Source organism: Rattus norvegicus, chromosome 2, assembly GCF_021556685.1.
Source record: "Rattus norvegicus strain SHRSP/BbbUtx chromosome 2, alternate assembly SHRSP_T2T, whole genome shotgun sequence".
Classification (NCBI taxonomy): domain Eukaryota; kingdom Metazoa; phylum Chordata; class Mammalia; order Rodentia; family Muridae; genus Rattus; species Rattus norvegicus.
In genome coordinates this window covers 156,171,428-156,315,606 of record NC_141535.1, presented here as the reverse complement: position 1 = coordinate 156,315,606, position 144,179 = coordinate 156,171,428, and the positions used below count along the sequence as shown (strand labels likewise).

The window sequence follows — 144,179 nt, the reverse complement described above, 5'->3', positions numbered from 1 at the left end:
AATTTGAAAAAGAAAACCAGAATAATAAAATCTTTACTATTGAAAATAAATGTTAATGCACTGTGTTCTGATGACACAGTTCTTACTGGTCTTTGCTTGTGTATTATAATTTCTCATTTTGTAATTTTATGGATTTTGGGAGAACTGTGTGTGTGCATATCTGTGTGTCTGTTTATTTTACTTTTTATTATATGAATAGTAGTTTTGTCCCTCTTTATTGAAAATAGATTATTTTCTCATATATTTCCTTACTACAGTTTCCCCTCCCACTACTGCTCCCAGTTCCTTCCCACTTCTCTCATCCAAATCCACTCCCTTTCTGTCATTAGAAAATAATAGGTTTCTATGAGATAACAACGAAACTTAACTAAATAAAATATAGTAACATAAACAAAAATCATTTAAGTTGGATAACGCAAATCAACAGAAGAAAAGGAGTCTAAAAGAAAGCACAACAAAAAACTCACACACTAACTCACTTGGGAGTCCCATAAATATACCAAACTGAAGCCTATAATATATAACAGAGGACCTGGTGCACACCCAGGAAGGCCCTGTTCTTGCTATGTCAGTGTCTGAGTTCATATGAACTTTAATCAGTTGATTTGGAACATCTTGTTTCCCTGGTGTCTTCCATCCCATCTGGCTTCTACACTCTCTCTACTTCTACCTCCTCTTCAGTGGGGTTCTTGAGGGGAGAGATTTGATGGAAATATCCAAACTCTCCTCTCCGTCCCTCTCCCCTCTTCTCTCTCTCTCTCTCTCTCTCTCTCTCTCTCTCTCTCTCTCTCTCTTCTCTCTCTCTCTTTCTGTGTGTGTGTGTGTGTGTGTGTGTGTGTGTGTGTGTGTGTGTCTGTATAATCTCTGGCTGTGAGTCTTTGTATTTATTCCCATCTTCTGTAGGAGGGAGCTTCACTGATAGTTGAATAAGGCACTGATCTATGAGTATAGAAGAAATTATAGGAGTCATTTTACCATCATTTTTTTGATCAGTAGTATTTGGTTTTATCCCAGATGTCTGGGCTATCTACTCTGGTTTGTAATCATCCAAGCAGTGTCTGTTATGGATTCCATGTCACAGAGTAAGCTTTAAATCAAATCAGACATTGGTTGGTTACTACCACAAGCTTTGTGCCACCATTGTCCTAGCATATTTTGCAGGTGGGCCAAATTGTAGATAAAGAGTTAGTGTCTGAGTTGGTGTTTACATTTCTCTATTGGTAGCCTGCAGAGTGCCTTCCTATACCAAAGATACTAGGACATAAGTATTAAGGTTCTATATCTGCACCAGTTCAACCTCTCCATATCCAATGAGTTCTATGTCTGTTGTCTAAAATAGACATTTGCTCAACCATGTTCATTGATGCTCTATTCATCATAATCAGAAACTGGAAACAATCTAGAAGCCTCGCAATAGAAGAATTGACAAAGAAAACGTGGTACATTTACACAATGGGATATAAGTCAACTGTTAAAAAGAATAACATCATGGAATTTTCAGGAAAAATGGATGGAACTAGAAAAAAAATCATCCTGAGTGAGGTAACCTAGATCTAGACAGATAAATATGATATGCATTTACTTATATATGATATTAGACATTAAGTAAATAATAACCAAACTATAATCCATAGACCCAGAGAGGATATGTATACACAAAGAGACTAGGGTGTGAGGACACAAGGATCTCCTTGAGAAGGGTAAACGGAATAGGGTAAGGGAGACAGAAACAGTAGTTTCCTGTGGGAGGTTGAGGAAGACGGGGTTGGAGGAGGGAATATGAGGAGAGACATCTATAATTGAGGGGAATTTGAGGGGTGGTATTAAAACCTAGTGCAAGGAAATACCTCTGAAATATATGACAGTGATCCTAATGAACTATCAAAATAGGGAGGGAGACGGAGTCCCAACTGCCCATCTTTTGTTAGCAGACAAAGCTGCCAGTGCCAGGACATGGTCATAGCCAACTGACTATTGTCTTCTAATGAGAAAGAGGAAGAAGATATGGGGTTAAGTGGCTGCGAAGGTGGGGAAAATCAAGGAGGAAAGGGGAAACCGTGATCAGAAAGACAAAAGAAAACCAACACGACAAGACAATTTCTTTTGATCACAGACTCCAAAGTTACCTCTATTTGAATATGAAGAGTATTTTGTATTATAAATAAAGAAATAACATATAAATATTAGATGTTTTAGGGTGTATGAAAACAGATGTGTATCATCCCTAACAGAAACTTAGTCAGAGCAAGACATTCATGTGATGATGTAGCCAGTGCTATTCCCAAGGGTAACCCATCTGCTGACAGCCAACCCTCCTTTCTGGTCCCCTAACAGCAACCTCAGGTGTTACTTGCATCTGAGTTCCCTCATCAAGTGATCTTGCTCATTTTTGATAACTTCATCTTTCAGACTACATTCTGTTCTCCTTGCCACAGAGTAAAAGAGAAGGAATACTAGGACAAGAGGCTGACCTTGTGCATGATTTTTCTATATTTTTTAAGAGTCTGTTCCTTTCTTTTCTTTTTTAAAATTAGATATTTTACTTATTTACATTTCTAATGTTATCCCCTTTCCCAGTTTCCCACCACAACAAACGCCCTATCCAATTTTCCCCTCCCTGTGCTCCTATGAAGGTGTTCCAGCACCCATCCACCTACTCTCACCTCACTGCCCAGGCATTTCCCTCTACTGGAACATCCAGCCTTCACAGGACCAAGAGCCTCTCCTCCCACTAATGCCAGATGAGGCCACCCTCTACCATGTATGCACCTGGAGCCATGGGTCCCTCCATGTGACCTCTTTGGTTGTTGGTTTAGTCCCTGGGAGCTCTGGGGTGTCTGGTTGGTTGATAAGCAGAAACTAAGCAGAGACACAGTGAAACTAATAGATGTTTGAAGCCAATGGATTTAACAGATATCTAAAGAACATTTCACCCTGAAACAAAAGAATATACCTTCTTCTCAGCAACTCATGATAACTTCTCCAAAATTAACCATATAATCAGTCACAAAACAGACCTCAACAGATACAAGATTGAAATAATCCCATGCATCCTATTAGATAACCACAGGCTAAGGCTAGTCTTCAATAACAACAAAAACAGTGTATATATATATATGCTGAACAACACTCTACTCAATGATAACTTGGTCAGAGAAGAAATAAAGAAAGAAATTAAATACTTTTTAGAATTTAATGAAAATGAAGGCACAACATTTCCAAACTTATGGGACACAATGACAGCAGTGCTAAGAGGAAAACTCATAGCTATGAGTACCTCCAAAAAGAAACTGGAGAGAACATACACTAGCAGCTTAACAGCACATCTAAAAGTTCTAGAACAAAAAGAAGCAAATATAACCAAGAGGAATAGACAACAGGAAAAAATCAAACTCAGGACTGAAATCAACCAAGTAGAAACAAAGAGAACTATACAAAGAATCAACAAAACCAGGAGCTGGTTCTTTGAAAAAATCAACCAGATAGATAAACCCTTAGCCACACTAACCAGAGGGCTCACATATAGTATCCAAATTAACAAAATCAGAAATGAAAAGGGAGACATAACAACAGAATCTGAGGAAATCCAAATAATCATCAGATCCTACTATAAAAACCTATATTCAAACTGGAAAATCTGGATAAAATAGGCAATTTTCTAGACAGATACCAGGTACTAAAGTCAAATCAGGATCAGATAAGCCATCTAAACAGTCCCATAACCCCTAAAGAAACAGAAGCCGTCATTAAAAGTCTCCCAACCGAAAAAGAAAAAGAAAAAAGAAAAAAAAGTAAAAAACAGTACTAGATGATTTTAGTGCAGAATTCTATCAGACCTTCAAAAAAGACCTAATACCAATACTCTTTGAACTATTCCACAGAATAGAAACATAAGGAATGCCACTCAATTTGTTTTATGAAGCAATAATTACACTTATACCTAAACCACACAAAGATCCAACAAAGAGAGACCAATTTTCCTTATAAATATCAATGCAAAAATACTCAATAAGATTTTTCTATATTGTTCCTCAACATCGATGTTAGATAAAATATCATGGTAATATTGGAGAATACATAAAAATTAACAGTTCTCTTCATTCAAGCTATAGATAGAATTATTCACGGCAGTCACTCCATGATAAATTTTGTCTGGATACAAATGGAAACATCATATTCCCTTCTCTCGGTATTTTTCAGATGAAGGTGTTTGTATCATGTGTCTATGAGGCTTTCAAATCCCATGACACAAAGTTAAGATAGTAGGCCAGGTGTAGCACATACACATAATTCTGCCATTCAGCCAGAGGGGTGGAGACATGAGGATCAGGAGGTCAAGGGCAGACTTATTAACATAGCAAAATCTAGGCTAAATAAAACTCCATTTCCCAAAAGGAAGAAAGGAAGGCAGACTGAGAAGTGTTTGCTTACTAAATGTGATGGTTAATATGGATTACCAACTTGACAGCACCTAGCATTGCCCATGCGACAAGGCTCTGGGACACATGTAAGAAATTATCTAAATTAGGGAAACCTCTGTGTATCACTGAGGGGCTTTCAATTAGGTTCAGTGAAGTGGGCCTTGCATGTGGGTAGCGCGGCTCCGCAGGCTTTGGTCCCAGACTTCATAAAAACATAAAGGGCAGAGCACAGGCATTTGTTGCTCCGTGCCTCTGAAAGGCAGGTGCAATGTAACCAGCCCGGGTTGGGTTCCCGGATGATACATTTACCTTTATTCCCAACAACAGGAAAACTGAGACTTTATGCGTGTTTCCAACCTTTTCCATCTGAACGCATTTCAAGTTACACAACAGGGAATCGCTGGGGACCCCAGATGTGGCTTGTGTCCTCAAAACCTTAAGTGAATGTATAAGGTCACCCGAAACTTCATTGGTCACATGTCTCTGCCATAGCTGATAACTCTGAGGACTGTGCACACACTGCACACACCAATCCCACAACCCTCTGTGGCATCCCACAGCTTACAAGAGTGTCTGAGAATCGCTCTTTTTCTACTTGGCAAGTTGTGATGGCATAGTTCCGTGTCAGCATACCAGTTAAGGTGACCAACTCAGAAGACAATGACCTCCTGGGGTCCCTGTCTGTCACTTTTGCCTTCATGATTACATAACTTTGCCTCTTGAAGTTTTTAATGAGCTTTTGATTTCTCATGGGTAAGGTGGAAAAATATGCAAATCGTCTTCGTCTTTTAAATAGGAAATGATGTATGTCCAACATGCTTAAAAATTCAGGAAACAGTAGTTGATACTTCTTATTAAAAATAAAAACATAACTGTTATTCATAACTGTACCATCGAGGCTGAGATCTAAAATGCTTTTCGAGTCATGAAAGACTGAGACAAATTCTTTCAAATTAGCATTAAATGTTTTATAAATGCTTTCTCATTATTTTTCCCTTTAAATTTGCAATCGTGATAAATCATGTCAGCTAAATTTTAGCAAATTAAAATATGTGACAAATTGCTATAAATAAACATTTATCCAACTATATAAGAAAATAAATAGGTTATTAAATACCTTCCTGTGATAATGTATGAATGATGATTAATATACTTTATTAAAAATCACAAAAGGTTAATTGCTGTGATCATCTTTTTCAAATGTAATTTTCCAAATTTACATTATCATAAATTAACAGCAGAAAAACAGTTTGTCAACTCTGAGAGAGGTTTAGGTGGAAAGAAATTCACAGATAGAGAAATTTCAGATTTTCAAAAGTGAAAGGAGCCAGAAATGTATGAGTCAATTGATATGGTATAAACTTACATCTAACCAGAAAATGTTTTATGCACATTTTTAGTAAAAATAATTGTAACAAAATATCAAGAGTTTTGGGTTGGGTTGGGTTTTGTTGTTTGTTTGTTTTGTAATATGCAAGTAACAAATTGCAGCTGATACTGGAAAGGTTTTCATGGTTTGAATTGTGACCGAAAATCCACATGTTGAAGTTTTAACACCGAGCACCTCAGAATACAAATGCATGTGGAGACAGGACCTTTGAATAGGAAATTAAGTTAAAGCAACATCCTCAGTGTTGGCCACGATCCACCATGACATTCTAAAAAGAGGAATTAACACAGACACTCAGGAAAGGCCAGAGAGACACAGGGAAATGATGGCTATTTACAAACCAAAAGGAGAAGCCACTGAATTAACCAATCCTGATAATGTCTTGATCTCGGACTTTCGGGTTCCAGAGTGATGAGAAATGAATGCCTAATGATATTAACCTATCCAGTTTGTAGTTCTTTGTTATGTCAGCCCTAGCCAATGATACAAAGGTTAAACATCCCACAGCCTTAAAGAACATGATGTTAAACCTAAGAGGTTTTAAGATAATGACTTTATCAAAGGTTAGGGTAAATGTAACAAAGAAATAAGGCCCTCAACTCTATGCTAACTGCATGTATGTATGAAATGAAAAGACTTACGTGATTAATCCATGTGGAGTGGCCAGGTAAAGATAAAAAAAAATCTATTAAAGTTGAAAGCATACATAATCTAGAGTATTATATATGTAGACATATAGACATACACATATACATAATATACACATACACATTTACATATACATTTACATTTACATATAAACACATACATATATGCATACATTTACATACACATATAAACATAGTTATACATGGAGTATCTAAGGAATAATAATCCAATAATGAATTTCATGTAAAACATTTTAATGTTAATGTACACTAACAAAACATCAGTTATATTAAAAGATTGGGGACAATTATTCATTCAAATTAGTATAAATTATATAATATAGACATATATGTGTTGGTATATATATTTATGCACTCTAGGTGTTAAATTTATTTATTTGAACCTCAAATATATTATATATCTGAACTCTTACTCATCCGTAAGTTGTGTCCACAGATGCTTTGCTTAAGTTTTATTAGTTAATTTTCATCCACTCTTTCGAATAGACATCACAGTGTTACAAGGGGCATCTATGATAAGTTAGAATTTACTATCACTAGCCATGATAATAGTTCTAAGGTCTTACCTGTGGTCTTTGCACTTTTGCAAAAGCCAAAAATAAAAGAAATCTTTGGCAGATAAAGCAAATGGTGGAAGACTGCTTGTTTTACATGCATATCCCTGGATTCAACCCTCAATGTCCCAGAACCTGGGCATGTTGCCTGCTTATAATCTGAGCTCTCAGGAGATTATGAAGGTATGTGCTGAATAGTTTTATGTCACAGGCTAACGTTATCTGAAAGGAGTGAAACTCAATTAAGAAAATGTTTCCATAACATGGGGCTGTAGGCAAGCCAATAGGGAAAATTTTTAATTGTGATTAATGGTGAAGTACCCAGCCCATTGTGGGTAGTCCTGAATTCCATAAGAAAGCTGAGTTCCATAGGAAAGTGGACTGAACAATCTAGGGGAGCAATCCAGTAAGCAGCACCCCTCCAAGACCTCTGCATCAGCTCCTGCCTCCAGGTTCCTGCCCTGCTTGAGTTCCTACTCTCACTGCTTTGGATGATGAACCTTTATATGGAACTGTGAATGAAACAAACTCTTTCCTTCTTGAGTTGCTCTTGTTCATGGGGGTTTCATCACAGCAACTGTAACCCTAACAAAGAAAAAAAGACAAAACAGGAAGATCAGTCAATAAGGATAAGGACACCCTTGGCCACACAGCAAGTTCAAGGACAGCCTGAGTTGTATCGACTTTGTCTCCAAAACGGAAAGAAAGAGAAGAAATAAAAAAAAGAAACACTTTTTAAGGTTTGAAAAGGTTGTTTGGTTGTGGTTAGGCCACTTTTGTCTTCATCTAGAATAGAGCCAAAGCATCTATATTTGCTAGTCAAGTATGATGGCTTTTCCCTATAATCCTAGATCTTGGGAAACTAGGGAGAGAAGGTTGGCATGAATTCGAGGTCAGCCTCGGTTCCAGCTAGAAATTCTGTCTTAAAAAAATAGAGCATGAATGTAGATACCACCCAATGGGTAAGCCTGCTTGCTCTGCAAGCACAGGAACCTAAATTCAAACCCCTAGAAGCCTCATGGAACTCACAGGCAGGATAGCCTTCTAAGGAATAAACAGGTGGGCATGTCTTGCTGGCCCATCAGCTGAAAAGACAAGCTTCAGCTTCACAGAGATAACCTTTCTCTAAAGAGATGGGGGGGGACATCCTCCTCCAGCTGCTTGTTTTTACTATGTCCATAGTTTTGGGTGACTTATCTTGGATTTCTAATTATCTCAAGATGAATATTATGCTTTAACTAGCTTTCACATGGTATTACCTCTGCAGTGTTAATTTGAGTAATCAGTAATCATATGCACACACCACTAGAAACCCTGAAATCACACATGAGCATTGAATGAACACAGTTAATGGGGAAAAGTCCACTCATAATTTGGCTCTTTTTCAGAGTCTGTGTATCTCTTTCTCACTTAGAATTTCCTTCTATCTAAATAAAAACATCGGCTACTAAAATAGAGGTAGCAGGCTTAAGGCAAAAACTTATAAGTAGAGAATAATTTAATTGGCCAATACTATTCAAATACCACTGAATAAGTCCTAGCCTCAATGGATTTTCTTCTATTTTAACTCAGCTTCCCTAATCATCTTCAGCACTTTTCATCCCTAGAATCTATTAATAGCTTAGAAATCCCTTCACTACCCCACAAACATGGTATGGTCTTTTTTTTTCGATTGGACATCTTCTTCTCTTTCTACAGTTCCTGTCTTCACGTTGAGCTATTTTTCTCACACATAGGGGAATGCTCCTAGTCCATTCTGTAACCGATGCCTTTCAACAACTATTACCTCAACCACATCACAGGCTGAGCTATTCCGCCCCTGTTTCTGATACTTTCAGCGACTGCCTAGTGCTTTCTCTGCTTAAACACACATAGCTGTAGCAGAGACAGATGAGCTCTTCGTCAGACTCACCTTCTTTCCATCAGAGGATTGCAGACTTTCTGCATTTGGCAAGCTTCTTTGCAGTATTTTGACTGTGTGACTAAGGTGGGTCCTGCCAAATGTGAGTGAAAATAATGTGTGACATCTTAGCCTACCACATTAAATGCTTCCCGTGTGCATACTCTCTTTCTTCATTCTCCAACTTGAGTCAAACAATCACATTCGTCTTGAAGGGAACAACAGAAGAGGTGGAGCCACTAGAGGTCTTCATCTTATGAAAGAAAGAGCTTCCTGCCCACCTGCTTCAGAGTCTACACAAGTGTTCTGCAATGTGTGCGATCTATCCATGGGTATTTTGCAATTTTTGTGTGTAACTGTTGACATGACTCTAGTACAAAGACAGATATCAGAAATGGTCTTAGTGATCCAGCAGTCAAAAAACAAAACAACTAACTCTGGAGGTGGAAAAGACGTAGGCTTATGTTACAAAATGGGAAACAGTAAAAATCACATGTCCACCGAGCCTGACAGTCTTGGGGAAAAGGCTGCACAAAGATAGAATGGGGGTTACTTTTGCATTCTTCTTTCTGAAAAGTATGACAATAAGGGGACTAGCCAAATAAAGAATCAGGTGGTTTGAAAAAAACTGAAAGGAACTATGTAATCCAGTGAGGGACATCCTTAAAGAATTAAAACACCAGAAAATCAGTTCTAAATAAATCAAACTGAAAACATTTTGTTTTCCATGTAAGACTATAGGTACCCCACATGTACTAAAAAGTGTCACATCAAATTGACAAGAGAGGCAAGGTGTATTGAATTTCTTCCACAAACACAACTAGGAATATACACGGACCAAATAAATATGAATTTGTTTAATTTTTGGCATTTCAAAGGCCTCTAGGAAGACTTTAAGGCCTGAGTGACTGATTCTAAGGCAAGCAGTATATAGCAAGTGCCTAGTTTAGATCAAGCAAATCTGGGTGGGCAGACACAGTGAAATAAGAGCCTTGAAGCAGCTTTGATGAGCAAGATATGGTATCTTGCTACCAGGCCCACACTCCTGAAAAATGTTCCTGAACACCTAAAGCAATAGTTCTTAACCTGTGAATCACACCCCCTTTGGATGGTCACATATCAGATATCCTGTATATCTGATAGTAATAGTATGACTTATAACAGTAGCAAAATTACAGTTATGAAGTAACAAGTAATTTCATGGTTGGGGATCACCACACTAATTACTGATGCCATTTTTTTACTGTATTCAGATAACACATGCAGTAAGGAAGAAATCAGGATTTTGAAACCCTGACCCAGCTTCTTTGGTAACACATTTATCTTAGGAACTTAGTAGGTGCCTTATCTATTTGATTCCTACATTCTCCAAACACAGTTTGCTTTCTTTTTTCCTTCCTTGTTTTCAAAAATAGAAAGAGTGGACTTTTCCAGGCATTACTGAGATCAAACCTGCTTTCCTGTTCCTTGTTAAACAGTGTTGAGACCACAGAAAGATTAGTTAGCTGTTTGCTCAAGGACAGTCCTGCTCCTGAAAGGTAATGCTGTGAAAAATTAATACAGCCACTTGTCACAGCTTTCATCAAGGTCATTACTCTTCTATATCCAGCAAACCAAAGCTTTGAAAATCGCAGAATACATTTTATTTAGCTAACACCCATCATGAGTTTTATACATGTCATGGTCATTGTTCCTTTATCCTCAATATTGATCAGAGATCTGCCAGTCAGAAAACTGAGGTGTAGTGGACTGTAAGCCTTGATTTTCATCTTCAGCTGACGAGAGCATGAACTTACTTCCCACCTCTGCTGTGACCATGATATAAACAAGGATATATGATATATCCAATGGAGCCAACAACTTTGCAGAATATAGGACAAGGGGATTTCTTCCACAAACTAGAATCAAAATCTAATAAATGAACTTCTTTTAAAGGCCAGAGTCTTCAGCATACCTACTGTTAGAAGTTATCAGGGGCTGGACCAGAAGCAAGTCTCTTACTACTCCACTTTGATCACAGAAGGTTTTAGATAACTGTAGTCAACCATTATGTAGCAAGTGTGTGGCAGCTGTGATATATTTTTGGATGAAGATCCCTGTTATGGTTTTCTTTTTAGTTCTCTTTAGTTCTTTTTAAATAGTTTAGATTATCATACAACATGAGAATATATCCCATTCTGCAAAGGAATATGCTCCACTCCTGAGAGATGGGGAACATGGAGTTACACACTGCTTCTGTATTCGTCCTTAGAAGAGATACGAAAACTCAACTCCTAGTCCTCCGTCTGAAAGAGGATCAGAAGCTTGGTTTGTGGACATAGAAGAGTAATGACCTTGGTTTCCCTACTACTTTTGCAATCCATACAAAGTTCACATCTCTGCTCACTTAAATATTTGTGTATCCTTTTGCATGTGCTAAACAGGGAATTTTATTATAGGTGCTGATTGGCTATGCTATTTGTGCTACTAGATACTGGGTAGTATTATCAGAACCCCTAGGTTAAGGGCTCCATTGGTATGACTGTCCCTACCTCAAATTCTTGTCACAAGCCTCAGAACTAACCTACACTCTGGTACACGGATTATGAATCATGAACACCAGGACCCAGTTATAGAGTTCAATTGTTTTGCTAGAGGATCTCACGTAAATCAGGGATACTTTATTTTTGTCTGTCATCTCCATCTCCGTCCCGCAGAAAGGAGCAACACTACGACAGTTTATTCTCAGAGCAGCTTATTCAGGAGCCTTTCTTTCTGCATGCAAACAGCAACCTCTCTTTTCTTTTCTTCCCTTCCTTCTCCCCCCAGCGCCCGAGCACAATCCCTTATATCCTCCCTCAACTCCGCCTCCTCAGTCCAGACCGCATAATCTCAGTTCATAGGTCCACGTCACATGGCCTGATCTTGCATCATGGTGCGCTTGCGCAGCTCTCACAATGGACGTGGCTAGTTTCAGGTGTGTGAGGAAGTCAGGTGCTAGTCATGAGACTTAGCTGCAGTCCCGGACGCCATCTTGGGACTGCCGCCACACCCACTCCCCACATTTGTCTATTTATTTAAAAAAAGAAAAACAAAACAAATAAACGAAAAACACTGTACACTGCCCCTAAAGGGATTGCAAAGGTGGTTGCTGTGTCACATGTGTGTCATAGGTAGCAGAGAAGAGAGAGGCTATGTCTACGTTTAGTGTTCTGACAAACAAACATCTGAATGATTAGTAGCCTAACACTCCCTGAAAAAAGTGAGTCAGAGACCACCATCAGTCCAGCACAATACAGGGCTGGGATGGGAAGACCATGCCTGAGATGACCCCTGACCAATGCCATATTACAAGAACTGGGCACACACAGAGACCTTTCTTTAGAAGACCCTAGATACTCAGAGACCACGGGTAGTACTAAGACTAGCAAGTGGTGGAGAAATGGAGGAAAAAGAGAAACAGAAGGATATGGGCACAAAGAAGAGATGTAGAACTGGAGACCTGATAGTGAAGAACAGCCTGATGCAATGCCTCCTCAGACTATGGTAGATCTTGGTCTATGTTGCAACTAGGTGCCACAGTTAAGCTGACTGATGGCTGGGATGTAATTGAGCTGGTCCTGTGGGTGAGAGTGTGGAAGACTCTACTACTCATTGGCTGCATAGCAGTATAGGCAAGGGAAAGATGACATCCCGACCCTCATGCCTTGCCACCTATGGAAGGTGTGAGAGGTCGCCCTGGAAACATGAGAACAGGAGAGCTGCCTCTGCCCATCTCCTGCTTTAGCACTTGAGAGAGCAGGCCCTAGACATGAGGTTTGCAGATAAGCCAGCTCTGAGGGCATGAGCAACGGGAGTCAGCTCTGCCTCTTGTCTTCTGTGCAATGGTGTGAATGAAGGAAAGACATCTTCCCCTCTTCCCTTGTACTTCACCACCTATGCCAGATAGGGGAGCCAGGAGTCAAGAGAGTGGGAGAACTGGCAATGTCTGCCACTGGCTGCAACTTGGGAGAGCAGACACTGTACATAGCATGGGCAGATTAGAACTGATCCTCATTTTGGAGGTTGCTGGTGAGATGACCCTAAGGACATGAGAGTTGGACATCCTGGTGTCAGACTAACTCCACTACAGCCCAGATCCAGAGCTTTCAATTGACCCACCCCAACATCTATACCATAGATGAATCTATGGGGTGCATGAAGGGGCTAGTCCTACAGATCCAAAACTACAGTGAGATTCCAGCATTGGCAGAATTTGAAGCCAGAGGCCACATACAAGACCAATGACTCATTGCAGTGAACATTTGTAGGCATAAAGTGTGGACAAAAGGATATCCTGTGGGACACTGTGACACACTCCAGTTTCCACAATGAGATTCATTTCCCTCTGTTGGAAGTTAGGTTGCAAAGGTAGAGGAGGAGATAAGTAGAATTGGATGCATGAAATTCAATTCACATAGAAACAATAAAACGTATTTTTAAAGACACTAGACAAATAGTCAGATGAAGAAATACATAGCTTATGAGGGAGATATCTCATAAGGTAAACTGCTTGCCACACATGCATGAAGACCCGAGTTTACATTTTCAACTTAAGCATAAAAGCTAGCACAGTTGTATACATCTGTGAATTAACAAAAGCTAGCAGGATGGTATATGTCTGTAGTTTCAGTGCTGGGAACAAGGAGCTAAGAGTGAAGATAAGCAGATCGCAGTGGCTTGCTGGTCAGCCAGTTTATCTGAGAGAGAAAAATTAGAGTTTCAATGGACCCTGTGTCACAAAATAAGGAGAAAAGCAAGTTTATACACCTAGTACACACACACACACACACACACACACACACACACACACGCACCACGCACGCACGCACGCACGCACGCACGCATGCACCACACATACAATTAAGATGCATAGTTGTTCTAAACTTCCACGCTCTCTTTGAACCAACCTCCCCCCAAGGCCTCTCTATGTGTTCAACATTCTGGAAGCTCCCTAGACCCAGTCCTTCTGGGGTTTACGGTTTCATTGTGTAGGCTTGACTGATTGAACTATGCTTATCACCTCAACTTTCAACCCCTCTACTATCCCTGGAGATCAAGAGATGTGGAATGGAAAAGCCAACATCCTAATCACATTACGGGGTCTCCGAGCATCCAGATCCTATGACAGTATCCAAGAGGATGCTGAGACCTGCCTCATTAAAACAAAAGATATTTCTATCATTAAAGAGATTTCAGTGAATTTGGAAGCTCTGTGTTGCAAGCTTCTATCATTCAAGAAATTATAAAACTCTTTCCTATGCCAGAAACCAGAGTTGAAGACCAAACTTAGAGCAAAGGAACCTCCTAGCATCAAGCTACAAGGATGTAAAAAGCTTGACTTAGGAAATCAAGCCTAGATGAGATATAAATTTTTTATACTATCACACTATATTATGTAATATTAAAGTAAGGCATAAGGTCCTATTCCTCTGTTGAATAATATTGAAACTGAAGAAAAATAAATTTTTTAAATGATGTTGGGCCACAGAGATGGTTCAGTGGTTAAGAACATGTTCTGCTCTCACAGAGGACTCAAATATGTTTCCCAGAACCCATGACAGACAGCTCGCAGTAACCTGTGACTCCAGCTGCAGGGGATAGCTCTCCCTCCTCTGGCTTCTGAGGACATACACTCATGCACACATACCTTCAAATCCCAATACACATACTAATAATAAAAACCTTTTTAAAATAGGTACTTTTTCTGGAACATATTTGTTTCTGGAAGGTTATTATGAAACAACTATTTATAGGTATTCACACCTAGATAAAATCCAAAATAGCAGAGTGTGGTAAAGGCTGGCTGGCATACACCATACACATTTCTTTACTTCTGAGCTCATAGCTGGATCAGTCCTCTCAAACTCAGTAAAGCAAGCTGCGGAACATTTTTTTCCCAAAGAGTGCAGGCAGAACTGATGTGTGGCTGTACCACTGTACACTTCCTCTGGAAGATCCTCCACACTCTTCCATAGCTCAAATTAGAAAAACCACAATAATCCTGGAAAGCATTTGCAGGCAGAGATGGAATCTTAAGATGTGAGGAGTCTTGGTCCCAGCCAGAATCATTACTGGGAGAGCCAGAAATTCAAGCAGTATGGTTTTGTAAGCTATATGTCAGCATTGCTTCTGTTACACGATGGAGAATTTAGAAAATATTTGTTACAGCAGCTACTCCTGTCCAAATTAACTTCTGTCTGTGGCACTTTTAGATTCACAGACATCTAGATTGGTAAGCTTGGCCAGTGTGCTGAGCATTCTGAATGAGGAGACCGCAATGGCATAATCACTTCACTTACCACCCTTTTCAAGGAAGCTTCTGGATCCTAATGGGTACCAACTGTATCTTAGCTTTCTGTATGTATTCTACACAGTAAAGAACAATGTGACCATTCAATAATATCTGTTAAATGCTGTTTAATTTCCCAAGGTTCGCATCCAAACACAGGTATATTTCTAGCAGGCAGATGCCTTTAATACTTGTTTTCAGCAATGTTAATGCTTCACTGGAGTCCTATTTTGGAAAAAGGTAAGGAATTCTAATATATTGTCATCAAGCAAATTCTACCAAGAAAACAAGGATGCTCCAATGGCATGTCAGAATGGAGGGTCAGAATCCACAGAACCTTTGAGAAAAATCACAGTCCAAGAAAATGTAGAAATAGGGGCAGATTAAGAAAAGTACATTCTACCCTCCAATGCGCGCGCGCGCGCGCGCGCGCACACACACACACACACACACACATACACACACACATGCACAGACACACACACAGAGACACACAGAGACACACACACATACACACACACATACACACACACATACACACACACATGCACAGACACACACACAGAGACACACAGAGACACACACACAGAGACACACACACACACACACACACCATAAATGTGCTGGGAATTTCCCTGTTTGTGGCCACAGAAAATTCCATATAAAAGATGAACCAAAATCACCTAAGAGTACTCCGATGGTCTCGATCCCTTGTTCATTATTATATTTCCCATTACTTCATAAGCAATGAGTTTGTAGAAAATGAGACATATATAAAAGTACCAAGCAGAATCCAATTTTCAAATGGTTCTAGACCAGTCCTACTGATAAGAAAATCCAGCAAAACTCGGGTGAAGCATGAGCCATTTCTATAAAACATGATCCTTTTGGGCTGCAGCAATGGCTCAGAGGTTAAGAGCACTGACTGCTCCTCCAGAGGTCCTGAGTTCAAGTCCCAAAAACAACATGGGCTCACAACCATCTACAATGGGGTCTGGTGCCCTCTTTTGCAATGCAGAAATACATGCAGGCAGATCACTCTGTACATAGTTAATAAATGAATAATCTTTTTTAAATAAGTGATCCTTTCTGAGCTACGTGCAATGCTTTTCTATTCTTTCAGTATATGAACAGCCAAAGATGCAAGAAAGCCAACTGTCTCCACAATGCCATCACAGCCCACTTCTGCCTTGTCTATCAGACAGAGGATCTGGGCTGCTAGCCTACTGTCAGCACTGGGAGAGAGAAAGCCAAGTGATTCTCTGTGCCTTTAACTTTACCACATTAGCCAAGAATAATTAGCAATGGTCTGAAAAGGAATTGGATTTTAAAAAAAAAAAGCAACAATTCACACTTCAGCATTTATGCAAATCCGAGTAATTTAAATGTATGAGATGATTAAGAAAGAATCTTCTCTTTAATTCCCCAAGAGTGTGCGTGTCCTTTTCTCTTTATGCAAATTTCTAGGATAGTCTGTTCTTTGATTCTTTTCTTAGATCATCACACTGTTTAAATATAAAACATTGTAAATATATACGATGGAGTTAGAATCTTGCCTGTGGCTTCCTATGAAACTATGTAAACCTCTAACAAGAGCAGTATTCAAACTGATTTTAAATTGTCATACTCAAGTAGAGAACAGTGGTACAGAAAAACATAAACTGCAAATGTCTATGGAAAGTCTTCAGAACAATTTGTCAGGTCTAATAAATGTGGTGCCTACATATAAACTCTTAAGTGCCTTAAAGCTTTGTGCCCTTGCATCAATTAGCATTTAATTTGACTTTTTAACAACCTCACTTATCACTGGTTTTTTCATGCCTGCGAAGCTAACAAATGTTAGCTTTTCAAAGCTGACAGTTTATGATTACTTATAACCAACACAATTTCAGGGTAATGCAGTAAGAGATTAATGGACCACAGGGATGACACAGCCACAGGGCTTGCTATAAAAAGAGGGATGAACTACCATGATAGTCAATGTCTCTCTTGAATAAATGAATTTGAAAGCTAGCTAAACTGATGTCAAGAGGGAAAACTCCATCTTCATTATATTAATAGCGCTTTTAATTATACTTCAGAAGTGATGTTAGGCTTTTGTTTATAAAGTAAAAAATAAATAAGAGTTCCCTTTAATACCCTATCTTCTGATAATGGAAGTAAAATGAAAAAGGAAATTGTGTCAAGGAAGAGACTGAGAGAGGAAAGAATTTTATTCTCTTATTATTCTTTCATTCATATGTGGTTGTCTCTCCCTCTTTTTCTCTCTTACTCTCTCTCTCTTTTTCTCTCTTTCCTCGTGTGTGTGTGTGTGTGTGTGTGTGTGTGTGTGTGTGTGTGTGTTCACCCAAGTAGGAGAGAAGAGGACATCAGATCCCTGGAGCTAGAATTGTGGGCCTCCCAGTATAGATGCTGAGAACCACACTCTGTTGCTCCAGCAAACAGCAAGTGCTCTAACCACTGAGAAAACTTTCATAGCCCCCAAGATTTTTAGACTTAAGTTAATAAAAATAGTGTCAAAAATCTGTAGGAAATGGAAAATTTTCTAGACAAATACCAGGTACCAAAGATAAATCAGGAACAGGTAGACCATCTAAACAACCCCATAACTCCTAAAGAAATAGAAGCAGTTATTAAAAATCTCCAAACCAAAAAGAGCCCAGGACCAGATGGGTTTAGTGCAGAATTCTATCAGACCTTCATAGAAGACCTCATACCAATACTATCCAACTATTCCACGAAATTGAAACAGATGGAGCGCTACCCAATACCTTCTATGAAGCCACAATTACTCTTATACCTAAATCACACAAAGACACAACAAAGAAAGAGAACTTCAGACCAATTTGCCTTATGAATATCTATGCAAAACTACTCAATAAAATTCTCACAAACTGAATCTAAGAACAACACATCAAAATGATCAGCCATCATTATCAAGTAGGTTTCATCCCAGGGATGCAGGGATTCTTCAACATACAGAAATACATCAACATAATACACTATGTAAACAAATTCAGAGGAAAAAAACCACATGATCATCTCATTAGATGCTGAGAAAGCATTTGGCAAAATTCAACACCCCGTCATGGTAAAAGTCTTGGAAAGGTCAGGAATTCAAGGCCCATACCTAACCATAGTAAAAGCAATATACGGCAAGCCAGTAGTCAACATCAAACTAAATGGAGAGAAACTTGAAGCAATCCCACTAAAATCAGGGACTAGACAAGGCTGTCCACTATCTCCCTACTTATTTAATATAGTTCTTGAAGTCCTAGCCAGAGCAATCAGACAACAAAAGGAGATCAAAGGGATACAGATTGGAAAGGAGGTGGTCAAAATATCACTATTTGCAGATGATATGATAATATACTTAAGTGATCCCAAAAGTTCCACCAGAGAACTACTTAACCTGATAAACAACTTCAGCAAAGTGTCTGGGTATAAAATTAACTCAAACGAATCAGTAGGCTTCCTCTATTTAAAGGAAAAACAAGTTGAGGAAGAAATTAGGGAAATGACACCCTTCACAATAGTCACAAATAATATAACTTACCATGGTTTGACTATAACCAAGGACTTCTCATCCCATTGGTGCCCAACAAGGCCATCCTGTGCTACATGTGTAGTTAGAGCTATGAGTCTGTCCAGTGTACTCTTTGGGTAGTGGTTTAATACCTGGGAACTCTGGTTGGTTGGTATTGTTGTTCTTATATGGTTGCAAGATCCTTCAGCTCTTTCAATCCTTTCTCTAACTCCTCCAATGGGAATCATGTTCTCAGTTCAATGGTTTGCTGCTAGTATTCACCTCTGTATTGTCATGCTCTGGCTGAGCCTATCAGGAGACAGCTATATCTGGCTCCTGTCAGCATTTCTTGGCTTCATCAATATTGTCTAGATTTGGTATATATACATATACCAAATATGCATATAGATATGCTAGATCCCTAGATGGCGGATAGGCTTTGAATGGCCATTCCTTCAGTCTCTACTTCAAAATTTGTGTCCATATCTCGTCCCATGAATATTTGTATTCACCCTTTTAAGAAGGACTGAAGCATCTACACTTTGGTCCTCCTTCTTGAGCTTCATGTGGTCTGTAGATTGTATATCTTGGGTATTTAAAGCTTTGGGGCTAATAGACACTTATCAGTGAGTGTATATTGTGTGTGTGTGTGTGTGTGTGTGTGTGTGTGTGTGTGTGTGTGTTTAATTGGCTTACCTCACTCAGGATGATATTTTCTAGTTCCATCCATTTACCTAAGAATTTCATGAAGGCATTGTTTTTAATAGCTGAGTAGTTCTCCATTACGTAAATATACCCATTTACTGATTGCCCTGGCTAGGACTTCAAAGTACTATATTGAATAGTTAGGAAGACAGTGGGCAGGCTTGTCTCCTTGTAGAAAGCTCAAGTTCAAGTGGATCAAGGACCTCCACATAAAACCAGATACACTGAAACTAATAAAAGAAAAACTGAGGAAGAACCTTGAACGCATGGGCACTGAGGGAAATTTCCTGAACAGAACACCAATGACTTATGCTCTAACATGTCAGAAATCCACAAAATATGGCATTTAAAGTTATGTATCTTTTCTTGAGACATGTCTTCTCCTAAAAGTTCCCCTTTGGTGGATTTAATGAAAAAATTGAACATCTCTACCTCCAGATGAAGAAATAGTTTGTGTCTAGGCAGCCAATGGGCAAAAACTGCATATTCACCTACAGTCTAATACTGTCCAAAAGGGACACAATATGCAGAATAGTTGAATGATAATCTTTGCCAAGACAGAATGATCAGTCCTTCAAGATTTCTGCATTTCAAGGGTTTGTCAGTTGATCCTGGGCCAGAAGGCTGAAGACTTATGCTCACATGTTGCTAACAGAGCAACTGTACTGGTGGAAATTTGTCTGTACAACCTGTCTCAGTTCTGGAAGCCATGTTGGTAGGATTGCAAGCTGTAAATCAGTCTGAAAGTTTCCCAGAAATTTGGACATACCAAATCTGGGTACTATCTGAGGACCCAGCTGTACCTTGGCATATATCCAAATGGTGCTCCAACATATAACACGAATACATGCTCCACTATGTCCACAGCAGCCTTATTTATCATAGCCCGAAGCTAGAAAGAACCCAGATTTCTTCAACAGAGGAATGGATACAGAAAATGTGGTGCATTTACACAACAGAGTACTACTCAGCTAGTAAAAACACTGACTTCATGAAATTCATAAGCAAATTAATGAAATTAGAAAATATCATCCTTAGTAAGGTAAACCAGTCACAAAAGAACACACACGGTATGCACTTACTGATAAGTAGCTATTAGCCCAAAAGCTTGAATACCCAAGATACAATTCACAGACCACATGAAGTTCAAGAAGGAAGACCGGAGTGTGGATGCTTCAGTCCTTCTTAGAAGGAGGAGCAAAATACTCTCAGGAGAAAGTACAGAGACAAAGTGTGGAGCAGAGACTAAAGGAAAGGTTATCCAGAGACTACCTTACCTGGGGATCCATCCCATATACAGACACTAAGACAGATGCTAAGAAGTGCTTGCTGGCAGGAGCTGTCTCTTAAGAGGCTCTGCCAGAGTCTGACATATACAGAGGTGGATGCTCACAGCCAACCATTGGACTCAGAAAAGGTCCCCAATAGAGGAGTTAGAGAAAGGACTGAAGGAGCTGAAGGGGTTTGAAAATCCACAGGAAGAACGTCAATATCAACCAACCAGACCCCCAAAGCTCCCAGGGACTAAACCATCAACCAAATAATACATATGGAAGGACCCATGGCTCTAGCTGCATATATAGCAAAGGATGGCATTGTTGGACATCAATGGGAGGAGAGCCCCCTGGTCCTGTGAAGACTTGATTCCCCAGTGTAGGGAAATGCCAGAGTAAGGAAGCAGGAAGGAGTGGGTGGTAAGATGGGGAGCACCCCCTTAGAAGCAGGGAGAAAGGGGATGGAATAGGCTGTTTTGGAATAGGGGGAAAGGGGATAAAAATTGAAATGTAAATAAAGACAATATCCAATTTTTAAAAAGTGTGGTTTCAGATATAAGACTTTTACCTACCAAACAAAAACTGCACATGGTTTTGCAGAAAAATAAAATGCTCCAAGATTATTAGCAAATATCTAAACATTTTAAGTCTTAAGATAGTAAATATAATTTCCTACTATAATGCAAAAAAAACTCACTAGAAACTATTGAAAGATATCCCAAAATATCTTCATTTGTGTATTTTAAAATATCTCTTTTCAGCTGTCTGTCATTTATATTTCTAAATTACAGGAAATGCTTGGTGTTTGGAGGAGATGAAGAGAAGTAGTTCAGACGTTAGGAAAGAACTTAAAGCCTCAGTCTAGGCCACCAAACAGTGAAATCATTTCAAAGATCTTTTAAAAACTAAAAAATAACTTTCACCATCTCTAGAATTCAGCGGCTTTTGAGAAACACCTTTCAATGGACAGTGGACAATTTGCTATAAGAGACTGAAATTTGGGGGAGTTCCAACTCAGGACTGATTAAACTCACCTTATACATGATTATATGTTCCAGGACAGCAAGAGAATAGGTTTGTAGAGTCACAGACTTGAGATACACAATGAAGACTCACACAGCAGGTGTTAAGCCTTACCAAAAAACACTGCTAAATTTATTAAAATCTCAGTTAGTGCCATAATAAGGTCTCCAGTTCTCCTAAACACTCACTTTGACATTTTCATAACGAAAGTGTGGGGAAAGGTGACTATTCAGTTCCCACATTGACAACTACTGGGCTGTCCTATGCCATCAAGACTGCCTTCCCTCATGTTGTAATATTGGGACCAATAAAAGAACTGCTCTTTTGGTGGTGTTTGGGTGTTTGTTTGTATGGAGGGGTTTTGTTGACTTTTAGCTGAGCAAACGTAACAGTCTGGAAAAGAACTATAAAAGCAGCAAAATGGCCAGCTGGTTGCCAGTTGAAAAGAAAGGGCAGAGCCCTTGGAGACCAGGAGGCCTAAGAACTGCTGGGGTCTTGACAATGACAGAGAACATAGAAAGTGCATGTCCTGGGAGCCATGGTGCAGAGCAGAGCACAGCAGGATGTCTTAGCAGATAGAAAAGGCGCTTTCAGAGCAGACAGTGCAACAGAAACTGAGACAATAGTGACATTACAGTAACACTGACAATGGTCTTAGCTGAAGCTGTACCAGTAACCTTAAAGGCCAAGTGTCTTTGACTCCTTATGCTATTATCTGCAACACTAGCTGCTGTAGAGGGCTGAGGCATTGCATCTTTCTAGGCTTACACTAAGCTGCCAGAGCTGGAAGAGCCAATGGTCTCAGGGGAAAAGGGCAGAAGAGCTATACCACTAGAACAGCCTGCTACTGTTCCCTCCTGTCTCTTGCCACCACTTGCTATTTTCACAGGCAAAAGGATAAAAAGTCAGCAAAACACAATGAAAGAAGCCTCTTACTTCTCCATGGTTTCTACTGGAGTGGAGTAAAAGGACCTCAGTCTGGTAACAGCCTGGTAACAGATTGAGTACGTCAAAATCTTTGACTAGGTTATTCTATCTCACAGGAATTTAACGTCCATCTTAATATGTAAACTTTAATTTGTTTATATCTTAAAATGATGACTTCAACTGTAGCAACCACTCACTGAAACACCAGATCAGACAACACCGTCTTTATCTCTTATTAATGGTGTGCTTTGTTTTGTTATTGTTTCATTGTTGCAGGTTTGTTGTTGTTTGATTACTTGTCTGTTGATATTTTTCCCTAGAGAACTGTGAAGGAGATGCCAGTCAATGCCCCCAACCAGCAACGGATTTGTAAAGTTTCAGCAAGGACAAAGAAAGATAGACCTGAAATGCTATCTTTGTGTAATCGAACTTTTCAAACAATTTTAAGTTCTTAGACATTAATTCTCAGGAGAAAAATGTAAGAGGACCACACATACACATCAGCTACAAACATTTTCTTTGACTTGTGAATGCCAAGTCCCTGGAAAGGGAGAGCTCTTCTGATACATCCTTGTTCTATATTCTTTTACATAATTTTTGTTGCATGTAAATATTTTCTGAGCTAGACCAAATGTTGGCTGAAAAGAAGACAGTTATGGGATTGTACCTAAAAATCCAGTGTCCAGAAAGGTATACTGGAAAAGCTTCTGGAGGGGGAAAACACCTAGAATCCCCCATTCTTCTCTAAGTTCCAATACACTGAGGATCACCACACTTATTTCCATGTGTTATTGTTGTGGTAAGCACTATATATTCTGCAACAATCATACCATACAATTCCTGCTAGCCATGAACAGATCTAGAGAAGAACATGGAATCTAGTTCAGACAGGTGGCATGGAAAAAGAAAGACTAGGGATTCTGAGAAATATTTCCCTTGCTTACAAGAGGCAGACTGGAGGACAAAATCTGCTTCTAACCCTTTCCTTACTGAAAGTCAAGTGTTATGTACAAAGAAGTATGTGAATTGTCAGTAGACACATGGCTGGAAGCTGTATCAGCAGTATTGACCACAGAAGTGTAGGCTGTACCAAGTCAAAACAATGGGAGATGAGATGGTCTTACTACAGACTTTGTGGTGGGTTAAGCAGATAAGACATTATGATTTTAATCATTACTAGTTACCAGCATATGTAAGAAAATAAACAGTACAACACAAACCAGTGTTGCTCACCAGTAGCTTTTCATCCACTGTCTTCTTTGCCAGAAATGGGATAGATACACCACAGGCTAAACATGCCAGAGACTTGCTTCTCTATCTTCAGTCATGCTGGAATTGATCTGAAATGGCATCCCAGTCTACCCTTGTGCTCCTTGAGGAAGTTATGAAGACGTTTCTTCTGAACAGCTCCTTCTTCCTAGAGCAACCACACAAGAAGCCGCACACATTCCATTCTTACATTTTATTAGGCTAGTGGTACTGTGGAGCAATAGCAGCCATTTGGGCATCATGAGAAGAAATCTAACCGATCTAGAGAATAGTTAACCAAGAGCCCAGACACCTTTGAGCAATAGAATTGTCATTGGAATCACTTATCTCCCTCTGTATTTCTTACCATGTGAACAAAACAACCTAAATGAGAAATTCTTTACTTGAGCATTATATTAACATAGATGAAATAATGTAATCAAAATGGTAAATTGTGAGGATTCCATAATAAAATTTATACGACGTGCTTGACAAATTTTCCAAAACAGATATAAAGAAGAAGTAAGCTAAAATCACTAATTTTATTCTGCGCATGCTATATCAGTACAGAAGCCCTGCCTTCTCCTAGTACTCTATACCTATTTATGAGACTTGAGTCTCATATTCTGATTGGGAACCTCATTCTCTTAAATAGAACCACATTCTCATTAGACATTATTGGTCTGGGATTGGAAAAAAAGTCAACCTGGGCTGCATATCTGATACCATCACTGTGGTCAATGAATTAGTTCAATAACCAACATTTTGTAGACTATGGTCCAGAAAATCCAAGAAGTGTGTTCATAATGAAAGCCTAGCTGAGAGGATCAAACAGAAAAGAAGAAAAACTGCATTCAAGGCCTCAGTTCATGGTCTAGCTTCCCTATCTTCTTAGGTATTACCTTGCAAAGAAGACACAAAACATCATTCTGAAAACAACTTCAGCAACTTCTTAGCGTGGTGGTGAGTGGCTTACAAACCACCAGAAACCACTGCATAATATTGTAGAATGGTTTGCCTTTTATCAGAAGTCAGCCTATACCTATTCTGCATCTACAATATGGCAGGTACCATGAGGAAAAACAGAAGAAACAGAGCTGGTAAAGACGCACTCCTACTCCCAAGTCTTTTGCAGTCTTCAGAGATACACATCAAAATGATTCCCAAAGAGATCACTCAGTACTTGAGGGAGCTCTGAAAATGGAGCAAGGGGATCTCAGAGGAAAGCGATTTATTCTAGGTCAGAACAGGGACCCAGGGCATGAAGAATGATTCATGTTGACAACTAAAGAGACTCAGAGTGTACACAGAGTTTAACCAGGGATATTTTAACCAGGGACTTGAAAGCTGTCCTAGAGTTCTTCAGGACCATTCGAACAAACTGAAACAAACTTTAGTTTGGAAACTTGACTCTTCTTTTCATCACTACCTCAAGAGATGGAGCAAGAGAGGGGAAGTAACTTTATTGAGCAAAGAAGATGAGTTATGGACACAACGAGCTCCAAGTACCTTTGAGACATTCAAAGGAGGTAGTAAGAACTTTGATATATGGGCTGGAACTGAATTTTACAAAAGCAGCTTAGCCTGGAAATGTATATTAAGGACTTCTCAGCACACAGAAGATGATCAGAGCCATGAAAGAGAATGGCATTGTGAGAAGAAAATGCGTAGATGGGAAAACATCCAAAAGTGGACCCTGGGGAGCACACCATGACTCAAAAACCAATGGAGGAGAATTTCAAGAAGAGAATGGTCAATAATTCATACCCAGAGACAGAACAAAGTGAAATTAGTACTAAAATATGTCCTTTGAATGTAGCAACAACCTTGACAACAGCACACCCAGCTTGTAGGATATGATTATGTGGACGGAAGAATGAATAAAAGATATATTCATGTGTATGGGACGATGAATTGCTATGACATTTTTTGAGAGCATTAACCATAAAGTAGAGGAAAAGGACCAGGGAGATCAGAGGGAGTCAGACAGAGATGGAGACAGAGACAGAGACAGAGACAGAGACAGAGACAGAGACAGACAGACAGACAGACAGACAGACAGACAGACAAGACCTAGCATGGAGTCTTGAAACCTCAAAGCCCATTCTCAATTACATATCTCTTTCAACAAGGCCATACCTTTTAATCCTTCTCTAAACTATCAACTAGGGACTGGATATTCATATATAAGTGTCTCTAGGTACCATTCTCATTTGGACCACCAAACCAGGTAACTGTACTCATGGGCAAGTATACTCAGTTTGACCCACCTCCTAACCAAAAAAAAAAAAAAAAAAAATCCAAGGTAGTTCCCTTTCCTTGTGATCCCAAAAGCCATCCCCATCCCCAGGCAAGCGTGGGAATCCTAGTCTGCTCTCCAAAAGATGTCATGCAATCAACCTCCTCCTATGTCTGAGTGGCATGAAAAGAAAAGTTTTCAAGCTTCAGTGGAACCCTTCTTGTTTAGAGTGTAGTGTGTTTGTGCATGAGTGTGTGTGTTCATAGTGTGAGCTGGGTATGCTTACACATGTGTGCACATGTATTTGTAGTCCAGACATAGAGATCAGGTTGCTTCCAATTGCTGTCTGATTTTGAAGGTACAGTTTCTTGCTAAACCTGAAGATCACCATATTGCTAGACTGACTAGCAGCAGAACCCTGTCCCCCTTAAGGAACTTCCTTTCTTTGCTTCTCCAGCATTAGGATTATAGGTACACACCAACACACTCATTTTTAAAGTGGATTCAGACAAATCAAACTCAAACCCATGTTTGTGTGGCAAGCATTGTGCCAAGCCATCCCTACTCCGTCCCCAGCCTCCAGTCTGCCCTGTTTCTGCAGTCCATCTATCAAACCCAACTTCAGAAGAGACAAAGAGCAGAGCCCTCACTGATATCATCACACAGGATTAGTCACTCCTGCCTGGAGCTCTCAATTATATTTATTCATATCCTTAACACTCATCATAGTCTAATATTTACTATAATTATGTACATAGCACTCTCACTAAAATTCTTGAGGAATTAACAGTGTATCTTATCTCTGTGTTGTGTTCTTGAAAATATATGTCAGAAATACTTAACAAGCATTTGATTTATTGAATTTTTTAGAAGGTACAAGGACAAGCTGGAATTCCCTCAGGGTATTAAAAGTTTAAGTTTTATCTAAAGCTTTAAACACATACCCTGAGTGCTGTGCGTTTCTCTCTCTCTCTCTCTCTCTCTCTCTCTCTCTCTCTCTCTCTCTCTCTCTCTCTCTCTGCCTCTCAGCTCAAATCATGATGCATAAACAGTAAAATGTAATATAAAGACTACTTTACAGAGAACAATTCATTTGAGCAGCTTCTAGGCCTGTTGTAGAATTAAATACCAGAAGACTGGTTTGGAGCTCTCTGAAAGTTCATTCATTTTCTATAGGAGGTTGGAGAACACTCATAAAGGGGCTCTTGAGTGGGAATATACCCATATGTTTTACATCGTTTTTAGGCAGTTAGCCTAATTAAGCCTCCTAGGCAGGTTAGAGTCCCCTTGTGGAAACTAAATAGTGTTTAAATACAGAATTATCTCAAAATATATGAGCTTCTGACTGACGCCCCCAGTTTGTGTTGACAATTGAACTAGCTTCCTGCTTCTCCTCCCTTAGGAAGAGGATTAAGGAAGTGACCTCATTAATTCTTTGATGCTAATCACTGGAATTTCTCCATAGTTTATTACTCCATGACATGAATATGCTTTGGATTTTCAACTAGTTCCAGCTCACTGTCATATTTGCAAGTGCCAGAAATATTAAATTGTGCATCCACTGACAGAAGAGATTAAGAAAAATTTCATTCAGATAAATATAGCCTTCCCCAGGAAGTTTAAAGGCTTTTCTTTCTTCTGTCTTTCTTTTCCTTCCTTCCTTCCTCCCATATCTCAGGCTGGCAGAAGATCTCATTCTCTCTGCCCTCACATCACCTCAGTCTGGAATATAAAGAAGCATTCCATCACCAGAATAGAACACTTACCCTGAAGAAAGTATACTTTAAGTCATCAAAAAAGAAAAATATAATAAATTAATCCAACTTGGGGAATGTATCCTAAAGTCTTTTATGACAACTTACTTGGGAGTTAGTGGAGAGACAACTCAGGAGTTACCAAACAACACTACTCCCAATGCCTCTGGCCCCTGCAGGAGTCTCTCTCTCTCTCTCTCTCTCTCTCTCTCTCTCTCTCTCTCTCTCTCTCTCTCTTTCTCTCTCTCTCTCTCTGTGTGTGTGTGTGTGAATGTGTGTGAATATACATGTGTGTATATATATGAGCACACACACACAACTGTCATTAAAAACAATGTAAACACTAACAACTAACTGGGCAAACAATTTAAGAGGTAACTGTTTATCTGGGTCCATTATTTCAGAGATTTCAACCCCTAGTACATGGCCTGTTGATTCTGAGGTCAGAGTGGACAACATATTGTAGCTGGAGGAACACAGTTTATTCTTCTCATAGGCAACAAAAATCAGGCAGAGACAGAGAAGAGCTGGTGAGAAGAGAAGCTCTGACAACACTCCAGTGGCTATGAAAATGGGGTAGGTCCTGCTGCCTAAGCTTCCATAACTTCCTCAGATAATTTTAACTTGGGACAAATCCTCCAACACATGAGTCCTTGGTGGAGCACTTCATATCTTTTTTTTTATCTTTTTTTGACAGTTTTTTTATTAACTTGAGTATTTCTTATATACATTTCGAGTGTTATTCCCTTTCCCGGTATCCGGACAAACATCCCCCTCCCCCTCCCCTTCCTTATGAGTGTTCCCCTCCCAACCCTCCCCCCATTGCCGCCATCCCCCCACCAGTCTAGTTCACTGGGGGTTCAGTCTTAGCAGGACCCAGGGCTTCCCCTTCCACTGGGGAGCACTTCATATCTTAACCATATCAGGAGCATGTGTGTGTGTGTGTGTGTGTGTGTGTGTGTGTGTGTGTGTGTGTGGTGTACATTTATGTGTGCACTGTGTGTGTATTTCTGTGTATGTGTGACTGTCTGTATGTACATATTGTATGTGTGTCCATGTATGTATGAGTATGTGTATGCTTGTATGTGTGTGGGGTGTGTGTCTGTGTATGTGTATGTGTGTGTGTGTGTGTGTGTGTGTGTGTTAGAAAAAAAACAATGGAATGTTCAAGACACAAAACATCTGACCCAAACCTTACCCCAACTGAGTTTCATGGGTACAACACTACAAATGTCTTCTAGGTTGAACATGGTTAAATTGCTAAAATGGCTCCAAATATTTTCATTCACTTTCTAACTTTTATAAGAAAAACGAGGTCATTTGTTTAACTTATACAAAAAGAAGGTGTGGAGAGTGAATGTAGCTGGAGCAAGAACCCAGACCCATTGCATATCACCCTTAAGTTCCTCATATATAAACTATCAGCAATAGTAACACTTCAGAGAGGTGCAAGAATGAGCCCAGGTGATGTTCATACATTGAGGAGGCACCTTTTTTTAAGTGAAAAAATTAGTAAGTACATATGTTAGTTATATGCAACAAACACTGGACAGATTATCCACTCAGCACCTGGATCCTTGAAAGTACACCTGGAAATGAAGAAAAGAGTTTTGCTGTGGAATTCTAAGGGTTTGGATTCTTTTATACTGTAATATAACAGCAAAATTTTAAAAATATATATGTGTATATACACAAACAAGGTATTTCCTGGAAACTTTGGGGCAGGTCTAGATGAGCAAATAGAAAAACTAACAGGCATGATTCAGGGGCCCCCACTACCTGTGCTTAAGAGCATAAAGGTAGAGTGTCTCTATCCTGTCCTGACAACTCCTACTGGGTGTTTTTAGGATCAGTAACTGGTCATTACCATGTCAGCCAATGTCCAGATGAGCTAAGATTTTCCCTGCCATGCTTTTCTTATGAAGGCAAAAGAGGTTGCAAGGGACTAGTTTTGGTTTTAGTGCAGATGACAGAACCAAAGTACTGACACAAATCTGGAAAGCAATGGGTTGAACTGGAATTGTTTTAAGATTTTATTCATCTGCTTAAACATCTCAACTTATGTAAAATAGAGTTGTTCTGAGAAATACCAGGAAGAGCTGTGCTTCTCCAGAAATATGCAGCTAGCTTTGAGCATCAGTACAGGGGCTCACAGAAGTAGCAACTGCTTTACTGAACCATAGAGGACGTCTAAATTGCTCTGTCACCTTAGAATTTCACTTAAGTCAAGAATTATAACTGCTATATGCAAAAAGGAGTGCAGTTCTTTGGTACTTGGGTTTTTGGTTGGCTTTTTCTTTCAAAGTTATTTCTCTGAAGCATATGGGACTAGCTCTTTCTAAATCCCATTCTCTCTCCGACACACTAATGCATTACAGAAAGTATGTTTGATTCAAATTATCATGGACCACATAATGGAAGGGACCTTAAAAATCTTGCAAGCCAATCCTTTGTTTTAAAGAGGAGACCCAGGGAGGAGGAGTTGGTGCAAAATGCATCACGGAGATAAGAGCAAGCACCAGGGGTCAAAGGAGGAAGGCCTTTCAAAGGTAAAAAGAAAATCCCCCCTTTCCACTAGCAAGGCATTTGCTACCTAACAGAGAAAAATGATTTCACTTTGCCACACTCTAAGACTTCTCTGAACTACATACATGCATGCTCCTGTGGTTTTGTGCCTTTGGGTAAATATCTGATATTAAAGAATGACTTTTTGTTATTACCCAAGTGGCCTGTATGGCTGTTGAAAAGGTTCCCTGGAAATATCATCCTGAGTGAACTAACCCAATCACAGAAAGACATACATGGTATGCACTCATTGATAAGTGGCTATTAGCCCAAATGCTTGAATTACCCTAGATCCCTTGAACAAACAAAACTCAAGACGGATGATCAAAATGTGAATGCTTCACTCCTTCTTTAAATGAGGAAAAAGAATACCCTTGGCAGGGAAGGGAGAGGCAAAGATTAAAACAGAGACTGAAGGAACACCCATTCAGAGCCTGTCCCACATTTGGCCCATACATATACAGCCACCCAATTGGACTAGATGGATGAAGCAAAGAAGTGCAGACCGACAGGAGCCGGATGTAGATCGCTCCTGAGAGACACAGCCAGAATACAGCAAATACAGAGGCGAATGCCAGCAGCAAACCACTGAACCGAGAATAGGTCCCCTATTGAAGGAATCAGAGAAAGAACTGGAAGAGCTTAAAGGGGCTCGAGACCCCAAAAGTACAACAATGCCAAGCAACCAGAGCTTCCAGGGACTAAGCCACTACCTAAAGACTATACATGGACTGACCCTGGACTCTGACCCCATAGGTAGCAATGAATATCCTAGTAAGAGCACCAGTGGAAGGGGAAGCCCTGGGTCCTGCTAAGACTGAACCCCCAGTGAACTAGTCTATGGGGGGAGGGCGGCAATGGTGGGAGGGTTGGGAGGGGAACACCCATAAGGAAGGGGAGGGGGAGGGGGATGTTTGCCCGGAAACCGGGAAAGGGAATAACACTCGAAATGTATATAAGAAATACTCAAGTTAATAAAAAAAAAAAAAAAAAAAAAAAAAAAGAACTTCAAGTCTCTGAAGAAAGAAATCAAAGAAGATCTCAGAAGATGGAAAGATCTCCCATGCTCAAAAAAAAAAAAAAAAAAAAAAAAAAAAAAAAAAAAAAGAAAAGGTTCCCTGGGCGTCATTCTTCCACGGCAAGCATGATGAACTCCTAACTGACCCTTTCTGAGGTGACCCAGCACATATTAATCAGCCCTAAATATCCTCCGCTAGCAGTCACAGTAGAAGGAGCCTCCCTAAACAACCAGAGAACAAGCCCCAAAAGACATCAGCTTCTTTTCCCCCTGATAATGGAGAATAGCAAGGAATCAAATGGAGTTTAATGCAGACACTGAATCACAGACGAAAGAGTCCAATCAAATGCTGACAAGGAGAAACACCTGAGCAGGAACAAGAACAACAACCTGCATAAAACACCATAACCACCCTGACAGTGGAGCTTCGGATCCTCTCTGGGGAAATTCCACAGCCCATTAGAGGGACACAGAGCAAATATCCTGAAGGAATACTCTGTACCCCGCCAAGGCAAATTGATGAGACATTTTCTGAATCATCACTACTCCTGTTATTTGTGTTTCTTTCTCTTCTACATTGTTTAGAACTCTTTTTTTTAATCACAAAAGTAATAAGCCACACTCCCATGTAGCTGTGAGGAGAATAAAATAAGACCACTTTATAAAACTTCTCCTTTATGCCATTTCCCTTTCAAAACTACGGAAGAACTCTTCGAAAATATGAGCTTGGCAAAGGTTAACTTGCATCTGTCTCACCCCAAATAAAATGAAAGTTGTCATTATTCTAGCAATAACAATGAGGAATGGATTGTAAGTGAACAGAGCACTATTGGCAATAATAATATTTATCATTCTTGCAGCTTTAACATTTTCACTGCTGCCAACCAGCCGGGCCACCATCACCTCTCACCTCATTTCCTGAAAAGCATCCTTCCTTGTCCTCGGTTTAGTCCTGGTCCTGCCACTGGATGAGGTGTTTATATGTAAATTACGCTGTTTCTCATGCTTCTGCCTCATCCTCTTTTAGAAGCAACGCCAATGTGTCTACCTTAGGCAACAATAATGACTGACCCCATCCATCCCATCTGCTATCTCATCCCCATCCTTATCTCTGGAATTGTCACAATTCCTTTCCCGTGGTTCTCTCTGCCTAGAGCACTTTTCTCTGAATCTCTGCAGTTGTCTGCCTCTCCTCACTCTGTTCTCTCTACAATGAGCCCTTCCTCAAAGTTTTTCCTTATCACCATATCCAGAGCCATCATCTCTCCTCCCCTCACTCTCCCTCCCTCACTCTGGCTTGGCCATGTCATCCTGGCGTTGGCTCTCTATCATCCTCATCACTGTCTAATTATATCTTAAATGCATCTGCTCATGTGGTTATTACTGCTCCGGTCTAGATCTCAAATGTCTTTTGAAACAGCCCATTACTAGCTGTTGGGGTGTTAGGAAGTGATTGACTAAACCTCTTAGTCAAAGAAACAATAGGTCTCAGAGAGTATGCCTCTGAAGAGGCTATTAGGACTCCATGGCTCTTTCCTCTCTTTCTCTTGCTTCTGGCACACCAGACATAACAAGTTTTGCTCACCATACATTCATCATCACAGTGTTTGGCTTTGCCATGGGCCCACATTTATAGAACCAAGGAACCATAGATGGAAATCTCTGTAAATGAGAGCCAAAATAATCATTTCCCTCCTTATCATGTATATTCTGTCCCAGCCAGGAACAGCAAGAACTGGTCTTCAAAACTCTCTCTCTCTCTCTCTCTCTCTCTCTCTCTCTCTCTCTCTCTCTCTCTCTCTCCATTTGGTACAGAATAGACATTTGGTAAACAATTGAGAGGGAATTAATGAACAGGAAGAATAATGTGGTAAGTTATCTACTATGCACTTTCTTCTTTGTTCACAGTATTTTTATTACCAGTCACATTCAGAAAAAAAAAGAAAAAGAAAAAGTTCTACCAGATAACTATCATTCCCATTTCATTTCCTTATTCATGGAGGAAAAGCGTTCAAATGGGCAGAGTAATTTTCCCAGCATCATATAGATAGTAAGTGACTGAACCAGTATTGAAATTCCAATCTATCTGACTCAAGAGGTAGTTTTCTTCCTATTATATAATGGATACAGATGCCATTAAAATTAATACTAATAGTAGAAGCAATACGGTATTTCTCAGGGACTAGATCTTTTTACATATATTAGCTACCTGAATTCTCAGGATGAGCCAGCGATAGATATTGTTGCTTTCAGCACTTCCCATGAGTGAGGAAGTCGAAGTCAGAGAAAGTAAGACATTTGCCCAAGTTAGAAAAGTCAGAAAGTGGGAGCGCAAAAATCAAGGCTGTGCCACTCAAACTCAGAAACTGAATTCCCAATCTCTCTGGGGCAAAAAAAAAAAGAGACCATACAGATCCTTCACTGGTTCAAAACAAGGCAACTGAAGCACAAACAGCACCAACATGCTGAAGATCATAATGGAATATCCGGTCATAGGGCAATATCCTAGAGCAAAACTACCACCCCATCCAGAGACACTCATGAGCTGCCAGATCCTAGAGGGAGCTGTGCGCTACAGTTCTGGGAGCCCAAAAGTAAAGATTAATCAATATTTAAATTATTTCAACATGTAATCTATAAGTTGACCAATTTTAATGACAGAAAAATTTGTCTTGACAACCATTGTAGCTGTTTCACTGTCAAATACAATTCTACGTCTATGAGGATGTTTCCAGAAATGTTTAGCTAAGGAGAGAAGATTTATCCAGGATGTATGCAGGAGCATCCATTGGCAATGTTTCCAAGCTGAATACAAAGAAGAAAGCAAGCAGAACCCTGGGATTCATCCCTCTCTGGTTCCAGACTGCTGAAGCAATGTGACCAGATGCCCCAGGCTCTCACCATCAACGCCTTCCCCACCACGGTAAATTGTACTCTTAAACTATGACTCAAATAAACCCCTCCCCTTCCTTAACCTGCCATTGTCATGTTAGTGGCAAAATATCAAATATATCTTTAAGACTCAAATCTAGAATATTTGTTGTAAAACAAAAATACTGAAGAGGGAAGTTTGAGGGAAAAATGTTAATACGATTATCTGAACTTAGGTATTGAAATATTCGCTAAGACTTGACTATTATGACAGCATGATTAGACTGTATGAGTGGGGTATTTATGCTGAAGGACCACTCTGTCTAACTAAGCACCTAGAACTTAGTGGGTATGAACACCTTTGGAACCAACCTTCACCGTGAAAACCTTCAACCTGAGTCCCAAACAGCCTTGCCTGGACACATGGATGGTGCCTGTGACAAGACATTTTTCCTACTACAGGGTGGGGGGGCTAGGTGAGACCCCCTCGGAGGAAGAGGAGAAAATGGGTCACGTTACATTTAAATTTCTCCAAAGTCTACCTTAGAAACATTTTGGATTTTTTTTGTTCCTTATCTTACTGCTCTAGCTGTGTACTTTACACGCTGCTATAAGACATCGTAATTGTGTGTGAGACTGAAAACTGTGTCTTTGACTGAATCGCAAACACACAGGAAGTCCGGGAGGATTCTCAACCTGCAGGGCAGTAGTAGACACTTCGACTGAGGAGCTGGGTTCAGCTCTAAGTGAGGACCCCTGTCTACACATCTGGGAGCCAAGAGATTCCGTACACTGCATTCGGTCACATAGTTCATACTCAGTGTAGGAAGCCAGCGTCCCTAATATGGAATTCACGGATGCAAATAGTAGGGCTGTTCTTCTGACAAGGAGCTGTTAGCATTTATCAGGCAAAAGGGGGAGGGAGGCTACCTGAGGGATTGAAGTCTAAACCCCAACATTTTCCAAGAGAGTTAAAATTATAGGAGAGAATTTGGCTTTTCTTGGATGCAATTCTGCATACTGATTAGCCTCCTAAAGAGGCAAATTTATTCAAATCTACCTCCCTAAAACAAATGTCATCTCCCCGGGGGAGTAAGATGGTGTGGAACTATAAACAGAGCTCACCATTTCGAAATCCTTTTTCAAGAAAATTCCTCTCTCTGCTCTCCTGCATTAGAGTATTTGTAGCCTGGAAGTAGCAGAAATTCATTTAAAAAGCACTGGCCTCCCAATCTACATATACACTGTGCGCTCTATAGACTGCTATGATTGCTGTTGGGTGGTCTCTCAAGAGCTCTGCTTCATGGCAAATTAACCTTAGCATTTTAATCACCAAGACCATTTCTCATCTAAGGGGAAAGGCAGTTTTTGTTTTCTTTTTTGTCTCAGTGTATTTTCCAAGCAAGCCTCAAACTTGAAATTCACCTACCACAGCCTCTCAAGTATCTTGGACTATAGGTGTACCGGTATGTATCACAATACTGGGCTTATAGCTGGTTTCCTTTTAACATTTACTCTATGTCAAGTTTTACAAAGGAAGCTGACCTGACAACTCTCTCTCTCTCTCTTCTCTCTCTCTCTCTCTCTCTCTCTCTCTCTCTCTCTCTCTCTCTGTCAACACACACACACACACACACACACACACACACACACACACACACACACATACAATTACTACCTGGGGAGACTTGGAAATCACAAGGAACGTAAATAGAGCTGACATGGCCCTTTCCAAGCAGCTAAAAGACCTAATTACATTTAGAATGTTGACTCTTGCAACGTGAAAGATCCAGTAGCCCAATGTTCCCATCACACTATTTATAAGGCAGAGTTAAACCCAACATGGAGTATACCCTTCCCTTCGGTTAAGGTAGACTGGCTTTTTTTTTTCTGAAAAGAACCAAAGAGATTGAAAAGAAGCATATTGCTTTCTTATATACTTGGGAAGAAAAGTGACTGCCATTAAAAATCATACCATTCTTTCTGACAATAGATTTGAAGTCTATAATATGTCTCCAGTTTGCTCTCGGAGGCATCAAATTCCAATTGTAGTAGGAGTATTAAGAGTCTATATTTGAAGCCTCCAGAAATATTTAGAAAGACAGAGCTTCTTCAGCAGGAAGTCGATCTTCCTGGGAGATTCAAGTATACCTGACTTGGATCCCTGGAGAAAAGAAGAACAGCTGAGAAGAAGTGGAAAGCAGAAGAGAGACTAGCACCTACGCACAACCGAGAGGTCAGTGAGATGCCTCTGCCAAGACTCAAGTTTCCGGAAGCCAGAAAGCACATTTCTTCTCTACTACATCAGCATAGCTTCTGGACAATTTATTTCTAAATGAAGAAAAGGCAAAGGTTTCATCTAAAACACTTCCATATCTACCTCAATTTTGGCTTGCTAAAATCTTTGTATTTTACAAACCGTCAGCAAAGTATTGCCTGAATCTCCTGTCAGCCCATAACATCTCTCTTCAGATAGTCACAGTACACTGTTTTCTGGGCCGTAATTTGTACACAGGTAAAATAAGTCATCTGTTTGCTTTTTTCCTATTATTTTCTGATCCGTGATCCCATGTCCTTTAAGGTTTTTGGAGATCGTGGATCTCTTTCAATCTCTTGGCTTTTCTATTATACTATACAGCAGAAAGCCTTACACAGAGGGAGTTCGGATTGCATTCCTTTGAATTAATGCTTGTGCATTTTAAAAGCCTATACCTTATCTTCCTTTTCTAGTTTTCATATAACAAGTTGATCCTTAATGCCCGATCCTTCCCCCACTACACTTTCACAAGACCTGTATGTTTCTGACATTGATTGCCGAGTGATACTTTGCCATTGCACACACTTCTTTACCATTAATCATGAAAATCTCTTCATTCGTGAACATTTTTTACTCTTTTTGAGAAGACCTATTTCTTCTCGAACTGAATGGCTATGACTTTTTATCTGCCCACCTAGTGCTACTCATCAGGGTGAACTGGATATGCTCAGTGGGAAACAAAGATGAAGGTTGGCTCACTAGATGACTTATTAATCCGCATCAGCCAAAGCACTTCTGACTTCTCATTTGTAAAATGAGATTTTAAGACTGTCATCATTATTTACTAAGCATTCACTATACCCTGGGAACATAATAAAAGAGACTGCCTTCAAAGAGCTTAAAAAACAAAGCCTCCACTTATAGTAAGGAGGCATAGTGGGAACTCTCAGTAAGGGTCACTCCATTTGGGGTGCTCTACATATTAAAAAGACATCAGTCTTATAAGGGCTCAGATGCACAAATGATTCCTCAGAGGGAGGTTGTACCCTGATGGCAGAGAAGTGGGATTAGAGATCCCACAGTTGGAGCTTCTAATAAGAGATGGAGAGAGGAAGATAATGTCAGCCTTTAGTTCAGCATATTAGAAGTTTTATAGGGAAAAGCAGGTGCTTCTCTTTTACAGACAGTAAGTTGTGCACATCAAGACAGTCTAGGTGCATTCTCTATTCTCTATAAGAAGGATTTGTTTCCTTGAACACCACGCCAAGTGTGGTAACAACCTCTGCCCAAAACAAGTCCTGCCCGGACTCTTTAAAAAGCATTTTTAGAAAACTAATTTTTACTTACTTTTTACTACAGAAAATGAAGATCTGTTATACTCTTAGTGTCCCCCTGATACAATATAATTAAAGAACAGTACTCTATGTACAAATTTGACTTACCAAAACATCTCAAAATAGAGAAATGATTTCTGCGCTTGGCCCTCTGATCTTTATTTCTTTCTATTCTGAATGGAGAACTGTTATTGTCCTTACTATTAGAACTAGTTAATTAAACCTAAAGTAATCTCTCTCGTGTGACCAACATTAGAAAAACTATCATTAAATAATTCTTTTTTTTCCAGAGCTGAGGACCAAACCCAGGGCCTTGTGCTTGCTAGGCAAGCGCTCTACCACTGAGCTAAATCCCCAACTCATTAAATAATTCTAATAGGCAAATATGGTAAAGAAAAAAATTATGTTTTAAAATTTGCAGTCCTCTATTTTCCTTTACAACCTACAGCTTGAAGAAGTATCACTCCTTTTTATTACATCATACAATGTGTTGCATAGTCATTGAACCTTGAGCTCGAGGGAAATCTGGCAATCATATTGCCTAACACATTCATTTTACAGGTGGAGGGCACGCATTTAATAGCAGTGCCAGGTCTTGTGATGCCAAACCTGGTGCGCTTACCCTGTTATTCCACGTCTTCCCTGCCTTGAAATGCTCTAAAGCAGGAATTCCTGTGCTTTATTCTCAACAAGGGTAGAGAATTGCCAATGACTACTATGATTAGATGCTCCCATATGAAAAGCTAAGGACAGGCTGGTGGGGTTTCACCTTGAAGGTTTTCCCTCTGTATTCAGAGCATTGCAGCCAATTGTTAATGTTCCTTAGGTGAGACAGCCTTCTGTGAAAAATCAGCTGATTCCGATGATCAAACAAAACTCCTGAGAAGATATTTGATGTCACTTTAAGCAAAGAAACTTAACTTGGGTAAATGGTGGCTTGTTGGTTATTTCTTAAATACATTGGTGTGTTTATGGGAAAACATTTAAATTAAAAATTAAAATTCTAAGAGAGTATAGCTGCTTACAAAATATATCTTTAGAATGCTTTCTCTCTTTTGTCAAATATAATATGCAGCTGTGTGTAAACAGAGTTTCCAATTGCAAGTCTACATTTTTCACTTCCTTAAATAAAATACATAGTCCATGATGAAAACCATTAAAAGGAGCTATGTTTAAAAGATGCAATTTTCTATTCTGTTCTTATAACATTTTTCTCAAAATGAAACATCTTGTGTCAAACTTACAAATTAGCACTAATTTTTAAGAGGCATTTTTTGGCTGTTCAACAGTGAGATAGTTCTTGGGAAAGAAAAAAAATGATCAGAAAGTGTAACAAAAGTAAATTAGAGTTAGTATTAAAATCTAGGGAGGGGCTAATACATAATGCAAATGAGTTTCAGTCCTGCTTCTGTGTCTCCTTTTGCTTTAGAGTCAATGAGAAAACAGTTCCACTATTGAAAATCACGTAACAGCTACATTTTTGTGAAAATGGTGTTCCAACTGATGATTAACTATCTTTGTGGTTATATGTTATTGACATGCATTAAATATAAACTCAGAAAGTCACATAGGGACTAGTGGAAGAAATCTCTTACCCAGTGGGCCTGGTGACCTGAGTTCAACAGTCACAGCATGTTTGGTTAGAGTAGAATATTCTCTGACCTTCACATGCATGCCGTGCATAGATGCTCATGCATACGCAAAAAGGGTAAATAAATAACTGTTTATAAAAGAATTTTTAAACAAAACAAGCCTGAACACAGACAGAATATGAGCCTCTTGAATCCAGTCTGGGCCTGACATGTTGATGGTAGAAATCTGATAAGCTAACCCCAGTCCTTGACTCGCTGGAGAAAGTGCTGAAGAAAAACAGCCTCAGTGGATTCAGAAGTACAGGTACTTTCGGTATTAGTCAGTAGTCTCAGCAGCTCCCAGCTTTAAAATGTGCTGAGGCAAGTGAAAGAAAAAAATGAGTATTAGGTGGTGCTGGCTGGATCCCAGAAACAGAGCCAGAAGGTCAGGTCCAAGGCTCTGTGGCCAGAAAACAATTCCCCAAGCACACCGTGTACAATCCCTGCTAACCGTGAGTTGGATCCATCCCTGAGCTTACACCCCATCTTAGTTACTGTTCTATTGCTGTGAAGAGACACCATGACCACAGCAATTTATAAAAGAAAGAATTTAATTGAGGCTTTGCTTAACATTTTTTGAGGGTGAATCCATGACCATCATGGCAGGGACACATGGCAGGAGGCAGGCAGGCTTAGCAAAGAACTTTTATCTGATCTGCAGGCAGTAGGCAAAGACAGACAGACAGACAGACAGACAGACAGACACACACACACACACACACACACACACACACACATATATATATATATATATATATATATATATATATATAGAGAGAGAGAGAGAGAGAGAGAGAGAGAGAGAGAGAGACAGAAAGACACAGAGAGAGGCAGACAGAGATGAGCTTTTGATATCTCAAAGCCCATCACCACTGACACACCTTCTCCAACAAGGCCACACCCCCTAATCCTTCCTAAACATTTCCACAAACTCTGAAACCAAACATTCAAATATATGAGCCATTCTTATTCAAACCACCACACACTTCAATGGAGTTAACAGTATATTGTGTAGGGCTTACACACTAGTATTAAACTTCTCCCTCATGTCCTAGAATCTCTTGCTCTGTTCTGCTCCCTGGGTGAGGGTTTTGTTGTCCATCTCCTTCTAGAAATTGACATATTACTATTCTCCCTGCCTTAACTTTTCCATTTTTAATCAACCACACTGGCTGTGATGTTATACACAATACTCTATGCTGAAGCATAGAAGTCAGTCAACCTGGACTACATCTGTAATTTATAAGTTGAGTATTGTGGTTCACACTTGTAATCAGAGCATTGAGAGGCGGAGTCAGGAAGATTTCTATGAGTTCAAAGGCAGCCTGGTGACAGAGTGGCAATCAGGCCAGTTGTGCTATAGGGTAGGTAAAACTCTCTTGTCTGAAAACAAGCAAGTAAATGCCTGCCCCTGGGAAAAAAAATCAAAGAAGGAGACATTCTGTGCTGGAGAAATGGCTCAGAGAGTAAAGTTCATAAACTGGAGCACGTGAGTTCATTCTCTGGAATGCACGTAAAGTGGAGGAAAGAGCTACCTCCTGAAGGCTGTCTTCTGACTTACATACAGGCACTGTGTGTGCGTGTCTACCCTTTCACAAAGACACACATAGTCATGGTTCTTAAAGAGCAAGGAGATGGATCAATGGGAAAAGTTCTGGTTCTGCTTGCCAAGACTGATAACTTGAATTTGATCCTCAGTACCCACATAATAGGAGGAGAAAAATTATTCTCAAGGGATGTTCTCTGACATCCACAGAAATGCCATAACACACAAACACACATACACACAAACAAATCAATCACTCAACTAATAAGTAAATATAAATGTTTTAATCAACCACTAATTTAGTACTATACCATTTAGGGTATTATTATGATTATTTTATTATTATTATTATTATTATTATTACACCATCTAGGGTATTATTATTATTATTATTACAGTAGCACCCAATTTAATCACATATTTCTGTACTAGTCAAGACAGATTTTGATAACAACAACAACAAAAAAATCAAAACTGTCAACTAACCAACAAACGTTCATTTTTCATTGTTATTACTTGTCCAATTTGGGTCAGCCTGAAGGCTCTGTCTGTTGTAATCACTCAAAGACCCAGTCTGACAGGAACTCAATTGCAGAAAATTTTTTTTCAAAGATGGTAAGCCAGATAAGGATGACCAGATATCAGGTCATATGCCCTCACACTTCATTTCATTGACCACAGCAAATGACAAAGTACTCAACTCAAAGGGGGTTAAACAAGTATACAGTCTTACCGTTGCCTAAAAATGAAAGGCAAACATTTATGACTAAACATTTTTGAAACCGTTGTAACCCATTGTTGCTTCTATTATACTATCCATGAATCAATCTAAGGAAAAAGTTTTAATTAGCTCAAACTTCCAGAGGTTCAAAGTAAGAGGAGCAGCATCAAATCTCCCTGGTGGACACCTCTTGATGTGCAACTCCATGCTGGTCAAAGCACTTGTAGGAAGATGATATGGCATCATCAGATAGGAATGCATAGAGCAACTCAGTAATCAGGCTTCCTCTCAGGATAACTTGCTGTTTTAAGGGCTCAAGCATCCCATGAAAATATCCCCCACTAAGTCCCACCTCCTCTAATACCTCCTAACACCATGACCCTACAGAGCAAGTTGCCAACAACTGAACCAAAGGACACAGTCAAGCTCTACCCAAACCGTGGCAAGGAGAAAGAAACTTTTGTATTTCTGAAGCATAGTAACTATGTTCTAAAGATTCTACAAAAAAAATGAGAGCTGTTTTCTTCAGTATAATTTTTACTTTCAAATGCCATTAAAAAACTGAGAAAGTTATGTTTTTATTTCTTAGCTTAGTCTGATTTTGAACACTCTTTGAACTGAATGTACCATAGTCCATGTAGTAAAGTCTACTGTAGTGGACTGACCTTGGGAAGGACATCATGGGCTCTGATGGCTGAGTGTCCAAAGCTGTGTATAATCCCTTCCCTATAACCTGGAAGACCCGCACCATGCCTGTGCATAATGTAATAAATGGAAACAAGCTAACGCCAGATACTCATGTGCTGTCCTTGATTAATATCTGAATGTCAGAACTGTGGCTACTCTCTGAGATAATGACAGGGTTTAAATAACAGCTAGTGAGAAACAGAGACCCTCAGTCATAGAACCTCAAGCAAATAACTTCTTTGCACAGACTTAGTGATTTTTTATAGTGTCTATTTATTGGATACTTTGTTTCTTTACATTTCAAATATTATCCCTTTGCCGTGTTTCCCCTCTGGAAGCTCCGTATCCCATCCCCCCTCTCTCTGCTTCTGTGAGGGTGCTCCCCCTCCCACCCACCCACTCCTGCCTCCCTGCCCTGACATTTCCCTATGCTGGGGCATCAAGCTTTCCCAGGACCAAGGGCCATCCTTTGCTACATATGCGGCTGGAGCCAAGGGTCCCGCCATGTGTACTCTTTGGTTGTTGGTTTAATCCCTGGGAACTCTGGAGGGTCTAGTTGGTTGATATTGATGTTCTTCCTGTGGGTTCCAGACCCCTTCAGCTCCTTCAGTCCTTTCGCTAACTTCTCCACTGAGGACATCGTGCTCAGGTCAATGGTTGGCTGGCATACCCCTCTGTATTCCTCAGGCTCTGGCAGTGCCTCTCAGGAGACAGCTATAATAGGCTCCTGTCAGCAAAAGTATCTGGGTTTGTGTCTGTATATGGAATGGATCCCCAGGGTCGGTGGGGCAGTCTCTAGATAGTCTTTCCTTCGGTCTCTGTTCCACACTTTGTCTCTGTATTTCCTCCCTTGAGTATTTTATTTCCCCTTCTAAGAAGATTGAAGCATCCACATTTCCGTTTTCCTTCTTCTTGAGCTTCATGTGGTTTGGGAATTGTATCTTGGATATCCCAAGCTTCCGGGCCTCCAAATTAAAATGCAGCCTGAGTCAATCTTTTGATCAAAATCTTGTAAAATATTAAGATGAACTGTGTTTAAAACTCCATTTCCCCAAAACTGAGTAAATAAAAGGTGGTAAATTGTTATGTTTTATTGCTCTACTGCAAAAAATAAAAATAAAAAATAGAAAAACACATCTGCTTCTTACAGTTCATCATCACTAGTCTTATTTATCTTTTGCATGACTTTCATCAATTTTTATTTGAAACCTTGATTTGGGAATATAAATTTACTGAAAAGTTGCAAGGTTGATATGCAAGAAAGGTCCTATTGGATGCAAGTTGCAAGGTTGATATGCAAGAAAGGTCCTATTGGACCTTCTAGACATCTCAGCAGGATAAGGCACTTGCTAGCAAACCCAAAAACCTGAGTTTGATTCCCTGACCTACAAAGAAGAAAGAGAACTGGTCCCTAAACTGCACATGCGAGTGCGCGCGCGCACACACACACACACACACACACACACACACACACACACACAGCGGCATGTGTATGTACACACACGAACAAACAAACACTAATAAATCAATGCAATTAGCAGAAGGGGAGCACTCATATACCCACCCATCAATGCCCCACCCATGCCAATAACTTTACCATCTACTCTTTTGCATACGAAAGTTTTCTGAACCATTTGACAATTGGCTGGAAAAAATATTTTTTTAAACCTAAACATCTTATGTCCCAAGACATGGCATTTTCTAGCAGTGTGGTCTAATTATTTAAAATGAAGATAAATGTTTAATTTTCTAATCCACAGTTACTATTCAAGTGTCACAAACTGTGCTAATAAAATAGGTTACATCCAGTCCTTTTTACCTCTTTGATCTAAAATACAAATTAAACTCATGCCATTTCAGTTAGCTTTGTTCTGTGCTCCGTAATTGTTTCTAAACGTATCACCAGAATTCTTGGCTTCACATTTTAAAGCACAGGGACAGGGCTGATTCGGGGTTTCTTTGTGATGGGATGCAATTGTGGAAAACACCACGGAGGTGCCCTGTGTCTGGTCCATGGTACCATTTAGAAGGCATGCAGACTCTGCCTGAGGATTATACCATAATGCCATGAACACTTAGTGAAATTTTTCCTGCCAACCTTTTTGTTTAGTCCTATTGGGTAGATATCTAGGAAATTTATTTCTCAATCATAGGACATATGGATGCTTAACCTGATAAGAAACTACAAAGACTTTTCAAATGGTCCTTTGTACTAAGTTCTTCACACCCTCACCAACCATGAGGTGTGTCCAAACTGTGGCCCATAGGCCACTTGGGATAACATGTAGCCTAAGATAGCTATCAATAGGGCTCAAAACAAAGTCATGAACTTACTTAAAACATTGATTTTTTTTCTTTTTTTATGATTTGTATTTAGAACTTAATTGTAAACTTCTTATTTTCATGTCAGTTTGAATAGTTCTGTCTTGGTGGTAAGCACCATTGAATGCTCAAATATGCATGTTGGCCATTATTATGCATGTTTGAGTTCTCTGAGTCATACAAAAATCATATTTCCTGTGTAGAAATTCTTAATCAAATGCATTCCACAATGACTTTCTCCAAATCCATGATGTTTCTACTCATTGTTGTGATAATCACTTGATGAGCAAGAAATCTCAATTTTAACAAAGTCTAATGTATCACCTTTTAGTTTTCTTTATGATAATCATTTTCAGTATTTTTATTAAATTTTGCTAGAAAGAATATAGCTTTTGAACTCTCTTAAATTATTTCCTAATAAGTAAGAGTAGTAATAATTTTGAGAACATGCTTATAGATTTAGATTCTCATATGCCATTTAGCCTTTTTTTTTTCTTTGCAGTAGATTTTAAACAAGCTTGCTTAAACTCTCAAAGATGTTTGGTAATGTATGATGGCATGAGAAAAATGTCAGATCTGGAGGAAAAGGGAGTGCCACAGGCTCAAAGTTCTAGTGATGGGGATGCTACCAATACCCTATGCAGGACAATCTTGACAACGAAATATCAATGGTGTCAAGACTGGGAAACTGAATTATAAAGTAGAGCCAGCAACAGAGGCAGTGATTTTTGTATTAGACAGCAACAAAGAGAATTCCATATTTGTGCCAACAAAAGGTGAATAACGACTTGATCTCTGTGCAAGTGCCTAGGTTAGTATGAAGCCCCTGGGACTTTCTGAGTCAAAGGAATCTAAACCAACATATTGGAGAGAGAGAGAGAGAGAGAGAGAGAGAGAGAGAGAGAGAGAGAGAGAGAGAGAACAAGCCTATTATAGAAGGAGTCACATTAGTGAAGGGTTACTGATCAAGCTAAATTAAAACAAATCAGTGACATTTTTCTCTCCATTATGTGCACAAATCTCCCATAAAAATCAATGAAAACCACATCTGTGCAACTGAGATCCGAATGCAGCTAATTCCAGCTCTAACTCGTCAACCCTTCCAGGGCTCATAAACCCCACAATCATTGCTCAGGAACAGGGGGACCCTAAGATGAATACAGCAGCTCAAGCCAAATCCTGGATGAATCGTCGAGATCATTCTGCTGTCTGGTTTATTAGGCAGCTGAGGAATCTGAAGGTTCTGGATGCAATCACAACTGGAGCAGAGCGTACGGGAATAGTCCTGAATCAAAGGAAAAGCTACTATGGTTTAAAAAAAAAAAGCAGGTGGTAGGTTGTGTCTCCCAATTACAAAGGCAGCCAATACTGACTGGAGGGAGGGAAAGATGAGGGACAGAGGGAAGGAGGAAGTGGGGAGGGAAAGAAGGAAGGAAAGAAAAAGGGAGGGAAGGAGAGAAGGAGCTATAAATCCAGAAATCATTATTTATAAGCAGTATAACAGATTTAAGTACAATTTGTCTACATGATTCTGTCAATTTACTTGGGATCTAGTGTTATATACAGTTATGTACACTGGGCCTATGTGCTTATAAAATCCTTTGAAATAGTTTCCATGTGTAACTATTACGGCTTGGGCTTGGGGATGACTTCCTTGATCTTGCTGAGAGATCGGTCTACAATGAAGTGCTGCTGAAAAATGATGAGCTCTTCAAGATGTGGAACCTGATGGAAGATGGTCAGGTCATCGGGATACTGTCTTAGAGGGGCTTCAAAAAGTGTTTTCTAGACAAGAGTTAGATGCTATACAAAGAGCTTGTCCACCCAATAACTGCTTATGTCTTATTTTGTGAAGAGATCTTTGCCTCCCACGTATGTAGCTCACCACTGTGCCCTCTGCATACGCCACTAGCCTCATGTTCTTGAACCATCAGATGCTAAATGAACCTTATTTCATTGTAGCATTAGCTTACATATCAAATTATAATTATGCAAGCAAATACAGCACTTAGTCAGGAGGTTTTGCTGCAATTTTTACCATTCCAACTTTATTTCACGTTGAGTGTCTGGTTACAATTTAGGTTTTGGATCACACAATAGTAATTTTATGTAAGAGGAACTGTTCCTCTCCTTTTATTGTCATAGACTATAACATACAAGGCAGAGTTGTAGAATCATGATTTTTACTGTTTTAATATCCATTATAAATGGTAATATTGCACCAATATAGCTTATTCGGATCATAATACTCACCCTATTGAAGCATGCTTTAAACTATACTAATGGTATTATTATGATGTGTGTTTATTTCTTCTCCTTCTCTGAAGGAAGCAACAAGAGAAAAAATCTAATAGACAAACATATTAGGAATAACATAGTCTTCAATTGATAATAACCCAAATGTTTTCCCATAAAATATCAAGGAAACAATAAATCATAAACACATGGAAAATACTTATCTAAAGTGATAAATCTTACTTATTAAGGTAATAGCTCCTAAAAGTTTCACATAAAAATGTTTTTAAAAAAGTAAAAGCATATTTAAAGGTATGAAGTCAAATACAACACATTTAACCTATTTTTCTTTTTTAGTCTTTAAGGTAGCATACAAGATAATGGATTTTATTATAGCATTTTTATATGTGTTTCATTGTTATTTATGTCTCTCTTCCAGGTTCCTGGCACCCCTTGATGCTCCTTTCCCTCTTCCCAAAGCTTCTTTCTGTCCTTTGTCACATGTATTCTAACAGACTCGCTTCTTTTCTCCAATCCTCTTAAAATGTCTTCTTCACTCTCATGCTCTCCTTTTCAGTTCCATGTCTTTTACACACACACACCCCCCCACACACACACACACACATACAGTTAATACCTAGAGGCAATTCAGTCAGTAAAGCACCAGCTTACTACACAAGCTTGAGGAGCTCAGTTTGAGTCCCCTATACCAACACCAAAAATCCAAGAGTGTGTATCATCATTTATGTTTTATATTTTCTCTAACAACTGGAGCTGAGGGGGTTGGGCTGGGTAGAAACAAGCTAATACCCAGAGCTCATTGGTCAGTCATCCTAGCCAATCCATGAGCATCAGAAACAGTGAGATACCCTATCTCAAAAGATAAGGCACAAAGTGATCAAGAAAAATACTCAACATTGACTCCTAGCTTTCACACACATACATACTTGCAAGTATTGATATGTACACAAATACACACACACACACACACACTACAGATACGCATATATGCATGATAAACTAGAATCCACTTTTTCACAAATGTTGTGACTTCATGTACAAAATTCCATTGTGTATATAAACATCATTTTCCTTACCTGTTCAGATGTTAATGGACATCTAGGGTGGATCCATTTCATAAAGACTATGAATACTTCAATAATGATAGCTATACAAATACCTCATAGCTAGGACAATATATCTGAAGTAGGACTTACAGCCCTTTGCATGTACACAAAGGAGTAATATGACTTGCTCATATGAAAGTTTGACTTGCAGAATTTTGAGGAACTTTCATCCGGATTTTTTAGTGGCTGTACCAGCTTATATTCCCACCAACAATGAATGAATCAGTGATTTTCAGCCTTCCTAATACTGCAACCCTTTAATTCCAGTTTCTCATGTTGTAGTGACCCCCAGTCATAAAACTATTTTGTTAGTACTTCATAACTGTAATTGTGCTATTGCTATGGAATATAATGTAAGAATCTAACATTCTGGATATCAGATAGATGACTCCCAACAGGATGTGACCCACAGGTTGAGGATCACTGGAATAAATGGTCCTCTTTCCCCACATCCTTGCCAGCATTTGTTGTCAATTATTTTCTTGATATTAGACATTATAGCTAAAGTAAGACAATGCCTCAAAGTAGTTTTAATCTGCATTCCCATTATGGCTAAGGATGTTGAACACTTTTTGAGATATATATTAAATAAAATCTTTTAAAATCTTCATAGATGTAAAAAAAACACATAAAAATCATCATTTATCTTCTATCTTTTATCTTGTACTTACTTTAATCATCATGAATTGGCCCAACCACAAACATGGTTAATGTGTAGATTTGAGATGGGTCAGTGGGCATCAAAACAGACATTGATGACCAGGAAGCAAGTTAAGGAAGCAAGCAATCTTTGAAGGATTGAGGCTGAGTGCTTTTGCAGCATCGATCCCAGGAATAACTAGCATGTAGACCAGGGATTCACAGCCTATGTAACCCTTTGATCGGGATCACATAAGACAATTGGCAAGCACAGATATTTATATTACAACACATAACAGCAACAAAATTACAGCTATGAAGTAGCGACAAGAATAATTTTATGGGTCACCACAACATGAGGATGCATATTAAGTGGGTGCAGACGAAGGAAGGTTGAGAAGCACTGATATAGATTACTGTTCTTTGTCTCCTACATGTTTTTCTATGTTAACTACATTACCGTGGCTTGAGAAATGGGAAAGATGTAGGAAAGGACAACAGATTTGAAAGGACAAAGCCGAAAATAAAAAGACAGCCTAGGGGTTGGGGATTTAGCTCAGTGGTAGAGCACTTGCCTAGGAAGCGCAAGGCCCTGGGTTCGGTCCCCAGCTCCGAAAAAAAGAACCAAAAAAAAAAAAAAACAAAACAAAACAAAACAAAAAGACAGCCTAGAGGATGGGGAAAAAATGCTCCAACTCCACATCTCCTAGAGGACTAATATATAAAATATATTTAAAAACTCATGAAAGTAGACATAACAAACCAAATAATCTGTTTTTAAAAAAAAAAAAACAGGGTAAAAGTTTAAAATTAGAGTTCTTTATAGATGAATCTCAAATGGCCAAGAAACACTTACAGAAATGTTCAACATCCTTAGCCATCAGGGAACTGCAAATCAAAACCACTTTTCCACCTTACACCTGTCAGAAGGGCTAAGACCAAAACACAAGTGACAGCATCTGCTGGCAAGGATGCAGAGCAAGGGGAATATTCCTCTAGTGCTGGTGAAAGTACAAACTTGTATACCCACTATGGGAATCAATATGATGATTCCTCAGAAAATCTGGAATCAACTTACCTCAAGACCCAGCTATACCACTCTTGGACATATACCCAGAAGATGTTCTATCCTACCACAAGAACATTAGTTCAGCTATGTTCATAGTAGCTTTATTCATAACAGATAGAAATTAGAAACAACGTAGTTGTTCCTCAACAGAAAAAAAAATGTGTAAAGAGAATGTGGTACACCTACGCAATGGAGTATTACTCAGTTGTTTAAAAAAATGACATCATAAAATTTGCAGGCAAATTGATGGAACAGGAAAAAGTAATACGGAGTGAGGCAATCCAAACCCAAAAGACAAACATGGTACACATGCATTTATAAGTGGATATTAACTGTTAAGTAAAGGATAACCATGCTATAATCCACAGACCCAGGGAGGCTAAGTAACAAGGAGAGCTCCAGGGCATATGTATGGACCTCCCTGAAAAGGAGAAAGAATATATTTTGCATATGGACTGGGAGCAAGTGGGGATGGAAACAGAGGGATTAGGTGGAGGAGTGAAAAACAAAAAGAAAGAGAGAGGGGAAGGGAGAGGGGAAAGGTGGAGAGAGAGGGAGAGAGAGAGAGAGAGAGAGAGAGAGAGAGAGAGAGAGAGAGAGAATACTGAGAGAACTGAATTGAATTGGAGGGCATGTGTCAACAGTGTGGAAACCTAGTGCAGTGGAATTTCTTGGAATCTCTGAGGGGACCCTAGCAAGGACTCCTGATAGTGGAAAGTGTGAAGCCTGAACCAGTCATCTTCAATAACCATGCAAGGCTTCCAGTGGTGAAACTAAGACACCAACCCAATTGCAAAACCTTTGACCTAGGGTAGATTCAAACACAACTGGGAAAAAAAGTTAAAGGATTCTTAATGACGTTCTGCTCTACTCATAGATAAGCACCAATCCATTCATCATCATAGAGGCCAGAAGGTCATGGGAGCAGATACAATGACCCATAACCAAACGCTAGGCAGAGAGAAAGCCCAAGTTAGAGATCTCCACTGGGTCTCCCCCATTGGGAGCCCTACAATGAGGGGGAAGAAAAATGTGGGAGCCAGATGGGTTGAGAACACTAGAAGAACATGGTCCACAAAATCATCTAAGCATGGCTCATTGGGACTCACAGGGACTGAAGAGGCAATTACAGAACCTCCGTGAGTCTGTGCTAGGTTGTCTGTGTATATGTTATGGTTGTTAGGTTGGTGTTTTATTTTATAAGACTCTTAACAGTGGGGGAGAGAAAGCCTCTGACTTTTTCATCTTCTCTTAAGATCCTTTTCTTCATACTGAGTCATCCCAACCAGCCTTAATATGAGGGTTTGTGCTTAGTCTTATCATATTTTGTCATGCGACACTCAGTGGATATCCCTGAGAGGTCTGTTCTTTTCTAAAAGGAAATAGAAGAAGAATGGATCTGGGGGCAAGAGCAACAAGGTAACTAGGAGAAGTGTAGGGAGGGGAGACCACAGTTGGGATATATTGTATGAGAGACAAATAATGTTTTTAAAAGTAACTACTAGGTCTTATCTAAACAACTAACTGGGTAGACAAGTTTGTATCAGTAGTAACAAAGAAGGCTGGGTAGATATGTGTGTAGAGTCAGAAATCCATAGTTTTCTTGGGGATTTGTAAATTTGAGCCTTATGTAAAAAAAATCTAAGTGGACTGATAACTTTGGAACTTGAAGGTTTGGTGCTAGAAATACTCATCTGAGAGTCATCAGTATCCAGATGTTTTTGGATCCAGCAGAATAGAACAAATCTGGGAAAACAGTGAAAGAAAAAGGTCAAGGCTGACACCTTAAGATTGTAACATTTTGTAGCTGACAAAGAAATGCGGGTGGGGCAGGAGTTAAAGGGGAAAGTCCTTAGAGAGATAGTTAGAAAAATAGAAGAAAACAAGAAATGTGTGGTATCCTGGAAACCAGGAAAGCTTCCTTAAGTTTGAACTCACTCGAAGTCCTTTGTAATGGACAATTATACGTCTCTAATAAAATAAGAGTTAAAAGTACAGAAACAATTCCTGCTCCTCTGCAACAGGGCTCCACAACAATTTGAAAACCTTACAATGGACAGTTGAGGACAAGTCTCATAATTTGATCTGTGATGTACACTCTTTCCAAATCTGAGAAGAAATATGCAAAATCATTTTCCAGAATTCTGAACATTACTGAGATAGGCTATAATAGAGGCAATAAAGAGAAATCATCACATAAATGCCAAGACTCATTACTACATATGAAATAAATCCCCTATGTGGCTACAAAGATATGGAAAACTCAATGTGCACCTTTAGCAATTAGTCTGTAAAGATTGATACAAAATTAATTAAAGAGATTGACAGCATTGTGGCTGAAAGCTATACCAGTATGATTATTGGGTAATGAAAGCATGTTTGAATGTCTTATTACAGAAGATGTAAATGAAGTCATTTCATGAAGTACTAACTGAAAAGTAACGTGCAAAAGGAAGCAGAGCTCTTTTGATGGGAGGTCTTAGGGCTTTGGTTAGTTGATATTGTTTTTCTTCCTGAAGGGTTGCAAACCTCTTCAGCTCCTTCAGTCCTTCCCCTAGCTCTTTCATTGGGATCCCTGGATTCAGTCTGATGGTTGGCTCTGAGTATTGGTATCTGTCTTAGTCAGCTGCCGGCAGAGCCTCTCAGAGCACATCTATACCAGGCTCCTGCCAGCAAGCACTTCTTGGCGTCAGCAATAGTGACTGAGTTTGGTTTCTGCAGATGGAATGGATCATATGGTGGAGCAGTCTCTGGATAGCCTTTCCTTCAGGAAGAGGAAGAGGAAGAGGAAGAGGAAGAGGAAGAGGAAGAGGGATGAGATGGAGAGTTTGCGGAAGGGAGATTGGAAAGGCAGACAACATTTGATGTGTAAGTAAAATAATCAAAAAAGTAAGGGAAGCAGAGCTGTGTTAGTGTCTGTACCTGTAATCTTTGCACTCAACATCCTGAGGTAACAAGTTAAAGGTCAGCCTAGGCTACATAGCAGACTCCAGGCTATCCTGAGTTATGTAGTGAGACCAGTTCTCAAAAACTTAAGACAAAAAAGAAAAGAGTAAAACACAAAGAGAATTTCTTTGAGAGTCTGAACAAGACCTAATCTGCTAGGTAGGTTTCCACAATTCTACACAAAATCTTATACTGATGATAGGTATGATAGATTAAGTGTGGCAATTTCAAGTGTTGTCAAGGAATTTTATTATTATTCATAATTTTCACAGCTAAAACCATTAAAAATTACATCTTCACGTTGTTCAGCATCATTTTTCCCAAAGCAGAGTCTTCCATATTTATTTATATCTCACTCAGAATACAAAGAACTAATGTTTAAAATTTTATGGAATACAATAAATAAGAGTAAAAATGAGTGGAAATTAAGAATAAGAAAACAGCATTTCCTCTAGAAAATCTTAACCATTCTATTTATTATACACATGTCTAAGTGTGATCACAAACTGGGTTTCTATTTCCAAATAATCAACACAAAAAGAAAGAAAGAAAATCATAAGGTTTGAGTCTCAATTAAAAAACGTTTCAGAAAATACTCCTACATCATAATTCCATTATGCCCTTTAAATTGATGTATCTACAATTATAAAATCCAAACATGATATGTACTTATTTATAAGTGGACATTAGCTATTATGTAAAGGATTATCATACTATAATCCACAGACCAAGAGAGGCTAAGTAACAAGGAGAGATTAAGGTAGCTGCATAGATCTCCCTGGGAGGGGAAATAGAATAGATTTTTTGAAGGTGACCAGGAGCTGGCAGAGATGGAATCAGGAGGAATCAGTCAGGGGCCATGAAGAGAGAGAGTAGTAGAAGAGATGACTCAGATTAGGGGGGATGGGGGGGCAATGTGAAAATCTAGTACAATGGAACCTACAAGGGTGACCCTAGTGAGGACTTGTAGTAATGGGAGATACAGAAACTGAGCTGACCATCTTCTGTAACTAGACAAGGCTTCCAATGGTGAGACTGTGTCAAAAACTTGTTACCAAACCTTCAACTTACAACCTGTCCTGTCTGCAAGATATACTAGCTTAATGGTGGCTCAGAATCTGTGGGAGTGGCCAACCAATGAGTGGTCTGACCTGAGGCCCACCCCACACACGAGAGGGAGCCAATGTCTGACACCAGACTTTGGATAAAACCAAACCTCAAAATAAAATTATTCCTTATAATAATCTGCTATACTCACTGTATTGGTTTGAATAAAAAAATGGTCTCATAAGCTCATAGGGAGTGGCCTCATTAGGAGGTGTAGCCTTTTGTAGTTGGTGTGGCATTTAGTGGGAGGAAGTATATCACTGGGGGTGGGCTTTGAGATCTCAGATGCTCAAGCCAGGCCCAATGCAACATACTCTCTTCCTACTATCTGTAAACCCAGAAGTAGGACTCTCAGCTACCTCTCAGCACTATGTCTGTCTGTGTCACCATGCTTCCCATCATGACAATAATAGACTAAACCTCAGAACTGTGAGTCAGCCCCAATTAAATGCTTTCCTTTATAAGAGTTGCCATGGTAATGGTGGCTTTTCACTGAGACACTCATAGATCAGTGCCTAAGGGCTCATGGAGACTTACACAGACTGAAGCTGCAATCATAGAACATGGGTCTGCACTAAGTCCTCTGCAGCTACCGTACATATGACTATTAGCCTCATGTTCTTGTGGGATGCCTAAAAATGGAAGTCAGGTGGCAGTGTATGTCTCTGACTCATTCACCTGCTCTTGGGACCCTTGATCTCCTATTGGGTTGCCTCGTCTAGCTTTGATATGAGAATTTGTGCCTTGGCATATTGTATTTTGTCATGCCATGTTCTGCAGATATCTCTGGAATGCCTGTTCTTTTCTAGAGGGAAACGAAGAAAAAGTAGATCTGGAGAAGGGGGGAGGACTGGGAAAGGTGGAGGGAGGGGAAATTGGGGTCAGGATATATTGTAAACAATGAAAAAATGTAAATTTTATTGTATTACTGAATAATGTTGCAATGACATTTTTTAAAAAGGAAAAACACAGGCAGAGAGAGCTATAGAGAGCAAGAAGCCAGTAAGCAGCACCCCTCCATGGCCTCTATAGCATCAGCTCCAGTGCTGGCCTTGTTTGCGTTCCTGTGATGACTTGTCAGTGATGCATTGTGATATAGAAGTGTGTGCCAAATAAACCCTTTTCTCTCCAAGTTGGTTCAGTCATCACCATCACAGCAATAGCAACCATAACTAAGCCAGAGTGCTCACTATCAAGCTCATTGCACAAGTGCTATACCCAGCACCACCACAAAGATGAGACTGCCTTCCTTACACTTTTACCTTTTATATACACACTAGGCACAAAATAGACAATGATTAAAATCTTGTTCTTTACTGAATGCCTAGTGAATATTACAATTTTAGGTTAAAGAGGGGGAAAGGGTGTCTAGAAAAGTCAGAAGAGGAAGTCTGAAAGAGAGCTCAACCAGTGAGAGGGTTGTCATCAAGCCTGACATACCAAGTTTGATCCTCAGAACATACAGAAACACATATATTGGAAGCATAGAACAGGCTTCTCCAATTTCCACATAGGCATTATGACATTTTATGACACACACATACAATAAATAAATGTTTGAAAACCAATTTTTAAGTCGGAACAGAACTCAGTCTGAGGGGGTAGTTTTGAACCTATAAAATGAACAGTTGTAACCCAAAGCTGTGTTAAAGCTTACGGCCACTTCCATCCAGGCTGCCGTGGTGCCCTATTATTGCTCTGAGCACAGGGATAATGGATGTTTGACACATCCAGCAAGTTGAGAAAAGAAAACTGAGAAAGGTGGTAGAGACCTATAAATTTATATTACCAAAGGCAATAGGAGACACAGAGCATCTGTGCATACATTTCAGCATTGTCCCTTCTGGTGGCTGCCAACTCCTAGGCCAGGGGATGCAGCCTCACCTTTTAGAATATGGTCCAGGTTCGAGGATGAAAATAATCAAGAAATTATGATCTAAAAACTAAGCCTTTAAATATCGGAGTTTGTAAAAATCTCATTTTAACCTGGAAAATTTTCTGTTTTCTCACTTTCAGGGACAAAAGAAAAGGAAACACCAGGCTTATATTATTTAGAACAAAGAATCACACTTTTTTTTTCTAAATGTCAGCAGATACTTTTCTAGTCAACCCTGAAAGAGTAACGCAGCAACCTTGAAAAAAGGAAGGACTGAAGAACAGAAGCCCAGCTTGACCCACCTACATTTATCTCTATTAGCTTTAATGTGCAAAGCAGTACTGAAAAGCAACAATAGATTTTCTGCATCCTGTTGTCTTGAGTGTAGGAAGGGAGAAAATTGTAATCTCTGGTAGAGTATTCCAATTCGCATGTTGTGTATGCTATTTGGAGATGTGAAACACTTAAAATTACCATCTTCAAAAGCTCCACTGGTGTTTCTACATTCAAAGGGGGAGAATTTATGTGAAAATGACCTCGGCTGCTTCAAGGACAGTGAATAAGGAAGATGAGTTTGCTCTTGGGGCAAACTTGGAAAACGCCATGTAAACTTGCAGATGTGTCTTGGTCTCTGCCGTTCTCTCCTTCCTTCCACATCTCATACATGTTCTATATTGTCCTTTACCTCTGGCCTCCCCTCCATTCCCTAGAACTTGTAAAGGAATTTGGATGACACACAGAATGCAGGATGGAAGACTGGATTTGTTACATTGCATAACAGGAGGCAACCTCAAGTGTAGGAGCAGGGTGGAAGACAGGGTTTATTATGTAACATGAGGCTCTCTCAAATGTCAGAGTAACTAACAACCACAGGGCCGTTATGGAGAAAAACAGTCTCATGGGTGAAAATAGACCATGGCCAGGGAGTTCATCCTTCTGGCCCAGATGTTAAATAGGTTATCTAGTATCTGCTCAAGTCTCAGGAACAGACGGCTGTGCTCAGGGCCATGTGTTCTGCTGTCCAGGTGACTGGACAATGTTAAAGCCTCCTGCTATACACTAATTATGTCTCCACCTAGGATCAGAGCTCATCTTTCTGACTATAAATACATATGTGACATATACATATATATACATACATGTATGTATATATATATATGTGTGTATGTGTGTATATATAAACACACACATACACACACATATATGTAAATTGAAAATAATTAAAGAAATCAAAATATATTAAATAAATCTAGTTATAATAGTCATGCCTTCCCAAGAAAACAATACACTTCTCTTCACTGGCTCCATTGCACCCCTGTGCACTTTCCTCCTTCCAGATCATCTACTGTTCTCCATTCATCTTAAAGACATACGGGGAGGGGGCAACTGTGATTCCCCTTCCTTTCATGTAGTGTTTTAAATTCTAATGAGGGGCAATTTTGACATTTTCCCTTCCTTTGAACTGATGTGTTAAGAAGGAACAAGAGGTAAAGCCTGAAGCTCTCTGTGAAGGGAAGGGTCCATACTCACTGACCTCTGAGCAAGCGCATGTCTCACTAGCTACTCAACACTACCTACACAAGAGAAACACAAAAAAGCTCCTGACTAGAGCAGAAGTTTGCTGAGGAATCATAGGTATCTGCATTGCTATAACCTCCTTGCCTGCTCTGCCCAGCTGTATTAGTCGGATGATGCTATCTCTTGAATTTATGTGCCTATTTCTAAAGTTCTTTCTGTGCCCTCCTGGTCCTCTTCTGCTAATCCTAGGAAACATTTGCACCTGAAAACTGGATCCTGCAGGGCCCCACATGTTCTATGTTGAGCCTCCAGCCTTATTCTTGGCACCAAGAAGCATGATTTAAGACAAGCATGACAATTGCAGGCTAGAACTTCAGTGACCCTGAACTTGAGCTATCTTGGAAACTAAGCCACAAAGAATATGTTCAAGGGGAAAATACTATTATAAAGACGTACGGCAGAGGGTCTCAGGCTTACCAAATTCTGTGACTCTTCCTCTGGCCCCCACTACTGTCTGTAGGAAAGCAAGGGCAAAATATTGGGCAGCAGGGAAGAAGAACGCTAAATACTATTCCACTTTATTTAAGGAAGCAAGGGATTTATAGTGCCCTGGGTTCAATCCAGGACCATGTTTGTTTGCCATTCCAGTCTGGACTGCACCAGCCGAAACATCTTCTCTCCTGTATCCATTCTCCATTTACTTCTTTTGTTAGTTTAGTTTTGTTCAGGAGGACTTTCTGTTTGTTCCGATTGGGGGCGGGGATATTGTTTTAGCTTAGTTTGGTTTGTTTTAGTTTGGCTTGATTTTTGAGACAAGGGTATCATTGTATAATCCCAGTTGGCCAGGACCTGGCTGTGTAGATCAGGCAGGACCCGAAGTCACCGGTCCTTCTACTCACCAAGTGCTAGGATGAAAGGTCAACTCACTTCAGTATTCTCTCTCTCTCTCTCTCTCTCTCTCTCTCTCTCTCTCTCTCTCTCTCTCTCTCCATTTTATTCTTTGTGAATTTCACATCATGCACCCCAATCACAACCGTCTCCTCATTTCTACATATCTGCCCTCCACCCTTGCAACATCCCCCCAAGAAAGAAGACAAAGTAGGAAAGAAAACACTCTTGTCATGAAGCTATAGTGTGTGACACAGTATAACCTTCTGTCTACACATCTTTACTTGCAAATGTTCGTTGCAATGAGTCTGTTTCAAGGCCTCTGACTTCTGTTACATTATTGATACTTGATCTTCATGGATACTCCTCATGAATATCTTGTTGCCCTGTGTCATGGAAATCCTGAGGCTTTGGATCTATAGGACCCACTCCTTCACTTGCTCCTCCAGCAAATCATAGATGGGGTAGATGTTAAGGAGCAGATCATATACTGGGTAGATGATGAGGTGGGCCAACTCAGAGTCCTGGATCTGTGCTTGAGAGGTGGCTGAGTTAGTCAACTTGCCAGTTCCCCTGTGCTTGCACCACCAGAGTAAGCTCTCTAGTACTGCCCCAGCTAGCTCACCCAGTGCTGCAGCCAGCAAGGGGCAGGGGCAGCTCTTCTGCCCTCATGTCCTGGGCCTGGCTCACCTCTGCCTTTAATACCAAAGTCTACTTTACTGTGCTGCCCAGGCATAGGCCAGGGCCAGCTCTCCTGAGTGTAGTGACCAGTAAGAAGCAAGGCCATCATAGCACAGTGCCTTAGGTAGCAGTCCAGATGAGGAATATCTGCATGGCCTTTGTTGGTAACATAGACCTGGGACATCAACACAGCCCATGGTTGCCATAGGACCAAGGATCCAGACAGGCTTCAATGTTCCTGTGGCCCTGGGTGGCAGTGCAGCCCACTCAGATTAGCATGCCCCTCTCCCACCCCCCAGGCAGCACAGATGCCAGATAGCCACATGATCTACATTGGCAGCTCAGACTACAGGTATCCACTTGGCCTTTGGTGGTAACTCGGGCCTCAGACATTGCCACAGACAGGAACATGGTCCAAGACATGGCCCTTGGCAGCAGTCTGGGCCTCATCGCCATCATGTCTTCCATTTCACCTTTCCCCACAGTATTCTAACCCCCCAGATTCGCTTACCCATCTATCCCTCCATGCCACACTCTAACGTTCCCATCTCCCCTCCATTACACATTTATTTATCATAACAGTGCCCATAGCAGGTGTTCGGATATCTTTCTTGTGTATTTTTTGGATCCCCCAGAAGGTAGGAACAAGGCAGACACTTGAGTCTTTGTTATTCTTTTAAATTTTATGAGGATTAAATCTTTTCTTTCTCATTGAGGTTTATAAAAATGAAGTACATTCTTAGAATGCATGATCAACCATAAAGCTTTACTCCGAAATGTGAGTGAAAACTATGACCAAGATGGCTCCAAGTTAACATGGTTAGAAACTAAGAACTTGAAAATCCAGGCTTGAGCACCCCTTTTCCAGCTTCACTTCCTGTGTCCGTGTTTATGTACCTATTTTAAGGAAAGTGAAAATGTTAAAATTACCCTTTCTTAAAATTTGAAATACTGTGTGAAAAGAAACGAAAACAAAAGGAAGGTCTGCCCATCATTAAGATGCAGAATGTGTGAAAGACAGCTACAGAGTAGAGCATCAAATGAGGGGAAGGTAGGGAGGCAAGACTTTAAGGAAATGCTGATTCTTTCAGGCAGAGAACGGTTATGTTTATAGAATTACTTCTGTTCTACCTTATTTAGCTCCCTTTAATCTACTCAGTTCCATAATATTTGGTCAAGAGAATCAGATATGAGTTATGCCTTAGATGTTAAATGAACACATGGCTTTCTAAATCTCCCCAAAGCTCATTAATACTATGGACTCATTATGATATATTTATGTGTAATATGTATACAAAAAGCAGTAGTAATAATTAAGAAAAATATTTGATGAATTGGGAGGACACAGAAGGAGTTGGAGGGGACAAAGAAGATCCTTATTGCCACCCTTAAGAGTTAGTTCAAAAAGGTCTGTCAATGACCTAGAGAGGAAAAAATATGTTCCCAGGAAAGTTGTTTATCCCAAAAACTTCAAGAAATGGTAAAAAGCATACCTAAACATGTAGACTGTCATGGTAACTTTGGTCATTGTCTACTGCACCCCAAGACAGTGTCTTTATACTTAATTAATGTCTCTAGCCTTGAGAGTATCACATGTCAACAAACAACAAACTCTGTATCCTATGTGTTCATCTAAACTTAGTCAACAGAAAGCAAAAGGCCCAGAACAAGAGGACACCATGATGCCCTAGCAACAATAGGAAATAAAGACTTAGAAGCCCATTGGCTGGAGAATTAAGTAAATTATTAGTAACTGGGTTTGCCTTTGGGAAATGAAAGGACAGGCTTCATGACATTGAAGTGAGTAAAAATTACAGAAAGAATGGTTTCGGTTTTCTAGAGGTGGAAAAGAAAGAGGTGCGGGCGTGCTGGAGAGTGAGAATCAAATTTTCCTTTAAATAAGAGGTCTATCATGCTAAGAACATGATAGGAATCTGAAGTAAAATTTCAGCTACCCAAGATGAGACCAAGTAAGGTGTCTTCTTTGAAGGACACTCAAAAGAAGAAGGGAAAGGGGGAATTTGTTGGTACTATGTGACTGGCAAGAAATGACAATGGCCAACTCTCTCCAACTCTGGTACAGCCTTGTCAAACATCTCAGTCTAGCTTGCCTAGAAGGCTTGTTTGTTTCTTTTTCAATATGACAGGACAGCATGGAAACAGACCTAACCTGTATTCCTGTTTCCAAAAGTCTTAGGGTAAAAGCATCTAGCTCCAGATATTTCAATAGATTAGAATGAACCCACTGACTCTAATACATCAGTAATAAGAGAAGTGAGAGAGAAAAAGGGAGATTGAATCAGTGTGGCCATGCTTTAGGTTAACAGTCTAAAATTGGTCTTCTAAGGACTGACGGGACCTTAGATGTTTTGTGGAAAAAAGACACAAAGGTAAGTGTTGCATAACTGATAGAAAACACAGTCTTGAGCATGCGTGGCTTGCTAGCAATCATCTCAAGGTGGGGCCAAGGACTGAACACCATAAGGTACCTTAGTATCCATGTTTCAAGGAAATTAAGGAACAAAAATTGGCAAAGGAAAATTACTATATTTATATCATGGCCAAATGAGTAGAACAATTGAAACTTACTGAAAACCTGAACTAAAGATACATACACTGAACTAAACATACACACACACACACACACACACACACACACACACACACACACACATACACACACACATATATATATATACAATGTGTGTAAATTTAACTGTGAGACAGGTTGACAAATCATTTCCTGGAAGTAAAGAGCCTTGGGCTCTAATCTGACTCCACTCTCTACAACAGATACAGATTTTTTTCTTCTCTTATATATTACACTCTGATGACAGCTTCCCCATCCCTCTCCTCCTCTCAGTCCTCTCCTCCACCCCCCCTCTTCCTCATATCCATCCCTCCTTCCATTCCCTTCAGAAAAGGGCAGGCCTTTGAGAGACATCATACAAACATGGCACATCATGGCAACCCACAGATTGGGAAAAGATTTTTTACCAACTCTACATTTGATAGAGCGCTATATATACCACCATGTTCTCTCGCCTGCTTCCTCTTTCCTCCAGCCTTCTCTGCCTCTCTAAAACTTTCCTCCTGCCCATCCTTCCTTCTTGTCCAGTGACAGGCCTCATTCTATACAATACCTGCCTTCACCTGTATAATGACATCAATCTACAGATTCTACCTCATACTAGTCAGAATGACTAAGATAAAAAAATTCAGTGACAGCAGATGCTGGGGCAAGGACGTGGAGAAAGAGAAACACTCCTCCATTGCTGGAGGAATTACAAGCTGGTACAACCACTCTGGAAATCACTCTGGAGGTTCCTCAGAAAATTTGAAATAGTACTTAAGGACCCAGCTATATCACTCCTGAGCATACACCCAACATATAACAAGGACACATGCTCCACTATGTTCATAGCAGCCTTATTTATGATAGCCAGAAGCTGGAAACAACCCAGATACCCCTCAATAGAGGAATGGATACAGAAACTGTGGTACACTTATACAATGGAGTACAATTCAACCATTAAAAACTACAATTTCATGAAATTTGCAGGCAAATAGATGGAACTAGAAAATATCCTGAGTAAAGTAACACAGTCACAAAAGAACACACATGGTATGTATTCACTGATAAGTGAATATTAGGAAAAAACTTGGAATACCCAAGATACAATTCACAGACCACATGAAGTTCAAGAAGAAGGAAAACCAAAGCGTGGATACTTTAGTTCATCTTAGAAGTGGGGATAAAATAATCACAGGAGGTAGAGGGTGGGAGGGACTTGTGAGGAAGAGAGGAGAGGAAGAGGAAAAGGGGAGCAGGATCAGATGTGGGAGGAAACAGGGAAATGCACAGAGGGTCAGGAAATTGAACAGAGGTGTGTAGCAATGGGGAAGCCAACAGGAAGTCCCAGATACCAGGAAAGCAAAAGGCTCCTAGGATTCAATGAGGATGACATTAGCTAAAATATCCAACAAAGGGAACCTGTAGAGATCATATCCAGAGGGTAGGCACAGCCCCCAGTTGAGAGGTGGGGCCACCCACCCTTCTCAGATTTTTAATCCAGAATTGTTTCTATCTAAAGGAAATACAGAGACAAAGAGTATAGCAGGGACTGAAGGAAAGGCCATCCAGAGACTGCCCCACCTGGGGATACATCCCCTATGCAGCCACCAAACCCAGACACTATTGATGATGCCAAGAAATGCTTGCTGACAGAAGCCTGATATGGATATCTCTTGAGAGATTTTGCCAGAGCCTGACAAATACAGATGTGAATCCTTGCAGCCAACCATTGGACTGAATAAGGGAACCCTAACGAAGGAGTTAGGGGAAGAACTGGAGGAGCTGAAGGGGTTTGCAACTCCTTCATAGGAAGAACAGCAATATCAACCAACCAGATGCCCTAGAGCTCCCAGGGACTAAAGCACCAACCAAAGAGTACACATGGAGCAAGCCATGGCTCCATTCACATATGTAGCAGAGGGTGGGCCTTGTCTGGCCTCAATGAGAGTGCAGGCCCTTGATTCTGTGAAGGTTTGATGCCGCAGCATAGGAGGATGGTAGAGCGGTGAGGCAAGAGTGGGTGGGACAGGAGTGGGTGGGTGGGAAAGCACCCTAGTGGAGGCAGGGGAGAGGGGTGGGGGGTGAGATAGATGGGGAACTCTTTGGAGGAAAAATGAAAAGGGAAATAACATTTGAAATGTAAATAAAGAAAAATAACCAATAATTTAAAAAAAAACTAGGCACCCCCCCTTATGTTAAGGATGGAGGAGGCAGCCCAGTTGGAGAAAAAGGGTCCCAAAATGAGGCAAAGGTGTCAGAGACTGCCCCTGCTCCCACTGTTAGGAGTCCCACCAGAAGAAACAGACCACCAAAAAATGGAGTCTTAAGTATCTTCCATTTATGAAATGGAAACATCAGGTTTGGTGGGAATCCTACCCATTCTGACTCTAGCAGAATTCTATGTCCTTGGTCCATTACTTTGATAAAGGCTGCTTCAGCTCTATTTCATGCCTGTTAACCACACAGATTTCCCACAAGGTAACATTGATAACCTGATAGCTGATAAGAGGGATGCAAATAGCGTGCTTTAGGATAACTGCTTGTCTGGTGTAACTGCTCCGAGGATGTGTCCTGTGAAACGCCAGGGAAACCATCAACTTCATTGAGGGACCAATTCAGTTCTGTCTCTTGTCTTGAAATATTTGTTCCTGTTTAGGGAACAGCCTAGATTTAGGCCACAGAATAATGATCTTCGCTCAGGAGGAGACTTTCTGTTGATTTGGAGACATTCAGCCTTTCACATATAAGATCTGTATAAATCAGGCCTGCTTTTTTCCTTTAGCAGAAGTGTGACTCAGGAGAACACAAGTGGAAAATAGATTAGAATTCAGGAAGGCACAAGGTAGAGTTACTTAGACCTGGCTGTCTCTCCTTCAATAATGTAAATAAAGAAATAGCCACGTAGGTGGGCTATAGATACCTAGAGGCCTACTTGACACTATGCCATGCAGCACAGACAGAGGAGGTCACCCAGATGCCCACCAAACAAGTGACCAGCCTGCAGCAGGAGCCACTTCGATGCCATCATGTGCATGGACAGATGAGAGAGAAAGAGAAGCACAACAGTTTGGGCATTGTGAAGAGAAATAGAATTGGAAATATAGGTGGGGGCTGGAGAAAAGTAGCCTGTTGTGAGCAGCCAGCCCTCTCACCAGAGGCCATGGTGACATGCTGGCATGGTCACTCAGGGCCATGTCTGGGTTCATAGCTATGCAGTTGATGTTGATGTCCATGGCTCACTACTAGAGACATAGTCTGGGCAGCCACTGGGACCACATGGGTGTCCAGGACCTGCATAGATAAAGATATACTCAGAGGGGAATATGTAGACTAAAATTTATTTAATCGAAAGAATGAAAGAAAGTTTATGTACTAGGCAGAATTCAATTAGAGAAAACAGATAAAAGAAAAATCAAATAAGCATAAATAAAGTCAAAGAAAATTAGCTTAGAGAAAGCATCATATGTAATGATGAAATATTAAAAGAGGCTGCACTAAATTCAGAAACAGCATTAAACATTAGCCTACGGGGTCACAGCCATTATTCAACAGTCCTGGAAAAGAATGAGGCTCCAGCATAGAGAAGGAAGGCAGAAGTATGACGTTCAAGGATGCTGGAGTGGTCCTACTACAAACACAAAGGAACAGGGAAAGCCAAAATGCTCACTATAAACATGGAGTCAGGTTGTTAGCCGATACTCTAGCAAATGGGTGGAATGTCTCTGTGCCGAGTTTACACACACTTGCTTCCCACTGCCCCCGCAAGTATAAATATAAAATAACCACCAAAAGCCATTATTGGTAGCTACATATTGAATGGCCAGATGCGTTTATAAAGCATACATTTTATGACACAGGCAGCCAACTTCATAAAATTTTTCTACTGACCTACAAGAGTCCAATAGTTTATTTTACAGCACAAGAACGATTTCAAACAGTGGGCGAGTCGAATGTTGAATTGATAACGAATGGCAATAAGTGTTGTCATCACTGATCGGCCTTTTCCTTTTCTATGTGACTTTGCCAAATTATCACAAGAAAGCAAATGCCCCAGAGTTATATTTTTTCCTTTGTGCTCTAATTTTGCTTAATTTGCAGCGTGGATGAGCTACTGAAATTTTACTTAGAATAATAGTATTGTGTAACTGCTGAGGCTGTACAATGTGGCTCTTAAAACGGGAACAGAATGGGTAAATTTGTATTCTTTAAATTCTGTGTACATGATGCCAAGCAGGCAAAAAAAATTTAAATCAAATAAACCATTCTTTCTAAATGCAGAAATAGAAAGCAAAAATGGATGCTGAGTTGTTTGTGAACATATATTTTGAAGATCATAACTGAGTTTTAAAAAAAAAAATTAACTCCCATTACCCCTACATGTTGCAGCTAACATTACCTATATTTCTCTGCGTGCGCGCATGCACGCGCACACACACACACACACACACACACACATTCACACTCATCTTTATGTATAAAAAGGAATGATAAGCTTTCCAAGGCATAATTAAATGTATTTCTTCATCTCATTGGACCACAAAAGCTATTTACCTGTATGTGCTCTATTGCTTTATCTTTCTCTCTTTGGGTATATTGCAATTTAATTCCCTTTTAGTGGCAAGAGCTACAATGCTGCGTACCATTTTCTATTCTATTTGAAGTCAGTGAGCACATGGGTAGATTCACATGGGTTAGTAATTTCAAAGTTTTGATGAAGGATTCGTGTGTCCCAACATTTTATTTCTGTTCACTGGATTTGCTCACAGCATCCTTCCTGAACACCTTGAAACCTTGATGTCGGGAACTGTTTTGCATTGGGGTTAATGCCCCATTGCAGGTCAGAGTGAATTCCGTAGGTCCAGTGATCGTGGGCCAGCAGAGGGAACGGCCGCATTGTGATGCTTTTTCATTCAGTCATCTCCTGTGAAACAGTGTACCATGAATTCAGAAGTGTAATGTGTACAGGGAAAACTCAGCCTGTAATGTCAGTTCAATCTCATGCTCGCTAATGGGAAGCTATCCTGAAGATGGGTAGAGTGTCTGCTCTCTGGCTGGATAATAGAGTAGGGCAATGTCTAACCGGGAAAATAATCTGCATTTAGATAGCCATACATGTATAAGAAGCCAGGATAAGAAAGCGTTTTTGGAGACAATATAATTTTACATGTGTAGAGAACTGTTTAGACATTAAAACTATCCTTGGTATCATACAACAAAGGCCAATTTCTTATACTAGTTTTAAAGGCTGTAAGAAAACCGAAATAAATACTTGTCTTCACCTGAAAATTGCAGATAGTTAACTACCTTGCTTTAGAGAACTTTATAGAGATTATAGCTGCTGGAATGACAATATTTGAAAGTTCTTCTGGCTTATGAGATTTAAATTTCTATGGTCTATTGCACTGAGCTGATGACTTCGGAATCTGGGTTTTCTTGCTGACTGATTTGACCTATTATGAGACAGCCCGGAAAGGAGGCATCACCTCTTGTTGTGGTTATTAATTCTTCCTCCTGGGAACAAGACTGGAAGTCGGCTACTCTTCCCCCACACTCGTGTGAGAGTGGTCCGGATGCAATAGATTCTTGTGTCAGAAAATGCAGCATCCAAACACCAATTGGCATCATTGCGGGGATCATATAACCCGGGGTCAGCAGGGGTCACTCTTGAGCTCTACTAAAGATGAGCTGGAGCACTTCCTCATCCTGCCAAGATTTGCTTCTCAAAGAGCATAGGCAGGACAGCAGCATCCATATCATCTGAGAGAAACAGGAGAAAAGCTAGGTCCATAAAGCTCTATTGAAAAGGAATGTGCATTTAAAACTTGAATTTATCCTTTGCTACTAACTAGGCCAGCCCAAAATCAACCTTATCTTACCCACTTACCAGCAGGACCGACATTAGTATTTCAAAGAGTGATTTTTTTTAAAAAGTGCTTCATAGGATCAGCTAGGTTCAGTAAAACTACATAATCAAGTAGAGTCTGATGCTAAAGACCTATAATCACTTGAGAAGCAGAGGCAGGAAAATATGACTTTCAGGACAGCCTTGGCTATATTACCAGCCACTGCCTCGAAACAAAAGAAAGTATTCAGATTCACTTTAGTGAGCATATCTAGCTAATACAGCACTCCATATCAGTCCTTAGTTACATAAGTAATGATTTCAGATGTCTTTATAAAAGGGAACATATTCTTATGAAATCTATACGAATAAACATCCTAAAATTGGTATTTGTCATGCAGTGTTAAAAGGACAGTATTCAGTATTTTTTTTACTGTAATGAATACTTTTTTATCTTTATTAACTCAAGTATTTCTTATTTACATTTCAATAGTTATCCCCTTCCCAGTTTCCGGGCCAACATCCCCCTAACCCCTCTCCCTCCCCTGCTATATGGGTGTTCCCCTCCCCATCCTCCCCCATTACTGCCCTCCCCTCAACAATCACGTTCACTGGGGGTTCAGTCTTAGCAGGACCCAGGGCTTCCCCTTCCACTGGTGCTCTTACTAGGATATTCATTGCTACCTATGAGGTCAGAGTCCAGGGTCAGTCCATGCATAGTCTTTAGGTAGTGGCTTAGTCTTTGGAAGCTCTGGTTGGTTGGCATTGTTGTACTTTTGGGGTCTCGAGCCCCTTCAAGCTCTTCCAGAAAGGACAGTAGTTATAAATGTTCTCAGTTTACGGTAAAACAGTTTTGGGTGACTTGAGAAATAAAGAGAGGGGTCTTTTTTTCTTGTACATAGAAAGAAACAAAAGCATTAGTTATAGTCCAAACATCAGCATGCCTCAGGCTCACATAGTCTTGTGCAGATAACATTTATCCTGATCATCTTGTTAACTATCCCACAACCCATTGGCGTCTCAGTTAGAATACACAAATCCCCTGCTACAATTTCAAAGGTATTTACACAATGTTATTCGTGCACATGAAGAGGTACGTGGTGCACATCCCTTCAAAACAGCCCTGTTTGTTGAAAACAAAGAGCTCTGACCTTGTAGCCCATTGTGAATGCTCTGGGGAAAGTAAAATAAAAATTCTCTGTAGTTGACAAAGTGTTGAAAATAGTTGTGGCTGATGGATAACTGACAGTTTTCAAAAATCTGATAAGTTCATTGAAAGAACGACACAATTGACAATGGAATTGGGTTCTTTCGAGGTCATGAAGAACTAACATATAAAAATGAATACAGCTCTCCACGGGCTCAAGTCTTTCCATGGCTTTCTAAGACTTTGAACTGTACCAAGAATCTAGTTAAGAATATACCAAGACTAACAAGAACAGGGTTCATCTCAGCCGTGTTTGCTAAAAGTTTACCTAAGATCTCCTGAACTTAAATTCCTAACAAGATTTCTGATTAGTTCACATTTTTCACATTAAGAATATTTGGTTCATAAGTTTTGGGAACTTTATAAATATTCAATTTTACAAGTACCCTAAGCCCAAATGGAATAAAACTCTCCAGGGCTATAACTCACAATATGTTCTCAGCACACAGAAGCCCCAGGTTAATTCCAGCACCACAGAAAACCAGACTTAAGGCTATGAACACTACACTCTAGAAACAGAGGCAAAAGAATCGGTAGTTCAAAGTGTTCAAAGAAAGGTAAATATTTTTCCATCTAACTGGGTACTTCCACAGAGAGAAAAATACTGTATAACATCACAGTAAAATACAAAAGGCCTCCCTAAAACCCAGATATACTAACAGACATAACACAGAAAAGGCTTGAAATTTTGATTTCAAATTTTACTCATGGGTTGAGCCCAAAAAAATAAAACCTACAGAAAAGGAAGGCTATTCTCCTAATGGACAAAATTCACTTAACCTCAAGTAAAGAACAAAATTACATAAATAAAAATACCAACCAATCGTAGTTTAATTAGTCTATTACCTAAGAGAGGTGAGAGTTCTACCAACTGTTAATCTTGGACAGAGTTCTCCAAGTATTTAGATCGTTACAACAAAAGAGCTGGCACCAGAAAACAGCAGAGAACCCAGGAAGAGTCAACATTAAGCCGGTGTCATCCGTATGTGACCCTCAGCATAGCATCAGAAGCTGACTTGCCACTGGGACCCTTTACAGCCAGACCAGAGTGGAGCGCAGAGCTCTGAGAGACTAACTCACTATCCATGTGCAGTCACCGACCAAAGGACCAATTCAATCCAAGTCACAGCACCAAAGATATGGCAGGCAAAAATGCATAGGGTAATTAAGGACATGGTTATATTCAAGCTACTGGTATAGGGATCGCATTCACTAGTGAGAAAGACAGCAAAGGAAAGGAAGGGCACCTCAGGTTTTTATAGGAGCAAATAAATAAGAAATCATGTGTGTTTTGTGGGGGCCAAGGGGAGGTTGGAGAGACTTATATCTCACAACAAGCTCAATTTTCTTTTGTGGCTATCCATTCTACAAAGGATAAAAGGATTAAGGAATTTCTTAACCCACATTGATTGCTACACCAAGGCTCAGAACTCAGGCACAGGGTGATGCCGTGATTGGTGGTCTTTACAAGCCTTTAAGACATATGTGATCAGAGAGGGTGTAGGTTTCCTTCAGATAAATGTTCTTTCCCCTCACAAGTTCTGAGAGCTCCACTTCCTTCCAAATCTGCATGTGTGTGATTAGATGTCCCTGCTTTTAAAAACTCTGATGAGTCAGCCATTGTTCACTCGTGAGCCCACTCCCATTTTTGATTCCACTTGTCTTTGTTAACCTCCCCTCAAAAAGAAAAAAACTAATTTGCCACTTTGCTATGTGGAGAAATTCAGCTTATGCTTTTTCAGTACAAATAACAGACTCAGCTCTGAGCCTCCCTCTGCTGAGTAAAGATTTGGACAAACCTCCAGAATTTCTATCTGCCAAGTCCTCAGTAAACTTACACAACGTGGCGCCATGCACCTCACTTTGTGGTGAGGTGGGTAGCAAGGTTTTATTCCTCCAATAACCCCAGAAGGAAAAATTATATAAAACACGCAAGTCCTGCTGATAACTGCAGCTGGAAAGAGAAATGATTTGCCGCAGAAGCCCAAAATTCGCATTTCTACCCCCCCCCCCTCTCTCTCTCTCTCTCTCTCTCTCTCTCTCTCTCTCTCTCTCTCTCTCTCTCTCTCTCCTGTTGCCTCAACACTCCTCAGTTCACTTATATGCAGTGCACCATACAGGCCTTCATAGATGCCACCACAAAGTGGACTGAGACGCCATCTCCTCCTCCCCAAACTCAGCGAACTACCAGCTGGAAAGCAGTGAGACATTGTACCTGGAAACAGAGCTTCCCAATTAGCAGAGTCAATGAGGGCATCTTATCTACTCTCTTCTGCTGACCTTCCATACATACAACCTGGTGTTAATGCTGATTCTCACATATTCTCCCTCTCCCTCTCCCTCTCCCTCTCCCTCTCCCTCTCCCTCTCCCTCTCCCTCTCCCTCTCCCTCTCCCTCTCCCTCTCCCTCTCCCTCTCCCTCTCCCTCTCCCTCTCCCTCTCCCTCTCTCTCTCCCTCCCCCTTCCCCTTCCCCTCTCCATCTCCTTCTCCCATCCCTCTACTTCTTTTTTACCCTCTCCCTCCCACCTTTCTGCAAGCTGTTAGAAGTGCCCACTTTCCTGTCAGTTCCCCACTTCTGTGTTACACAGCATTTCTATAGAGCATCTCCACTGCCAGGAAAAGACTCAGGGTCACCTGAGACACGGTGAAATGTTTAGTCAGCAGGTTAGACTGGGACACTTTGCTTGGCTTTAGGTCCATGTAACATTCTACAAGTCTGCTTTAGTGTCTATGTAGGACTTTGGTTGGGAACCTTCGCATTCTTCAAAGTTATTTTTCTAGTTACCCAAGATGACACTACAAGTATTTTTCCATAATACAAGTATTACTAGACGAGTAATATGTATTAAATAGAAGGATTTTAATGTCACATCTCCTAAACACTGAAGTGCTTGATCCTTTCAGTCCTTTCCATAGTGAGAAGGGAGAGAACGCCAAACTCAGAGTATCCTAGAGAGAGTACGGTGCAAAGAAGACAGCGAGAAAAAAAAGAGCAAACATGATTCTGGAAGCCAGCATCCAGGAGACAGCCAACCTTCTTCTACAGACCTCAGTCCCCAGGAGGGATTTTAAACATCATGTATTTTATTCTAATTGCTAATAAGTTACTAGAGCTTTATAGCACAAATTTGTTTTCTGGAAAAAAATTGAAAGTAACTAACTTAAACAAAGATATTTAGTTATTTCTAAGTGTAAAAGAACTTGTTTAGTGAAGTGCTGTATTTAAAAGTAAGAACTATTTCACACATTTTGTCAGCAACAGATTTACTATAGTTTTGTTTTTTGTCTTCAGTGATCACTGTCATGAAGTTGTTCTTTGAAAAATAATAGTTGCAAAAGTAAGGGGATAGGAGGGTGCTTTGACATACCTTGTGATCACGACTGTAAGAATTGGAGAACTGGACTGACCCTGGACTCTGACCCCATAGGTAGCAAGGAATATCCTAGTAAGAGCACCAGTGGAAGGGGAAGCCCTGGGTCCTGCTAAGACTGAACCCCCAGTGAACTAGTCTATGGGGGGATGGCGGCAATGGGGGGAGGGTTGGGAGGGGAACACCCATAAGGAAGGGGAGGGGGGAGGGGGATGTTTGCCCGGAAACCGGGAAAGGGAATAACACTCGAAATGTATATAAGAAATACTCAAGTTAATAAAAAAAAAAAAAGTAATTGTTGGGGTTGGGGATTTAGCTCAGTGGTAGAGCGCTTGCCTAGCCCTGGGTTCAGTCCCCAGCTCTGAAAAAAAAAAAAAAAAAGAATTGGAGAACTATTACTTTAGAACACACCTGACCACAAATTTCTTACTCTCAGTATATACAAGAGAAGTGCCATGTTACACACTTACTACAAATTTGTCATTAAGACTTTACCAAGCTATGTAGATTATGTAACTTAAAGAGCTTCCTCTCAACACTGTAATAGCCACAGGATCACAAATTAAAGTCTAAACCGGATTCTGGTGGGAAATTGTCAGAAGACCAGAGTGAGATCTACTCATGCCTCCTTCACAATTGATTCTGTCTTGACTTTGTATAATTTCTACATGGCAAATATTACTGAATACAGATAGATCCCCAGTCATTACCCTGGGCTCCTAGTCCATAAATACAACTACGATCCTTCTAAATATTTAACTACAGTTATCAAGTATATCACATGCAAAAAGAACATTAATCTCCATGTGTGTGCTCGGCCATACATGCCAGATCTTAATCATTTTCCTTTCATTACATGACACCACCCAGTTCCTCATACCAAGAAGCCAATGAAATGATATGATTTTAGTCTAACCCTGTCATTTCTTCATAGTCTCTCTTTCTCTCTCTCTCTCTCTCTCTCTCTCTCTCTCTCTCTCTCTCTCTCTCTCTCACACACACACACACACACACACACACAAACACACAAACACACCCATCACACCACACCACACAGCGATGCCCAACCATACGTGCACACATGCACACACCACAAGTTCTCCAAAAAGTGTCCTAGATCTTATCCACTCCGTCTTGAAACCAGCCTTGTAAAAGGTTATTACAATGTCCTCCTGACATTTCACTTTCCATTTTTGAGCACGTTTGCAGGAGATAAGCGTACAACACATGTCTGTATGCCGTGGAGAATTAACAAATTTGCAGCCACCAATTAAACACACACTGAGAAAACAAGCACACCTCACTTAGGCTGAGAGTTTCTGTGATGTGAACATTAGCTCCGTGCCCTATGCCGGTCTGCCAATGTGATGCTGACTAGCCTACACATTTTTCTGAGAACATTACAATTGATTCTGGAAACGTGGTAAAGGCTAGCTCCAACCTTCCACGAGCAGTACAGCAAGCCCACTTTTAGTTTGCGGAATGGAAGCTTTGATAACTTCATCTACCAAGGAGCGCGGTCATTGGATCCACTGGATGTTCTTTTACCTCAGAGAAGAAAGCATTCGTGCTTTGACATTTTTACTGAAGATGAGTAATTATGTCCCTTATTTTATTAATGCTTTCGTTTTTCAACACGCGTAAGATGAACAACCTATCCCTTTTGCATGCCTACTTTGTGCTGGGCATCTAATTTTATATTCATTAATTTTCACAGCAATTCTGAGATCTCAAATAACTCATAGCTCTATAATTAACTGGTTGTACTGAACCCTCAAACTTCTTTTATTCTTGCAGGAGAACAACATTTCTTAGCAATTGCTGGTCCAATGTTTTTCTCAGCATTAAATTAAATAAATAGTAGATGCATTCGTTTGTTTTGTCATCTTTCCTCTAGACCATGACTTCTTAAATGACTTCTTTTAACTAAGAAATATTTATGGGATTTCAGGTATATAAGTATATAAACAGGTACACAAATCAAACACAAATCATAAAGAAGTTTATTTTGGAGTAATTATTTGGTATGCATCTACTTTTGCCATTTATTAAAGATGAAAGCAAATTGACATTCTAATGAGACGCTTGTGCTTGTTTACTTTTAATACAATCTTAATTCCTAGTTGAACATCAGATGCTGTGGAATGTAGACATCTTCAACATTTTTCATAGTTGATTGATATTTTGATTTTGCAATTGTTTTTGCTGAGCACATCACTTTCACTCAATTCTTGCAAGCTAGGGAAGGCTAAGTATAGCACACCATTGTCTGAACAACACACCCCCCTTTTACCTGTCAGGAATGGAAACCCTGATAGATTCCTCCACCATGGGGCCATGGAAATGCATCGTGCAAAATGGGAAACGTGTCGTTAGAGCCATTTCTGAAATAACTGGAAATTCTATCCTAATCTCAAGCCAAAATATGTTTAATGTGTTGTGATTTTTACGGAACTCAAGTAAGCAACTCAACCACTAAGTTTTAAAACCAAACATTCAAATATCATATAATTTGAGGACATACTAATTTGATACCTGCTGAGTGGTAAGAAAATGGCAAAGTCTTCGTTTTCCATCATTAAGCCAATGTTTTCTCTAACACCACAAAGGTTTGTACATACAATAAAAAATACCACAATTCCTAAGGCAAAATAATCTCTAATCTGAGACAAGGTGCCTTTGACAGCTTGTGTCTGTGATGCACAGTATGACATCATGCATTGCACAAAGTAGGCACACTGTGTGCTCAGAGCCAAGACTTCCATGAAACTGTACACTGCAACCCAGGTGAGTATTGTCAGAACCTCCTCTAGCCCTTACACGTTTGATTTTTAATTAATTTGTGGTAGTTGTCCATTTAGAAACCTCTGTGCCGCAATATGTCTCACGACCTCCCCATCTAGTTGCATGATTCCGTGGCGATCTGAAACCCACCATTCATCAAGTCCAGTTTTAATCTGTGACATAATGAGGCTTAATTTTTTTTTCAAATTCATTCTAAAGAAGAGAGGACAAGAATTCCACTTATGTTTTTTCAATGTAAAATTAGAAACAAAGCCTAACATCAATCCTTTCCCCACAGAATAGAAAATGATTACTTCTACCATGCCATCTCCCTGACACACACATAGGCTCGGTTCACAATGGATAGAGCAGGAGGCAGCTGAGGTGGGGCACACGCTCAAAGATGAGGCTGCTCTCGCAGCTCCTAGTGCACGGTTTCCTCCCTTAATAAATGTGGCCCATCTGTCCACATAGCTGGACAGATTTTATTAAAATTCCCTTCCTGAAAATTTATTTATCTACAAAGCACTTCGCAAAATAACCTCTCTCCAGAGACATCGTTATGAATATAGCAAACACAGCCAATTTTTAAAAATAAGCCAAACTATTATTATCTGCTTTTATCTGGCCAAGTGAACCTCACTGCCTGAATCAGTATTGAAAGCATGCTTTTGAACACATTAGAATGAGGGGCCTCTGCAAGCAAAAAAAAAATATTTTTTTTTTCAGTTTGGCTGCCTGGTTTTGATCCAAAATAGATTCAGCCATTTCTACCACACAGTGATTCCTGTCACAAGAGAGTCACCTTTCAAGGTGATGCTAAAACTGACCATGAGGATTTTTTTAAAAATACCATTATTTCTCTGTTTCTATTTGGGCTTTTTCTGATAGTCTCTCTGTCAAAGACATTTCTCTTTGTAGAAGGTTTACCTTCAAAATATTCATGATTTGTAAATGGCACAGCAGGGGTAATGGCCCAGAACCTCCCTACATTTTATAAGTGAAAGACCACAGCTAGGGCTCACCTGTGTTTCTGTGAGGGCAGCCCCACACTTAAATTATAAAATATACTCTTTATATAAAATTTTGGTTCCATGATTTTATTGGCCGAGTGCTGGAAGTTTATCATTCTTAAGCTTGTTGAGGGTTTTATAAACAAAACTAGGCTTACTTCACCCTCCTGGTTCTGCTGTTTGAATTTTTTCCTGTCATCTGTCTTTTTTTTCCTTTTTTTTTTTTTTCTTTTTGACCTACACTTGAGACACCTTCCATCCTTAAATATTATTACCAACGGAAAATTCTAAACAATATACCCTAAGAACGTACATCTACATACATGTATCAGTCAGCAATTGTCACAGGAAGAAGAGCTTCAACACAGCAGTATACAGGCAGACAAAGTGTCCGGGTGCAGCTTCAGCAAGAAACAACGAACTGTTAAGACACAGTCTGTCAACGGAGAATCAAAGCTTGAGACGCCTGATTTGAATGGAAGAAAACTTTGGTTTCAGAAAGTTAAAATTGAGGAGCACAACTCGGTTCCTGCACTGCATCAGTCTGGAAGTGAGCTCCTGGAGATGCAGAATGCCCAGCTGCCCTGCCTCCTCCCAAATGTATGTCTCTGGTGTACGAAATCCCACTCAGCGCTGCCCTGTGTGCATGGCGCAAAGCTACCCACGGAAGCACAGGAAACCTACCAGTGGCCACATCCTCAGACAAGAATGGCTCTCTTTCCTCCAGCAGCTAGCAACTGCCAGTAACTCCTTAGTAAAGCATGGGGAAGGAAGGGAGATCACTTACCCCGTCTGTACCGGGATTTTCGCTGGCGTCGTCTTGTGCAAGTCTTGTGTAGGTAACCATAGCCGCTGTGAGGTCACAAGGGGAATAGCCGAGTCATGACCAGAAGATGGTGTGTCACAGCACTCTTTCCCCATCTTTTAGCTCTTACCTTCTTTCTAGCCCCTCTTTGGCGATGAGGGACATTGTAGATGACCTATTTAGAGCTTGGCCCCGGGTCCTTCTTCTGAGTGCTTTGAACATTTCCATGTCTACTCGTTGACTGCTGTGGAGTGCAGAGGCAGCTTCTCTATCCAGGATGGAGAGCAGACCAGGACTGTCTGCATCGAGCTGGAAGGACTGCCTCAGGAGCATTTTCTCAAGGAGCCTTTTAGTTATTATATCCTAAACTCCAACCTCTTGTCAAAAGAAATGTTAGCATTACAGATCGCTCTGTATGTGTGTACATATATGTGCTTGTGTGCCATTAACATCCATTGTTTATATATAAAAAGATCAAGAAAGACTTTCATTTTGTAAGGGACACTGGCCCCATTGAGAATACATGACGTACACATATCACTTGGTAATGTTTTCTTATTTCCAATCCCCTTGCTTTCTTTTCCTATTATTTATGTACATGTATGTGGACACAGAGATGCATGTAGTCACACAGCCATAATTTCATATAAACAGTCACATTTGCTAAATATATAATACCACGATTACCGTACTCAACTTTGTTTCCTGTAAAGAAAAATCAATGATTCAAAAAGAAGTGTCATACTTTGATGAACACCTGTGACCTGGAGAGACGCTATTCCCAGGTAGAGACCCATGCTATGCCATTACAGCTACCTGAGATTCACTACCTCATTTGAAGAAATATGTGGCTATGTTGAATTTTTCATTATAATTTAGCCAGAAATTACACATCCATGTAACTGAATTGTCAGGACTGCTATGCACGCTGTACCATAAATCATCAGGTTCACACTTGTCCACCCAAGCACACCATTTTCGCCAGCATTAGTCAGCATAACCTTCCTGCAACCAGAAAGTAATCAGTTTTCACCTCAGTTCTTAAAAGGCTTGCTATTTTTCCTTGGATAATTAAGGTAGGCTAAATAGTATTTACAATGCCAAACTTGATCTCACACATAGGAAGTCTCCACCAGGATCTTGCAGTAGACAGTTATGGTGGGAATGGCCTTGCAGCTGGCAACCAAGCACTAATCCTCCCATAGGATTTATTTGAGCTTTTTAAAGTCGATAAGGAGTCTATAGTATTCATCTTGACAAGATCTTAAGTGGTTTCTTCCAAAATCCATTTTTAAAATGAATTTGTTTTATGTATTTAGATATGTGCATAAGATTTTTGTCGGAAGAAATCATTCCAAGATTTAAAAAAAAATACTTAAATTTACTGCCACTTATTGAAAGCTGTCCTCCCCTTCCCAATGTGTGATAAAAATATATAAAACCGAATGTTTCCACAAGGAAGATTATGTGTTTTATATGGGGACAAAAAAAAATGACAGAGAGTTAGACTTAGCAGCCCTCAATTCTGAAGCTTATAAGCCATCCCCTTAAAGGAATAGAGATTGGGAGTGGCCAATTCCCAGATGTCTAAGAGTAGAGTGAGTATTTCTCTTGTTACAGTGGAGAAGAAAGAAATGGACTGTAAGAAGAATGTCATTTTAATTATTTTGAATGGAGCATCATAAACACACTAGTCAGAGGAAAGGAAATACAGTTGTCCTTCACCTTAAGTTCCATTGTTCATAGTTTCAGGTACTCACATTGACCATGTCTGAGATATTAAATGAAAAATTCCAGAAACAAGCAACTCAAAAATATTAAAGTTAGTTTGAGTTTGTTTTTTGTTTTGTTTTTCAAGAAAGGGTTTCTCTGTGTGACTCTGACTGCCCTAGAACTTGCTTTGTAGAACAGGTTGACCTCTAACTCATAGAAATCCCCCTGCCTCTGTTTCCCTCATGAGCACTTGGATTAAAGGGATGTGCCACCACCACCTGGCTTAATGTTAAATCATTATTAATCATTCATTGTGCCTACCATGTTAAACTCTATCCATGATGGTTTGTATATGCTTGACCAGGGAGGGGAGATCTGAAGACCACTGTGACGTCAGACATGGGGATGTTTGGAGTTTGGCCAGCTGGTTTACTGTCTTGTTTTGGGAATTATAGTTAAGTGATTTGATGAATCTCAGAAGAGACTTTGAACTTTGGACTTTTAACATGGTTGAAACTGTTACAGACTATGGGGACTTTGGAAATTGGAATAAATGCAGTTTTTTTAATTATGCTATGTTTAGGTATGGCCCCATAGACTCATGTGTTTGAACAAGCCTATGGGGCCAGGGAGTGGAATGTGATGGTTTGTATATGCTTGGGCCAGTGAGTGGCACTATTTGGAGATGTGGCCCTGTTGGAGTAGGTGTGTCTCTTTGGGCATGGGCCTGAAGACACTACTCATAGCTGTTTAGAAGCTAGTATTCTGCTTGCAACCTTCAGAGGAAGATGCAGAAAAATGAGCTCCTCCTGCACCATGCCTGCCTGGATGCTGCCAAGGATAATGAATTGAACCTGTAAGCCAGCCCCAATGAAATGTTGTCATTGATAAGACTTGCCTTGGTCATGGTGTCTGTTCACAGTAAAACCTTAACTAAGGCACTATCATATGAATGCACAGTTTGAAAACCCATAGCAGTATATGTTACAATAATGCATGTGGTTTCGAGTGCCCACTGTAGTTTTTGCATAAGATACACTGAAGATAAGGGAGGAATCCCATAAAAATTAGCCCACAACCAAAATAGGCCAAGGTTCAGGTCTCCTCAGCACTCACATGGTGGTTCACAGCCAGGCACGACTCCAGTTCCTTTGGCTCCCATTCCCTCTTTTGATTTCTGAGGCATAAAGCACGCATAGGTACACATATAGGCATGCAGGCAAACACTTACACATAAAATAAAATGAACGAATTTTGGTGGGAAAAGGAATGATTTACAATGAGTTAAATTATACCAGTAAGTCAAGTCAAAGAGCACTGGTGTAGTGCACACAAGCCTTAGGTTCAATCCTGATCAGCAAAGGAGTCACCAAGTAGAAAACAAATAAAACACACTGAGCCTCAGCTGCAGTCGGTTTTGTTTATATTGTTTTATTTTTTAATTGTTTTACTTATTTTTACATTTCAAATGTTTTCCTCCTTCCTGGTCCCACCCACCTCCAAGAGTTCTTCACCCCTCTGCCTCCCCTTTGCCTCTGCGAGGGCGCTCCCATCCCGCATACCACCATGACCACCACCATCACCACCCAGCAGTATCCACCTTCCCTGGGGCATTAAGTCTTTGCAGGGTTAGGCACATACTCTCCCACTGAGGCCAGACAAGGCTTCTTCTGCTACATATGGGGTGGGGGCTACAGACCAGCCCATGTATGTGCTTTGGTTGTTTTCTTTACCAAATAAAATCTCAGAGCTGAACTTGGTGACAAACACCTGTAATCTCAGCACTCACAGGCTGAAGCCGAGGTACTGCTGTGGGTCTGATAGGACCCTGCATGAACTCCTGGTCAGTCTTAACTAATGAAAGAACTTGCCACAAAATGAAAGAAAAAACCTTTAGAAGAAAAGTTGAGAACAATAAAAGACCCTAAAGCGTGCTTTTGAGGTATATGAAATTCTAAGTCCTTGGAACTCAGAGGTGTAGCCTTGTACTCTGTAAAACCATGCAGCAAGAACAGCTCTAAGATCAAGAATCGGCAAATGGGACCTCATAAAACTGCAAAGCTTCTGTAAGGCAAAGAGACTGGCAATAGGACAAAACAGCAACCAACAGATTGGGAAACGATCTTTACCAATCCTACATCTGATAGAGGGCTAATATCCAATATAAACAAAGAACTCAAGAAGTTAGACTCCAGAGAATCAAATAACCCTATTAAAAAATAGGCTACAGAGCTAAACAAGGAATTCTCAACTGAAGAATAGCAAACGGCCAAAAAGCTCCTAAAGAAATGTTCAACATCCTTAGTCATCAGGGAAATGCACATCAAAACAACCCTGAGGTTCCACCTCACACCAGTGAGAATGGCTAAGATCAAAAACTCAGGTGACAGCAAATGCTGGAAAGGATGTGGAGAAAGAGGAACACTCCTCCATTGTTGGTGGGATTGCAAGCTGCTACAACCACTCTGGAAATCAGTCTAGAGGTTCCTCAGAAAATTGGACATTGCACTACCTGAGGACCTAGCTAAACCACTCCTGGGCATATACCCAAAAAATGCTTCAACACATAACAAAAACACATGCTCCACTATGTTCATAGCAGCCTTATTTATGATAACCAGAAGCTGGAAAGAACCCAGATGCTCTTCAACAGAGGAATAGATACGCAAGGGAGTACTACTCAACTATTGAAAACAATAACTTCATAAAATTCATAGGCAAATGGATGGGACTAGAAAATATCATCCGAGTGAAGTAACCCAGCCACAAAAGAACACACATGGTATGCACTCACTGATAAGTGAATATTAGCCCAAAAGCTCAGAACACCGAAGATACAATCCACAAACCACAGGAAGCTCAAAAAGAAGGAAGACCAAAGTGTGGATGCTTCAGACCTTCTTAGAACATAGAACTAAATGCAGAATTAGGCACATCCTCTTCCATAGAGGCCAGATAAGGCTCTTCTGCTATATATGTGCTGGGGGCCACAGACCAGCCCATGTACAAAATGGGAAACAAAAATACAGTAGGAAATATAGAGACAAAGTATGGAGCAGAGCCTGAAAGGCCATAGAGAGGCTGCCCCACATGGGGATGCATACCATATACAGCCACCAAACCCAGACAATATTGCAGATGACAAGAGGTACATGCTGACAGGATCCTGATATAGCTGTCTCCTGAGAGACTCAGCCAAAGCCTGACAAATACAGAGGTGGATGCTCACAGCAAACTATTGGACTGAGAATGGGTTTACCAGTGGAGGAGTTAGAAAAAGAACTGAAGTAGCTCAAGGGGGTTGGAACCCCATAAGAAGAACATCAATATCAACCAACCAGACCACCCAAAGCTCCCAGAGACTAAACCACCATCCCAAGAGAACACAGGGATGGACCTATGGCTCCATCAGCATATGTAGCCAAAGATGGCCTTGTCGGTCATCAATGGGAGGAGAGGCTCTTGGTCCTGTCAAGGCTCGATGCCCCAATGTAGGGAAATTTCAGGGCAGGAGGTGGGAAGGAGTGGGTGGGTAAGTGGGAGAGGGAGTACCTCATAGAAGCATGGGGAGTGAGATAGCAGGTTTCTGGAGGGGAAACCGGGAAATGGAATAACATTTAAAATGTAAATAAAAATGCAATAAAAAAGAATGGTATGTATAAATAAATAAATAAATGCTCTTGGAGCATATAAACACTACTGACCATGTTATATGCATTCCAAAACACTGAGGAATTTTATAATGGTAAAGGTGATCACAAAACTTCATCAATAAAGTTCAAGTGAAATTATCATAAAAATATCAGTCAATAGGATAAGATGAAGCTCCATGTGTTTAATGAGGGCTCTCTAAGATGCATAATGCTTAGGAAGTAAACTGAAGGAAAAATGTTTTATCTGGGCTAAAATATTATTTATAATCATTTCAAATAGGACACAGCCTACTTCTAGAAAGAAACAATATGATCCAGTAAACTTAAGCAAGTGAAAGAGAAGCTAATCTTTATGCTCCCTAACTACTAGATTCTAAACCACTCGAGCGTTATGCTTACCTAAAAACAGAGGGCAGGCATAGGAAAAGAAAAAGAGAGCATGCGTCTACACAACTTCACAGGCGAGTGTTGGCTGGATTCGACTCTTGGGCCACAGCTTCCTGACTTGTTCATCTAGCTCACAGTCATAATTATAGATACTTTTGCCCCTTTATAAGTTCATAACTCCTACATGTTGAAGTCAGACAAATAATGGTTAAGATTTCCCAAACATAAAAAAAAGTTATTGAGAATCACTTAATCACATCCATTAGATAAAGTGCAAGTGAAGTTGGATATTTTTCCCAAGGAATCTGTAGATGCTATGTATTTAAATACTGAATAAACTTAATATATAGAGTAGAAAACAGCTATGAAACCTTACCTTTTTTATTGCAGCACACACTATAATTTAAGAGCCCTGTTGAAAGCTAATTGCTCTAGACTAATAAAAATATTACATCTCAAAATAGTAAATATTGACAAATAAAACTAGAAGAATTTATTAAACTATAAAACTCATCCACTCTTACCACAAGCCTTAATGTAGTATATTGAACAGATAATAAAATTTTGAGTAGATAATAAAACGTAATGGTTTAGCTTTAATAACTTGTAAGCTAAAAGTTCTTCAAGTAAGAAATGTTTGGAACACTGAATCCAGTGTTCTTGCTTATTAGTGGCCTTACGTAGTCAAGACCTTAGTGCAATTTGTTTCGTTGTACATTAAGACGTTGTCAAGGATTTTTGTGCATCTCAATTGACGAGAGAAATACGTATTGTTTGCTCTGGTTTGGCCTGTATGGTGCATTGAAGCAACTTATCAGACTCCAAGGCTGTTTGTGGACTGCATCAGGATGGTCAAAACTTACTAAAGTTAATAATTCCCATGTTAGATAGTGTGTCCACTGGCATCAGATATTAACGTTTTAATAGAATTTGGGAAAATAAATATTACTTTTAGAGACTAGTTTAGTGGGTTGTTAGGGTTATCCTCCAGAATTCTGTCAAAATTATACCTGGAAAGAAAAGTTTGAGTCTCAGATGGGAGACGTTTGACAGGTTGATTGTAACTTTAAATGACAAAATCACTTCTTGATGCGCAAACCAACAGTAAGGAAACACAGCGGTTAAGTGTGTTCAATCACGCTGTTGAAAATAGTTTCTTTTTTATTTTATTTTTCTTGGATATTTTATGTATTTACATTTCAAATGTAATCCCCTTTTCCCCCTCTCCCATACCCCCTCCCCTTATTTTTATGAGGATGCTCCCACTCTCACCCACCCACTCGAACCTCACTGCCCTGGCATTGGGGAAATGAACCTTCACAGGACCAAGGGCTTTTCCTCCTACTGATGCTGGACAAAGCCATCCTCTGCTACATATGCAGCTGGAGTCACAGGTCCCTCCATGTGTACTCTTTGGTGGATGGTTTATTCCCTGGGAGCTCTGAGGGGTCTGGTTGGTTGTTATTGTTGTTCTTCCTATGGTGTTACAAATCCCTTCAGCTCCTTCAGCCTTCTCTCTAAGTCCTCCATTGGAGTCCCCTTGCTCTGTCCAATGGTTGGATACGAGCACCCTCATTTGTATCAGTAGTGCTCTGGCAGAGCCTCTCAGGATGCATTCATGTCTGGTTCCTGTCAGCAAGCACTTCTAAAATAGTTTCTAAACCTATCATTACAATGTAACCATGTCCCCAAAACACGTTCACTTCCCACTTCTTTTTTTTTTTTAAAGATTTATTTATTTTATGTATATGAGTACACTGCAGCTGTCTTCAGACACACCAGAAGAGGGCATCAGATCTCATTACAGATGGCTGTGAGCCACCATGTGGTTGCTGGGAATTGAACTCAGGACCTCTGGAAGAGCAGTCAGTGCTCTTAACTGCTGAGCCATCTCTCCAGCCCCCACTTCCCACTTCTTTTCTTGGCCCATAAATGGTAGCACTACAAACCTCTTCACTGTAAGTCACAAGTCTAGCAGCACAAACTGCACAAATCTCCCATCTGAAGACTGGAGGTGAGGGCCATGGTATCTCCCTTAGACCACAGCTTTTCAACTTTGTGATCTCATTAAAGTAACCATGGTATTTCGCCCAAAGGAGACCAGATGATCAAAATTGTCAACAAAAGTTGTTTCTTCACAGTAGAAAATTTTCTAAATAATCTTGGAAGTCCTTGGAAGGAGAAACTCATATGCCTTGACTTCAGGAAAACATATTAGTTGTATATAAATTTCTATGATATTTGTCCAGTAGCACTGGTCAATCATCGCACTCCTGAATCCCAGCCTGACTTCAAGAGCCTTGTATCTCTAATTGAACACATTACAGCTGTAAAAATATGGTAAGAAATCAGGGAAATCAGAGAAAGGAGATGGTTTGGTAGGTAAAGTACTTACTGCACAAGGATTAGCTGAATTTAGACATCAAGCAGCCACATGAAAACTGTATTGCTGGCCCACAACCTTAACCCCAGGGCAATGATACAGAGACATGTGCAGGACCCCCACGCAGGCACTCTAGCCAAGCAGCCACAGGAAATTGTACATCCTTAACCTCAGGGCGAGGACACAGAGACATGTGCAGCCCTCCCCCCTAGCCATTCTAGCCAACCAGCGCGAACCAGCTTCAGTGAGGTAACCTATCTCAAAAAATAATGCAAAATGCAATAAAGGATACAGAGTTCACCTCTGTCTTCTCCTCATACACATGCAGATACACACACACACACACACACACACACACACACACATGCACACACGCACACACACACACATGCACACACATGCACGGGGTGGGGGGCCTTAAATCAGGCCAAATTTAATTTTGTAAAGGTGAAAAACTCTTCATTAAAACATCAACATATATACTAATAATGTACCTGGGATAATAAAAAGATACCAGAAACCCCACTCAAAATAGTTAATTTAGCTACTTAAAAGATAGAAAGCCTATGTTTAAAAATGTAAAGGCTATATGGGGCATGTACATATATAGAGATACATGGAGAGATAGATGATAGATAGATGATAGATAGATAGATAGATAGATAGATAGATACATAGACTGATAGATGATAGATAGATAAATAGATAGATAGATAGATAGATAGATAGATAGATAGATAGATAGATAGATTATATATGTATAATCTGTTAAACATATATATTATGTGATATACATATGAAGGTATAACATTTATTCAATAAATTAAAATACTTTTCCAAACTGTCCATTTCAATAACTGTCATAGTTTTTGTGAATTATTGAATGCAGAAAGTCCATAAAACCATTATTACAGAAAAAGTAGTAAACATTTCATAGATGCAAATAAATCTTTGAACATTAACAATGGTATATGTTATTTTTCATCTATCTGATTAGCAAAGGTTAAACACATTGGGAGAACATGCAATGTTGGTACGGAAATGGTGAAATATATATGTTATGGAATCATAAAATGATATTAACTTCTCAGTTAACAGTCTGTCAAATTTTAAGACTGTTACAGATTATAATATGCAGTGGTAAAAAATATATGGATTAAGGCAAGTATTGAGTAACTATTCAAAGATGTGAGTTGTGACTCATTTTATACTAGGTGATAAGTGATCTAAGTATTCAATGTAAAACTCATCAAATTCTCATGACAAATCTTACATGGTACTAAACATCTGTGGTGTATTTTATAGGTGATTAAAAAATCTGAAACAAGTTCTCAGAGTTTTACCCAGAGAATGAATGCCATAGCCATTCAAATCAAGACATACCTGATTTTTAAATTATTACTGTTTTATTTTATTTATTCTTGTCTAATATATTATGCCACAAATACAGCTTTCCCTCCTTCCTCCCTGCCAGTCTCTTCCCACCACTTTTCTCTTCAGCAAAGGGCAGACCTCCGGCTAGCAACAAGCATGGCATATCAAATTGCAGTGAAACAAAGCACCACCCCGTTGGAATAAAGCTGGAGGAGGAAATAGGAACAGGAAAAGGTCTCAAAAGCAAGCACAAGATTCAGAGACGACACCCTCTCCCACTCTTAGGAGTCCAACAAGAAGACTGAAACGTCTGCACAACTGTAACGTATATGCAAGGGATCTGATTCAGACCCATGCAGGCTCCCTGATTGTCATTTCAGTCACTGTGAGTCCCTATAGTCCCGGGTTACTTAATTCAGAGAGCTTTCTCTGGTATCCTTGACCCCTGTGATTCCTATAATCTCTCCTCCTTTTTTCTTCCATGGTATTCTCAGAGCTCTGCCTAATGTTAGGCTGTGGGTCTCTACATCTCTTTCTATCAGTTGCTGGATTAGGCTTCCCTGATGATGATTATTCTAGGCTCCTACCTAGGAGGATAAGAAAAGTGTCATTAAAAATCATTTCATTGGGGCTGGTCCTGTTTAGTTCTATCCAGAGTCTATGGGCTATTAGGCTGCTAAATTCTGGCAGTCTGGGTAGTGGGCTCCTACCCATAGTGTAGGTCTCAAGCTGGACCAGTCATTGGTTGGACACTCCCACAATTCCTGTACCTCTTTTATCCCAACACATCTTACAGGCAGGACAAATTGTACGTTGAATGGTTTGTGATTCAGTTGGTGTCCCAGTCACTTCATTGGAAGTCTCTCCTGGCTACAGATGTCCAGTTCGGGTTCCATAGCCCACATTACTAGGTGACTTTGCTAGAGTTACCTTCACAGATTCCTGGGAATCTCCATTGTACTAGGCTTCTAGCTAGTCCCTGTTATACACCCAATACCAGTTGCTTCTTCCAATACTCTCTCTCCCTCCATCCTCCCCCCAGCTGATCCCTCCTGTTCCTGTCCCATCAAATCCTGCAATATCTATTCTATTTCCCTTTTCTAAGGAGATTCATTGGCATACATGATTTTAAAGCTACCACTATAAAGAAGGTAGATACAAAATAATGTTTACATATGCAAATAGTAGGCAGGCATGTGACAGTTTATATATACATATGTGTGAGTTATATATATATATAGCCATTTATATATATGCAAATGTATATATAAAAGTCTAAGAAATGGCTTTTAGATAAGATCTCAAAAGCATAAGCATAAAAAAGCAAAAATAATAAATGCCATTATACCAAGCAACCAGAGCTTCCAGGGACTAAGCCACTACCTAAAGACTATACATGGACTGACCCTGGACTCTGACCTCATAGGTAGCGATGAATATCCTCGTAAGAGCACCAGTGGAGGGGGAAGCCCTGGGTCCTGCTAAGACTGAACCCCCAGTGAACTAGACTATGGGGGGGAGGGCGGCAATGGGGGGAGGATTGGGAGGGGAACACCCATAAAGAAGGGGAGGGGGAGGGATTAGGGGGATGTTTGCCTGGAAACCGGGAAAGGGAATAACACTCGAAATGTAAATAAGAAATACTCAAGTTAATAAAAAAAAAGAAAAAGAAAATATAACCCTTAAAAAATAAATAAATATGCCCTAAATTTTTATTATAGAAAACAATACAAAGTGTTTTCTCGTTAAAAAAAAAAAAAGAGTATGTGTAGGGGTTGAGGATTTAGCTCAGTGGTAGAGTGCTTGTCTAGCAAGCACAAGGCCCTGGGTTCGGTCCTCAGCTCTGGAAAAAAAAATTAAAAAAAAGAATATGTGTAAGCCTACCCTAAGTAAAAACATGTTCACAGACTAGGTTTGTTTTAATGAGGTATTTCATTAAATATTATCAGAGAATGCCTTTGCCTAAAAGAGCTTTAACAATATGATCTTTGGAGATTGCCTCCCACTCTCACCTGAGGCATTCACTCCCAGCTGGAGTGGCATTCTACAAAACTACACACATTGTAGGATGGTTGTCATGCCAGTGTCCTGTGTTCATTGTCCAGGCATGCCTGGGCACCCAGAGAAGGAAAGAACAGAGGATGCAAAAATGGCGGCTCAACCCCAAAATGCATAACACAAATATCTTCATGCTCCTGTTATTTATGTAAAACGGTCTCTGAGTACTTTAAATTATCTTAACACTTTTAATACCTAATACAATAGAAATGCTATTCACATTTAAAGGCACTGTACATTTTGGGAATAAGCAGAAAAACCTCGTTTGTCTATCTTCAGTATTGATACACACTTTTCTAATAATGCTTGGACTCATAGATGTAACCTATGAATAAAACCTTTGAGAATATGTGAAAAAATAAATAAATGCCATTATAGCAAATGAAAACCTTTTGTGTAACAATAGAAAATAACAAATAAATCCTACACAATGATAATAGGGATATATGTATGCATGACATATATGTGGGGTTGGGGTGTGTATATATATATAATATGCACATTTATGATACATAATTGGAAACAGACAGTTTTTAACAAATTTTGTTGACAAAACTAGTTATATGCAGAAGAATGAAATGGAGAATCAGGAGAGAACATCATAAACATAAAAGCTGATCTTTTGTCTTGATAAAAGAAAAGTCATTGGTCTGAAAAATGACTTTTAGATAAGATCTCAAAATCATATGTTAAAATTAGCGAATGCCATTATATCTAACTAAAGGCCTTCTATGTAACAATGGAGATATAACAAAGAAACCTGATAGAACAGGGGGAAACATTCACAAACCGTACATCAGAGGGGTTTTTGTATGAACAACATAAAGAGCTCAAAAACTCAATTACAAGAAAGTAAATAAGTCAATTTAGAAATATGCAGAGGAAACTAGGAGATGGTTCCATGTGTAAAACACTTTCTGACAAGCATTAGGACCTCGGTTCAAACCTCCAGAACCCTGGAAGCTAGGCAAAGCAACTTGTATTTGTTATGTCAGGGTTCATAAATTAAGATGAGAGACAGAGTAAAGTTCCTTACAAGCTCAGGGCCAGCGAGCCTGGTGTATGCAGCACAGGAGCAAACAGCACACAGTGCCTCCCAAGGTAGAAGGTGAGAACTTACACTTCAACCTGTCCTCTAACCTAGTACATGTGCTGTGGTAAATGTGCATAGCACACACACACACACACACACACACACAGACACACACACAAACACAAGCACACACACACACACACGCACAGACAGGCATTTCCCCAGGCCTTTTCAGACACATAATTTGTCAAGGTGAATTTACATTTTTGTCAAGTTCAATAAACTTTGAACCAAAGTTTCAAAAATAGTTAATTCTATGCCAAAGAGTCCAGGTCAATTGACTAATTAGAATTGTGCAGTTATGAAGAGTTGAATTACACTAGTCTGCCTTTAATCCAGATATTTATCAATCGTGTCTACATCTCTCCAGCATCTCCTATCATCCCTCCAACTACTAGATAGAACCTTTAAAGCATTCTCAACACACATTCTCTTCCACCCATGAAGAAGCTAAGGATGTTATGATCTATGAGAGACACATTCCTGCTTTACTATACCCTCCTCCCTGATGTCCCCACCAACGTTTTTGAAAACTGCCTTAATTTATGACTTTTCTTTTGTTCTTTGATTATAAAATAACATGTAACAACTTTCATGTTGAGACATGTCAATCACAACCTAAATCCATGTCCCTCGAGCATAGTCACTCATACTTGGCTCAAGAATATCCTTCACCTTGAAATGAAAGCTATATTTTCTGTTGACAATACTTAATACTTTTAATTGTCAAGTTTCTTTGGTGTCTCTGTATGGAAATTTTTCAATAGAGAGTTAATGGAATACACAATGACTAAAGTGAAATCATTTGAAGACAAGGCCAGAGAAGGATGGTCTGGAGTATCCCTCATTTATAAATTCATTTCAAAGATAAAAAAAAAAAAGCAGGAAAAATTAGATATTGATAGAGGAATGAGGGAGCCTACCCAGAAGCTAAGTCATTTTTAATTATTGTTTATAAAAGAAACAGACTCTCGTGATTTAAGAATAGATTTCAGTACAGAGACACCAACTGAAAAAAGTTGCTTTTAGAAGTCAGTAAGTAACTAGTCAGGAAAAAAATGGTATCATGAAATTTGCAAGCAAATAGAACTAGGAAAAAATCGTCCTGAGCAGGACAACCCAGACCTGGAAAGACAAACACGAGATATATTCACTTTTAAGGGAATACAGCAGTAAGGTAAAGGACAGCCACAGTGCAATCCACCGACTCAGAGAAGTTAAAGAGGAGAAATCTAGGGATAGGAGGAGAATGCCTGAATCTCCCTGGGAAGGGGAAATCAATTAGATTCTGTAGGTGGAGTGGGGACAGATAGGAATGGGAACAGGAAGGATTATGTCGGAGAGGGAGGAATGGAGGGAGAGACAACTGTAATGTTGGGTATGATTAAGGGATGATATGGAAAGCTGGTGCAGTAGAAACTTTTGCACCTGGAGCCTACGAAATTTTTCTTAATTTTTTGACTTTTCATCTTTGAGAGGAGTTTATAAATGACGGACGCTCCAGACCATTTTCCTCTGGCCTTGTCTTTAAATAATTTTAAATGAGGATGACCCTAGCAAGGATTCCTGATAATGGAGGTTAGAGCCTGAAGTGGCCATCGTCTGTAACCAGGCATGGCACCCAGTGGTGAGGCACCAACCCAGTCACAAAACCTTCTACCCACAACCTGTCCTGCCTGAAAGATGAGCTGGAGCAATGGTGACTTAGAGCTTGTGGAAGTGCCCAAACAATGACTGGTCTAACTGTGGCCCATACCAGGAAAGGGAGCTCATGTTTAACATTGCCTAGACGGCCAGGATACAGAAGCTAGATGGCTTAGAGACCTATGCTAGGACAAAACATAACTGACCAAAAAAAAGAACAGCAAAAGGCAATGAGATGAGACTCTGCTGTATTCACAGAATCTGCGTGGGTCTGCACTAGACTTTCTGCATGGTTGTTTAGCTTGGAGTTTCTGTTGGACTCTTAACAATGGGTAAATAGCAATTGAGGGAGACACCCTGGCACTCTGAGAAACAGAGACAGAGACAAAGCAAGAGAGACAGAGACAGAGAGACAGACAGAGACAGAGAGAGGCAGAGAGATGTCAAATCAAAAAGAAAGTCTTAAAAGGCAAAAATTTCAAGCTAAAAGAACTCCCTTCATAAACACCCAGAACTTATTTCATACAATTTATCTTTGCCATGTGTGGATGGCAGAAGCAAAAATAATGCAATTTTACCTTTGGAAGGGAGTTTGAATATTTCCTGGTTCAAAGACATCTGTGCTGTTTTAGAAAGGAAGGGAATGAGTTGCAAAGAGATCAACCAACTTGCCCAACGTTCAGGAGCCAAATCTGGCAGCAGATCCAAACTAACCGTAACTCTCACCCTCACGGTGAGAAATAATAATAATAATAAACTGAAATAATATGATAAATATTAACTTCCAACAAAATGAGCTCTAACACGCAACACTTTCCCAGCCTTCAAAAGTCACACCTCCTCTCTACATAAACAAATACAGCCTCCCAAATTGTTACTTTGCTACTTTGCGTAAGACAGTTTGGAAAAGGTGATTTCATCAGCATCTGGGAATCTTTTCTTTTCCAATCACAAAGCAAGAAGCACCTAATACCTATTTAGGTATCCCCAGAATGTGAAAACAATGTTGAATGAACATATGCAATTTCTGGAAAATCCATGCAAAGCAAAGGAGAAAAAAAGAATCTAACAAGTGAGTGCTCACTACAACCAAGATGTTTGGATCACAGGGAAATCGTAGTTCTTAAACTGGTCACAGATAATGTATGTATCCCTTCCTCAAACGGTCATACGATATACCCAGACCACAGTTTTCCCTACCTCCACTCCTGAGTCCCCACCACCATATGCCACCTCCCACTTCCCTCAAATCCACTCCTCTGTTTCCCTTCAGGCTCCCAGGGATAGCAACAAAACAGGGCTTAACAAGATACAGTAAGACTAGGCACAAACCCTCATATTACAGCTGGGCAAGGCAACCCATGTAGAAGGAGCCCATGAGTAGGCAAGAGTCAGAGACAGCCCCACTCCTACAGTTAGGAGTCCCACATGAACACCACACTATCTGCCATGACATAGGGGAAGGTCTTCAAATCTAATTTGTAGTTCAAATTGTGAATTATATGAATTATATAAAATGGTATCTCAAAGTTGAACCATGTAAATTTTTTTAACATTTTTTAGTTCTTTAAGAGCTTTGTACAATGTATTTAGATGACATTTATTCACCCCAATTCTTTCCAGACCACCTCTCACTTCCATGCTCATCCAACTTTGAGACCCTTTTTAAAAAGTCAAGATCAATTTGTGCTGCTCAAAGATTCTTGGATATGTGGTCTCTAGTGGAATGTGGTCAACTTACTAGGTACTACACCCTTAGAGAAAACTGTCTCTCCCTCTTCCAACAGCTAACAATTGTTAATGGCTTCATGACTGGGGGTAAAATTTTATGCTCAACTCCCATCTCCGTGCTGAGATTTTGTCTTACCTGGGACTGGATAGGTCTTATGAATTCTACCACAACCACCATGAGTTCACATGCATAGCCACCCAGCTGTCCAGAAGATGCTGTTTCCCTATACTCATCTACCACCTCTGGTCCTTACATTCTTTCATCCTTCTGGTCTACAATTATCCCTGAACCTTGGGAGAAAGGGTTTTGGTAAAAATGTTCTATTTAGAGCTGAGAATTCTGCTATTTCCTATTCTTTACAATTAGGAGAGTTATGAATTTCTACCATAATCATCATCTACTGAAAGCAGAAATGTCTCTGGTGAGGACTGAAAGATACATTAATCTATGGGTATAAAGATAAATCATAAGGAATTATTTTAGTATTATGTCCAGAGTAATATTAACAGGCTCTCCCCTAGGATCTATGTCCTGTTCATCCACAGGTTTTTGGCTTAGTAATGGTGCCATGTAAGGGTTTCATCTAGTGGAATGGGACTTAAAACCAACCAAAAAGTACTAGGTTACTCCCATGATGCCAATGCCACTAGAGTATCACTGGTATATCTTACTAGGTCAGCCATTATTCTAGCCAATGGAATTCACATCTGGGTGTGCCTAGTGATTACCTAGCTACTTGAGTAGCATGTTTGGAACCTTCCAGCACTATGAGAGCTAAACAATAGCTCCAGGTCAGTTTCAGTTCGATTTCTCCATGTTCAATGTCTTACTATCAAGTTCTGGACAGTTTTAGGAAAAAGTAAAAGACCCTATAATGTTTGAGACGTTGTGTTCTTTTAAAAGTCCTTTTATAGCAGGGCAAGATTTCCTCTTCTTAAAGGTAGTAACTTGGTAATGTTCATTTATGGTTTCCTTTTTACTGAGTGTGTGTGTGTGTGTGTGTGTGTGTGTGTGTGTGTAAAATGTGTGTGCATTGGCTTGTTTTTAGGTCTATGAACATTCTTGGTTTTGCAAACCTTGTAAGTTTTTATAGGTTTTATACTTTACTTTTTAACAAATATAGTTACTCACCTGTAAATACAATTGATATAAATTAGAAATGTCAGCCTCAATTAAAACATGAGATCCAAATATGTGTACTTTATATTATATTTTATATTATATATTATATGTAAATTATACATATAATTTTATTATACTTATAAATAGCTTTAAAATACATAGCATGCAACAAAGAAACTAATAAAGTTAATGTGGAAAACACACACTGAGAAATGACTTCTCAGGCACGCATAGTTTGAACTGAACTTTCCATATCAACTTTGGAGAAGAATTAGATACAAATAGCCATTTAGTTTCCCTTGTTCCTTGCAAGAATAAGCAAAACTCACAACACTCATTTAATCATGGACTATCTGTAGCCAGCAAGATGGCTCTGCAGTCACAAACAGGTGTTACTATTGCAGAGGACTCAACTTTTGGCTACTAACACCCATATCTGACTGCTGACAGCCATGGAAACCACAGCCCAGGGGAGCTGACACCTTCGTGTAGCCTCCACACGCACCTACACTCAGATGCACAAATACACACAGACACGCAATTTAAAATAAATCTTTAAAGGCAACACTGAATGCACTCAGGGAGTGTTAAATTCAAGAGAGGAGGAGCACATGAAGTTGAGAAGGAAAAGGACCCTAGGAAGGAAATTGAAAGGGACAAGATGTAGAGTAGATTGGATCCAAATACATTATATGCAGGTATAAATCTTAAATATTTAATTAGTTCATGGGTTATACCAGGGAGGGTATGTGTAATAAATAAACAATATTCGCAATATGTCAAGCCTGACTGACAGGTGCTCGCGCGGTCAGGGTGAAGCGGGAAGACAGAGTCACCTCCTGTTAGGGCGGGAGAGTCTTACGAAAGCGAGGCTGCTGCTCACAGTGGAGGAGCCAAGCACACACTAGTGTCCCACTGCCGAGTCGGATGCGTAGGGACTTTCAAGCTGTGAGTTTCCTGCTTTGTAGGTAGGAAGGCTTAGCTGTAGCTCCCCCCACTGAAGAGGTTCCGAGGACAATACTGTAGAATCATCTCTCTCCTTCCACCTTTACTTGCCTTCTGAAGTTAGACTCAGCCCACCAGGATTGTGAAGAAAGTGCCTTTACCTGCTGAACCATCAGCCTCAATATTTCAACCCCCCGGTATGTAGTTGGTTGACCTTTCTCTTTAAAAAAGAAAAATGGAAAAAAAAAGCTACATGAACAAGCGTATTCACGTATTCACGCTGCATTCTAAGTCAACAGCTGGAATCTCAAACAGCAGCCAGGAGGAGACAGACGAGAGTATGCGTGATGAGATTTCGGGGTAAGACCCTTTCTGAGAAGAGCAGCAGGTAACAAAATGGTTGTGCGTGGTTGTTGCCGTGCACCAGCATGGAACTGCTTGTCTCAAGTAAAATCAGAAACCTGTATTTTTATATATTATATATTCTTCTTTTAAACTGCAGGAAATCAATTCATAAAGAAGCCGATGTTTCTCAAATAATGAAACCTGCATCTTTGGACAGATAGGGCCTATGGAACCTAAGTTTGGGACAGAGTCACAGATTGCTCTGACCCACATCCTCTGTTGTCTCTCATGCTGCCCCTGTGTGTTCCTTCAGAATGTCTAGATTTGTGTGTGACCTTGAAGGGCCATTTTACTTTCCATTTCTCCTAACCCTTTCCTGAACTCACTGAAAGTACCCATTTGTCCGCTGAAGCACCGTTGTTGTATTTGGATTCTTCCTTCTTTACAACAGTAAACACTCCGAGCTCAGTAATTTTTTTTAGTAATGTTTCACTTCAATTAAATGACCGGGCATGCTCCAGTCATACGGATTCAACTTTAAATATTCCATCTCAAACTACACGGTCTTGCATCCGAGCAATAGGGCAGTATTTGAGGATTAATCACCACACATTTTTAGTGAAAGACAACAATGCCAACCAACCAGAGCTTCCAGGGACTAAGCTACTACGCAAAGACTATACATGGACTGACCCTGGACTCTGTCCCCATAGGTAGCAATGAATAGCCTAGTAAGAGCACCAGTGGAAGGGGAAGCCCTTGGTCCTGCCAAGACTGAACCCCCAGTGAACCGGATTCTTGGAGGGAGGGTGGTAATGGGGTAGGATGGGGAGGGGAACACACATAGAGAAGGGGAGGGGGATGGGTTAGGGGGACGATGGCCTGGAAACTGGGAAAGGGAATGACATTTGAAATGTAAATAAGGAATACCCAATTTAATAAATATGGGGAAAAAATGTCGATGTACATCTTTGAAAGTCTAGACTGCTTTTTTTCTTTTTGGGTACAGTACCCGGAAGTCATGTGTTAGACAGATGGCTTTCTTTCCCCCTTCACAGTTTGTATACATAGTTTAGATAGGGAACTTTCTAGCAAAACATCGATTTTCTTAGCACTGACTTCTTTATTTTCCCATGAAATGAAGGTTCACACTCCCTCAAGCACATCTTTAAAATATCTTGACTCTGCATGTAGTGATGAGATTGTTTTATAAACCAATTTTAGGCTTGTGATATATCTGTGCCATTTGTCTGCAAATACAATATTTTCAAATTGCTGTATCTTGACCTGAATATTTTCACAAGCTGAGAAGTAGCATCATTTCAAATTTACCCAGCTAACCATTTTAAAGTCCTGAATATTTTTCCTGAATTGGGTTAGTTTGTATTAAAATAAACTTTTGAAAAGATTCATATGTTTTAATTCAGAGATTAAGAAAACAGATTTTTCTAAAACCCACTCTTGTAACCTTCCTTCCCTGTAGCCTCACCGGAAGGTGATGTCAGTCTTAATGCTCATTATCAACTTCCAAGTCATTCATGCACCCCACCTATGAAGATTCAAAATGAATTCCCCATCTGCAAGGGAGCCAAACTACAATTTAAACTTGGAGACAAAGGAAAAATGCTAGAAAATGTATTCCTCAGAATATTCTAAAAATTACTCTGTCTCTCCCTTCCTCCCTCCCTGTCTCTCCCTCCTCTCTCTCTCTCTCTCTCTCTCTCTCTCTCTCTCTCTCTCTCTCTCTCTCTCTCTCTCTCTCTCCTCTAGTGGAAGTATAGGAGGGGGCAGAGTTCCCTAAAGGTTCCATTAAAAACGTAGGGAACTGAACACAAATGAAATATCACAGGAGTTAAGGAGACTTTCGTTGATATTTAAATTTGAGCAGCTGAAGTTCAAACTGGCATTTCCACAATTTAAGCTGCATATTTAAGGAGGAGGGGAAAAAAAAACAAGTGCTGAAAACTGAAACCCTCCCATGAGCAGTCATTCTATTTGAAAAATTAGAGAGTTGTCAAAGAACAGCCATAACATTTACAAGAATGTGGGGACAAAGTAAATTAAATGACAGACCTGTAAGAAGGTTTTGTGAGTGTGTGTGTGTGTGTGTGTGTGTGAGCATTTCTCCCTGCTAAGCAGAATAGACATAAATGGGATGTCATGTGAAAACTTTGTGTAAAGAGATCTACCTCCAAATCTGCATGCCCATGAAGTAGTTCATAGCAACACATCCGTAAGCATCTGGTGTGGTCCTGGGAATGGGTAGCAGTATGTGTGGCAAATGGTTATGTTATAGTGATGGTTATAGTTGTAACTTATAGTTATGGTAAATGTCCAGCCCCTCTGCCTACATCTGAAGCCTTGGGAGAAGCCCTAGCACTTGGCAGATTACCCTAAAGAAGTTAATAGTCAGAAATTCAGAGAGCAAGTGGAAATTCATAAAAACATAGGGATGTGTATGTAAAAAGAAACATAGCTATGTATAGACTAGTGATGCAGAGCTGTTTGCTCTTTTCTTTTCTTCAGCATTGGGGATCACACTTGGAGCCTCTCTCATACCAGTCAAGACCTCTGAGCTGAATACTAGTGTGTATGTTTAAACCAGAGGAACATAAAATTATCCAGTTTTAATCAGAAAATAAACCAAGAACACCAATAGACTTTTAATTGTCTCTGTCGGCCAGCCACCTCTTTCTAATAAGTATGACATGAAACATCTGTGCTCTTTAGAGGTTAAAATAATGGTCATGTCAGAGAGTAATATAATCAGGATAAAAACAAAACCAACTTCCTCGATGACCCTCTCCCATGAAGCAATAAAAAGCCTGCCCACTGGAGGCAAAAAACCTCCAACAGAAAATGTCAAGTTGAGAAATGCTTTGACATAAAGATAATGCAATAATAAAAGGAAGGAATACTTAGGGAGGGGAAACACTTGGAACAAAAACAATTTATGTGTAATAGAGAAGCTTCTGTACACATTTAAGGCATAACAGTGCTGGTAAAGGTTTCAGAAAATGATGAAATATTTTTGTTGATCTCACAGAGAGAAGAGAAAGCTTCGTTGAAAAATCACCAGACTGCAAGATTCACACCAGCTTCCCGATAGCACATGGAAGTCTGTGTGCAAAATGTTGGTTGGCAGATGTAATGGTGGACTTCCTCCAAAGTTGACCATGATAATCACCAAAACCTGTGACTAAGAAGCCTTCCGTGACAAACAGGATTTTCCTAGCATGGTTAAATTAAAGACTGAGATGGGGGAGGGTACTCAAAGGTATTCCCGAGTTGGCTCAGTTGATTAGACACATATGCTTAAAAGAAGAGCTTACCCTAGAGGCAGGGTAAGGGAACCAGGAGCCAAAGCAGGCAGGTGACGTCTAAAAACTGGACAAGGCTATAAAGGTGGGTATTCCCAAGTCTCTAAGGGTGACACCAAGTATCCTGGTAATAAGCTGGTTAGCCAACAGGGCCCAGGTCCTTAAATGAGGAAAATGATGTTATTTTTGAGCCACTAAATTTGTAGTAATTTGTTACAGGGGAAAGAGAAACTTATAACAGAGGAAGTCCTAGAATAAGTGTTTTTAAGGGGCATCTTCTCTTGGTGTGGCCTCGTTTTGATTTCAAGTTGTTTTGTCTTTATACTTGTTTTGAATGCTAAGGATCAAACTCAGAGCCTTGCACACATCAGGCAAGTGCTTTGCAAAAAATAACTTGCAAATACCTGTCTCAATTATGCGGTGGAATGACATGCTATTGCATAGAAAATATGAGCAAACACACAAGGGTTTGAAGCTAAAGAAATGTAAGGACCTTTGGAAAAGCTGACTAACTACTCCATCATCTCTTAGAGCATCGAAGATGTTTTACTGTGCAAAACCTGCCTGCCAATTTTTCATTTGATGGTAAGATACTAAATTTGGCAATATCACTCCCTCTGTGAAAGCTTTGATAGTGTCCATTTCATTTTAGAACTAGGTACCAATTTCACACCACCACTCATGTCCTCCAGGTTCTGACCCTTAACCGGTTTCTAGCTTTGCACCATTGTTGTTCTGCCTAGAATGTCTGAATGCATGAGTTCAGGACCACAGATTCCTCACTTCAAGAAAAATAAAGAGGGAGAGATTCCAAGACTTGGATACATCTGAATCTTTCAAGAAAGTGGTGTGCACCAGAAGCACATGGACAGGATGGTAGACTCCATAACAGAACCCACCCTGCTGTCAATCTGTGTAGGTCTTCTATAAACTCTCCAAGGGATGGTGGCAGCAGGACAACTCTACCCTTCTGAGATAGAAGCAGCATGAAATGTACCCCTCAGGCCAAGAAAAGACAACACTAGAAAATGATATGATGCCTTTATCTACCTCCTAACACTCATATCAACAAAATTAACTGTTCTGGCTATAATTAAAGTGCCTCTGAGGCGGCTTCCAGCATATGCTAGCTAGGACCTCAGATACCTGGATTCCTGAACCATCTCTGCTGCTTCCTCAAAGCTCTACAGAGGCTGCTCAAGAACCTTCAGGAAACAAAGAAAAAGGTAATTGCAACACCGACTCACTGAATTTTGTAATACACACTGCATACTAATAGTAAATGCTCATGAAAAGCCGTCCGTGCTTTATGAGAGACACTTCTCTGCTCAGAAAGCCATCCTTCTACTGAGGCTTCTGCTAACATCTGAAAGATGCTCCCTGAATATCTAAACAGATCTATTTTCATCTTTCACAGATGGTCCATGAAATACAATAAAAAATTATCTATTTCTCCTGATGATTTCTAAACTGCTTGATCGATGACTGGTATTAAGCACCTGGATCATAAAATCTTTGCAATTGCTTTATGTGGTTATTCTTTCTCTCTGTTCTCGACTGGATTATCCAAAGCCACAGGAAAATGGGACAGAAAATACCAACAAAATCTCTGCTTTAATTCTCTCAGATTTCCTGCTGATTTTTCCCCTCCTCTAGTGGCTAAACTAAAAGGACATAGATCACCATAGAAATTGATACCCAGAAACAAAACTTTAACAATAACATCCAGAATGACTAAGTGGAAATGAGGTTTACTACTTAGTGCTAAAAGTCAAAATCCAGAAGAGATAGGAGTGAAGTAGTATTACTTCATTGGCCCTTGGCATCCTCAAGAATGTGAAGATTCATGGGTATTTGGGCAAGAATTCTGGATAGAGAGCATGTTCCTATGGATGAGCATCTCTGTAGGCCTCCTCAAAGGATAACAGAAACACCTCAGCTTTCTTTATGAAACTGAGATCTGGAAGCCAAGGGCTAGTCAATTTCAGCGACACTGTTTTTGTTGGAACCACTGGAGAACAGAACGCCTAGATCTGCCCTTTGATGCTGATAGAGAGAACAGATAACTACAGAGAAACCTTTAATGCTGGACACAGAGAACCAGAGAGATACCTTTAATGCTGTATAGAGAGAACAGAGAGCCATAGAAAAATAAAAATGCAATAACAGCACAATGGGGTGAGGTAGGAGAAACTGAGTGTGCCTGGGCTGGTTCCTCTCTGTGATCCAAGAGTGGAAAGGAGAAAAACCCAGATTTGAAAGGTGGTATGCCTGCTTCAGGGCTGGAGAATCCTCTTTAAAAGAAACCCTTAAAGAGGTGAAAGCATAGCAGGTACTGGCTATGCTGTGATTTTTTTCTAGAGGCGCAAGGAGTAGCCACATTGTTAATTAACATCCCTATTGAGTAGGATAGCCAAAAGTTCCCTTTTTACAAGCTAGTGGTGAAATATGACTTATCTATCAAATTCAGACAAATTTCAAAAAAAAAAAAACAGCCTAATCAGATCCCTCATTGTATATTTTTAGACCATGGAACTATGGGAGAAGGAGGAAAAAGACCTAGTACTATAGACAGGGTTATACAGAATCTACAGAAACCAGAAACCACACTGTCCCCCCACACCACCAAAAGGAGGTGAGAAAGAAAACAAACAAACAAAAAAAACAGAACAAGACAAAAGACAAGAGAGATGCCATGTTTGAATTGGAAGGACTTCAGAACAACTAAGTTTTAAAGTGGAATGAAGGCTGGGGGGAAGTGAGGTTTATTTTAGAAGTAGTTCTCTTTTGCATACATCTGAAATGGATCTATCAAAACTGTGTATATACCATTATTGAATTCTAAAGTTTGTTTTTGCCAAACTAAACTTCATTTTCCCAGCAATAGACAAAAAAAAAATGTGGAGGCAATCATGTTAGTAATTTTCATGAGGTCAAATATAACCAAGGGCATTTTCTTTATGAAATAAGTCCTTTCCACCCTAAACCTTCAGCAGGATGTGGCTCAAGTTTCCTCATGTGTAAAATTAAGAAGTTGGACCTCACCATCTGAATTTTCTGCCAACTCCATAAGTAAATGACTAGGTAGGAAGTTCCTCTTGGCTCTCTACATTCAATCAAGTAAACAATTAAAGTGCTTCAGACTAAGTAAACAGCTTTCTTGGAGGGAATGTAGTGACCTGAGATTCAGACATTCCCAAACAATGTTTCACTTCAACACATTGGGGCAGTAACTCTCCTGTGAGTGGATCTGTATTTCCTATCAGGCCTTGTTCCAGAATTATTAATTCAGGAATCAAATGAAATAAGTGACCCTGAACCAATATGCCTTTTAAATTCTCTCTCTCTCTCTCTCTCTCTCTCTCTCTCTCTCTCTCTCTCTCTCTCTCTGTCTCTCTCTCTTTCTGTGTGTGTGTGTGTGTGTGTGTGTGTGTGTGTGTGTGTGTGTGTGTGCAATTAGCCAGCTTATTTGTTGTTCGAGCAAGTTTAATTCTTTACATAACACCATCTTTCTGTCAGTTAACTTCCCCTCCGGAAAGATAACTGCTGTTATTTATTTTGCTTAATAAAGACTTCTAGAATCACATTTCCAGTATTAGCAAACTCGAAAGCTGTAAAGGGCCCAGAGCATTTCCCCTTTAAGTCTTAAGAGTCTAAGTCTCTTAAATCTCACAGAATGTGATTCTTGGTGATTTACTCTAAACCCCAGTGCAGCTAGGAAGTGCTAATGCACTTCGGTCAATACGAATATCTTACGAATGCACGGCTATCATGTTTTCCAATATGTGATGCTATCCACGTCTACTATAGGGTTCGTAGGAGTGGCAGGCGTTAGCAATATTGTACTGTTCTTGAAGCAATAGAAAGGGGAAAAGTCATAATTCCATGGCAATAATTCCCATGCCACACTGACACTTTTAAATGTTTTCAATAGTGTTGATTTATTGGAAAGCTTAGAAAGGGAGTACTTAGAGCCAGCTTTCCCCATAAAATCTCAGTTAGTGACAGAGAATAACTTTTACATCTTTCAAACTGTCCATTGTGAAAGATTTTTTCATTACGATGAAGGTGTTTAGAGGGTTTTGATTTAATGTAGAATGATAACTCCCTTGAGTCTCTGACTTCTGGAAATAACAAACAATGAAACGTTACCTGTCCCCGGAGCGAGTTCAATAATGGAATGTGCTTGACTATCCATGGCAACAAAATGCGTCCCCAGTTTGCTTGAGCACTGTGATGTGGAGTTCTGACTCCCATAAGTTAAAATGTATTTATAAATACATTACTTTGACCTTGTATTTTCTGAACAGGAAATGCTGTAACTCTCCATATTTGTCACTCTTCTGGTGGGGTTAATTTGGGCAAGTTTTTATTTAATTCTTGGAATGAGCAAATATCAGGGAATAAAAGCTTAATGCTCTGTAAATAGTTTTTTATACATTAATCTTTGGAGTGTCATGCATGCTTTAAGCACATAAAAATGGTAAGTAAGGGATGTATACCAAGAGCGTTGGGCTAACTTAGAGCTGCTTTATAAGTAACCGATTTGTAGGGGCAAACTGGTGAAAGACAACATAATTAGAGTTAGAAGTTTCCTTTATAAATCCCAATTTATAACCTTTTTTACCACCCTAATATCCTCTCCTAAGAGAAACATCCTCAGCCCCTTGCCTGAGAATCAGCTTGGGAAACCCCTACTGGACAGGACACGAACCTAGGATACTATCCTCCTTCAAAGGTGCCCAATTTTCAGAGTTACAGATGGGGTAAACGAGGTCTGTAGTCATCCTCCAAAGACTCGGCAGGCTGTTGTTCCCCAGATCCACATATAGCGATCGTTATAGCTCAGGCTTCTGGGTCACAATTCCACAGCTTCTCAATCACATCTCAGTTGACCCAAGCATCTTCCTCTTAAATAACTGTTCTGGTGATGGTGCGTATGCTTATCTATAAGCCACACTCTGATAAGCCACTACTATTTGCCGGCTCGCGCCTGCCCTACACTGAGCAGCTCAGGGACACACAGTTAGCACATACTGAACTCACTAGAATGCCTCTCAAGATAACTCTACACCGTGGCCTAGAACAGCCTATCAGCTACTCTGGTCACGCATGGGAACACTCGGCTGTTGCTACGATTCATGTGCTGTCTAACTGTCTCTAGTTCCTAACTTGAGTCCTTCTATGACATTTGGTTGTTTGTAGCTGTACTCCCCTAATTCCATATGGCTCTCTCATTTTCTAGAAATAATTCCCCATTTTTGACTTTAGGTTCTTTGAGTGGTTTATGCTCCATAAACCAACGTGGTCCTGCTGAATAAAAATGTGTTCAGTGCTGACCTCATAGGTAGCAATGAATATCCTCGTAAGAGCACCAGTGGAAGGGGAAGCCCTGGGTCCTGCTAAGACTGAACCCCCAGTGAACTAGATTGTTGGGGGGAGGGCAACAATGGGGGGAGGATGGGGAGGGGAACACCCATAAAAAAGGGGAGGGGGGAGGGGGATGTTTGCCCGGAAACCGGGAAAGGGAATAACACTCGAAATGTATATAAGAAATACTCAAGTTAATAAAAAAATAAATTAAAAAAAATTTAAAAAAATGAGAATAAAAAAAATGTGTTCAGTGAAAGTGCTCTCTTGGCTCTGAAAATCATTCATTTCTCCTACAATTCTTTGAATTATCAGTGAAACTATTTTGATTAGTTAAATTACGGCAGAGCATTAAAGTTTGATGTATATCTTACATGAGCACCTCAACTGCAGAAGAAAAACTTTGTAAGACAGGAAATATCCCTTCCTGATGCAAAATAAGGATATCTAAAGAGCTCTAGGGTTCTACCTTAATGGTGGGGCCACTAAAAGCACAGAACACTTACAATTTTGAATTAATGATAGATCACAATAAATGGATTTTTGCTTGCCCTGGAATTTTTAGTGGGAAGGCTCCACAGACAAAATTGACCATATTTTCAGATGCTTGGGATTTTTAACTGATCCATGAAAATATAAATATGCAATATTTATGGAAAGCTGTGTGATGTGTTAATGAATTTGTGCATAATACAATGCTTAAATCAGGCAAAAGATACTTATCGGGGACATTTACTCTTTCTTTATGGTGAAAACATTCAAAAGCCTTTCTTGTAGCTGTTACGGATGTACAGTACCTGATTTTCATCTATAGCCACCCTACTGTGTAATCACATATCTGAATGTTATGTTTTATCAATTAGAAATGGGAATGTATTTTAAAGCCAATTGAAGCTAACAGTGGGAGGGCAAAGCCCACTGTGGCTGGGGCCATTACCTCCCTCTAATGAAAACACAATCACCATTTATTTTTTTAAAGATTGTTAAGGAAGTCTTTCAGACTCTCCCCCAATAAGTCTAATTTTTAGCTCTTCCCAGAGGTGTCTTCATCCCTTCTAAAATCTCTATACTTGGTTTTGGTTTTTTTTCTTTCAACCCTGGAACAACTTACTGGGAGTTCTGAGTAACAAAAACATGACTAGAAAAGCCATATTTAATTTTTCTGTTTCTGCATTCCCTTTGATCCTGTGCTCCTGCAATCCTTCAGAACTACTTGTGAATTGTGTTTGCTATTCTATCCAAGCCTGCCTGTTCCTGAGTTTCCAGATTTATTAAATAGCACTCAGAATTTAATCTCTGAAACATATTCTGTTACGGTCCCTAGTTCCGTTCCATTATACATTCAATATCTTTCTAATATGCTTCTGTTCCCGTATGACCCTTGACTCATCTCTTAAAACACCCTGCCAATTGTAACTCCGTGGTTAACACCCACTTCAGCCTACTGAGAGATTTTGAACCTTTGCTCTGCTATCTGGCGGGTTTCCTTTTAGATTCCCAAGTCATTGTCTGAAGACAGCGACAGTGTACTTATATATAATAAGTAGATCTTTAAAAAAAAGAAAGAAAAGGGCAATTTAGATTCCCAAGTCATTTAAACATAGAGCATGTATGTCTTCCTCCCACCTTTCAAATGAACATAATTTTCAGAAGTTCTAGACTTAGAATTGCTTCCTAAAGTTTCCTTAGGAAACTCAGGATATCCAGACTTACAAACCATAACTGAAGACTGAGTGTTTCCTGTCAGATGCATGGATGGTACAGAGAATGCGCACCCTGCTTTGCCATCACTCCACTTTAGTCCCCCATTTCTTCCTTTTAGCACTGTTTATTGGAGTAATCCTCATCCAGTCTCATTACATCCTCTTTAGGCCGTGGCTGCTATCTCCTCGCTGCCAAGTCAAGAGTAAAGGTTCTTTTTGTTTTATGATCCCTGTGGGCAAATGTCATTCTTGGCTGAACACATCAAGTGCCCATAAGGTTCTAATAGTTGAAGTGCTTAAAGCACCTGCCATCCATCACAGTTTATGATGCAGTTACCATAGCTACCAAAACCCCATGTATTCCTGCTCATATGATCTCCTCTGTGAGATTGAGGGGTGGAGGACGGGGAGAGTGAGAAAATGGTGGAGGGGGAGGGAAAGAGGGAGAGAATATATAAATATGAGATCTGCCAAAAAATTATTCAAATCCAACTGCATGATTAAAATAGATAATGGTTCAAAATGTAAGTACAGTATCACAATAAATTCAGAGTCACTAAGATAGGCAGGAGCCAAATCTGGACCACACTGATTTGAAATAGATGAATGGAAAAGACTGTATCCTTTCTTTGTGCCAGTAATTCTACTTCCGAGAATTATTTCTATCCTTAGAAATGAATGCATCATGTTACCAGATAGCAAGGCATACAGTTTCCAAGACTTCCTTGGGGGAAGGGAGTACCAGCGTATATAACTTTTAATCAAAAGTTACCGTGGAGGCCTTATTTCTCCTCCAAAAGAAAGTTTGCTTTTAAATAACAATACTAGACTTGTATTTTATACCAGGCCTTTCATCCAAGAGGCACATATGCACTATAAATGTATTAATCTTCACAACCTTGCTGTAAAGCACCAGGGTAGCAAACTCCCCAGATGCGCATATTGAATTTTTAAAAAGCAGTTTAAGTTGAATCAATAGTCTATTCAGAAAGGAAGGTTAAAAAGGTAGGCCTTGCACTGTGTCTTAATAATCAAAGTCCACTAGGAATTTGTTAGGCTGTGACAAAAAGAATAGAAAGGAAAAAGTGGTCTTTTATATATTGCTTATGTGGCTTACATTGAATGTTGCCTTCCATATCTTCAATAACACCAGGAGATTGAGAGTAATTTAATATTACCAACTTGAACATGTTGCTGTGTCAATTCTCAAACAGAAGCTGAACACCATCCAAAACAGAAATGATTCTCCAGCTGTAAGATTAGAAAATAAAAACTATGACTTTACTGTGATATTGTTTTTAAAACAAAGTTTTATTAAAATTTGAGTGGAATATTAAAAATATCAAACATTTTGATACACATTTAAGCAATGTATATCAGGAATCATTAAAACCGAGCATTTCTTTTTTTCCAGTAATTCTACTTCAGAGGATCATTTCTATCCTTAGAAATGAATGCAAAATTCAAGTGAAGATTGGGGATATATCTTCTAGCACTACAAATAAGCAGCAAATTAGAAATATTCTTAAATTAACAGGAAAAAAAGATTACAAGTTATAAAACCAAAGACTCCTACATTTACCATCGACACATGTCACCCATGCCTCAGGCACAAGGATGTAAAGAACAATAAGGTATACTCTTTTTTTTTATTATTATTATTATCTTGAGTATTTCTTATATACATTTCAAGTGTTATTCCCTTTCCCGGTTTCCGGACAGACATCACCCTCCCCCCTCCCCTTCCTTGTGGGTGTTCCCCTCCCAAACCTCCCCCCATTGCCACCCTCCCCGCATAGTCTAGTTCACTGGGGGTTCAGTCTTAGCAGGACCCAGGGCTTCCCCTTCCACTGGTGCTCTTACTAGGATATTCATTGCTACCTATGGGGACAGAGTCCAGGGTCAGTCCATGTATAGTCTTTAGGTAGTGGCTTAGTCCCTGGAAGCTCTGGTTGCTTGACATTGTTGTACTTTTGGGGTCTCGAGCACCTTCAAGCTCTTCCAGTTCTTTCTCTGATTCCTTCAACGGGGGACCTATTCTCAGTTCAGTGGTTTGCTGCTGGCATTCGCCTCTGTATTTGCTGTATTCTGGCTGTGTCTCTCAGGAGCGATCTACATCCGGCTCCTGTCAGTCTGCACTTCTTTGCTTCATCCATCTTGTCTAATTGGGTGGCTGTATATGTATGGGCCACCTGTGGGGCAGGCTCTGAATGGGTGTTCCTTCAGTCTCTGTTTTAATCTTTGCCTCTCCCTTCCCTGCCAAGGGTATTCTTTTTCCTCATTTAAAGAAGGAGTGAAGCATTCACATTTTGATCATCTGTCTTGAGTTTCCTTTATTCTAGGGATCTAGGGTAATTCAAGCATTTGGGCTAATAGCCACTTATCAATGAGTGCATACCATGTATGTCTTTCTGTGAGTGGGTTAGCTCACTCAGGATGATATTTTCCAGTTCCAACCATTTGCCTACGAATTTCATAAACTCGTTGTTTTTAATAGCTGAGTAATATTCCATTGTGTAGATGTACCATTCCTCTGTATCCATTCCTCTGTTGAAGGGCATCTGGGTTCTTTCCAGTTTCTGGCTATTATAAATAAGGCTGCGATGAACATAGTGGAGCACGTGTCTCTTTTATATGTTGAGGCATCTTTTGGGTATATGCCCAAGAGAGGTATGGCTGGATCCTCAGGCAGTTCAATGTCCAATTTTCTGAGGAACCTCCAGACTGATTTCCAGAATGGTTTTACCAGTCTGCAATCCCACCAACAATGGAGGAGTGTTCCTCTTTCTCCACATCCTCGCCAGCATCTGCTGTCACCTGAGTTTTTGATCTTAGCCATTCTCACTGGTGTGAGGTGAAATCTCAGGGTTGTTTTGATTTGCATTTCCCTTATGACTAAAGATGTTGAACATTTCTTTAGGTGTTTCTCAGCCATTCGGCATTCCTCAGCTGTGAATTCTTTGTTCAGCTCTGAACCCCATTTTTTAATAGGGTTATTTGTTTCCCTGCGGTCTAACTTCTTGAGTTCTTTGTATATTTTGGATATAAGGCCTCTATCTGTTATAGGATTGGTAAAGATCTTTTCCCAATCTGTTGGTTGTCGTTTTGTCCTAACCACAGTGTCCTTTGCCTTACAGAAGCTTTGCAGTTTTATGAGATCAATAAGGTATACTCTTATCATGACGTTTCTGCTATGTGGAGGGTGATAATCTACTGCTGAGAGACAGGTCCATCATGTGAGGAAGGTACATGGTGATGTGTGAGTCCACATGATTGGAAGAGCCCTGAGAGAGAAGGCACATGGTAAGGTACAGAGCCATAGAAGGTTGTGTTCACAGAACGTCAGGAAATTCTCTTGAAGTCTTGAGATTGTGTGGTGTCTTGGAAATGGCTGTCATTAGACCCTTGTGAGGAAAAAATGAGGTGGGAGGGGCCCAGCACACTTAACTGGAAACACTGGGAAATTATTATGGGGAGCAAAGGTGAAGAATCTCCTGAAGACCACCAACAGGTGACAACTGAGTGTTAGCAGATGCGCGTATAGTACAGAGAATGATCACACTGCTTCACCACTTAGACAAAGCACTCCACTTCAGCCCACCATTTCTCCCATTTGGTGCTATTTATTGGAGTAATCCTAATCAAATCTCATTGCATCATCGTCATGCCATGGCTGCTATCTCCTCACTGCCAAGTCAACTAACACATAGCAGAGAAAAGTAATCTTCAGAAATGTGTCAGTTAGGGTTTTATTGCTGTGAACAGACACCATGACCAAAGCAACTCTTACAAGGACAACACTTAATTGTGGCAGGCTTACAGGTTTAGAAGTTCATTCCATTATCATCAAAGTGGGAGCATTGCAGCACCCAGGCAAACATGGGGCTGGAGGAGCTGAGAGTTCCACCTCTTACTCCTAAGGCAGCCATCAGAAGACTGGCTCCCACGTGATTAGAAGGGGAATCGTAAAGCCCATGCCCTGTGACACACTTCCTCCAACAAGGACACATCTCCAAATAGTGCCATTTCCTGGGCCAAGCATATTCAAACTACCACAAGAGACATGTCACCAAGAAGTCCCAAGAAACCAGTGGCTACCAAACAAGCAGTGCCATTATTTTCCAGTTTAAATTGTAGGCTAAGGAAGGTAATGTCTAAATGGAATGGCTTAAAAATGAGTCTTTCACTTTCAAAATGAGGAGACAGGGCTGTAGTCACAGGGTGCATAGGATTAGAGAATATGCTTAGGGTCCCAGAGATCCATATGCACTTCCAGGGGCGTGGGCTGCAGACTGTGAAGAGAAGAGGGAAAATAGACAAAATAAAAGAGAATGCATGCAGAACTGATGTAGCCTTTCCTGTCTTTCAACAGATGGCATAATTTTATGGAGACAAATAAGTGACAATTTTGAAAGTCTTTAAGGAGACTACAAAAGACTTTGTATCAAACAGGTAAAAATTTTAAATAGTATTGAGTGTAGATTATTCTGCCAACTTTGTTAAAAAAAAGTTTGCTGAGGGTTAGATTGAAGAAAAGTATATAAAAAGGTTCAGAATGAGTGAGCTTGTTTCTACACACACACACACGCATACACACACACACACGCATACACACGCATACACACACATACACATTTAATTTTTGATTAAATTTCCCAGATAAGTAAAATAATTTAACTTTATAGTCACATCTAAGTTTTCAAAAAGAAAGAAGTTGAAAAGGAGAAAGAAAAACATGAAACAAGAAAAGAAAAAAGAAAGACAAGATGAAGCAAGACGCAGTCCCCTGCACAGAAGCAGGGAATCTCAGATCAAACCATCACCATACACAGACAGGGACACATGTGGGGGACAGAGGAAGCCCTGACTGAATGTGTGTTATTGACAATGACTAACGCCTTAGAGACACAGGAGCAGGCAGAGCTCTCTGTTGGCCAGGCTCAGGAAACAGGTGATGCCTTCCTCTGGTCCCTGTGTAGATGTTAATGGTGTGTGGAGATGTTAAAAGTGTGTGTGGAAGCTAACTTGCTCCTCTTAGATGAGAGGACTGCAACCTGAGACTGCTTCCCACACAGAACTCCTACAAAGACTAGCAAGTCCCTACTTATTTTGTGAATAAATGAACATGCTAGGGTTCCTGATGGTTGCATAGTTAGTATCATTCCACCAGTGAGAGCAAGCATGACCCCACCCAGTCCCAGGTTTTCTGTCCATGGGTCTGTGTGTCTGACCTGTCTTCATTCTCTTCTTGCTCCAGTCAGGTTTCCAGAACCAAACTGTGCTGGAGGTGGCAGACACGGGACCCAGAGTACAGGTTTTGCATTTTGGACTTAATCTGCTTCCCTGTGTTTTTACATGTAATTTTTACCTTTGAATACTAGAATTATAAACAGCTTGGCTTTCTTTACATCTCAGGGCAGCCTGTTTCATCACTGAGAGTTCTGACAGTCACTGGGTCAGAATTTTTACCTTTGACTCCAGAAATGGATGAGAGTCCCTATGGTGGGAAGAATGATTGGAGCTTCTATTCTTGGAACAGAAACATCTGGGCCATGCTAGACTCTTGCAGAATGAAGTGCTACTGGCTATAAACTTTATCTGACATAGGACCTAATGCTCATGAATAAAAATAAGTAATAAATCTATCTCGAATTTGGCATTTCTTCTACTTAGAAACTTTTTGAAACCTGCCAATACATTTGTAAGTTGACATTTTACAAACCAAGAAAATTAGAACTCATTGATCCAGTCCTATCATTACATATTGATCAGCAAGCTTGATACTAGAAGTTTCCTTTGTTGTTTTCTACAAATCCTTTGACAGAAACATGACCACACCACATAACAATTCCCCAGAAGGCTTCCCAGTTGGACCTATAAATAAAGAATGCACACACAGCAAAGTGCAGCTCAAGCAGGGCTCCGTTCTGTGTGGTCTAGCCAAGCGCAGCTCCAATGCACTACTGGCTTATGAAAATATATTTCACTTTTATTATTTAGAACTGCAGCAGAACGGAAACTTGGAGCTGCGAGCAGCAACGTTTAATTTTCCTTGAGCACATTTAAAATTGGAGTAGAAAAAAAATCACACTCAGTTTAATATTTCACCTATTTCCTTGGACTGTTTTCACTTCTCCTTTGGGAGGAGAGAAGGAAAAGGGATACATTCGAATAATTGCAACTGACTCTTTAGCAGGAAACTCCCTGAAACAAAGCCATTTGTTGACCAGTTCTGTGCTGTGAGCCTATACAGCTTTTTTGTTGACATAGGAGAACACGCCTGTTTGTTTTGTTTGTTTTAACCAAGTGCTGGCCTTGAGCATTCTAGCCAATTCAGCCATATAGCTGGTCTGAGGTGAAAAAATACTGAAGAAATATACACATGCTCTTTGAATGACTACTGCAGACAGAACAGCCGAGATAGAACCAGATATAGATAGGTGGATAGATAGATGATAGATAGATAGATAGATAGATAGATAGATAGATAGATAGATAGATCGCCAATGTAAGATAAATAAACATATATGCATCCACAGATGTGTATTGTGTATGATGTTAGGTGAGTATAAATTAATAAGATTGCCCGAGGCTTTATCAAACAACTTAGAGCTATTGTACTACTTCCATTTCTGTTATGCCCCTGGGCCTGACAATATGCCCCACAGGAACTATAGACGAGCAAAAACCCCCGTCCCAGACACAAGAAACTCCTTTGAACGTCTAGTCAGGTAGTCCAAGTACTCCCGACAGAATAGACTGGCTGTGGCTGTTGTTGTGTCTTAGAGGTTGAGGGAATGCTGGAAACAACACATACTTATGACACAGGACTCAGATTATTGGAGCTGGATCTAACCCGGAAGCCTCCTTTTCGCTCTCCAGCTTCTGTGATCTCTGAAAACACTCTACACGTTGACAATGGAGGGAAGCAATGAAGAGTCTCACCTCGCGGTGACACCTAAAAACCACAACGATGACCTGCATGGCGAGGTAACCAGAAAGTTACATTAAATGGTACTCACACCTTGGTGGTACCCAGCTGCTGTCTAGTTGAACTTAAGGTCCCCTTAACAAGAAAAAAACTTGCCTGACACTAGAAACCTAGCCAGCTTCCCCAGACTATTGAAGTCATGGGTCTTAGAAGAGACTCTACTAACGCCACATGCTAGACCAGCATAATTCCAAACTACATTCTAAATCTTAACCTTATTCACTCAGGTAAGTGTAACTGTCACCAGTCTTTACAGTGAATGGAAACCATGACAGAAATTCATAATCAATGGATCGTTGGGAGCCCAGGCCAATGGAGACATCTACACCACAGCTCCTGCATCTATGGCTCAAGGAACATTGCAGAAGAGGAGGCAGGAAGATTGTAAGAGCCAGTATAGCAAGAAGCACAATATGAAATGGTCTCTCCCAGAAATGGCTACATAAACCAGATCCACCCGATGGCGGCATCAATAAAGACGGGGAAATAAAGAAGGGGAATCTCATAGAATCACACCCCAGGACAAGGAACTACAGGCAATGATGACTGCTGGGAGGGGGAGAGTTAGCCTCTCTCAGGGATATAAGGTATAAAGTGAAACATATACACACAAACCATATACACACGATCAAAAATGGACTCAGCTGGCTTATTTTTTATATTTGATCATATATATGTGTGTGTGTGTGTGTGTGTGTGTGTGTGTGTGTGTGTGTGTAACAATAATAATCAGAAAGAAGAGTACAATTGGAAGGTGAGGAGAAATGGAAGGAGGTGGAGGGGAGGACTTGGGAAACAGACAGAGAAATTGGAAGGGAGAAACAACATAATTATATTTCAATTAAAATGTACAAAAATGAATTTTAAAAAGAAAAATAAAAGCATGTAGCTGAATTAGAACTACGCCAAAGAACAATTGTTTATAAGTGAAATACTCTCTAAATCTGCTTTTTAAAAAACTGTCCACAAAGTAAGCCACAGCATTAATCAAGTACAGTACAAGTTTATTAAAAATTCCAATTCCATGGTGAAGAACAGCCCACGTTCTTCAAGTTTATGTTTAAAAGTACAAGAAAATTGTGTCTTGTGGACGTGCACGGGGTTTTAACTCGCAGTTGAAAGGCCTATAACTAAATACATAAGAATATCCGTGGCTGACTCCAGTACCCTTGACATAAGGAGTGGTTTCTCTGGGTCATCAATAACAAGCAAAAAACGTCCCACCTGATTGCCAGAAGTTTACCCACACTCAGGAAATGAAAAATAGCTCTTATCTTAATACTTATTTCACCTGCAGCCTCTAAAAACTAATATAAGACGCATGATTTATAAAAGAATTGTAAACTTGACTATTTGATACTGGTGTTTGAGGAGGAGGAGAGAAAACAGATGCCTAGTTTAAAATAAATAAATGGGCCATTGAGTATTTTCTTTCACATAGAAAAGCCTTGCACGGGGGTTGGGGATTTAGCTCAGTGGTAGAGCGCTTGCCTAGCTAGCGCAAGGCCCTGGGTTCGGTCCCCAGCTCCGAAAAAAAGAAAAAGAAAAAAAAAAGAAAAGAAAAGCCTTGCACTACAGTCAACTAAGACTAAAGAAACCTGTTGACGAATGCTTAAACTAGGTGCAGTCACCGAAAATATTTCCCAGGCACTAATTTTCTTAGCCAGCCAAAGTGAACCCCCAAGTCCTCTGTTCAAAGGAAATGTTTTAATGTGTATGTGATAGAATGCTTCTCCCTCCACTCCCTCTGACAGCTTCTGAAACTAGCCGACACTAGTTGCAAATGAGTCCATTTTTGACAGGCTCATGCCCTTGTTTCAACTTAAATGTCACAACGATTACTACCGTAACCAGACACTGAGATCACTACCTTAACCGGACACTGTTCATGCTTTGGTTCAAGACAGCTTTGCAACATAATTGCCAATTCAAAATTAGCTTCCCACCCTTTCTGAGCAAAAACTGAAGAATGGACTGGAGGAGGAGGGAGGGGAAGGGCTGGAAGGGGAATAAATAATGACTATAGATAGACAGATGGGCAGATAGACAGACAGACAGATAGATAAGGAGACAGAATAAGCTTTGTTTTCTTTCTGTAAAGTTTTATTCAATCACTTAAAGCATCATTCTTCCCCTGATCACCTCCAGAAATAAAAGATAAATGACTATGAATTAATTTTATTTCTCTTTTCAATTTTAAAGAAAATATATAGTCAATATAAGAGACTTCAGAAACTTTTAAATTTTAAAGAAGAAAAATACCCTATAACTTTTTAACATTGACCGAATTGGTTTTTTTAATAGTTTAGTTATCTTTTTTCTCTTTATGTACTTTTACATATGAAAAATCTTTACACTAGTTTCCTTATCTTGATCAGATAGCATAGGCATGACACACATGAAAGTATGTTACAGACATTCATGAAAATGTCATAATCGAATCCATTGTTTTGGGCCCTCAAGAGAAAATATATCTATATTACAATAGTATCTGTTTAGATACGTTATTTGTCTTGTTTTAATAGATAAATTGCTTATTTTCTATCTTTAAAAGAAAATACTGTGGGACATATATATTTCCCTTGTATAAATTCTCAAAAGCAGGCACTGCATGTTATGAGGTGTGTCAGAGTTTAAGGAAAGTGTGTCTTGCCCAGTATGAGTTCATTTAATATTAATTGGTATTACCCAGCTGTTGGCTCAAGAAATTGTATATTTTACCAACTAGTTTAGCAGCCTGTGTAATAAAAAGCACCCAATTCTAACAGTGAATAAAGACTACTTCCTTGTGACTTCACTTGCTTCTACCCCTGGCAGTTACTCTGAGTATTACTGTTGCTCAAATCTTGCTCTAATTCTCTCCTTTCACACATCTGGGGGAGTGTACTTCTCCACCCTCTCGCACTCGAATGTACAGGGGACTTGCTTTGGCCATCAAATGTGAGTAGAAATGACCTCTCTCACTCCAAGGAAACCTTGGAGAGCTGTCACAATGACTGCTTGCTCCTCCCACTGCCTGAGATAGTATCTATCAGACAAGGCATGCTTCTACCTGGTGATGAAGTTACAAATACAGTTTAAAGAATAGTCTGCCTGGCAGAACCCAGGAATGTTGCAACAAAGGAAATTCACTGCTGTGCTGAGACTCATTACAATATAACCCTCCCTGGCTAATAGAATTGTAGAGAAAGGTGAAATCTATTAGCATCTGATTGCTTTAGTTAGTAATAATGTTGCAATGTTTTTTTGATGTGGTTTTTAAAAGAGAAGGTGAACTGTTATAGAAAGGTTTTGCCAACTACTACTGCTGCAACTCTCTACCAACATATTCCTAATATCAGTTCAAACTCTAGGAATTCTATAATACCCACAGAGAGAGGCTATCGAGTCTCAAAAGTACCTGTGACTTTACTAGAAAATAAAAGGACAAAATACTGCATGAGTACTTTGTAGTAAGTGTAGCTCTGGATGTAGAAGAACAAACAGGTCAAGATATCTTCTTCCTCCTTCACGAAACCCCCATAGCACTTAATATAATACTTGTTTTCTTAATGGGAATTCACTCACCCAAACGTGAATTTCAGAAACTTAAAAGAGATCCTGCCAGTGTTCCCATTCAAATACTTTATTCTGTGAGTGTCGACAGTGAAATAAAAATGATGAGAACAGAATTGGCCCCCAAGTACAGAGAAAAGAGCAAGACAAATGCTTCAGAACCGATCTGTGGGGGTATGGAGAAATAATTAAAAATAAATACATTCCAATGGCAGGTTTGCTAACTACCCCAATGGTTTATGTTCCCAAATGAAAGACACACACACACACACACACACACACACACACACACACACACACACTCACACGCACACGCACGCATGCACACAGCCTTTATATTTTAATGTGCCTTAAACAGCACAGTAACTGGGCCACTGCCTAACTTGCATGCTGTTAATCCCGAGTTATTACAAACCCTATGCTCCATCTTGGCCGCTCCAGAACGGCCCTCTGGGCCAACATTTCTTAGAGCACTCTCCTTGCTTTTCTACCACATCACGGCCTCTGTGTCTCTTCTCGGTCCACACTCTCCACCAGGCATGGCAGATCTCCCTTCTCCTTTTCTTCCCAGTCCCAAACCCAGGAATCCTAAAATCCTGCTTCAGTCTGTACTTCCCAGCTATTGGCTATTGGCATCTTTATTTACCAACCAGAACCAATTGGGGGCAGGCTCCCAGAAGCTATGTGCACACTCTCTCGTACAAAAAGATTTGGGGGGGGGACATATTTAGCATTCGGAACACAAGCAGCTACAGGGGTAGCATGTGCAGGCTGCTCACTGGTTCATAATAGTGCATAGCTCAGACCACCCTTGACTACTTTCTGCATAAACAGTTTGCTAATTTTAAAGAAAACAATAATTAAAAAATAAAAAACAAGAATAAGGCATTGAACTTTGACTATGCACCCAGGTAGTGTCCATGTGAGAGCAAACAGACTCGGGCAGACATCGGACCATCCTCTTCCCAGAGAGATGATAAAACACAAACAGCCAGAGTTAGGCCAATTACAAGTATTTTTCTCCCGAGTTGGTACGGTACTGATGGTACCATGCCCACTGATAAAATCTACCAGCTTCGGGCACATTTTATGAGGGCAGTCTCTCGTCCAGGTGTGACAGACTGAATCTTTGCACATCATCATTAAAATCAATGAGAGCGCTAACAGAGTCAGAAGTGTGGGATTGGGTGTACCAGCACTGGAACGGCTGATGTTCATTTAAGTTCACTGTTCATTCTGCAAGCAGAAAGATTTATCCTATCTGACAGAGCAATCCAAAGAATCTCTCCCGTCCAGACTACTCAGCCCTGAGCTGAAAATTACAAAAAGCCCACAGCTGCATGCTAAATTATATTTTTTTTCTACACTCGTCTACTCCTTTCTATGTGAGTCGCTGTTTTCCTGAGTATGTTGGTAATAGGGATGCATTACCAAGAAATGACCCTGACGTGCCCCAGTATATAGTCCCCAACAAAGAAGAGAGCACTTCAGAATCCCACAAAGACAACCCTGCGGGTTGTGCTGTGCCAATGGAGACACCAGACACGACAGTCAGTCACGAGGAAGCTTGCAGCTTCCCTCTCTCATCCGGTCTCCTGAGACCTCTCACCATCGGGCTGGATTACCTGAGAGGTGAATGGAGGGCACCCTCTAAGCCTGAAAGATGGGAAGGGAGCAAAAACACCTAGCAAGGACTTTTTTGTGTTACTTCCCCAAAATGCATTTTTAAATATGTGAGCTTTTTATTCTTGATTGTGAGTAGTTTGGAGAATTGCCTGTTATTTAGCAGAGTAAAAATTCTCTGAAAAATGTCTGTCTGATGATGAGTGGGGCAGGAGCAATTGTGTTATTGTTTTTCCATCACGGGTTGATCGTAAATTATAAATTTCAATAAAATTAATTACTGAAGAAAACCAATTAAGAGTAGAGACATAAAATGCAAGTCACAATTTTTTTTATTATTTGAGTCAAAAGACATAAAATGACTCCATGACACTGCTATAAAGATTGCCGAGCACATGCTGTCCCTGATCACTTGTGCCACTGTAGTACACATGTGGAGGAGGAGAGCGCGAAAGGCTGGTCCAGATTATGGTGGGGCAGTTGTCTCCTCAGACACGCTTTCAGCATGATTTTACTATGAATAGGATTCAAAATTCAAATGATAAACTTTAGTGCTCCCTTTCACAAAAAGTAGTCAAATAACAAACTATATACAGGAAGTGCCATGGTGACTCCTGCATCTAAATTTCCTTCTTTCAACATTTTATCAGGCAGAGAGTACATGGTATAGTCCGTTCCCTCCAAGGACTTCAATCAAATCAAGACAGCTGCTTACTTCTGTTAGGACCTGTCCCAACAGCTCCAGCTACCTTCGATCCAAAAATATTAAGTAGAAACTTCCAGAAATTTAAAAAATAAAAACTCCATGTTTTAAACAACTTTCCCCACATTGTTACAATTATTCTACCTTACTCTTATTGTAATTTACCATGCCTAGTTTATAAGATAAAATTACTCATAATCCTATGTATAGAGAGGGAGGAAAGTGTATTTTGATTCGGTTTTGTACAATTTCAAGCCTCGAAGGACATTTTGGAACGTGGTCCCAGAAGAAAAGGGACATGCTGTACTTTTCACTTGTTTTTCTTTCACCAGGGATTTAATCATGCCAGACTTGGTACACACCAACTGCAAATTCAGTGGTCACCAGCTGGTACATTACTAAACCTCTTGGGTCCTTAATTTTAGGCATTAAATGAAATTGAACTTTAATAGCATGTCTAGAGGCCTTTTTGTTACTCTAAGAATAATTTGTGACATGATACATGGCATGTGAGCCTTCCTTGGGAGTTTTAGGATAAACGTGAAGTTCAGACATCACCAGTGAGCCCAATAGCAATCATGACAGGACTGTTATAGGGTGACTCCCAGCTCCACAAGAGGGAATCCATGCCTAGTCCTGTGAGCTCATCTCCAAAAATCTATGACTGGGGAGATGTTAGCCCTTTAGGGTAGCTTCTTATTGTGGTTTAATGAGTTGACACATCATCAAATTACCCTCTAAGCAGCTGTTTATACTCACAAGGATGGGAGGGAGAAAAAAGGAAGGTAGAGTGAGGAAAGCAAGCAGAATGTATGTCTGTCTATATGTATGAATGTATGTATTATGTATATGCATGCTTGTATAAATGTATGCATGTGTGTCAGCATGTATTATATAGTTACATGTATATATGTGTGCATATATTATGTGCATGTGCATGTATTATGTGGTTATGAGTATATATGTACATGTATTATGTGTATGTATATGTATGCATGTATAACTAGTTATATATATACACTGTGCCTGTATTATGTGTATGAATATATATATGCATGCATGTATGAATGTATTATGTGTATGCGTGTATGTATGAGTATATTTATGTATTTGTATATATGTATATGTATATATAATGTATTTATGTAATGTATGAAACTGTCAATGTAGAAAATACATTAATAAAAATTAATAAGTTAAGTTTGCTGCCTTCCTACATTTGTACATTTCTACCTACCTAATGTACCTAAATGTAAAAATTGAACCTAAAAATACAGGGTAAACAAAAGAACTCCAGATGTATTATTAAAGTTTGGTTTTGTTACAGAAGAACTGTGTACAGTAATGTCTAGGTTTTTTTTCAGTCAAAGATGTTGTTTAATATCTAAAAATATAAAATCTAGCAGTCTGAAGTCTCATATCTAATGGACACAAAAGGAATTAAGGGACAGAAATAGTTAAGTCTTACCCTGCAAGGGCATGTCATTGCACAAGCTTTCACTTCTCTCATAAATTTGTCTTCAACATAGTAAGTCCTGTATCTTTTTTCTTCATTTCTTTTATTTTTTTCCTTTAATTTCTTATTCAGGTTGACTATAACCTCCACTATAATTGTTGCCCCGAATTCTTATCTTACTCCATTCATAAATCCAATCAAACCTAATCCCTATATCAACTGAGACCACTGTATTCCCAGAAATGAGTTACCCCACCAAGATTCCATTCATGTTTTCAATCCCCCACAGACTTTAAAGCAGGCCCACAATTACTTCTCTGCATTGACTTTGCATATACAGCACATATATTCCAGTAAGTTTAGTGACAGACAACTCTAACAAGATGTGTGGGATTCATAGGCTATAAAACGTGGCATCCCCGGCAAACGGGCTGCCTCTCTGCAGGTCCAGTGGGTCTCTCAGCCTGTTTTAATGAAGCTGAGCTGGGATGCAGCATTTTCAAACTCTACAGTGTTACACATCTGTCACGGCAGAGTGTCTGCTGCAAATAGGCCTAAGGAATCATATTCTGATTGTGCGAGGGAAATAGAAAGTCTATATATTCATTTACTTTCCCTTCGCACTGACACTTAGGACTGCCTCTCATATGCATGTCAAAACGTTCCTTGTAATCCGCACTGCCACACAATACCTGTCAAAACACATTTGACAGGTACAGACTGCAGAAATTTTATAAATTAAAAATCAAAACATATGAAATCATAAAGCCTGACTTAGCTACTTTCTCTACCTTGGTTCTGCCATGTTCTCCCTGCTCCTTTAGATGTCATAAATCTGCATCCTTTTTTATTTCCAGTATTTATTAAGAAAACCTCACCCACAGCCTTCGCTTGAGAAACAAACTTCAGATCAAAATTATAGTTCAAGATTTAGCGGCACTTTTATTGAATCAGACTGTATCTAAGAATGCAAGTGGATGATGTATATTGGACACAAACTTGACATATTAAAAATAGTAACAAATTTGGAGGCTGTTGAGATGGCTCTGCAGTTGAGACCTTCCTACTCCTCCAGAGGACTCAATTTCAGTTCTCAGCACCCAAATAAGGCAGCTCACAATGGCCTGTGGCTCTGGCTGTGGGACACCCAATGACCTTTTCTGGCCTCAGCAGGCATACACACACACATCTGACATTCACACAGAGAGAAGCACACACACATACACACACACACACAAATAAACAAATAAATATTAATTTTGATTTTGCATTTTTACTTCTAATCTTCTTAAGCCAGATATTAATTAATCAATTATAATTTTCTGGCATCATCTAATATTAAAATAAAGATGGCAGTGTACATGATAATAATTTATAAATTGCCAAAGTTCCCCTGTGGATCTCTACTGAACTCTCAACTATAGCACTGTGTTTGTTTTCAAAAGTAAGTGAATTTGACATCCCACTAGAATTCAACATAAAGCTTGAAAACACTCGTATTTTGCATATTAACTCATATAAACCTATTCTCTTTCATGTAATAAGAAAATAAATGGCCCTATTGGAACAGCTAGCACCATGAAGCAGGGGCTAGCAGGACTCTAGATTCATTCCTTTCATTGCTCTCCCTTGTCATAGAACATGTTATCATGATTTCTACATTTTATATGTTATATCATGACTTCTATATCCCCTTCACAGTATCAGAGGGAAAAAACATGAAATATTTATTCCTGCACTTAATTTTAAAAGAACAAAATATAATGCTCAGGAGAACAAAAAGCATTATCTTCGAATGTCACACAGTCTACTCCGCTGGCCTCACAAGTATGTGTGTGCCCTTGGTTTGTGGCCTTGAATCCTACCTCGAGGTCTACCAGGCGTTTCCTCCAGCTCCCAGTCTGCCATCATGAATAGCAAATGTTTATCAGAACATCACCTGAGCAGCCCATCTGCGCCTGAGAAGTCCTCACATTCTCCACAGTAAAAATAATGTTGCATGGCTTTGAAGACATTCGGGAGACTGGAATTACTTTTGGGGCTTCGACAGCATGATCACAGACTGAGAAAATACCAATTTTCCCCAGGCAAAACCCTAATCCTCTTCTTGACAAAATCCTATTCATTTTGTATCATTCCTCAAATTGCCAAGTCACAAACTTACTATTACCATATCCAAATATACAACCCAGAAGTTATTCAGGTAGGAAACGTAGCCCTGTTACATATAAACAACTGACAAGCAAAGAAAACTAGAAGTACAATGGAAAACTAAGCTGTGTGCTATTTAATTAATTATAATTTTTTCTGGTATCACATCTACTATTAAACTAAAGATGACAATGTACATGAAAATACTTTATAAATTACCAAAGCCTCCCTGTGCGGCTTTGTAAATTCCTGCTAATTACTTGAACTACTGTATTTGTGCCTTATAAAGAAGGGAAGAGATAAAAGTAAGATTCCTTTGATCACTTTTCTATTTCAGTCAGGCATCTACTCAAAGTCAAAGGCTTGGAAAGTAAGACAGCTCCACTTGTCTAAACACAAAGACAGGAAGATGCTATCACCCAGAAAGTTCTATCTGGAGAAATCGGAAACCAGGGCCAACCCTGGGTTCCATCCTTGAATTTCAGAGTCATGTGATAGAGTCAATATGACCTTTCCTTGCCATTTAAAGTTAACTTTATTTTTTCAGAAAAAAAAGAAATATCAAAGGCTACAGGCTTAAAATAAGAAAGCCACCAAATTCGACTGTCATGTAGATGGAAAAAGATCTTAATTACTGTGTACTCAGGCAACAACTTTTCCAGCAAGAGTGGACATATGTTTTGACATTGTAAAGACATTGCTCACAAGGTTTTTTTCTCTTTTATGCCTTTTTAGTTAGTAGACAAAATAGTAAGCTTCACTGTGACATTATCTTTCTCCTTGCAGCTACTGTCCACACGTTCCTGACCCTCGCTGATTGCTTCTTCTTCCTCCCAGACGGTCCCCTTTACCCTCCCGTCCCCTGTGGATATGGGAATATACACTTACATCTCAGTTTTACAAAGGAGACAATATGCAATCTTTGGTCATATGACCTTCTGCTATCCTCCCCACCCTCCCCGTTTAGCTTAGCTCCCTTTTTTTCCTTCACAGTCTCCCTTCTCCTTCCATATCCCAGGTACACATTTACTTTTTAAATCTAGATTCTGCCTGCAAGAGAAAACACATGACAGCCGTTGCCCTTCTGAGTCTGCCTCACCTCATTTTAAGTAATGATCTCTGGTTCCACCAATTCACTTGCTATAACTGTCTTCTGTTCTACTCATCTTTCTGCACATGACCTCACAGTAGAATGAGGCTTCACAGTGTACATGTACCACACCCTCTTTGTCCATGTGTGTGTTGCTGGGAACCCAGGCTGGCTCTGTGTCTTTGTTATATTGTGAATGGTCTAACAGTAACCTGGGACGTGAATATCACTGTGGCAGCCAACCTAGATGCATCAGATTATGAGCCCAGAAGCAGTACAGGTGGGTCACGTGGTACTCCACGCTTCCGTTTTGAGACTTCCCTGCAGCTTTCTATAGTAGCTTCACAGTCTATGTTCCCAGCAGCAGTGTGTAGTAGGGGTCCTCTTCTCCCAAGTGTTCCCAAGTGATCTCCACTTTGACCATTAAGAAGGAACCTTTTATTTTGAAAAGCTTCGAATGCATTTTAGTAAGATGATACTGCATTACTGCTCCATTTCTCAGCAAAATTTCAAGTTAAAGGTATCAGGAACAAATCATACTCCACCAATAAAAATGCACAGCAAGACTGAGAGCTACTGTCAGACCTTCAACACCCAGCCGCCCTGTTCCCAAGATTGTACTAGGCCTATCAAGAAAAGCTGTGGACAACAACAGCAAAGACACAGAAGTATAGTTCTTATCAAAGAAAAGATGGAGGGAAGTTAACACAAGATTTTTAAGATATACTAAAATGCAAACCTCTAGGAGAAAATGTCTTCCTTAGGACATGAAGGGGTCGCATATGAGTTATAAGGGAACCATATGTATGCTATAGCCTCTGTGGACATTTGTCTGAATTCTCACCAGGGAGTCAATGGAGGAAATGGGGTAGGTCATTGGAGGATGTGGCTGTGGGTGGTTCTATGGGCAGAGAAAATAGAGGAGCCATCGCCCTGCTCCTGTGCCACCCAATGCTCCAGTTCCTACAGCACCTGCCACTATGATGCCAGATGGAACCCTTGGATTGACCCCACCTACAACTGAACGTTATGGCCAAGCTGCTACAAGAGAAAGAATTGGAGCAGTTGGTGGAATCCTCCTGCGCTCAACCCCATCCAGCCCTAAGGGCTTAATTTGCTCCAAATAAATGCCAACAACATTAGATAAAAGTTGCAGTGTCTAGTTTCCCTGCAACCCTTAAAAAGAAAGGCCCTTTTGGACAAGACAGAGTTCTACCCTGGAAATGTGTTAGGGGTTCTTCCCAATAGATAGGTCTTCCCTGCTTTTACTACTCTAGAAAGTTTGCTTGAAAGCAGAGGGCAAGGGAGGGTGTTATTTAACAAATCAATGTCCGGTACAGTGTGTTAGCAAGTCTGTCTGGCGCATTCCTAAAGTATATTGTTGAGGGCCTGGAGAAGCATGGGAAAATGGACTCAAAGCTCCATTAATCTTGAGTGTTCCTTCTCCCCACTCTCTCTCCCTCTCCCTCTCCCTCTCCCCCCCCCTTTTCTGTTTTTAAAATTATCTCTACATGTCCCTTCATTAAATAATTTGGATTTTAGGTCTTTAAATTTTGAACATTTTTGTAGACTCTAAAAAGTAATCTCGTGTTGAGTGCATAGTTTATAAATATTTTTATTCCATTCTATGAACTATCTCCTTTTTATTTGTTTGAGAAAATTATATACAGTATATTATGATCATACTCTTTTCCCTACCTCAACTCTTCCCTGTTTCTTCCTACCCTCTCGACTTCATATTCTCTCTCTCTCTCTCTCTCTCTCTCTCTCTCTCTCTCTCTCTCTCCAATAAAAACAAAAACAAACTGAAAATCAAAACAAATAAAACCACAATGAGACAAAACAAAAAGCAGACAACAAAGCAATGGGCCTGTTCTGTGTTTGCCAACTACTACTGGGCATGGGGCCTGCCCGGAGTGTGCTTGGAGTGACATGGCACTGGGGGAAACTGATTATTTTTTTTCTTTCCTAGCAGGTACCAAGGTACCAAGGTACCAATTGCAAATAGCTTCTTGGCCGAGGGTAGGACTTTATGTCCACTCCTCATTCTCTGTGTAAGCCTTTGCATGCTATATAGTCTTTGATCATTAATATGTGTGTCAGTCCTGTTGTGTCTAGAAAACAGTTTCCTTGAAATCATCTACCATGCCTGGCTCTTATAGTCTCTCTGTTTCCTCTTCCACATAGATCCCCAAGCCTTGGAGTGGGAACAGGGCAGGGGGGAAGTAAGGATATCCCATTTAGGACCAAGTTCTCCAAAATCTCTCATTGTCTGAATATTGTCCAGTTGTGGAACTCTCTACTAATTACCATCTAGTGCAAGACAAGGTTTCTGTGATGAATTTGAACTGTGTGTATAGCAGTATATCATAAGAAGTCATTTTATAGCCAGGCAGTGGTGACTCATGCCTTGAACCCAGCACTCGGAGGCAGAAGCAGGTGTGTGTCTGTGAGTTCGAGGTCAGCCTGGTTGCCAGAGTAAGTTCCAGGACAGCCAGGGCTACTCACAGAAACCTGTCTTGAAGAAGTCATTTTATTGTTATGTTCCTTTAGCTGAATAATAGCAGTATTTTCCTAAGACATATGACCTACAAACTGTCTTTTCCCTCTACTTCCTATTTATGTTGCTATGCAGAAGCTTTTGGCTTTCATGCAATCTTCTTGGTCAATGTTTATGATTGTTTCCTGAACGATTGAAGTCCTTTACAGAAACTCTTTGCCTTGCCAATGTCTCCACATGTTTTCTTTGTATTTTCCTCCAGTTGCTTGTGTTTTAGGTTTCACATTAGAGCATTTTGAATTGAATTTTGTTGGGAGGGGAACAAGAAATCTGGATCTCCTTTCACTCTCTGTGTGAACATCTGGCTTTCATGCTACCATTCCTTGAAGAGGTTTTTTTCTCCAATGTTTATCTTTGACACTTTTGCCAAAATTGGATGAGTTATATGGGTTTATTTCACTGGTCTGTGTGTCTTACTTTCTGTCAGCATCCCGACCCGATAATACAGTTAATAGATCAAATATTGCGATTTCTTTGGCTATTCTGGGCACTTTGTGTCTTCATGAGAATTGAAGATTGTTTTTTCTAGTCCCATAAAGAATGCTATTGGAAGTTCATAATTGAATTGAAAATTGATTGTTTTGATAACATAGCCATTTTCACACATTTAATTTCATTGATCTAGGAGCACAGGAAGTGAGAGGGGTCCTTTTATCTTCTAGTATTTCCAGTTTCTTTTTGGGATACTGTAAAATTGTTATTTTAGAGGCCTTTCACCTCCTTGGTTATGATTATAAATTTTTTAGATCTATTGTGAGAGAACTCTTTTTAAATTTTTTCTCGACATGTTGATTCTTGACATGCATAAAATCTACTGATTGTCATGAGCCTTTTCAATATCTATTGACACAATCATATTTCTATCCTTCACTCTATTACCTGTATTAATATGCATGTGCTGCAACACATTTTCATCCCTGGAATGAAACCAACTTGTTCATGCTTTCTACACTTTTTAAGATGTCCTTGAACTTTGTTTAAAAGTATCTTATTCCAAGTTTTTGTTCTTAATAACATGTCCTTGTTCACTACAGAAATTGGTCCCTACTGTGACTTGTGTTATTATCTGGGCAATCAGGGTGTTCCTACTTAAATAACACTTTGGTTGTGATTTTTCCATTCTGTTTTAGGGGACAGTTTGAGACCTTTGGTGCTAGTTCTTTTAAAGGTTTGGTAGGTTCAGTAGTCCATCTATATTGTCCTTAGTTTTTGTTATTGCAAGACTATATAAGTAATTTGTAGATTCTTCATTTAGTTTTAGTTTTTCATATGTGTCTAAGAAGTTGTATATTTCTTCTTTATTTTCCAGTTGTCAAAGAAACATAATTATTTCAAGTATTCTTATGATCTACCAGATTGTGTTAATATCAGGTATAGTGTCTTCATTTTCATCTCTAATTTTAATAATTTGATTTTTCTCTCTTTTTATTAGTTTGGCTAAGGATTTGTTGATATAGTTTGTTTGCTGCAATATCAACTTTTGGTTTTATTGATTCTTTGAACTGAATTGTGTTCATCTCCATTTCACTAATTTTCCTTGATATTCATTATTTCTTGCAATCTAATATGGAATTTTCATGGAAACTGTCCTTGTTTTTCTAAGATATCAAGGTACACCATTAAGTCCTTTATTTGAGATCTTTAATATAGGTACTTCTAGCTGTAACATCTCCTCTTTGAACTGCTTCTTGTCATATCTCTAAAGATCAAGTACGTTTTGCTTTCCCTTTCATTTGATTTTAGTAATGGTTTAACATCCTCATACCGGGCAGTCAACAATACATTGTACAATTTCCATGTATCTGAACATTTTCTGAGTTTTCTCCTTACTATTGAATCCAAATCATACTAAGATCTGATAACATACGAGACATTATATCACTGCAGCCACTTGTTCTGCAGACTTTGACTAGTTGTAAGTCTCTATATTAGCCACTGTTTCCTATAAGAAGAATTTCCTCTAAGGGATAACAATTACACTATTCTAGAAGTATTTAGACGGCATTTTGATGCTCTCTTTACTTAGCCAAATACTAGGAGTAGGTTCCCCTTACAATCTATAACCCCAACCAAGAGTTCTTCACTGAATTTACCATACCAGGTATAAGTTCTTTTTTCTAGAGAAAGCCTTAACTTCTATTAGAGAGCCACCCTACCAACATTCATACATCAGTGGGCATGTCTTGCCAGACTGGCCACTCCTGTTACTCACAGCTGGAAAGACTATTGATGGTTGATGGATCTGTTCCCCAGCAACGTGGATAACACAGTCCGGCACTCTTAAAGCTATCTAATAGGCAAGAAGTGGTTAGTTCAGTAACAGTTTGATTTCTTCAAGCCCTGTGACCAACATGTGTTGAGAATGAGAGTCTTACCATCTAGTTCTAGTGAGCAACCAAGAACAATAACAATAACAGTATAGGATGGGTTAAATTTAATTTAACACCTAGTGTTTTACCAATTTTAGTATCTCTGAATTGAGAAATTATGGTCTTTGTAAGGGATCATATTACCTTTAGTTTTTCAATGGTTCTTATGTTTTTATGTTGCAACTTTAATAACCCTTGGCGGGCTACATTTTCTGGTTTACTTTGAGATCTTAGTGAGTCTACTGCTGAAAGACCAACCAATCCCTAGTAAAAAATCAGTGAGGAGAAAACAAGCTATGGTAAATGATCCCAGAAATCCACTGCTAGACAACCAGCAATCATAGAAGAGGAAAATAAAAGCCCCATTGTAGGGTATGAAACCAAGTAAAAGCATCGTTAGGGTAAAATAAAGAAACAGTAAATGAATGAGGTACAGGAAGTGTGACCTGAAAGGAAGAATGGAGAAGAATCAATGTTTTAAACAGGACAAAGAAAGTGGGGAAAACTATGTGCATCGCAGCCTTATTTATAATAGCCAGAAGCTGGAAAGAACCCAGATGCCCTTCAACAGAGGAATGGATACAGAAAATGTGGTACATCTACACAGTGGAGTATTACTCAGCTATCAAAAACAACGGCTTTATGAAATTCGTAGGCAAATGGTCAGAACTGGAAAACATCATCCTGAGTGAGCTAACCCAATCACAGAAAGACATACATGGTATGCACTCATTGATAAGTGGCTATTAGCCCAAATGCTTGAATTACCCTAGATGCCTAGAACACATGAAACTCAAGACGGATGATCAAAATGTGAATGCTTCACTCCTTCTTTAAAAGCGGAACAAGAATACCCTTGGCAGGGAATAGAGAGGCAAAGATTAAAACAGAGACTGAAGGAACACCCATTCAGAGCCTGCCCCACATGTGGCCCATACATATACAGCCACCCAATTAGACAAGATGGATGAAGCAAAGAAGTGCAGGCTGACAGGAGCCGGATGTAGATCTCTCCTGAGAGACACAGCCAGAATACAGCAAACACAGAGGCGAATGCCAGCAGCAAACCACTGAACTGAGAATAGGACCCCCGTTGAAGGAATCAGAGAAAGAACTGGAAGAGCTTGAAGGGGCTCGAGACCCCATATGAACAACAATGCCAAGCAACCAGAGCTTCCAGGGACTAAGCCATTACCTAAAGACTATACATGGACTGACCCTGGACTCTGACCCCATAGGTAGCAATGAATATCCTAGTAAGAGCACCAGTGGAAGGGGAAGCCCTGGGTCCTGCTAAGACTGAACCCCCAGTGAACTAGATTGTTGGGGGGAGGGCGGCAATGGGGGGAGGGGGAGGGGAACACCCATAAGGAAGGGGAGGGGGGAGGGGGATGTTTGTCCGGAAACCGGGAAAGGAAATAACACTCGAAATGTATATAAGAAATACTCAAGTTAATAAAAAAAAAAAGATTCACGGATAGTAACAGAAAAAGGACATGAAATCTGGAATCATATAACTAATCTTAGTAATTGTCATCTGCTTACAAGCTTATACAAGTTTCTGGGGTTTGTTATTCCTTGAAGATGTATCATTCATCCCAGCCTGGCCTCTTGAAAAATGCCAAATAGCTGAGGATTATGTCCCACTCTTCCTCCCATATGCTGGCATTCCAGGCCTGCACATCCTGGGCACTAGGAAATGATCTGAGAATATTGTGTTTATAGAGATGCATCTACTGAGCCATGTCCTCAGGCCCATTGTTATCTTATGCCTCTGTGATTTAGTGATAGTTAGTGGGATACATGATGTGCCTTGAAATAGTTAATAATCAAAGTACTCTCATTATTTTATTAAATATCTTCTTCATATTTCAAAAAAAAATTTATCACTGAAGGAAGTCAGGGCAAGAACTCAAAGCAGGACCTTGAAGTAGAAACCATACAGCAGCATTACTTATGGACTGGCTCCCAGGCTTGTGTTCAGTTACTCTTCTTATACAGTCCTGGCCAAAATAAACTCTTTCTTCCTTAAGTGGCTTTGGTCATGGAGTTTTATCAGAGCAACAGAAAAGTAACTAATGCAGCTCCTTCATTGTAAGATCTCTTACCCATTTCATAGTTGTCTTCTCATTCTCTGGGATCCATTGCTGTGCAATTCTATTATTCTATTTTTGCTTTTGATGTCATACATGAAAACATTGTCTTTATCCACTGAAGATGATAATGAATGTCGACTGAATATGATAAAAAGAAAAAAAAAGAAAGTGGGGAAAATACTGTGGAGGGGAAAAAGAAAAAGGAAAGATAGGAAGGAAAAGGTCAGGAGGGAGGGAGAAAAGGAGGACAGGCCTGATAATAAAAAAAAAAGATAAACAAAATTAGGTAACTCTAATATGGGAAATTAAAACTAAATTACAATAAAAAGCTTTTTGTAATTTTTGAAATAAAAATGAGTCAAGCAAGAGAAAAGGGAAATCAAGTGGAGAAAAAGATGGAATATTCAAATATCTTCTTTTGGGTCATATAAAATTGAAGTTCGTGAGATGGGTGGAGGGGCAAGGATATGAGGGTTAGCTACACGTGTAGCCTCTTGTCTTTCCCGGGATAGGCTACCAGATATCTGCCAGAGCTCCATTTACCTTTGAAGTTTCCCTTCCTGCATACCAGGAGCCTCTGCCTGACTCCCTTAGCTTTGCAGTTTGCTGGGTAGTTTCTCTCACTCTTCTGAGATTTAAAGTCACATATTCTGTGGTAGTCTATGTTATAGACTAGGAGTTTCTCAGAGAATGTTTGGAAGAAGCAAACATGAGCCTGTGGTCTGCCTAGGCAGTCCCATCTCTATACTCTCAAACCCTCTAAGATTCTCCCCAAACAGGAGCCCTTCATCAAACCCCTCCCGTCAGGGCTCAGAGAACTCTGGGAAGAGGCAGAAAGATTGTAAGAACCAGAGGGGATGGATAATACCAAGAAAACAATGTCTTCCAGACACAGAGGACGGATGCTCACAGAAACCATGGCATTGTGCACAGGGCCCGCACACATCCAAACCAGAAGAGGTTCCAGGGCTGAGATAAGGAAGTGGACACCAGTCCTAACCCAGTCACTATCGCCAATTGATAACCACTCACAGAAGGAAAATCAGTTTCTCCAAGAGAGCCTTCGTGGATATTCAAACCACATTTAAGGCAGACTCCATAACCAGCAGTAATGGCCAACACAAACTAAACTCAGTGGTACCTATGGAGATGTCTTTCTCACCTTACTGATCTTGCTTGTATATTATGGCTTCAGATTTTTATTTTATTTTTATGGTGGCTTTGTGTGTGTCTGTATGGTCTGTGTATGTGTTTGTGTATCTGAGTGTGTGCATGGTATGTGTATGTATATGTGAGCATGTGTGTGTGTTTGTGTCTGTGCAAATGTGTGTGTGTGCATGTGTCTATGTGACTGTGTATATATCTGTGTATACATGTGTCGGTGCAAGCGTGTGTGTGCACTCGCAGGTGTTTGATTGCTCTTTGCTTCCTTTTGTTTATTCGTTTTGTTTGCCTGCTTGTTCATTTATTTTACTCGTTTGTTTGTCTTTTTTACTTGCTCGTTTGTTTTCTTAAGAGAGAGAAAAAAGACCCGGAGTTGGATGGATGAGGAGGATCTGGAAGGAGATAAGGGAGGGGAAATCAGAATTAGAATATATTGAATAAAAACATTTTTCAAGTTTAAAAATTAATAAATAAATATAAAAATAAACGAATAAAGCACCCTGTTTAAAGTAGGCAATCTGATGTCAAGAGTTCTTTGGCGCTACAGCACTGAACCTTAGGGCAGGTAAGATGCCCAGAGACTGCTCCTTCTGGGATCTCAAACCCAGGGTTATCATTCCAAAGTTATTCCCAGGTCCAGAGGTCAGCTACTGGCCACCAACAATGGGTTCACTTGCCATCACAAACTTCCCTGACTCAGCCTAGCCTTGCCCCATGATCCTTTCGATTTGTCAACATTGAGCCTTCCAGTTTCCACAACCTTTCCTGTGGCTCTCACCCTGGGGCGGAGGCAAGTTTACTTCAAGTCCTCTGACTTGTGATTGTTCCTTGTTCTCAGTCCCACTAGGGCTCAATTTCAAGCCAGAGATTCCCTGCCAGATGCCACCCAGCCACCACCACCCTTACAGACTAAAAGACAAACAGGAATTCTCTCTATGGCTGATTTATTTGTCCTGTGGAGACATCACTGTCTTACCAGAACCCATGCTGGGTTCAAGCTCACCAGTCTGAGGCATGGCCTGGGACAAGGGAGGCGCCAAAGAACCAATGGGGGTGACCTTAGCTTTGATTCACTACATTGGGGATATGGAATCTGAAGAGTCTACCTCCTATATTTACACAGGAACCCCAGTGTAGCAATAGAAATACCAACCCACCCACAAAACCTCCAACCCAAAATTTAACCTGTCTACAAGTAATGCAGGCGCAGGGGAGAGAGCAGAGACTGAGGGAATGGGCAACCAATTCCTGGCCCAACTTGAGATCCATCCCATGGGCAAGCACCAGTCCCTAGCAGACAGGAACAGGAGCCTCTGAAAGGCTCAGCTGCTGACTCAGACAGGTACAGACACCCACAGCCAAACAATGGATCCTTGGGGAATTCCTATAAAAGAATAGGAGAAAGGACTGTGAATCTCCAAGGGGATAGAAACAAAGGAACTCCACAGGAAGACCAGGAAGACCTACAGAATCTTTTTCATCAGGGCTGCCTGGATTACAAGTAGCATCTCCGTTTCCTTTGCCAGGTGTGCTGCCCCCCTCCTCCACCCCACCCCGCCCCCCAGGGCATGGCCTGCTGAATTCCTCCCATTTCTGTGTCTCCAAGTTATCCCTTATCCCGCTGTCCTCATTCCCTGTGGTTGCCGCTACTCTTTGGCTCTCTGTCTCTTTAAAATAGACTGTATTCTTTGTTATTTTAATTCTCTTTGCCAAGTCTCACATAGGCAGCTTTTAATCTGCCTTCCTACACCTAAATCCCTGTGGCTTCTTCTTTCCATTCTTCTCAAGATCTTTCTATAGCTTGAGAGCACTGAAGTGTAGTCCTCTGGTGAGGCAAACATAGCCCTGCAAGGTAGATTGTAAAGACTAGAATATTTTGTGTATCGTGAAAGTGTAGTGAAACCACGTTAAATACTCATTTTAACAGCTTTAATGGGTATTGTTAATTTGACAACTTTATTCGTAGCATGTTAAAAGCTGTAATAAGATAGATAGAATATTAGATTTCACCTGCGAATTAAGGAACTATTGTTAAAATATAATTTAACTCTTCTTACTACGCTATCTCGTGATCATCGTATCAAGAAAGGAAATGAGTAGGTTCCATTGGGCATAAGTTCATTCTAGTTCACTGTAATTCTTGTGATGGCTATCTCCTTTCCCATTGCTATTTCTAGTTATGAAGTAAGCCATACAAGACTAGCTCTCTAATGACTCTTTTACTATTCTGACACAATTTACCTTTAAACTGTTGCTTTAAACTTCCATTTTAAATGGCATTCACACTCAAGAAGTGGCTACAGACATGACAAATGGCAATCAAGCCTTGCACCATCTGTATTATTTTTCCCCATTCTACAATTGGGACCTCACTTCCAAGAGACCAAATCAGCCAGATGCCCATGCTTCTTTAGCACCTTGAACAGATAAAGAGCCAGAAGATTAACATGGCACGAGGAAACCAAGATACCCAGAGCTCACAACACAGCTGCTTCTCAAAAGGACTAAAAGGCTCAATGCTGTGCTTTGGACTTGGCCAAGAAATTAGCAGAGTCATAAATCTTAACAATGGGAAGGTGGACAGGGATGCTTAAGTGCCAGTCTTATGCCACACTGTGATATCTCTCAGCAGTTGATACCCAGGGAAAGAATGTCAGTATATGTTGTACAGAACAACTCAACTGACCTCTCAGCCACATAATGAGGATCCCCATGGGGATAGTTTCATTTAGCAACAACAGCATACACTTTGGAATTTCATGCTTCTGCTTCAGAGATGTAACTTCTCTGACCTTTGTTAAAATGCCAATAGCATGTGTAGGTCATAGTGTTGTTGTGAGGATTAAATTAATTTACCTAGATTACCTTTGCCATTTGATAAATGGTCAGAACATTTGTTCCCAAGTGCAGAAGACCCAACTGGGATGTGATCATGGGGGGGACACAAGAACCTCCCAGGTTAGCTTAGCACTCTTAATCTGCAAGAATTCTCATTAGAAAAGCAGACACAGTGTCAAGAGAGGGTTCCACCATTAAAAGTGATTGCTATTCATGCAGAAAGCCATAGTTTGATGCCCAGCACAGTGACAGGCTGACAAGCGCTCATAAACACAATTCTAGAGACACCCATTAAGAGCACCTGCATAAAGGACACTGTGGTTAGGACAAAACGGCAACCAACAGATTGGGAAAAGATCTCTACCAATCCTACAACAGATAGAGGACTTATATCCAAAATATACAAAGAACTCAAGAAGTTAGACCGCAGGGAGACAAATAACCCTATTAAAAAATGGGGTTCAGAACTAAACAAATAATTCACAGCTGAGGAATGCCGAATGGCTGAGAAACACCTAAAGAAATGTTCAATATCTTTAAGTCATAAGGGAAATGCAAATCAAAACAACCCTGAGATTTCACCTCACACTAGTCAGAATGGCTAAGATCAAAAACTCAGGTGACAGCAGATGCTGGCGAGGATGTGGAGAAAGAGGAACACTCCTCCATTGTTGGTGGGATTGCAAACTGGTACAACCATTCTGGAAATCAGTCTGGAGGTTCCTCAGAAAATTGGACATTGAACTGCCTGAGGATCCAGCTATACCTCTCTTGGGCATATACCCACAAGATGCCCCAACATATAAAAAAGACACGTGCTCCACCATGCTCATAGCAGCCTTATTTATAATAGCCAGAAGCTGGAAAGAACCCAGATGCCCTTCAACAGAGGAATGGATACAGAAAATGTGGTACATCTACACAATGGAATATTACTCAGCTATCAAAAACAACGAGTTTATGAAATTCGTAGGCAAATGGTTGGAACTGGAAAATATCATCCTGAGTGAGCTAACCCAATCACAGAAAGACATACATGGTATGCACTCACTGATAAGTGGCTATTAGCCCAAATGCTTGGATTACCCTAGATCCCTAGAACAAACGAAACTCAAGACGGATGATCAAAACGTGAATGCTTCACTCCTTCTTTAAATGAGGAAAAAGAATACCCTTGGCAGGGAAGGGAGAGGCAAAGATTAAAACAGAGACTGAAGGAACACCCATTCAGAGCCTGCCCCACATGTGGCCCATACATATACAGCCACCCAATTAGACAAGATGGATGAAGCAAAGAAGTGCAGACCGACAGGAGCCGGATGTAGATCGCTCCTGAGAGACACAGCCAGAATACAGCAAACACAGAGGCGAATGCCAGCAGCAAACCACTGAACTGAGAATAGGACCCCCGTTGAAGGAATCAGAGAAAGAACTGGAAGAGCTTGAAGGGGCTCGAGACCCCAAAAGTACAACAATGTCAAGCAACCAGAGCTTCCAGGGACTAAGCCACGACCTAAAGACTATACATGGACTGACCCTGGACTCTGACCCCATAGGTAGCAATGAATATCCTAGTAAGAGCACCAGTGGAAGGGGAAGCCCTGGGTCCTGCCAAGACTGAACCCCCAGTGAACTAGTCTATGGGGGAGGGCGGCAATGGGGGGAGGGTTGGGAGGGGAACACCCATAAGGAAGGGGAGGGGGGAGGGGAATGTTTGCCCGGAAACTGGGAAAGGGAATAACACTCGAAATGTATATAAGAAATACTCAAGTTAATAAAAAAAAAAAAAAGAAAAGAAAAAAAAAGTAGCCCACAAAAAAAAAGAGCACCTGCATACACATGTGCATGGCTGCACACAGATACATGTACACATATACACAAATGAATACTAAAACAATTTTAAAGCATAAGAAAAACGTAAACAGCTTAACTGTAAGAAAAAAAAGGCAATTTATTTTTTCTGAGCTAAGCATCTCATGGTTACCATGCTGTCTGATTATCTGTAATGACCCTATCAGCAAAGACTTCCAGTATTCCTGACTTCTCTCAGTTCCTCACAAACCATCAGCTACCATTCCAGACACCTTCACAGAAGTTCAGATGTCAGTTCTAAAGTCTTTGAAGTTGAGCCAGAGTTCTCCTAAAAGCCAGCACTGTCACCTTGGCGCCACATATAATTCCATGCACATAGAGTTCCATGCACACACAGTTCCATGCACACACAGTTCCATGTACATACAGTTACATGCTCACACAGTTCCATGCACACACAGTTCCATGAACATACAGTTCCATACAGTTCCATGCACATACAGTTCCATGCTCACACAGTTCCATGCACATACAGTTCCATGCTCACACAGTTCCATGCTCACACAGTTCCATGCTCACACAGTTCCATGCACATACAGTTCCATGCTCACACAGTTCCATGCTCACACAGTTCCATGCTCACACAGTTCCATGCTCACACAGTTCCATGCACATACAGTTCCATGCTCACACAGTTCCATGCACATACAGTTCCATGCTCACACAGTTCCATGCTCACACAGTTCCATGCACATACAGTTCCATGCACACACAGTTCCATGCACACACAGTTCCATGAACATACAGTTACATACAGTTCCATGCACACATAGTTCCATGCACACACAGTTCCATGCACATACAGTTCCATGCTCACACAGTTCCATGCTCACACAGTTCCATGCACATACAGTTCCATGCTCACACAGTTCCATGCTCACACAGTTCCATGCACACATAGTTCCATGCACACACAGTTCCATGCATATACAATTCCATGCACATATGAGGACAGCCCCAGGTCTTTTCTTGAACCACATGCCACTACAGCTCTCCCAGAGGTTTCCAAGGGCTTTGCTGCCCCCTCAAGAAAGACATTAGGTGGACTGGAATGAACTCCCAGACTCATGCCTCTTTTCTGGTCTACTTGCACTATATGAAGAATATAGTTGCATATGGGCAACACCAAGAGCATAAGCCAGGCCCACCAAAAACCCTTAATCAGAGTTTGCTGAATGAATGAGCACCGCCCATGGTCACTGGGATGAGATCCAGTCAGTTGTGAATCATGAGCTGTTTCTTGTTTTCTTGGAATCCTGTCAAAGACAGACTTTAATCCAATTAGAGAATCAATATCCAGCAAATATCAGAGCTGTTTCAGCCATACATTTTTTTTTGGTTCAAGGTTATTATTTGGTGGCATTTCAATGTCTCCATGTGACATTAAAATAACAGCAGTGAAATGAACCAACCTAAAATTAATGAACAGGTTGATATAACCTAGCACCAAATACACAACGAGGCTCAAGAAACAGCGTCACTTGAAAAGTCGATGCATTTTTTTTAAATCTTTTTAAACAATAAACTAATGTAGAAAGGACAAAGAAACCTTTAGAAGGGGACAAGTGATTTTTTCACATACCTGAAAGATTCTTCTGAAAAAGTTATTTTAAAAAAATAATGAAGTTTAAATTCACCTTAAGTGCTGTTGCAACATGAAAACAATCTGAAAAATTGACGTCTAAATTTGGCTAAGTCCAATTTGGTTATGTTAGGCCCTTCATCTCTCACCATAGGGAGCAGAAAATGAAATCATGCATGCTAAATCAATCTCCCTAATTGCCTTGGTCACCACTGCCTGCCACTTGGACAGGAGTCTTGCTAAACAGCATCCAAAAGCCAAATAAGACATGACATTGAGCATAATCCAGCTTTGTGACTTCGCCCTGTCAGTGTGACCTGAAGGACAAGAGTTTATTTGGTAAACTCTGAAGGTGCAGAAAGTGCCAGAAAATATGGAAATGTTCATAAACTTCACAAATGTCAAAGCCAGAGGTGATGCTGGAAACCAAGAGTTCATAGCTTTGTTCCCAAGATGAGAAAAATACTGGCTTGTGCACTGAATCAATGCACCGGAACCTAAAGATTTCTCACGTGAACTACAATTCTGGCCATCCTTAGAATACACACAGACACACACACACAGACACACACATACACACACGATAGATAGGCAGGCAGGTACGTAGACAGGTAGACATGGATGGATGGATGGATGGATGGATGGATGGATGGATGGATGGATGGATGGATGAATGGACAGATGGATAGATGGACAGATGGATGGATGGATGGATGGATGGACAGATGGATGAATGCATGCATGATGGATAGATGGCTAGTATATGTAAATATCTATACACAGAATGTTATAACGAAATCTATGCCAATTTCCCCCTTTTCTGCCCCCCTCATACACACATAGAATACCCATTATTTGAAATTCTTTGGCCATGTAATTTAAGTACGTGGTTGTGAAGCACATCAGTAAAATTTGATTCAACTAAATCATACGAGAGTGAGATGACTCCCATATTTTGGGTTCACCTTGTAAACTTCCCTGTGCCCTGCTTTCTGTTTCTAACCAGGCTCTAATTATGGGTGTATCTCTTGGTGGAGTTCTGCTGGAAAAGGATTGTGGGAATTTTCTTGCCAAGCCTTCGCAGACCATGTACAGAGCAACACTGCCATCTGCTGTAAGTATTTTCCAAACAACCGAGGAAAACCGCCAAATACAGCAGGGGCTGCCTTTGTTCTTCAAATCGGAAGACAAACTGCAATTAATTAGCACTTATTAAAATTCATTTTAGCCCGTTCATTAACTTTTAAGGGAATTACAAGGTACAAGGCGTTATTGAATGTCTAAATGAGGTGTCCTCTCCTGGAGAAGAACAGCGTTAATACCAAAAGAGATGCTAGGTCTGGGGTCCCCGTGATAAGTTGCTGGGTTGCTTATACACAATACTGGGGATGTACTTTTTAGCTGGTAGAAACCCTATACTCAGACCTTGCCTGTAACCTGAATGTATTGCCCCTCATAGTCTGCAAAATGTGTGACCTCATCCTCTCCCAGAAATGACATTCTGACCAAGCCTCGTGACTTCGGAAATTTGAGATGATGTTTAGCAATAAATGTCTTCTCGGAGGACAGCCCTTGAGCATTGATGAGCTGCATCCCCGTAGTACCTCACCTTCAGCACTCGGAAACATCGCCAAATATATGTGGAAACTTCCTTGAGGATTTCATCTGCATGATGTCCTCAAGACATTTTTAAAGCACCACTGTACTCGGGCTTTCCCCCTCCATACATAAGGTGTTCTATTTTGTACGCCCACAGAGAGAATTTTATTTCTCTTTCTACCGAGAAGTAAGATATTCAAAGATCTGGACATAAAAGAATAAGCCGTTAGAGGTGGACAGTGAAGAAATAAAAAGAAAAGGAAGGTTTCCGCAGCTTTTAGATTTTTGAGTTTGAATTTTGCAGTTTCAGAAGTTATACAACAGCGCCACCTATGGCCCTTTGTGGAATAGCAGGTTGGCTTTTGCCAATCTGTTCGCCCCTTAGCATCTCCAGTTTTTTCTGTAGAAGGCAGTCATACAGAGAGGAACACGGTACAATATGTGATTTTACTGTAGTATTCTCTGGTTTGGTTCATTTTTTTAAGATACAAGAGTTTAACAACATTATGGTGGCACATTCCCTTATGTAGAGAAAGTGAGAGGGGGAAAGATAACAAAACAGCCAAGTGGACTAAAACAGGAAATGGGGGAGGGAAAACGAGTCAGAACAGAGGACCGAGAGATAATGAGTCAAATATAATCACGATGCATGCTTCGCATTATGAAGTTGTCACAATGAAGCTTGTTTTCACAATTACAGCATGTTAATAAAAATGTTTCTTCACATTGCACTGGGGTAACAATGCGCTCCACAAAAATACTCTGTTAGTGGCCAACAGCTGCTACCTCACTTTTTGAGCGGCTTGGATAAATAGCTGTGTGTCCATGGATGAGTCTGAATCACCTCCCTGAGCCTGATATGAAATGAGTGAGGTTGGTACGTGTGGCCTTACCATCCAATAAAATTTAATAACAAGTTCCCATTTCTATTTCAGTCTAGAGGATTAAAGTGAGGCAAAAATGCAAAAACCCTCATCCTGTCTGATTAGCCACAATAGCTAGCAAGCAGGAGTGAAGTGGAAGTTGAGAAGCAGAGGCTTCCTCCTCACACAGCATTGGCAGGGCCAATACTTACACTTCCCACCGAAACGAAGCTTCGTGGTCAGAGCAAAATCCTAAAGGGGAGACCAAGGAAAGGGGGTGGGGAGAAAGGGAGAGGAAGTGAAGATGAGCTCCAATTATAGGCTCCCCTCCTCCTCCAGGACTACTCGCTCAGGAGTCACTTGTGTTTTAACTCCAGCCTTCAAAGCAACTCATCTGCAAAATGAGGAATCAAGTGGCTGCATCCACAGTGGGTACCGCAAACAGGGAGGACCGAGTGTGCGGCATAAATTTCCAGGAGTGACAGCTCAGAGAAGAATCTGCAGAGGAGTCTGTGTTGACTTGTGGTGCACAGCCCACACAGCAGGCTGCCTGCTTGCCTTCAGGACATTTAGATGATTTTCTACCCGTACACACTGAAGGTGTTTCCTGAAAAATCAGTGAGAGACTGGATATTACAACCTTGGCCTGGCCCAGTGGACCTTGGCTACGCTCCAGAGAGAGATGTGGTTGGAAACTGATGGCCAGTGCAGAGGTCCTGCTGGTGGTTCATACAGGTCCCGGAGTCACAGCAAGGCACCTGCGCTACACGGGGATGTGCTATTAAACCTCCGCTGGTCCTGAAACCTCACACAGTGCTTGGCTGCAGCCAGTATCAGCCTTTGCCAAGGATCTGGCCAGCAAGCAGAGTTGCCGCAGTCAGCTTTCTCAAATGTGCCCTCTAGTAAGAGCAGGAGGTGGGGGAAACTGGGGCTTTTTCCTTGGCACTCAGCGGCACCCTTGGGGAACGTCCCTCGGCTTCTACATCGGTTTGCATTCCCTCTTGAAAATGTAAGCATAGCAGTGGCCTTTTCAAAGGGTGAGGTGAAGCTGACACTGCTTCAGTTTCTCTGTACTTCAAAGCCCGCACCATAAAGTTAGAGAGAATGTGGAGGAGGTGGTCACGAAAGTGGTCCTGGCATCTCTCTGTAGGAGGCATACCCGGCACCCTTTCTGGCATGCAGAAGCCTGGACATGATGTTCCTGATAGCCCAGCAGGTGTGAAGGCAAGGGCCAGCAGGGAAGCAGGACGGCCATCAGGCATGTAGAACAGTCTCAAGGACCCCAGAGGCACAGCCTTAGTAGAGTAACTAAGTGAACTGCAATCCGAGGAAGAAGGAGAGAGAGGGCGGGAGATGGACGCCATTTCAGAGCAGAGTTAAAGCAGGTAGCAAACTGTACTATTAACAAGAGGACAGACATACTGAGCTCCCGGTGTCACAGCTGCCTCCCCTACCTGCTTCCCCCATACTGGGTAGTCTATGCCATTCTGTCCCTTCAACAAGGCAGAGGGGTCCTGTCTGGTACCGTTGTCTTGAACTCAAAAGTCAGACAGTCATTTAGACTCTAAACATTTTTCCCCTTCTGAAGGCTGTGGCTGAAAAAAAAAAAGGCAAAATGTTGATTTTGACCAAGTTCCTGCAAAGCTTGGTGCTCAACACCCTGTATTATCCAGATATGGTCAATTCTCCCGGTGAGAGAAACAGCAAGAGGTTCCTTCTCTGGAGTGGGAAATAGGAGAACTTCAAAGGAAAAATGCATAAAGGAATCAGTACAGGGCTGGGGAAAGGACAAGCCCAGTCGGCACAGGGCACACACACACTCACACACACACACACACACACACAGAGAGAGAGAGAGAGAGAGAGAGAGAGAGAGAGAGAGAGAGAGAGAGAGAGAAAGTCCTGCCATGTGGCTCTGTGCTTCCTCACAACATTAATCTGCTCCTCAGCCCTGTGAAGAGAGAGCAGAACCATAGAATGCCAAGGGATACAAACACAGCTGTGTAACAGATTGAAGCAAAGTCTACCCAGAGTGCTTTTCATGGCCGCTTATGAGGGACTTGGGGTTCTAATTTACAGGGGGATTACAAAATAGAAAGCTGAAAGAAGAGACTGTGCTCAACTGCACATGAGACGGCCCACCCTCCTAAGGGTAAAAATGTCACCCTCCCTCCGTGGCAATGGGAGCCAGAGGTTAGTTAATGCCTCACAGCCAAGGACAGACAAAAAGGGAGTCTTGATGACCTCATTTGTCTACACCACAGATCAGTTCTCCACATGGCTGCCCTTGATATCGTGAACAGCCATGCAGATACTGTATAGCCGAAGTATCTCGTGGCTCTGTTTTTTAGTTCAGCCAGGAGACATCGCTCTGCTGTTTTAAAGGCTCTGTCAGTCACTGGTACAACTAGTTTTTAACAGAAAACTTGTCTACATGGGCCAGAAGATGGCTCAGCAGGTAAAGGCACTTGCCGTGCAAGCCTAACAAAATGAATTCAATCCCAGAAACCCTTGGAAAAATGGATAGAAAGACCCAGCTCCCCAAAGTTCTCCCGAACCTATATACACACACACTATAGCATGTACATCTCCCTGGCCCCCAGACATCACACACACACACACACACACACACACACACACACACACACACTAGTGTTTTTAAATCTGTGAATTCCACCAATGATTAAGCCAGCTGATATTACAGCAAGTAAGTGCAGACTACATACCATGAATCTCTTGCAGCTTCTGCTCCTTTGCTTGCCACAACCCTTTTTTCTCTTTTTCAAAAATCAAATAAACAACAGAAGAAAAAAAAACATGAAAATTCCTTTTGAAAAAAATGTAATACTGTTCTCTTCAAGGAAAACTCAAGTCAGATATACAGTCTTATAAAAATAACTGTTGTAACTAAAACTAAAAAAAATACATAAATAAATAAATAAGCAAACACTGTGCTAGTCAGCCTCAAACTCCTGCAACAAAATCTCTGAGGTGTGCTGCCTCTGAAAGAGAGACTTATCTGTTGACTCATGTTTCTGAAAGTTTAAAAGTTCAACAGTTGGCTCCCATGGGGTCTGGGCTATGGTGGAGGCATACAGCAGAACAATCTGCTCACACTCTGAACCAGACCAAAAGGATGAAGAAACAGGTGGGATTCCCATGATCGCCCTCAAAGATAGGCTCCCAGAGGCCTAAAGACCTCTCCCCAGACCCTGCCTTTTCAAATCCACATTTCCTCGGGGGTCTCTCACCTTCTACCACAGGGGCCATCCACATTCAAGCTGTAACACCTGGTAAGAAACCACCTTGATTCTACAATTATCCTCATCCATTAGATTTCTAAATTAACCCGTTGTCAACTGAACACCCACCAATAACAGATGATGAGACTCGGCTCCAAGATCTCTGCTTTAATGCCCATTAATAAGTGGGGAACGGGTAAGAAAATGGATGGCTGCAGGGGAGAGGATTTGGAGCCTAAGAGAATCAAATGTGGAGTTCCAAGTGCTGTCTCGGCCTCTCTGGTCTAGACGGATGCAAGGTGGGAAGAACATCTCAGACAACCAAACCAGTGCTGATGAAAGTCCCCCATGCCCAAACAGGGCAGAAAGTCTGGTTTGGGGATGATACATCAAGAAGAAAACACATCATGATTTACTGAATGTAAATCATCTTTTTTGTATTACGTCTGTTCCCCAGATTGGCTTTGGTCAGATTCACTGCCTGGAGAAAGAAGATCCTTGGCCATGACCACAGATTGCTAAATGAGATGACTCAAAACTCTGTTAGGGAGCACCCACCATTCTAGATGGCAAAAAGAGAAATATAATTTGTCTTTTCAGATAGATCTCCTGGCTTGTGACAGTGACAATCTGCCATCGTTACAATTCAAGAAGCAACCATTTTGACAAAACACTGTTCCTCTTCAAAATACATTTAGGTGCTAATCTGACATTTCTCTGCATGCCCTGTTTCGACTCTTGTCTTTATCCAAGTGTGACGCACACTTCTTGACGGAGTCCTTGCAAGTCAATCTTCATCTTCCGGCTATTTACCCTTTCATTTTCCTTAGGCAGATAATCAGAGTACCTGTCAATCCACTAGGTGGGAAATCATTCAAAAGAAACACTGAGAACAGAGGTGTCACCCGCTCTCCAGAGGGATGGGAGACAAAGGTTAAACAGCACCACCCCTGCTTGCCAAGTGTCCAGTGCTCCTCTGTCTCCAGTACAAACATCATGGTTTCGAAAG

The 144,179-nt window shown here is 40.2% G+C and overlaps 1 protein-coding gene and 1 non-coding gene across 3 annotated transcripts; one reads left to right on the top strand and one right to left on the bottom strand.

Moving 5' to 3' along the window:
* The first annotated feature begins 12,032 nt into the window (after positions 1-12,032).
* On the top strand, positions 12,033-12,163 carry LOC120101295 (small nucleolar RNA SNORA17). The gene has a single exon (XR_015679366.1). It is a non-coding gene; the product is annotated as a small nucleolar RNA SNORA17 (small nucleolar RNA).
* Positions 12,164-59,639: 47,476 nt separating this feature from the next.
* Positions 59,640-142,909, bottom strand: LOC134485739 (uncharacterized). 2 transcript variants are annotated; one of them, XM_087641316.1, is made up of 5 exons: positions 142,655-142,909; positions 76,705-76,951; positions 76,557-76,621; positions 76,093-76,170; positions 65,353-67,309 (listed from the first exon to the last, which is right to left on the bottom strand). In XM_087641316.1, the coding sequence occupies exons 2-4, from the start codon at positions 76,905-76,907 to the stop codon at positions 76,112-76,114; spliced, it is 327 nt and encodes a 108-aa protein (XP_087497442.1). In that variant the 5' UTR covers positions 76,908-76,951; positions 142,655-142,909; the 3' UTR covers positions 65,353-67,309; positions 76,093-76,111. The 2 variants fall into 2 exon arrangements, 1 of the variants encoding a protein (XP_087497442.1); XR_015675510.1 differs by lacking the exons at positions 76,093-76,170; positions 76,705-76,951; positions 142,655-142,909 and adding an exon at positions 59,640-59,874 and having other exon boundaries at positions 66,193-67,309; positions 76,454-76,567.
* Positions 142,910-144,179: the final 1,270 nt, after the last annotated feature.

Bases quoted from the DNA above. Each gene is read 5' to 3' on its own strand.
- LOC134485739 (XM_087641316.1), bottom strand. From the start codon at position 76,907: ATGCTCCTGAGGCAGTCCTTCCAGCTCGATGCAGACAGTCCTGGTCTG. The intron at 76,622-76,704 runs GTAAGAGCTAAA...GTGACCTCACAG, and splicing joins AAAGAGGGGCTAGAAAGAAG to CGGCTATGGTTACCTACACA. The intron at 76,171-76,556 runs GTAAGTGATCTC...TTCTTGCTGAAG, and splicing joins AAAATCCCGGTACAGACGGG to CTGCACCCGGACACTTTGTC.